We start from the raw sequence: 125,729 nt of genomic DNA on the forward strand, positions 1-125,729 counted from the left end.
TAAGGTCCAGGTAGCTAAAAACAGAATGGGCCCTGGAGGAATATCGGAAGAGTAAGACAAGTCTTAAACGAGGAATAAAGCGGGCTAAAAGGAGTCATGAAATAACTTTAGTGAGCAGAATTATGGAGAATCCCAAAACCTTTTATTCTGATATAAGAAGCAAGCGGGTAACTAGAGAAAGGATTGGTCCACTAAAGGATAATGAAGGAAGGCTGTGTGTTGAACCTGAGAGAATGGGTGAGATTCTGAATGATTACTTTGCCTCAGTGTTCACTGAGGAGAGGAACATGATGAATGTTGAGACTAGAAGTAGAAGTTTGATTATTCTGGATCACACTGACATAAATAGGGAAGATGTGTTGGGTAGACTAGAGGTTATTAAGGTGGACAAATCCCCAGGACCAGATGGGATCTATCCCAGGTTGCTGAGGGAGGCAAGAGAGGAAATAGCTGGGGCCCTGATAGATATCTTTGTGGCATCCTTAAACACAGGTAAGGTGCCAGAGGACTGGAAGGTTGCTCATGTTGTCCCCTGTACAAGAAGGGTAGTAGGGATATTTCAGGTAGCTATAGACCAGTGAGACTGATATCAGTGTGGGAAAGTTGCTGGAGAAGGTACGGAGGGATAGGATCTATTTATATTTAGAAAAGAATGGGCTTATCAGTGATAGGCAACATGGTTTTGTGCAAGGAAGATCATGCCTTACCAACTTAATAGAGTTCCTTGAAGAAGTGTCCAGGTTGATAGATGAAGGAAGGGCTGTAGATGTCATATACATGGACTTTAGTAAGGCATTTGATAAGGTTCCCATGGTGGACTAATGGAGAAAGTGAAGTCACATGGTGCGCAGGGTGTTCGGCTAGGTGGATAAAGAACTGGTTGAGCAACAGGAAAGAGAGTGTAGTAGTTGAAGGGAGTTTCTCGAAATGTAGAAAGGTGACCAGTGGTGTTCCACAGGGATCAGTGTTGGGGCCACTGTTGTTTGTGACATACGTAAGTGATCTGGAAGAGGGCGCTGTTGGTATGATCAGCAAGTTTGCAGATGACACAAAGATTGATGGAGTGGTAGAAAGCATAAGGGACTGTCAAAGAATACAGGAGGATATAGATAGACTGGAGAGTTGGGCGGAAAATGTGAGGTGATGCATTTAGGCAAGACTAATTCTAGAGTGAATTATACAATGAACGGAGGAGCCTTGGGAAAAGTTGATGGACAGAGAGATCTGGGAGTGCACTCCATTGTACCCTGAAGGTTGCTGCACAGGTGGATAGAGTAGTCAAGAAGGCATATAGTATGTTTGCCTTCATTGGCTGGGGTATTGAGTATAAGAGCTGGCAAGTCATGTTAAAATTGTACAAGGCAATGGTTTGGCCGCATTAGGAGTATTGTGTATAGTTATGGTCGTCACATTACCAAAAGGATGTGGACGCTTTGGAGAGGGTGCAGAGAAGGTTTACGAGGATGTTGCCTGGTATGGAAGGTGCTAGCTATGACAAGAGGTTGAGTAGGTTAGGATTGTTTTCATTAGAATAAAGGAGATTGAAGGAGGACCTGATTGAGGTTTACAAAATCATGAAGGATATAGACAGGGTGGATAGAGACAAGCCTTTTCCCAGGGTGAAGGATTCAATAACGAGTGGTCACACTTTCAAGGTGAGAGGTGGAAAGTTTAAGGGGGATACACATGGCAAGTATTTCACACAGAGGGTGATGGGTGTCTGGAACACGTTGCCAGCAGAGGTGATAGAGGCAGGAATGGTAGATTAATTTAAGATGCACCTGGACAGATGCATGAGTAGGTGGGGAGCAGAGGGATACAGATGCTAAGGAATTGGGCGAAAGGTTTAGACAGTGAATTTGGATCAGCTCAGGCTTGGAGGGCCGAAGGGCCTGTTCCTGGGCTGTAAATTTTCTTTGTTCTTTGTATAAAGAAAAACAATTAATAGTTGAAATAGCAAGAGACTGGGAAGGAATTCACAGGATTTAATGTACAAAGGCTCAAAGATAATGTTTTTTCAAGACTTTCCTGGAGTCCTAATTAAGAAGAGAAGGACATTTGATGATGTAAAGAAAAAAATTAAGGGACCTGAACATTCAGTACTCCTTCAGGTACCTGGCCATGTTGCGTTTCGCTCATGGGGGAATGGTATATAACTTTGACTCCACAGAAAAGGCGAAAGACTTTGTGAAGTCTTTGAAATAAAGGACCGGAGTCAGGATGGGGGCATCATTGCGGACAATGGTATGGTTTCTTTTTATTATCCCTTTTTTACTTCCCTTTCCCCCTTTTCCTTTTTGTGGTTATTGGTTTTATATGTACAGTTTTGTTGTAAAGTTGTAAAATTGGTATTATTTTCGATATTGGTCAGTTGGGCTCCTTTTCCTTACTGCTATCCTCTTGATTTTGTATTGGGGTGGCTGTATCTATGGTCAAAATGAGTGGGGGGAGGAGAGGGGGAATGGGCATCCATTGTTAACTTTCAGAATGTAAAGTTTTCTTCATTTGTGAATTGCCTGGGGATAGAGCACAGCCTCAGCTAGAGGGAGTTAAGATTGTTGTAAGGATTGGGTGCCCCCAGCGGGCAAGGGGGAAGATCTCAAATGAATTGGGGTTATTTGGGTGTTTGCTTCAGTTAAATGCGGTGTTTCTTTTTAGTTGTAGTTGATTTTATAGGAACAGTTTTTAGGTCTCATAGAATTAATATGTTTGTAGCTCATCACATCTCAGATAAGCTCTCTCTCCACCTGGGAAACCACAGGCTGCCCTGGATGACCATGGCTAGTGATTTGTTCCAATGGTGCACCTGGAATAAAAAAGGGAGATATTCTCCGAGTAAAAGAAAGAAGGTCTTATCAAGCATCAGGAAGTAAAAGGTGACACTGCCCTGCTGCAGGAGATGCATCTAACTGATAAGGAACAGCTGAAATTGCAGCAGGAGGGTTATGACAGGATATTTTTCTCATCCTTCAGCTCTAAAAGTAGAGCAGTGGCTCTAGGTAATGGAGCAGATTAAGGATGAACATAAACAGCTTATCATTCTTAAAGCCCTAATACATGAAGAAGAATACAGTGTTTTGAATGTATATTGTCTCCCCAGCGGACCCTCTTAAATTTCTAATTGATGCAGTGGCTAAATGAATGAATCTTGGGGTATGCCGTACAACTATAGGAAGAGATTTTAATCACCTAATAGATCCAGAGATTGACAGGGTACCAAAAGGCCTGGCAGGTACACCCACGCAGTCTAAAGAGCTGGTGGACATGTGCGAGGAGTTGGGACTAGTGGATGTGTGGAGGTATCCCCACCTTAATGGAAGAGACGTCATGTCCTATTCCTACCCACACAAGTGCCATATGCAAATTAATGTGTTTTTTTTATGGCAACTGACAGTTTGGACAGAATATTGCCATACAAAATTGGGAATATAGCTGTTTCAGATCATGCGGCTATCCTGTTTATACCTGACATATGCTTCCTTCTTTGTCTTAACCAAAGCCTCAATTTCTTTAGTCATCCAGCATTCCCTATGCCTACCAGACTTTCCTTTCACCCTGACAAGAATATACTTTCTCTGGATTCTCGTTATCTCATTTCTGAAGGCTTCCCATTTTCCAGCCGTCCCTTTACCTGTGAACATCTGACCCCAATCAGCTTTTGAAAGTCCTTGCCTAATAATGTCAAAATTGGCCTTTGTTCAATTTAGAACTTCAACTTTTAGAACTGGTCTGTCCTTTTCCATCACTATTTTAAATCTAATAGAATTATGGTCGCTGGCCCCAAAGTGCTCTCCCACTGACACCTCAGTCACCTGCCCTGCCTTATTTCCCAAGAGTAGGTCAAGTTTTGCACCTTCTCTAGTAGATACGTCCACATATTGAATCATAAAATTTTCTTGTATGCACTTAACAAATTCCTCTCCATCTAAACTCTTAACATCTATGTTTGGAAAGTTAAAATTCCCTACCATAACCACTCTATTATTCTTACAAATAACTCAGATCCCCTTATAAGTTTGTTTCTCAATTTCCCTCTGACTGGTTTGAAAAAGATTCAAAAAGGTTTTCAATAAAAATATTTATTAAAAATTTTTAAAAACAACATTCTAAAGACAGAGGTAATTACACAAATCAGTTTGAACTCAATTTTGAAACAAGTCGAAATGTACAAAAATTAATTTTTTATCTGACATGATTTTCTGGGTCAGTGGCCTGAGATTGATGAACCTCTTAAAACTGTCTCATTCTGTGACCTGGGCCATCCATAAGATGAAGACTCAATCAGGTTAAAGAGATGCAATTTAAAATTAACTATTGATTTAATCTTAAAGCTTACAAGTTAACTACATTAAGTAAATTAGGTTGTGCTCAATGAAAAAGATGGAATTGAAATTATTTACATGATATATTGCATACATGTTCAAATTTGATATCATATTTGAATCAAAATATGCACACGCACTTAACTATTGTCAAAATTCCAATTATGGAACGTTCAGAGCTATTCTTTGTGGATGTTTTGAGAGAAATCACACCAAAACGATTAACTAATGTATTTTAGGTCAAAAATCGTCATTATTCTTCAACCTCTTGGGAAAATAAATATTATCCTTGTTACAACAACGGAGATGGCCTGTTTTGGTCCTTCAAAACTCCAAGGTTGGAATTAATGAAGATGAAATGAAAAGTACATTTGCCTGAACAGCATTCTTCTATCATGAGATAGTATTGAAATCCACAAGGATAATTTGTTAATCCCGACAAAAAATATTGTACCAAATATTAATCATATGTATAAATCGAGAAGCTTGAATCAAATCAACCCTTTTCTCAATTGTTATGTTGTGTGTTACATGATATCCTTATTTTGTACTAGATTGATTTAATCCATTCACAGATTTATTAATGATATTTGTACTTGTAGCTATGAATAAGTAGCAAAATTACTATTTTGATCAAGCATATTTTGTAGTTGACTGCAATAAAATGCAATGTTTGAAGAAATAGTATATGCTTCAGGATAATATGTTCAGAGTAATAAAACAGTAGAGTCTGTGGTGGATTAGCATATTTGTGTTTTCAGTTGTAATTATATTTGAGGCCTTTTATTCGAAAATAAGAATTGCTGCATTTCCCCCTCTGTACCAATATTATAATGGCACAGACAGTTGAATTAATTTTATGATGTAATTCAAGTGTGGTAGCATTTTCTAATCAGGAATGGAATATTTAAATAAGAAAGAAAATGAAAAGGCTATAAGGACCACAGGATAATATTGAGTGCAGTGAACATAAGTTTTTATTTTCCAGGGTTTTTTTTTTAGGTACCTTTATAGCAATAGAATTAATACTATTACCCATTAAATATCATTGATTGAAAACAATAGAACGGTTGATGTTGGAAATCTGAAACAAAGGAGCAGAAATTCCAGGAGAAACTCAGCAGGTCTGTCAGCATCTGTGGAGAGAAAGCAGAGTTAACGTTTTTGGTTCTGTTAACTCCCTCCAGGATGATCGGATTCATTCTGAAGGATCACTGGACCTGAAACACTGACTCTGCTGTCTCTGCACAGATGCTGCCAGACCTGCTAAGTTTCTCCAGGAATTTCTGTTTAGGTATTGTTAATTATTATTATCATATGAGTTTCATTGTGGAACAGTAAAAAGTAACTTTGTAAAGCTAACAAGTATAATCTAAATCTCCTAATTCATAAGCAAACACACTTCAGCTATGGCTGTATAACACAATGTCAGATATAGCTGAATTTACTTTCTAACATGGATGTGGACTGGAATAGTAGGATGATGGTTGGTGTGCCCAGAATATTCAAACACTTCTAAAATTCTTATTTTCATTTGTTGAAAAAAACTGTTCCTTTTGCAATAACACACTTTGGACAACTTCATGTATTCTATCTGAAACTCTCTCCTCTTGAGCTGATCATTTCCATAATTTGACCACTGAAAACTGATTAATTGTGCTTATTCATTGGTGTATTGCAGTGAATAGTAATGAAGTTATTGACAGATGAATGATACTTAACCAACACATGGACATGGTGCTTTATTGCTTCTTTTCCAGTTAATTTATTTTATTCAAAGGTAATCTAATGAGAGCAATAATGTTTCATTTTGAACATTATAAAATTCCAATTTAAAATATTGACCTTTTGAAGGAGTTTTGTCAGTTCTACTAAACTGATATCCAAATATCATCCCAATAAAAAAAATCATGCATTCACCACTGCTTAGTAATAATACAATAAAGTTATATTTGATGACGAACATTAGAATACAGACTTGGCAAATTAAGTTGTAGCCTATATTTAATTCTTCACTACTGTATAGTTTTGTGATTTCAATGTTACTGTGTTCAATCAGCAATTTCAGCACAAAAGGGCATTGTCTCACTCATCACATCTATACCTGCTCTTAATTAGAGCAATCCAAATTTAAACACCTCACTCTGTTCTTTTCCCAACTCCTTGAACATTAACTACAACATTAGGAAAGTATTTCATGGTGTGACAACTCTCACCAAAAGATAGGCCTTCTGACATTTCTTCTCAGTCATTAATAATTTTAAAGTGATTGCGCCACAGATTGGCCATGAGCTCATTGCATGATGGACAGGCTCAGGCGCTTAATGATTTAGTCCTGTTCCTATGACTTCATATTACGAACTCATCAACCAGAGAAAATAGTACTTCTGTGGCACTCTGTCAAAGCTCTTCCTAACTCTAAAAACCTAAAGTCTTCTATTGAACTTCACTGATTTATTGGAATTTATTTAAGGGGCTCAGCAGCTTAGCCTTCCCCTGAAATGCCAGAGCTTCATCTCTGCAACACCTTTGGGAAGTATCAACCACATAGAACATAGAGTGTTACAGCGCAGTACAGGTCCTTCAGCCCTCGATGTTGCACGGCCTGTGAAATTAATCTGATGCCCAACTAACCTACACCATTCCAATATCATTCATATGTATGTCCAATGCTTATTTAAATGCCCTTAACATTGGAGATTCTACTACTGTTGCAGGCAGACCGTTCCATGCCCCTACTACTCTGAGTAAAGAAACTACCCCTCATATCTGTCCTAAATCTATCACCCCTCAATTTAAAGCTATGTCCCCTTGTGTTAGCCTTCACCATCCGAGGAAAAAGACTCTTACTGTCAACCTATCTAACCCTCTGATTATCTTATACGTCTCAATTAAGTTATCTCTCAACCTTCTTCTCTCCACTGAAAACAGCCTCAGTTCCCTCAGCTTTTCCTCATAAGACCTTCCCTCCATACCAGGCAACATCCTAGTAAATCTCCTCTGCACCCTTTCCAAAGCTTACACATCTTTCCTATAATGCGGTGACCAGAACTGTACAAAATACTCCAGGTGTGGTCTTACCTGTGTCTTGTACAGCTGAAGCATGAATCAGCATCTTTGCTTTGGTTATCTTTCTTGGTACTATCTAACTTTCATAGGATCAAAATTCTTTCCAACTGAATTTTACAAAACAAGAAGGGGAAAAAAAAACACCTTCAAAGTCCTTGGGACATAAGTACTGCAAATAAGGGCCAGCACTGAACAAACACACACTGGGGCAGGCTTGGTGGGGGGTTAACCTCAGACATTATATCATCACAGAACTGATATTAAAAGGTCTGGAATTTGGGGTGTTACCACAACAAGGACAGAGAATAACCACCATTTAATCTAATTTACCCTCTGTGCCAAATGGGATGGATTTCAAACAGATCTTGTGACTCAAAACTGACATCCATTAGGTGCTGTGAGCCTTCAGTAGCAGACTTGTACTCCAACACAACTTGCACCATGTTGACCCAGTATATCATCAATCTGTCACAGTTTTAAACCAGTGAATCAACCCTGGGACAACAAAGGAGGTAGTAGTGGCAACAGCACAACACAGCATAGCGAACCTGGGGGCGAGTAGCAGCAGGAGATACTGAGGAGCAGGGTCACTCAGAACAGCAGTGATTAGAGTGGAGTGGAAGACACATGCGGAGCTCCACACGTGATGTCGCAGGCTTGGCTGCTCAGAAGCTAGCTCTTGAGAGTGAGAGGTGTCCAGAGGTAGACGAAGTATAAAGCAGGAACTCTAGGGCTGTATTACTCCCTGTGCTTGGGAGGCCAGAAATAGGGAGATAATGCAGTTGAACATGGTACTGGTATAAGAGCAAGGGCTTCAGATATCTGGAGCATTGGGACCTGTTCAAGAAGGTGAAGTTGCACCTAATCTCCAAAGGGAGCTAATATCCATGGGTGTGTGCATGTGTTTGTGTGTTGGGGTGGGGGTTGGGGGGGAGGAGAGGATCGGTTTCTTTGTGCCACTTGAGAGATGTTAAACTTGTGTGGGAGTGGTGGGAATCAGGTCAGCATGTGCAGTCATGGAAGAGGAGAGGGGCGAAATCAAGTCGAGTGGGAAGAACAGATAGGGCTAAGATAATAATCATAACAAAACTGGTAATCTGAAGTGCAATGAGTATAACAGAGGAGCTTAGAGCCTGGATTAGTACATGGGACTATTATGTGGTAGCCATTACAGAAACTTGGTTAAGAGAAGGATAGAGTCAAGAGTTTGGTGCTGGAAAAACACAGTAAGTCAGGCAGCATCCAATGAGCAGGAGAATCGACATTTCAGGCAAGAACACTTCATCACGATGGGCCTTTCCGGATGAAGGGCTCTTGCCCAAAACATCGATTCTCCTGTTCCTCAGATGCTGCTTGACCTGCTGTGCTATTTCTGCACCACTCGACACTGATCTCCAGTATCTGCAGTTCTCACTTTCTCCTAAGAGAAGGACAGGATTGGCAATTCAATGTTCCAGGGTTTCAATGCTTCAGGCATGATCGAGGGACCTAAAAGAGGTGGGGGAGTTGCATTATTGATTAAAGAGAATTCACAGCTGCACTAAGAGGACATCTTGGAGGACTCATCTAGTGAGGCTACATGGATAGAATGTAGAAATAAGAAAGGTGCAATCACTATGACAGTGTAACCCAACCAGCCACTGATTAGCCGATGGGAGGTGTTTACCAATGATTACTCAATGTTCAGCACCATTCACGACTCCTCAGACAGTGTAGTAGTCCATGTTAAATGCAACAAGTTCTGGACAATATCGAGACTTGGGCCAAGAAATGGCAAGTAACGTTCTTGCCACAGAAGTGTCAGGATATGACCATCATTAATAAGAGACAGCCTACCCACTGCCCCTTGATATTCAATGGTGTTACCATCACTGAATCCCCCACTATCATCATCCTGGAAGTTGTCATTGAGCAGAACTGGACTCACCTCATAAATGCAGTGGCTATAAGAGCAGGTCAGTGGGCAGGTAAACTGTGGTGAGTAACTCACCTCCTGACTCCTCAAAACCTGTCCTCCAGCTACAAGGCACAATTCAGGAGTGTGATGGAATACTCCCTACCTGCCTGGATGAGTCAGTCCCAACAACACTCAAGAAGCTTGCTATCATTGAGGACAAAGCATCCTCTTTGATTGGCATTACATTCACAACCATCCACTCCCTTCACCACCGATGCTCAGGAGTGGCAGTGTCAACAAGATGCACTGCAGAAATTCACCTAAGATCCTCAGACAGCACCTTCCAAACCCATGAACATTTCCATCTAGAAGGTCAAAGACAGTAGACAGAAGACCACCTTCAATTTCCCCTCCAAGCCACTCACCATCCTGACTTGGAAATTTATCGGCGTACCTTCACTATCACGGGGTCAAAATCCTGGAATTCCCTCCCCGATGGCATTGTGCATCAACACACAGCAGGTGGACAGCAGCAGTTCAAGAAGGCAGCTCATCACCACCTTCTCAAGAGCCACTTGGGACAGGCAATAAATGCTGGCCAGTCAGCAATGCCCACAGCTCACAAAATGAATAAAGTGAAAAGAGGAACAGATTTTTTAGCAGATAATGGTAAAAAGTAAAAACAACACAATTGTTGCAGTGGGTGATTTTAACTTCACTAGGACTCCCTTATTGTTGAGGGCTTAGACAGGGCAAGATTTGCTTAATGCATCCAACTGGGATTCTTGACACAGCACAGTACGTAGAAAGTCCAGGTAGTGTAGAGACTGTATTAACCTTGTATTGGGGAATGAGCCTGAGCTGGTGACCAAAGTTTAATGAGAAGCATTTTGGGAACAGTGATCAAATTTCCAGAAGTTGTAAGAGTTATGGAAAAGGATAGGATTGGTCCTTGGGTGGAAGTGCTAAATTGGGAGAAGGGTAATTACAACAGCATTAGGTAGGAACTGGATAAATTGGATTGGGGGCAGCTGCTGGAAAGTAAATCCACAACTGACATGTGGTAGTCTTCTTAAGCACGTGTCTGACAGCATGAAAAATAAGGACGACAAGATTCAGGAACCTTGGATGACAAGGGATGCTGTAAGATTAGTTAAAAAGGAAAAGTATATATAATGTTTAGGGAACAGAAATCAAACAAGGCCCTTGAGGAATATAAAAGCAGAAAAGAACTTAAAATTAGGTGGGCTAGAAATTTCCTTGGCAAGTAGGATTAAGGAGATTCTTAAGGCATTTTATTTGTGCATTAGGAGCAAGAGAGTAACTAGGGAAAGCATTGCTCCACTCAAGGACAAATGAGAGATTTTTTGTGCGGAGCCCTAATAAGTGCGTGATGACCTTAATAAGTACTTCACATTGGTATTCAGCAAGGAGAAAGACATGGAGAAAGGTAAGGTTAGAGAGTTCTTTGTTACTCTAAAACATGTCAATATTAAGAAGGAAGTGGTGTTAGGTATCTTAAATGAAAAATCAGAGGGTAGTAGGTGCCTGGAACACGCTGCTAGGAGAAGTGGTAGAAACAGACAAGATGGCAAAGTTTAGAAGGCATTACAGGTAAGGACCATGTGCGTGCAGATGGAATTAGTTTAGAATAATATCATGGTCGGCAAAGACATGGTGGGCCGAACAGCCTGTTCTTGAACTGGACTATTCTAAGTAAGAGAAGGTTATAAATTCTGTATGATGACACGTAGTCATGTCAGGAGCAACACCAACCATCCATAAAAATGTGTCGCGATGACATGGATGAACTATTAAAGAGAGTTAAAAGCTAGCAGTGACAGCACCAAGTATTCTTAATAAGACACAATGTAGCATATGCTCCAGCTACTGGTGGAGCTGGTTGCCTGGAAACAACGAAAAACAGATTTGAATTAGGCCAAATCATTTTAAATAATTCTCCCAAAAAATACCAATTTCCAATCAAGTTTGAGTTGAGTATATTGACAATCTTAAAAGCCAATGACACAATTAGATACTCTGGGGTATAAGACCAGGGAAAAATTGAACAATTGAGAGAAGAACTGCCAATTCCCAGCATGTAAACAGACTGCCTGAAAAATAGTTCTCTTAAAAAGGTACCTTTTCCAATCAGTAAGCTGTGATGCAGAATCCCTAAGAAGAAGAAAAGACGACACAGGAAGATCCGAATAGAAAAACCGAAAGCTGAGATAAGAAGTTGCATTTTGTCAATCTTAATCGGGAGTTTTAACAGTTTATTATTATAGAAGGGAAGGTACCAGATAGGTTAGAGTAAGGAATTGTAAATAGTTAATTATTTTCTATTATACTTTACGAAATAAATTTGTTAACTTTTACTTTAAATGGGTCTTAGCCACTCAAGTTTTTACAGATTACTGCACAGGATAAATCTTTTCTGTGTTGCTGGTTTTAAATTAAGCAGGAGGATTTGCCCCATGCCATAACAAATGAGATGACAACCTGGTGAAACTATACAACAGGACTACTTGTGTCAAACAGCAGAAGCAGCAAGTGACAGACAAAGTAATTCCACAACCAATGGACCAGATCTAAGGTCTATAGTTCTGCCACATTTAATTGTGAATGGCAGTGGAAAACTAAACAACTCACTGGAAAATTAAACTCACTGCTCAAAGATTTCCATTTTCAAAATGGGGGAACTCAATACATTTATACAATAAATAAGGCTGAGCATTCATAGTAATCCTCAACTAGATGAGCCAAGTAGATGATACATCTTGACCTCCTCGAGCGGTCCACGGCATTACAGATGCTCGTCTTTAACCAATTCAATTCACTCCACGTGAAATCAAGAAATGGTTGGAGGCACTAGATAATGCAAAGACTGTGGGTCCTGACAACATTTCAGTAACTGTGCACCTGAGCATGCCATGCCCCTAGCCATGTTGCTTCAGTACATTTACAGCACTGGTATCAACCTGAATGTGGAAATTTACCTAGGGATGTCCCATATGCTAAAACAGGACTTACCAAGACCAACCTAACTGTCGCCCTCAGTCTACTCTCAATTATCAGTTATGTAATGGAAGGAGTTATCAACAGTTCTATCAACCAGCACTTGCTTAGCAACAACCTGCTCACTAATCCTCAGTTTGAGTTCTGCCAGGGCCACTCAGCTCCTGACCACGCTTCACCCGATATTCAAACATGGACAAAAGTGCTTAATTAGAGAGGTGAGCTGAGAATGACAATTCTTGACATCAAGGTTGAAAATGTGTTGCTGGTTAAAGCACAGCAGATCAGGCAGCATCCAAGGAATAGGAAATTCGACGTTTCGGGCATAAGCCCTACCTGATGAAGGGCTTATGCCCGAAACGTCGAATTTCCTATTCCTTGGATGCTGCCTGACCTGCTGTGCTTTAACCAGCAACACATTTTCAACTGTGATCTCCAGCATCTGCAGACCTCATTTTTTACCCGAATTCTTGACATCAAGGCTGCATGTGACCCAGTGTGATATCAAGGAGCTCTAGAAAAAACTAGAATCAATGGAATTCAGAGGGAGAATATTCTGCTAGTTGGAGTCACAGCTGACATACAGGAAGATGGTTGAGATCAGAGGTCAGTCATTTCAACTCTAGGACACCACTGCAAGAGTTCCTAAAGGCAGCATCCTAAGCCCAACCACCTTCAGCTGTTTCATCACTGACTTTCCCTCCATCATAAGAGTCCAAAGTAGGTATGTTCCCGAATGTTCAGCACAATTCCTGACTGCCCAGATACTGAGGGTGTCAATGCCTAAATTCAGCAAGGTAGGACAATATCCAAGCTTGGGCTAACAGGTGCTAAGTAACATTTGTGCCATGCAGGTGCCAGGCAATGAACAGCTCCAACAAACAAATTCAAAGATATTACCATCACAGAATCTCCCACTATTAACATTCTGAGGTCTCACCAGAGACTGAATTGGACCAACTATATAAATACAGTGGCGACAAGAGCAGGTCAGAAGTTTGGAATCTTGGGCTCATTTTCCACGCAAAGCAACTACGTGGATGCGTAAACATGCGTAAGCATTCACTCCCTCCACCCATTGTTCACTAACAATCCTGAGACAGCACCTTCCAAAAAAATGTACTATTGGTTCTAACCAAAAGTCACTTCAAAGTATTTACCCCTGGAAAGAATGTCACTCGTTTCAGAAATAGCTGGATGCGACATACATGCAAGGGAAAATTATATATATCATTGAATGCTATTAAGAGCAGCACACCCTATGAAGAAAAACAAAAATGCTACAAGAGTGTGTGAAACTTAGATTTAACGTGCAGCAGCAGTTCAACCTGCTTTGGAAGTCACAGACCAAGCAAAGTCATTGACTTTAACAAAGTAATTGAATCTTGGTCAAATCAAGAGAACTACAGACAAAGGTGCAGAATACTCTAAAAGCATGAAGGTCACTTGTGGTCACAAGAACATATTGGATATGCAGAGATGAACTGACTGTCTAGGATGGCAGATATATTATTCAAGAAAGTAGATTCATCATCCCTAAAACATTAAGAGACACACAAGGAATGGAATCGAAGGTGAAAGAGATGTTCTACTGGGCAAACATGAGCAATAAAATCAAGGCTGACAGTAGCCAGTGCAGATTTTGTTATAATGAGAGCACCCAGTTAACAAGCTAAAGACCTGCTGATGGCACACAAAATTGGGGCAAACTGCTGGGGGTAAGCCTCTTCTTTCTCATGGTAACTGTTAATCTTGACACAAAGTGACTATTCAGAATACAGGAAAATGGAAATGCTGACTTTAACAAGTACTAGTCAGGCTGCAGAATTAATGAAAAAACACCAGTCGTTATGCCAGTAACGAGGGCCACTGTTCTTCAGTCCACAGCTGAAGAATTCATCCTCTTCATAAAAGGATTGGGAAATGCAACATATCACAACAGTATCACCAGTCTAATGGAAAGGGCTAAAGAGGCATTGAAAACCACCAAATGAGGGCCAATCATACACACATTTAATGTTGTCAACAAATGCCAATCCAAGTATCAATTTGGGACTTGTGCAGAACAGTTGTTATCTTGATTGTAAGTGTTGCAAGTGAATAACTAGATACAGGTCATTCTGCTGTAACATGTGTTTCATTAATGCAAGTTCACTGTAACGCAGTTGATGAATTGGGGACACTTGCTAAAGTACAAACTTTTAAAAACATGCTTTGGCTGTAACACGATTACATTACCAATACTTTAAGTACTGTCTTGAAAGCCCAATTTTTCCATAATGAGGGGTTGCACAAGAACACAACCATTGCATTCTAGAACTACCTGTATACTATCATAATCACAGGTACATGCACACAACTGGAGGAGCAGTTCTTTCACTGCAGTACAGCCATCAATACAATCTGAATTCATCAACCTACACAAGACCAACGATAGGTCCCAAACCTCCACAGTCTCTCAACAATGGGAAAAAAAAGTTACCACATGCTACAGAGAAGAACATCAGCCCAACGACTAGCCAACAATCAGCACTGGCCTCATTAAGAAACTGACACAACTTAAAGACACATGGCATGTATAGAGATTGATGAGAATAACTGCTAATGCATGAGAACAATGGTGTACATAGTGGGTAACTATATAAAAAGAAAGATGTTTGGGAACAAAGTTCAATATTATACTGATGTGCAACCTGGATTGTTGTGGTTATGTGACCTCTACCTTGAGCAGCTCATGACAGGTATCCATCTTACAGCCAGTTTAATAAAGATACAATAAAATCCAAACGGTTGTTCTGACAGTTTGTGACAATTGGAACCTTATCATTATTCTCGGATGGAGGGCTCTGTCAACCACACTGGACTGGAATTCTCACTCAAGGAAAACAAATCAGAAGTGTTTGTGTGCAAGGTTGCATCATCAGAACAGATACCTTTTCTGGAGATATAAAAACTTAAAGGTAAAACAGAACTATTACAGGAGGCAGGGTGCAAGGTAGTGTAGTCAAATGCAGATTGAGGAGTTCATTGGTCTATCGTGAATATTCATCAATGGCCAATTCCAGAAATGAAGACAGAGAGCTTGAGGAAGAAAAGAGAAAAGTCATAGATGGACCAAATGGAAGAGAAAGGCGAAACTGGAAACAAAGTCAATGAAATGTTATGGTTAAGGGTTAGACCTGGAGATGGCACTAACACAGTCATGACGGTATCAGAGAAAAATGTGGGATGTGTTTGGAGTAGAAGTGGAATACTTAATGTTCTATTTTTTCCTCAAGAAAGGAAGGTACAAATAGTGTCAGCAGAAACCAGTAACAACAGTTTTTATTTGGAGGAAGTCAGTGAAGTTGATGGAGAAGTTGTTCAGACTGAAAGAAGGTTTAGCCAGGTGTTTAGTAGCACGCTGCAGGATGAGGCCTGTTGAATCTTTTTTGACCATGATGAAGGTGTAGTGGAATTACATGTCCATAGTTTAAAACAAACAGGTATGGCTAGGAAACTGTTGAACTGGCATTGGGCATTAGAAGAGTAAATTTGGAATCAATATTGAGTTCAAGAATTTTAGATCATGATCTGTTGTCAATTTGTGTTTTACTTTTTGTTGGCTTGTTTCTTCTGTTATCTCTTTAGGATGGTAGTAGTTCTGAAGGAGGTTCACACCCACCACCAAAAGATATTATCAATTAAAGATGGATAATAAATAGTGAGTTTTGAAAAGATTTGTAGCTCAGATTGAGGTTCTGGATGTAGGTCTGCTTGCTGAGCTGGAAGTCTTGTTTTTAGACGTTTTGCCACCATACTAGGTAACATCTTCAGTGAGCCTCCGGATGAAGCACTGGTGGTGTAGCCTACTTTCTAATTATATGCTTGGGTTTCCGTGGATTGATGATGTCATTTCCTGTGGTGGTAATTTCCTGTTCCTTTTCTCAGGAGGTGGTAAGTGGGATCCAAGTGTACCTATTAGAGAAGGTACAAAACTTTACCTAGTCTTGGGAAATAAGGCAGGGTAGGTGACTGAGATGTCAATGGAGGAACACTTTGGGGTCAGCGACCAAAATTCTATTAGATAGAGTCATAGAAATGTACAGCATGGAAACAGACCCTTCTGTCCAACCTGTCCATACCAACTAGATATCCCAATCTAGTCCCACTTGCCAGCATCCAGCCCATATCCCTCCAAACCCTTCCAATTCATATACCCAGCCAAATACCTTTTAAATGTTGCAATTGTATCAGTGCCCACTATTTCCTCTGGCATACGCGTATTACCCTCTGTGTAAAAAAGTTGCTCCTTAGGTCTCTTTTATATCTTTCCCCTCTCACCCCAAACCTATGCCCTCTAGCTCTGGACTGCCTGACTCTAGGGAAAAGACTCTGTCTATTTATCCTATCCATGCCCCTCATAACTTTGTAAACCTCAATCAAGTCACCCCTCAGCCTCCAACGCTCCAGGGAACAGCCCCAGCCTGTTCACCTCTCCCTATAGCTCAAATCCTCCAACCTTAGAAACATCCATGTAAATCTTCTCTGGAGTATTTCAAGTTTCACAGCATCTTTCTGATAGGAAGGAGACCAGAATTGCATGCAATATTTCAACAGTGACCGAACCAATGTTCTGTACAGCCGCAATATGACCTTCCAACTCCTGTACTCATATTCTGACCAATAAAGGAAAGTATGCCAAACACCTTCTTCACTATCCTATCTACCTCCAACTCCACTTTCAAGGAGCTATGAACCTGCACTCCAAGGTCTCTTTGTTTAGTTCCCTAGGACCTTACCATTAAGTGTATAAGTCCTGCCAAAATTTGCTTTCACAAAATGCAACACCTCGCATTTATCTCAATTAAACTCCATCTGCCACTTCTCTGCCCATTGGCCCATCTAGTCAAGATCCTGTTGTAATCTGAGGTAACCCTCTTCGCTGTCCACTGCACCTCTAATTTTGGTATCATCTGCAAACTTACTAACTGTTCCTCTTATGCTCGCATCCAAATCATTTATGTAAACGACAAAAAGTAAAGGACCCAGCACCGATCCTTGTGGCACTCCACTGGTCACAGGCCTCCAGTCTGAAAAACAACCCTCCACCACCACCTCTGTCTTCGACCTTTGAGCCAGTTCTGTATCCAAATGGCTAGTTCTACCTGTATTCCATGAGATCTAATCTTGCTAATCAGTCTCCCATGGGGAACCTTGTCGAACACCTCACTGAAGTCCTTATAGATCACATCTATTGCTTTGCCCTCATCAATCTTCTTTGTTACTTCTTCAAAAAACTCAAATTTGAGAGAAATGATTTCCCAAGCACAAAGCAATGTTGACTATCCCTAATCAGTCCTTGCCTTTCCAAATACATGTACATCCTGTCCCACAGGATTCCCTCCAACAACTTGCCCACCACTGAGGTCAGGCTCACTGGTCTGTAGTTCCCTGGCTTGTCCTTACCACCCTTCTTAAACAGTGGCACCACGTTTGCCAACGTCCAGTCTTCCGGCATCTCACCTGTGACTATCGATGATACAAATATCTCAGCAAGAGGCCCAGCAATCGCTTCTCTAGCTTCCCACAGTGTTCTCAGGTTCACCTGATCAGGTCCTTAGAATTTATCCACTTTTAACCGTTTCAAGACATCCAGCATTTCCTCCTCAGTAATCTGGACATCTTGCAAGATGTCATCATCTATTTCCCTACAGTCTATATCTTCCATATCCTTTTCCACAGTAAATACTGATGCAAAATATTCATTTAGCATCTCCCCCATTTTCTGTGGCTCCACACAAAGGCCGCCTTGCTGATCTTTGAGGGGCCCTATTCTCTCCCGAGTTACCTATTTGTCCTTAAACCCTTTGGATTCTTCTTAATTCTATTTGCCAACGCTATCTCATGTCCCCTTTTTGCCCTCCTGATTTCCTTAAGTACACTCCTACTTCCTTTATACTCTTCTAAGGATTCACTCAATCTATCTTGTCTAAACCTGACATATGCTTCCTTCTTTTTCTTAACCAAACCGTCAATTTCTTTAGTCATCCAGCACTTCCTATACCTACCAGCCTTCCCTTTCACTCTGACAGGAATATACTTTCTCTGGATTCTTGTTATCTGATTTCTGAAGGCTTCCCATTTTCCAGCCATCCCTTTACCTGTGAACATCTGCCTCCAATCAGCTTTCAAAAGTTCTTGCCTAATACCGTCAAAATTAGCCTTTCTCCAATTTTGAACGTCAACTTTTAGATCTGGTCTATCCTTTTCCATCACTATTTTAAAACGAATAGAATTATGATCCGGAGGCTCACTGAAGATGTTACCTAGTATGGTGATGAAACGTCTGAAAACAAACCTTCCAGCTCAGTGAGCAAACCTATATCCATGGATAATAAATGCTGGCTTTATCACCAACAGTCACAGAACAAGTTTAAAAATTAGACAGCATGGTTGCTGCTTTTATAGCATTTGAATTTCAAGTAAAAGTAGTAGCAAGGAAGCCCACATCGGTGAAGACTAGAGAAAAGATGGGCCAAACTTGTAGCGAGGTGACAGGCAGATCAAGATTCTATCACAGCAACCAGGTTTGTGATGTGTTTTAATTGATGCATTGGTAATCATATTCCTGCATGAAAAATGTCACACCACTATTTAAGGACCCCCCCAAAAAAACCGCAGCCTCAACGCTCTTACATCAGTAGTAGGAGACAATGAGAGATCCTGGAATGCTTAACATGGGAATAAAAAATATTTCTAAATTTGCAGATGACAAAGCTAAGTAGGAATATGATGCAAGGGGAAAAAAAAATCAGCTTGGCTCAGTTGGCTGGATTGTTGGTGGACAGAACAGTGTGATGCCAACAGCGTCGGTTCAATTTCCATCACCGGTTTGAGGTTATATGAAAGACTCTCCTTCTCAACCTTTTCCCTCGCCTGAGGTCTGTGGCCCTCACGTTAAATCACCATCAGTTGTTTTTTCTCAAATAAGAGAACAGCCCCTATGGTCTGGTGCAAGGAGGATGTAAAGTGTTTTCAGCAGGATTTGGACAGACTTGACAATTGAGCAAGAACATGGCAGATGGAATATTTGGAAAATATTATATTTTGGGAGGAAGAATAAATGTGTAGAGTGTTTCTCAAATGGTGAAATGTTGGAAAGTATAGATGTGCAAAATGAGGCAGATGCCTTTAGGACTGAAATGAGCAACAATTACTCAAAAGCGTAGACAACATTTTGAATTCTCTACTCTAGATGGCTGTGGAAGCTCTTTTTTTGAGTACACAAAGTTGATAATTTTTTTTATTACCAATGACGTCAAGGGTTGTGGGGATTGTGAGAGTAAAAAGCATTGAACCGTTTGATCAGCCATAACCATGAATGGCCTGCTCCTATTCCTAAATTTCTGAAAGGGTGGGGTTTTGAAATTACAGGGCTTTACTTTTGATTGCTATACAAAGATCCAAAAAAAAACTCTCAAACTTTGCACTGTAGCAATCACAGCTTTAAATGATTATATTCAGTTGCATTCCGTTAATGTTTATCTCTGAACACTCAATCAAGGAAACAGAATTATTCATATGATCAATGTTGAATGTAAAAAGAAAACTATTATTGAAGTTGAAGCAGATTAAGTAAAGTCCCTCGTCTTCAAACCAGCTTATTCACTCAGAACCCATTTGTAACACAAGTACTCCAGTATATATTTTCAATAAAAAATTACAAACTAACAATGTTTTCAGAAACTTTAAATATTTCAGTCTAAGAAAATTCAGATTCCAGATTCCATCAGACTAATGTAAATCGACAACCATAGACAATAGGAAAAAAAAGGCTCCCATTACTTGGTTACTTATTAAACTTGGTTTAACATACTTGGTTATTAAACATGAATCAAATTAGAAAGGAGCTTGTTTGGGCTGTTACCTATTTGATGGATAAATCCTGGAGGAAAACATCAAGGTTGGTTAATATTTGGGATCGCTCAAAAATATACAATATATACATTAATGGGAACATTGATAAAACCTGATATAGAACTGCCCATTATTCAAGCTACTGATGTCATGGAGCCCCTCAAGAAAGATTGGTTTTAGGGAATGTTTGATTGGAATATGTAATTTCTATATAACCAGAACATAATTTACAACAAGAATGGATTTCAACCAGAGATGCATTAACCTTATTCTGATGACATTGGATTTTCATCAACAGATGCCTAAGGGAAAGACAACGGAACAAGGACATGCTGCAAAACAAAGGACTAGCCACACTACCATACATCAGGAGCATTTCCAAACTGACAGCCAGACTACTGCGAACACTGGGACTCATAACATCACACAAACCAACAGCCACTCTCAGACAACTCACCAGAACGAAGGACCCGATACCTAGCATAAGCAAAACCAATGTAGTGTACAAAATCCCATGCAAGGACTGCTCAAAACACTATATAGGACAAACAGGAAGACAGCTAACAACCCGCATCCATGAACACCAACTAGCCACGAAACGACACGACCAGCTATCCTTAGTAGCCACACACGCAGATGACAAGCAACATGAATTCGACTGGGACAACACTACTATTATAGGGCAAGCCAAACAGAGAACAGCCAGGGAAATCCTACAGGCATGGCACTCATCCACAGATTCTATCAACAAACACATCGACCTGGACCCAATATACCGGCCACTGCAGCGGACTGACCGGAACTGACGACCGGAAGTGGCAGAGACAAACCACTATAAATGTCGGAGGAAACATCACAGAAGCCCTTCACAGGAGGCTCCCAAGCACTGAGGATGTCACCTAGACAGGGGACGAAACGTTCGCAACAGAAACTCCCAGCTCGACGAACAGAACCACAACAATGAGCACCCGAGCTACAAATCTTCTCCCAAACACTAAATGAGCATCTTCAATTATTTTAAAACAACAGAAAGAGCCAGAGCTTTATTTTAGGTATAGCTAATCTTTAATCAACCACACTATGTTTTAAAATAAATAGTGTTTTTTTTTTAAACAAATAATGCAATATGAGTAGATAATGCAGAATGAGTAAGAGTTTGCATAATGTTCTATTGATGTGGAAATTATTTGGTCCAATAATGCTCAATTGGGCTATAGCATTACTTTGTTATTTGAAATTAGATACTATAATAAAATTACTTTTGTACTTCCAGTAGCTATTGTCACTGATCATGTAAATACCCCATTAATATTGATTCACACCTACACTTCTTTCCATTTATATTGAATTAATGAGAAATTTACCACATATAGAAAAGAAAACCAAATCAGAATATGGTCTTTATTGTTTGATAAATTATAAATATCTTGTTCATTACATGATATGAAACATGCAAAACACAAGTAATTAAAACAATGGCTGTTACTTTAATACTATGTAACTAACCACTTTATTACAGAAACAGCTTCTCAAAATACATTTTAGTGCATTGTATCAACAAAGGCGAAATTTAAAACGACTATTTATAAGAATTATTTTAAGACATTTACGACCTACCATTTTTATGACAGTATCAAAATGTCCCTGCAGCAAAGCAGTTCCTTTATTTAGGACACTTGTCCAGTGTTCAGCTTTAGTTTTTAATCACTCTATATATATATATATATATATATACGCGCATATATAAAAATTATCCACCAGCCAACAGTGCAAACAACCAGAATTATTTTTCTTCCTGTTTCTGGATCAGAAAATTCAATCAACCTTTCTGCAAATATCTCTGCAAAACTGAATGAAACTTATCACTACGAAATACAAAAATACCAGAAAGGTCAATCTCTTATTGCTAGTATAATTAAAGAAGTTATTTTTGACTAGATCTATGGACTTGAAGTCAATTTTGTTAAAATTTTGCCAAACAAAAATATTTATCCACAAAATACTATGATTCCATATGACGCTGGTGTCAAAAAAAAGACAATATAATTACAAATCCAACATTCTGTATTTGCTGTTAAACTTTCTTCCTCATTTAAATTCTGACCCTGTGGGATTCACAGAATTTGGGCAGATCATTCAGAATATTATGATGTACTGGAATCCAAAGTCAATACCAGATAGACTCTCAATCCGAGCCCAGTATTATTGCCAAGCATGTGCAAGAGATATGGATGCTGCTTTTAATGCTTATTTATTTAAGCTTCACATATTAGAAATACCTCGGCAGCAAACTGCTTTTATAGGTATATTACGCAATTATTTTATGCCACTATTCGGAAACAAAATGTCAAAATTATTCAAGTAAAAAAAAAATCAACATTATACGGTTCCACATTTTAAGTACTGATCTTAAGAAAACTACAGTGCTGTAAACAATTAAACTTGCAGGTTAGTTTTGCACTCAACAACCTATGACACTGTCTGCTCCAGTTGCTTAAAAGGTCAATACACAAACTCTTTTTCAGAGTGAACTAAAATGACTGAGTGATAGATCTGAAGGGAAACTCAGTTCTTAAATAAATGAAGGAATAGTTTACATGACACCAAAAGAACAAAATTTGCAATATGCTCGACAGAAAAAAAATCTTAAAATCCTGTTCTCTTTGAATCATGCCAGTGCAGCACGCCTACATCGATGGAATTTTGTCTAGCATTCTTTTAAAGAAGTGGGTCTTTGTGGTAGCCAGCATTAGTAAAATCAAACTTACTTTGGTGATTGATGTCAGCTGTTTACATTCCACACAGTGGGATCCACTAGCATGAACACAGCACAGAAGCAACATGAAAGCAGTGTTATTTACCTGCACAAAAGTGGCTCTATTTACTGCATTATATATACAGTACCCAAGTTGTTGAACCTCACAAATTCAGAGCTGATCATGTCCTGCAAGAGTTTAGCAAAGGGCAATCCTAAAATAACAGTAGTCATAAATCTCTCCAACATTTGCCTTCAACTAGTCAGATGTACACACTAAAAGTTTGTCAAGGGTGATTAAAATGGTTTTGCATTCTCCACCGAGAATAATGAAAGTTTCTGAAACTTCTAGATTAATGTGTTGACGGGACAGAGGTGATACCATATACATGAAATTTGAGTTCACAAAGCAAACATCTTTCATCTCCTTCCTTCAGCACCGATTAAAGGCTCAAATCACAAAAACAAATTCACTTTTGTCTTGATCAAATTAATGAAAACCTGTACTCTACTAGTTTATGAACTTCCAATGAGTTTGATTAGCTACTTCACTTTGATGTTTCATTACTTACTCAAGTAGGATATTGTAGAATGATTCATTAAAAAAAGTGGGGAAAGCCCAAAGCTAAAATGTTAGGAATTTCTAGTCTATTGGGATATAAGGAAATTTTGCACAATAGTGAAATACTGTTTAAAAGGTGCAATTGTCGCAATTAGAAGTCAGTACTTCAGTTTTAAAAAAAACTCCATCAGTCCAAATAGATTTGATATCTTCTGACCCTTGTCCCCTTATGGAGTAAATGCATTAATCAGTTCTGTTTGAGAAAATCTTCCATCTTTATTCGAATCAAACTGCTGAAGTTCTTCAGGTTTAGGGGTTTGGATCCCAAATAAATTGTAGAGATCTTGATAAGAGAGTTGGCCATCATTAGATTTAAGGAAGAGATCTTGTAGAGCTGCAAGAATAAAAAAAAGACTATGAAATTGAAGATTTCTTAAACAGCAATACAAAGGCACTTTAAAAACGTCTTTCACCACAACATCAAACTGTTAGAGAAAGCTTAGTTTGAAGACATACAGACCATAGGCAACATAGGGTTATGTGCTGGTAAACTGGATGGTTTCAATTAATCCATTCTATAAACAATTGATGACCTTAATTCACATCCAAACTCACTAGACCTAGAGAAGTTTTTACATGGAAGAAGTGTGCACCCAGCTGAAAAGAATCTCATCTGGTCTCAGAAACTGTTAGTTATTGACAGGTGGAACTCCCTCACACAATTATGTAGCAACTTTTGCACAATAAAAATGGGTTAAAAGGATATGGAGAGAGGGCAGAAAAGTAGGGATGAGGAGTGTATCAGCCATGATCGAAGGGCGGATCAGATTTCATTGGCCAAATGGCCTATTCTGCTCCTATATCTATGAAAAGACTCCAAAACAGTTTATAGGAGTGGTATAAAGTAAAATGTGACATCAAGCCATAAAAGATAAATAGGTTAGATGAACAACAACCTGGTCAAAAAGGTAGATTTTCTTAAAGAAAGACAGGCAGAGAATGGGAAAGGTTTGAGCAGAAAATAACTGAGTTTAGGGTCTTCTTAGTTGAAGTCACAGTAACCAATGGTGGGGCAAGTAAAATTGGGGATGTTTAAGACATGGGAAATAGAACTGCATAAATTATGTAGTTGTGAAGTTGAAATGGATATGATGGGGGCTGTGAGAGGCGATGAAGGGATTTGAAAACAACAGTGATGATTTAAATGAAGCATTGCTTTTTTGGAACAAATATAGGTCAGTGAACACAAGGGTGATGGACAACTGGAGCCTGATGCAAGTGGGCAGAGTTATGGATGACCTCAAGCTTATGGAGGGTATAATGTTGAAGGCTGGCTTAAACTGCCTTGATCAGTTAATCTAAAGTTAATAAAAGGCATTAAATGAGAGTTTCGGCAGCTGAGTTGACACAGGGACAGAGTCAGGTGACGATTTAGATTAGATTCCCTACAGTATGGAAACAGGCCCTTCGGCCCACACCAACTCTCCAAAGAGTAACCCACCCAGACCCATTCCCCTACCCTATATTTACCCCTGACTAATGCACCTAACACTATGGGCAATTTAGCATGACCAACACATCTTTGTATTGTGGGAGGAAACCGGAGCACCCAGAGTAAACCCACGCAGACATGAAGAGAATGTGCAAACTCCACAGCCAGTTGCCTGAGGTGGGAATTGAACCTGGATCCCTGGTGCTGTGAGGCAGCAGTGCTAACCACTGAGCCACCGTGCCACCTATAAGTGTTATGTTACATTGGTTGAAAAAGATAATATTAGTAATGCAACAGATGTAGTCAAAGATCCACTTGGGGTCAAATGTGGAATCAAGGATCAGATTCACATATGATTGGGAATAGGAAGCAGTTAAATTGGGCAAATGATGGCAGAAGGACAAAGGATGAGTGTTAGTTATGGTAAACATTTTGATGATCTAATACTGATAATGTATTCTTTTCCAGCAATGCAAAGTAAAGCGGTATGGTGGATGCCCATTGGGTATCAGTGACTCCTAAATATTTCATTGATGATGCATGGTTGGCATTTGGCTCAATGGATGGGACCAGTTTAAAATATGATGGAGAAAAAGCAGCACTTTCTCTAATCTGCACAGAATTAAATCCTAAGTTTTACTATTTTAGGCACTTTTTATTGCCCTCCAAACCTAATGGCACTAACTCAACTTTAGGATTGTGAAATCACACTGATTTTGATTTTTTAAAACTGTGAGCCATTTTCAATTCAACTTTATGATTCACTGAACATATAAAAATGCAGATGCAGCATTATAGTACAGTGACTGTTTTCAGCTGCCTCACAATGATGCAGGTTTCAATACTTTTGTTTTCAGTGCTGTTTTACTTTAAACAGAGGTAGAATGAATGACTCTTTGGAAGTTACAAGTTGCCTGGTAATATGCGGAACCTAACTTTAAAGCCCAAGCTATCTTCACTAACTTTTACTTCATTTAGTTCTAGTCTTAAAGCTTGTTCTGCCAAATTTTTAAACAAGTATTATCTACTGAGGTATATGAATGATCTGGGTTTGAGTACACAAATGAGATACAAACATGCAAACACAACATAAAGAGGAGTAGGGCACTTTGTCTGTTGAGTGTTCCAACATTCAGTAAGGTCATATTGGATTTAATTACTCCACGTGTCTGCCTACCTGATAACCTTTTCCCTATTTCACAAATCCCTACAGTGTGGAAACAGACCATTTGACCCAACAAATCCTTACTGACCCTCGGAAGAGTAACCCACCCAGACCCATTAATGAATGCATCTAACCTAGATATTCCTGAACACTATGGGCAATTTAGCATGGCCAATTCACCTAACCTGCACATCTTTGGATTGTGGGAGGAAACCAGAGCACCTGAAGGAATCCTATGCAGACACGGGGAGACTGTGCAAACTCCACATAGATAATCGCCTAAGACTGGAATTGAGCACAGATCCTTGGTGCAGAGACAGCAGTGCTAACTGCTGAGCCACTGTGCCGTTATTTAAAGTGTCTTTTTTAATAATATTAAACCAACACAGAAAGGCAGACCAAGTGATACATCTGCAGTCAGAATTGGAAGTAAATTTAATGGTGATCACATGCCCATGTCCAAACTGGTGATCAAGAGGGCCACCTGAAATTGCTTTGCCAATCCAGTGATGATGTTTGTACCCATGGAGTGTGCTAGTTACAATGAAGACAAGGATCAAGCAGTAATCCATTAACACCAGGCCCATGATGTGTCCCCAATAGGGGCGAGGATGTGGTTATCGTGTTCAGTGCTCAAGTCGGCAATCTGGTCACAACAGTGTGCTTATTGAAGATTCACTAGGGTGGAGGTCATGTGACCATATCAACGAATGAAGGATATCTTCTCCTTGCACCTTCTGCATGCCCTTGGCCACACAATATGATTGCTGTCGACACAGGAACAACTCGGGAACAAAATTTACCAAACAGTTAATGAATCCAATAGGTCTATGCACTTCTTTTACATGTCTTGGTCACTGCATCATTGCTGTAGCTCTCACCTTTTCAGGGTTTGTGCATAGACCTTTTGCTGTTAGTATATGACCTGTCTACTTGGCTTCAGACATTTTTAATTATGACTTTGTCTTGTTCAGTTTCAAATTCACCTGATGAGTTCTCACGAGCAATTACACTATATTTTGATTATGGTCAGCAACGATCATGTTCATTGTGTCCCTACATCTATAAATCAACAGGTCCTCCACTATGGTCTCTACTCCAGGTAGAGCACAAACTCTCTCAAGTTTTCTGTGTTGATATTTTTCTGGAGCCATTTGCTTTTTAAATTCTTTTTATTCATTCATGGGATGTCGGCTTCGTTTTCTGGGCCAGGATTTATTGGCCATCCAGCGTTGCCCTTGCCAAGATGGTGGAAGCTGCCTTCTTGAGCCGCAGCACTCCATTTGGTGCAGGTACACCCACAATGCCATTAGGGAGGGGACTCCAAGACTTTGATCCAGACTCTGAAGGAACAATTTAATCTAATGGGGCAGCACAGTAGCTCGCAATGCTGCCTCACAGCACCAGGGTCCCAGGTTCGATTCCAGCCTCAAGTGACTGTCTGTGTGGAGTTTGCACATTCTCCGAGTGTCTCTGTGGGTTTCCTCTGGGTGCTCCGGTTTCCTCCCACAGTCCAAAGATGTGCAGGTCAAGTGAATTGGCCATGCTAAGTTGCCCATAGTGTTAGATTGCATTAGTCAGAGGGAAATGGGTCTGAGTGGATTACTCTTCAGAGGGTCGGTGTAGACTTGTTGGGCTGAAGGGCCTGTTTCCAAACTGTGGGGAATCTAATCTAATCTAATAATGTATTCCAAGTCAGGATAATGAGTGGAACTTGTAGATGGCTTCCGGTGACATCAGCTGCCCTTGTTCTTCTGGATGCTCGTGATTGTGGGTTTGGAAGGTGCCTTCAACAGATCTTTGGTGAATTTCTGCAGCACATCTTGTGGACAGTACTGGGTTATTTTCTCCATTGCCAAATTGGGACAAACCTTATCACTACAAGTAGCGATTACTCCTGTGGAAGCAGATTGTTGATGACAAAGTCAAGCTTATTCTTCTTTTGGTGGTTAATTCACCATCTGCCACTGGCCCAGTCTAACAGCATGTTTGACCTGATTCTATGAGATTTCATGAAATGTTGAGTATTCCCAGAGCAACTACCTCCTGACTATGTATTATTATGACTTCTTTAGAAGTGGTCCTTCTAATGGAACAGAAGATATCTAAAAAATGTGATGGCAGTGCCTGCGACACTGAATCTTCCCTGCAGACAACGGTTATGAGTATGTCAGGCTGCTTCTTGACTAGTCTGTGATCCAGCTCATCGAATATTGGTCCTAGCCTGCAGATATTAGCACTGAGAAATTTGCAAGATCAACAGGGCTGAGTTTGCCACTGTTCTTTTCAGTGCCTTAGTTAAGACCAGGTGTTCCAACTGCATTCCTTTGAGACTCTTTAGCAGTTTGATACAATGAGGTGTCTTGCTAGGCCATGTCAAAAGGCAAATAATTAATCATACTGCTGTGGTTCTGGAGATATATTCGCCAGACCAGTTAACAATGGCAGATTTCCTACCTTAAAAGGACTTTGGTGAATGAGATAATTTTTTCCTATCAATGTCATTTAAATCCAGGTTCTCAAAAGATTATTTGGATCTCTGGATCATGAATCAAGCAACATCAATGCTTTGTTGCCTCTATACTCAGCAGCTCCTCTCCCTACTCTCCATTCATTCCTTTGTACATTTGCAAACCAACTCAGACATTAGTACTTGTGAAACCATGTACTACAGAAAGGGTGAGGTGGAGCTTGGAGAAAATCTCTTATACCTGAATATCGATCATTACACAAGTGTCCCTGGGGCACTGCTTACACCAAGGGCATTTATATATTCCACTTTAGGAACCCCTAAGCTAGATTATATGTTACAGAAGACATTGGGTTGCTCTACAGGTAAACTAGAGGAGGACAGGAGTGGTAGGATGACCGCCCAGAGATCCATTTTCAATCCCCATTTTAGTATCTTATTGTATCTTGAACAGTAATCTCCACCTGGGCCATGACACTGTGATGAAACATTAGGCCATTGTGTCAACTGTGGTCACCAACACATTTCATATGATGTTCTCCCCCGACCACTGCCTCCAAGCTGATAGTACTCCAACCCCATACAGCTTACTTGTACTTATTTCCCAAAATTCACAAACAGGAGTGCCCAGATGGACACACTGTTTCTGGCTGCACATCCAGAGGATTATTAGCCATCTTTTCTACCCATCTCCAGCAAGATGCCAACACCAATGCACTTCCCCTCCCTTGTTAGGCTTCCAGAGGGACCATTCCCTCTGGGACATCCTGGTCCTTTCTTCTTTCATTCTCAAAACCTCTCTTTGTAATTGCAGAAGGTGTAACACTTGTCAGTTTACTTCCTCTCTCCTCAGTATCCAAAGGCTCAAACATACCTTCCAGGTGAAGCAGCGCTTTATCTGCAATTCACACGATTTGGTGACTGCTTCACAGAACACCTACTGTCAACACACCATCCTGTTCCCTGCCCAACATCTCTGTCTCAGACTTGCTACAGTGTTCCAGCAAAGCTAAGTGTAAACTGGAAGACAAGGACCACATTTTCGGTTTGGGGACCCTGCAGCCTTCTGGACTCAATATGGAGTTCAATAACCTTAGAGTTTGAGCTCACCCATGTTCTTACTCCAATCCTTACACACCAAGCCTTGTTATCATGTAGTCAGAGACAGAAAAAACACAGATGCGAGAATCCAAAGTTGACAAACAGTTCTTAAGAAGGGCTAGATCCGAAATGTTGATTTCTCCACCTTCTTGTGCTGCCTGGCTTGCTATGTTTTCCCAGCCTCCTGTTTATTGACTTTGTTATCATATAGTCTGCTATTACACACAACCCATTGCTAACCATTAACAGTCCCTGTTGATAGCTATTCACTCTCCTAGCCAGATACTCATCCAATCCTTTGTCTTTCCGACTATTTGTTTCTCTCTTTGGGCTATATCCATACCTATAATTTACACCTTACCCTTCCACCACACCTTCTGCATATAAACTGACATTTTCCTAACCACCATCAGTTCTGAAGATGGGTCACTTGACCCAAAGCATTAACTTTGATTTCTCTCCACAGATGCTGCCAGACCTGCTGAGCTTTTCCTGCAATTTCTGTTTTTGTTGTTGTTAAAGACTTTTCTATGTTTGCTCTACTCAGCAATGCAGCTTGGCAGTCAGTGTGGTGGGGCAATTTCAGGTAATTTTTAAAACCTAACTCGCATTTCTTAGCCTTGAGAGGTTTAATAATAACACATGGTGCAAAAAAGGTGGTAAAGCATTCAATTTTCCAATTTCAACATTGATCATTTGGACACATATGTAACCCAATCGTTAGTCATTCTTCTTCTTTACACTAATCTGTCTGAGCAAACATCTGCACCCGCAATAGGGATTTAAGAATCATTTTTAAAACGAAAGACAAAAAGGCCAGCAGAACAAACCTGAAACAATAAAACAGAAGATTTGCGGCATAGGTGGAGATTTCGACTGATCATTAACGTCAGTCAAAACAAAGAGCTATTTTGCTGATTTCACCTTCTAGATCTTGGTGCATAGCCCTGCAGGTGACAATATTTTAAGTGCCTATCCAATCAGTTTAAGAAATGCATTAATAGCTCCTTTCTTTTATGCAGCCAGTTCCAGACACCCACCATACTTGTGCATGAAAATGCTTCTCAATTCTTCACTAATTCCTCTGCTAATTAATTTACAATTATGTCTCTAGTTCCTGACCTCTCCAAAAATAGAAATAGGTTCCTCCTACCCATCCTGTCTGGTGTTATGACACAGTGTGAACTCTCCAGCTTAATTTAAAACCAGCAACACAGAAAAGATTTATCCCAAGCAGTAATCTGAAAATTCAAGAGGCCAAGAACTATTTAAAGTAAAAATTAACAACTTTATTTCTTAAAGTAAAACAGAGAATAATTAACTATTTACAACTCCATCCTCTAACCTTTCATTTACCTTCCCCTTCCACAATACTAGTCCGATAAAACTCCCAATTAAGATTTACAAAACAAAACTTCTCAAAACCAGGCAACTTTCGGTTTTTCTGTTTCAAACTTCCTGTCTTTTCTTCTTAGGGATTCTGCTTCACAGGTTACTGATCGATAAAGGTACTTTTAAGAGAGCTATTTTTCAGTCAGTCTTTTTGTATGCTAGTAGCTGGGCAGTTCTCCCCTCAACTGTTTAATTTTTTCCGGTCTAAAGCATCGGAATGCATCGTTGGCTTTTAAGATTGTCAATATACTAAATTCAAACTGAATTGGAGTTTAGTATTTTTCAGGGTACAATTTAAACTGATTGGCTGAAACTGGTTTTGTCCTTTACAGGCAACTAGATAATTTAGCTTTCAACCAAGTGTTACATGTTATCTTATTGAGAACATTTGGTACTGTCAAGTAACTCTACCAGCTTTTACTCTCTTAAAGGTGCATTTTCATAACACCTCCCCCCTTAAGAAAAAAATGAACCATCGTAATGAAAAGGTGGCTTCATTTTTGCTCTACTTTTTAAACACATTACCCGAACATACAGATAACTTTAATATATGTGCACCGCTACTTCTTTCCATAGACGTGTATAGATATAAAACATTAAATAAAGACTAAATCTCATCTTAACTTTGAGGTAAATCTGCGATGATGCATCTGCAATTACATTCTTTCGACCCGCAACATATATGATTTTAAAATTACAAGTCTGTTACATTAGACACCAACAAAATAGTCTCATTCTTTTCTTTAAAGCGTTCTAAGAGTGTAAGCGGATTGTGATCAGCGTACACAATTGTCTCCCAACACGTTGCTTGTGACATACACATTAAAAGGTTGCAAGGTCAGTACCAAACTCAAAGTTCCTTTTCAATTGTAGAGTATTTCCTCTGGTGGATGCTGATCTTCTTCAAAACATAACCGGCTGGCAGTTCAATCCCATCCACATCTTCCTGTAGGAGTACACCTCCAACTCCTATGTCACTAGCATCAATGGCGACTTCAAAAGGTTTTGAAACATTTGGTGCAGCTAAAACTGGTTTATTGATTAATATGGCATTCAAATGGTTGAATGCCTTCTGGCATTGTTCTGTCCACCGAAACGGTGTTCTTCTTCAACAAATCGGTTAACGGTGCCACTACACTGTAGAAGTTTGGAACAAACTTCCAATAGAATCCACTGAGTCCCAAGAATCGAAGCACCTCTTTCTTCGAGGTTGGTCGTGGAAATTCCTCAATGGCCTTCGTCTTTGTATTCCGTGAGGTCAACCTTCCATGACCGATGTTATGTCCCAAGAACATCACCTCTGCTTTCGTGAATTCAGTTTTATTTAAGCTTATCACCAGTTTTGCTTCTTGTAGTCATTCAAACAGCTCTGCCAACTGTACTAGGACTTAAAGATCACTACATCACCCAAACAGACTGCACAGTTTATTAACTCAGCCTCAACTCTGTTCCTGACTCTTTGGAATGTGGGGATGCGTTCTTCATTCCAAAGGACATCACTTTAAACTGTATAGCCCAACTGGGATTACAAATGCAGAAATCTCTTTCGCCGTTTTTGATAAAGGTATCTGCCAGCATCCACACATTAAGTCTAATTTGGTGATGTAACTGGCTTGTCCAACTTTCTTGATACAGTCCTCCAATCTAGGAATTGGATATGAATCAGATTTTGTGACGGCGTTGACATTCTAATGATCCACGCAGAATCGTTGAGTCCCGTCCGGTTTGGGAACTAAGGTGATTGGCGAATTCCACTCGCTCTGGCTTGGTTCAATGACGTCCTTGTCGAGCATGACTTCCACCTCCATCTGGACCTGCCTGGTTTTGAAAGGATTAAGCCAATAGGGGTGTTGTTTTATTGGAGCAGTAATCCCTCCGTCTACTTCATGTACAATTGCATTAGTCCTCCCTATCTGATTCTTACATATGTCCTTATACTGCAGTAACAAATCTTTCAATTGCATTCTATGCTCCTGAGACAGATAGCTTACCAACCTATCCCACTGCTCAAGGACTTCTTCATTTTAAAATCTATTTTGAGGCACATCAAAATCCACATCATTTGGATTTGATTCCTCACTTTGCAGGGCAGCAACTAACACCTGTTTCTCCAGTTCTCTCTAGTATAATACGGTTTCAACATGTTCACATGGCATACCCAATACCTTCCCCACCCCCCCACCCCCAATCTGGCATCTTTACTAAATAGTCCATCTGACTCAGCTTTTTCTCAATTTGATAGGGATCACTAAACCTGGCTTTAAAGGGATTTCCTATCACTGGTAACAGTACTAACACGGTATCCCTCGGGAAAACGTCAATTGTCAGAGCCATTTGACTCATCAAGTTCGTGTAGAAAATGCAGGTAACCCTCTATTCTTGTTGGCTTCTAAATTTATTACCTAAAAATCTCTATTTCCTAACCTTCACCAGCTCTTGGTCAAGCAGCACCTTGATTTTCAAAAGTCTCATCTGTCCTTTTTAGACCCTCCATCACCACCAACATCATCTCCATCTTCTTTTACCTGTGTGAAATATGCTGCCCACACCTCTTGGAAATACCCATGCTTCTCCAATTTTGACCTCTCGAGCATCTCTACTGCAATTGCTCCACCACGAGTGGTTGTCTTCAGCTGCCTAGGACCTTTAAATTCTAGAATTCCCACGGATAACTGTCACAAGTTTCTCTCACAGTGATTCCTTAAAACTTACCTCTTTCATGAGACTCTGGACTATCTCAAGTTTCATTTTTTAGTAAAGTACCTTGGAATATATTTATATTGTGCTTTTAAGTTAATAGGTTGTTCACCCCATCACAGTTTATTCTAAATCATTGTATAAGGCATGAAAAAGAGACCAAGAACAGAGTTTAGTTTTTTAGCCACAAAAATACAATTGCCCTTTGCTTTCTGTCACTCAACCAATTTTGCACTCATTTTACCATATATCTTTTGTTCTTACAGGCTTAACTTTCCTGTAGTGGATCTTGTCAAGAATATTCTAACATCCTTGCAGACTACAAGCATTCATAAATCTCTTAGTTACTTCCACAAAAAAAGTCACACATCCCTTTCCTTAAATTCATGCTGACTGCCCTCAATCAATCAATATCTTTTTCAACAAAAATTCAACTGCATTTGAAAGAACAATGGTCGTGGGGGGGTGGGGGGTGGAGAGGAGGAAATGCTACTAAAAGAATATTATGGGATAGAAAAAGGGGGAAAAATAAGGTAGGAAACTAGGATTTCCCTTTTTGGTTTTCCTAAGTATTGTTTCCTACTGATACCACAGAATCAGAAGGCAAGGCACAGAAACAGACCAATGACCCACTTGCTCTAAGACGGAATCAGGGTAAAGCAATTCTATCATAATTCATATAGACTCATAGAAATGTACAGCATAGAAACAGACCCTCCGAAGATTTACAAGGATGTTGCCAGCGTTGGAGGATTTGAGTTATAGAGAGGGGCTGAACAGCCTGGGGCTGTTTTCCCTGGAGCGTCGGAGGCTGAGGGGTGACCTTATAGAGGTTTACAAAACTTTGAGGGGCATGGATAGGATAAATAGACAAAGTCTTTTTCCCTGGGGTGGGGGAGTCCAGAATTAGAGGGCATAGGTTTCGGTTGAGAGGGGAAAGATATAAAAGAGACCTCAGGGGCAACTTTTCCACGCAGAGAGTCGCACGTGTATGGAATGAGATGCCAGAGGAAGTGGTGGAGGCTGGTACAATTGCAACATTTAAAAGGCATTTAAGTAGACACTCTCACTAGTAAGAGAAGCAAACTTTATAAGTGGACAGCACGGTGGCTCACTGGTTAGCACTGCTGCCTCAGCATCAAGGAACTGCATTTCATTCCAGCCTTGGGCCACTGTGTGGAGTTTGCACATTCTCCCAGTGTCTGTGTGGGTTTCCTCCCACAGTCCAAAGACTTGCAGGTTAGGTGAATTGGCCATGCTAAATTGTCCCATAGTGTTCAGCAGTGTGTAGGTTAGGTGCATTAGTCAGGGGACATATAGGGTAATGGGTCTGGTTGGGATACTCTTCGAAGGTGCAGTGTGGACTTGTTGGGCTGAGGGGCCTGTTTCCACACTATAGGAATTCTAATTCTAATTCACAATAATCAACAGATTGGTAGATTAACATCATTTAAATATTGTCCTGTATCTGGGTGAATTGAATCATTATGTAAACAATATGCAAACACTTGGGCAAACAGCTCTAGGGATCATTGATTCTGTATGATCACATCAACTGATACCTCTAAATGTGCATTTAAATTGACATAAAACTTACTTGATATCGAGCTGTGATATTTGATGTAAGAATGATATACAACTCACCTTTCAAATTGCTAATTCCAGGTGAAGAAAGGTGTTTTAATTTGACATTCCTTTTACTGTTTTTTTTAGGTCCTGCTTTTACTGGAAGCGTGGAAGACAATACAGGCTTCATTGTGGTAACTGAACTTGTATTACCTGTAGAACAAAACCAGCATTACAAACAGTTCTTTTTTTTTGTAACTCAAATCTTCAGGCCTGCGGGGACAAATTACAATCTAGAGCATGGAAATGGGCCATTCTATTCACCTGATCCATGAGTACTTATAATTCGCAACCTAAATGACCTCTACTCATCCTGCCTTTATTTCTCTCTACACTCTTCCTCCCTTGTGGATGCATCAAAGCTTCCCTAAATTTGTTTTCACAATTCTTTGCCTCACCATGCTGTGTGAAGAAATTCCTCAAACTCTTTCTGATCTGCCAATTGTTGCCTTTTACATATAGCAGTTTGCTCTGCACTCACAAAACAAGTGAAAACAGTTTGCTCATTCATACCTTATTCAGGTCCAACACAACTTTAAAGATTTCATTTTAAGGACCAGATGTTGGCAACACTGGACAATTCAATTTCCAGAGTGAAACTTGGCTCGATAGCAAAGATAAAACTGATGGTCTATTTGTTTATCATGTTGCTCAGAACAGAACATATTCAAGTGCCAATATAATCACACAAAAGGACACTCGCGATACATGAATTCTTTTGCACTATATAAAAGCACTTTGAATACAATCTGATAAAAATATAGATTTAAGCATCTTAACATCAACATCACCCTGTTTCACTTTAAGGCTCCATGTTCAGTGGGTAAAGCTGCACTTTGGTTCCACGCTAGCAAAATTCTGCATTCACTCAATGGGAGTTCTTTGGTCAATGTATCATCCCTTAACCCTTAGGCCGCTAACATAGCTCACTTATTTTGTGATGCGGATTCCTAAAACGCCTCTTCCACGCAGTCTTGTGTTTCTGGATTTTTTTCACTTGCTAACATTAAGCCATTCAGGATTATTTTTCTCCTTCCTTGAGATTGTGGAGACTGTAGAACTGCACTGCAGCTGGTACAGGGTTCTTGTCTCTGAATGATACTGAAAAAAATTCCTCCCACTCACCAACCTTCTGGATGGTTACATTTTACTTTCTAAAAAGAGGAGCTTTTGCTCGTGTCATAGGGTGCCTTATTAGAGCAACACAGATGTTTCCCCCCCTTTTTTCTGGGTTTCTGAAGTACAGACTAACTAAAGTTTTTTTTAAACAAAGTCTTCAATAAATACACATATAGCCCAGAAATCCAGCATCAGCACCAGAATACAAAATATAAAATATAAAATAAATTAAAACTATGTTTTCTTCCCTTCTTAACACAACATAGAAATGTAAATCAAAAAGTTACATATGGTTTTGTCTACTTTAGAATCTTTAGTTTCCAAGCCATAAGAAAATAAATACTTATCAAATCACAGTCTCTTCTCCAAAAATATAACATTACATTTCATTGAAGTAAAATGTCTAAGCATAACATGGGCTTTAGGTTAATGGGAAATAGACCCTTTAAGTAGGCTGGTGTATATTTTTTAATCCATTAGGTAATATTCATTTAGTTTATTTTAGTAAAAGTCATGAAATCCTTTTGTGATTTCTCTATATCAGTTACTTGGAAATCTCTCTTTTCCATTGTTACCGGCTTCAAAGGACTCAATTTCCCGATCTTGTTACTCATCTATTCCATGACATTACTTATACATGGTTGCCTTGTTTCTCCTAACAAAATAAGATATCCCTCATACCTGAGCATCAGTTGCAATTGATCCCACTCTTCGCATGTTGTGCTTTGAAACTGCTGCCATCTGCCCCCCCATCAATCCAGTTTGAGTAACAAAGTTGGACAATGTACGTGAGGCCATTTAGGATGGTCAGCAATGATGATCCAAATAAAGCTCCTTGAGATACATCACTTCCTACTTTCTGCCTTTCTCTTAGCTTCCATTGTTTTTTTTAAACCATCTTTGCAATCTATTATGTTGCCTGGTCTCTGACTTCACAAATTTTGATCACTAGGAGTTCCCTATTTGACACCTTATTGTAGGCCTTTTGAAAGTCTGTGCTTAAGGTGTTGCTTTCACCTTATGATGAAATGGTCCCCGCAGTATAATGTATCCAGAGACTTCAGAGGAAATTTTTAGGTTTATACCTCTAAGTATTTATGATGTTTCTCTTTTGGAGTTTCAATCATAACTATAAAGCTGCACAGAAATGTTGTATAATCTTGTTATCCTGATCAACTGTCAGTAAAATTCCAACTGGATATTCTGACACTAAAGAAAAGATAATTTAGCATTTTAATTGAATCTAGTTTAGATGAAAAATATTTCTCCTTTTACAACTGAATTAGATTCCAGTATTCTGAAAATCAGGTTTTATTTTACTATCAAAGTATGGAGAGAACATAGGGAAGTAGATGGTGACATCTTAAAAAATGTCCATACTACAGAGGAGGAACTGCTGGATGTCTCGAAACGCATAAAAATGGATACATCCCCAGGACCTGATCAGGTGTACCTGTGTGGGAAGCTAGGGAGGTGATTGCTGGGCCCTTAGCTGAGATATTTGTATCATCTATAGTCACAGGTGAGGTGCCAGAAGACTGGGGGTTGGCTAACGTGATGCCACTATTTAAGAAAGGTGGTAAGGAAAAGCCAGGGAACCACAGACTGGTGAGCTTGACATTGGTGGTGGGCAAGTTGTTGGAGGGAATCTTGAGGCACAGGATGTGCATGTATTTGGAAAAGCAAGGATTGATTAGGGATAGTCAACATGACTGTGGGGGGGAAATCACGTCTCACAAACTTCATTGAGTTTCTTCAACAAGTAAGAAAGAGTATTTATGAAGGCAGAGTTGTAGACATGATCTCTATGGACTTCAGTCAGGCATCTGACAAGATTCCCCAAGGGAGAGTGGTTAGCAAGGTTAGATCTCATGGAATACAGAGGGAACTAGCCACTTGGATACAGAACTGGCACAAAGGTACAAAACAGGTGGTTGTTTTTCAGGTGGAGGGTTGTTTTTTCAGACTGGAGGCCTGTGTGCAGTGGCGTGCCACAAGGATCGGTGCTGGATCCATTACTTTTCATTTATATAAATGATTTGGAAGTGAGCAAAATAAGTATATACTTAGTAAATTTGCAGATGACACCAAAATTGGAAGCACAGTGGACAGTTAAGAAGGTTACCTCAAATTACAACTGGATCTTGATCGGATGGGCCAATGGGCTGAGAAGTGGCAGATGGAGTTTAATTCAGATAAATGCCAGGTGCTGCATTTTGGGAAAGCAAATCTTAGCAGGACTTATACACTTAATTGTAAGTCCTGGGGAGTGTTGCTGAACAAAGAGACCTTGGAGTGCAGGTTCATAGATCCTCGAAAGTAGAGTTGCAGGTAGACAGGATAGTGAAGGTGATGTATGGCATGCTTGCCTTTATTTGTCAGAGTATTGAGTACAGGTGTTGGGAGGTTATGCTGTGGCTGTATAGGACATTGGTTAAGCCACTGTTGGAATATTGCGTGCAATTCTGGTCTCCTTCCTATCAAAAGGATGTTGTGAAACTTGAAAGGGTTCAGAAAAGATTTAAGGGTGTTGCCACTTTTGGAGGATTTGAGCTAGAGGGAGAGGTTATATAGGCTGGGGCTGTTTTACCTGAAGTGTCGGAGGCTGAGGGGTGACCTTATAAAATCATGAGGGGCATGGATAGGATAAATAGACAAAGTCTTTTCCTTGGGGTTGGGGAGTCCAGAACTAGAAGGCATAGATTTGGGGTGAGAGGGGAAAGATGTAAAAGAGATCTTCTGGGCAACATTTTCATGCAGAGGGTGGTACATGTATGGAATGAACTGCAAGAGGAAGTGGTGGAGGCTAGCACAATTGCAACATTTAAAAAGACATCTGGATGGGTGTATGAATACAAAGACTTTAGAGAGATATGGGCCGGGGGCCGGGGCGGGTGGGAGGGGAGTCAAGTGAGGCTAGATTAGGTTGGGATAGCTGATCGGCATAGAAGGGTCTATTTCCATGTTGTACATATACATGATTCTATATCTGCAAAAGGATCTACAGGTCGTTCTACTACAACATGCATTTCATCTATGCAAATTGGCTATAACATGACTGACCAATACAGGACACTGGTTCGAAAACAAACTTTTAAAATATATGTTGGCTTTAACACAATTGCATTGCCAACACTAAGTACTACTTTTACTGCGTGATTTTTATATAGTGTAGCGTCACGCATCGCATGATAGAAGCTATGACTGTATTCAGAAATACATAACCATGGACCTCAAGGAAAATCAGTGAAGAAAATCCACAACCACAGTCCTTACCCTCTAGCAGAAACAAGTTGCTATTGCTAAAAGCACAGAATTACTGAATTAGTTCAGTTGTTCAAACGATAATCAGTTTTAATTGCAATGTTGTTTTCTTGTGTCTTTATTTATTTGTGCAACTTTTCCTTTTAGCCTTGAATGTATTTATTCAGTTGAAGTTTGTATTAAACTTCAGTGTCTTCTGCCTTTTTCTCGTTACGCATTTCAAGATCAATTTTCCAAAGTTGCATATCAGCATCTAGTTAAATTGAGGATTTCAGTTTGACAATTTATTCTCTCTATCATTTTTTTGCCATTTATGCTGTTAGTCAATAGGAAATTCAAATCAATAGCAACAGTTGTTGTAATATTTTAACCACAATCCAACCTATTCCTAAGAAAACTTTCCATTCCTCAGACTGCAAATGCCAAATCATCACACCAGAACAAAAATGCATAGCCCAAAATGGGTGGAAGAAATTTTCCATGCGCAATCGGTATTTTGAATCTAAGCAGCCATAAGAAGCAGATCATTCCTTCAGAATTCATTTCGATGAACAAATCCAATTGTCTTTCTATTCTGGATAGATGAACCAAGGTAGACGGAATGATTTTCTGTGTTTACCTTGTTCCCTCTTTCTCATTGAACATCTAAATTGAAGAACTTGGGAATTACAGAAAAAAAACATGTATTCTATCACCATCCAACTCAACAAAATGTGTCACAGCATCATTTTAGGGAATGGAACACAGCAGGTTATCCTAAGTTGTTAACAAATTCATTACACTTTGCTTGTTTCAGTCTATTTGCTTTTAAGTATTTTTAAAATCTACACGGGAACACATTATTACACTTCAGTGGAAGGTAGGTCTACCACTGCACCGCAACAGCATTCATGTTTGCTTTTATATGCAGCAGATGATTCCTACCTGATGAACCAGTCTGCAGTGACAGTATAAATGGCTTAATCAATCTTACATGCTTTCAAAACCTAGCAGCTATGAACGTTCCATGTCTTATTTTCAAACATCACCTGCTCTCAATTTAATTAAAGATCAATCTTATAATCTCAGGTTCTGTCATTTGACTCCTGTTGTATAGACACCTTTAACCTTAAATTGGTCACATCACTTTACAAAGGATTCAGCTGGGTTCTTTAATTAACCTAGTTGTTCCTTTTCCAAACAAGCTTTTCTTTTGAATGTCAATAGTATGTTCTTTCCTTAAACTAATGTCAATAACAAGGAGGAATCAGTATGCAATTTTCTCATTGCTTAATTGACATTGTATTCTCTTCTATTCTAAATAGGGCTTTTATTTCACCCGCATTGAATAGCTGCATTTGTCCATCCTTATACTAGGCAGTACAAATGTATGGATGACCAATCCTCAACACTTAATAATACCAGTTCCTTGGAAAAAAAGTCCTGTAAAATATTTCAGAAAATTAACAAGACTTTACAACAAGGGCGGCACGGTAACATAGTGGTTAGCACTGCTGCCTCAGAGCGCCTGAGACCCGGGTTCAATTCCCGACTCAGGCGACTGACTGACTGTGTGGAGTTTGCACGTTCTCCCTGTGTCTGCGTGGGTTTCCTCCGGGTGCTCCGGTTTCCTCCCACAGTCCAAAGATGTGCGGGTCAGGTGAATTGGCCATGCTAAATTGCCCGTAGTGTTAGGTAAGGGGTAAATGTAGGGGTACGGGTGGGTTGCGCTTCGGCTGGTCGGTGTGGACTTGTTGGACTGAAGGGCCTGTTTCCACACTGTAAGTAATCTAATCTAAAAAAAAAGCCATAATTGCACATGACACAAATTCCCTTAAAAAGGGTCCCCTCTGAATATATCTAATATCCATGAAGAAGCATTTATTCAGCAGTTGTATTCTTTAAAGTATTTTGTCTACTCCCGAAAACTATAACATTCTCCATTTCTACTGCCTCACTAGATAGGCTATTCTACTCATTCACTGCCTGTTGTTATGAAATCAGGTCTTAAATATATTCACTTTTTCTTTCCCAGATTTACCTGCCTAAATCTAACATTCAACATCGATCCATTTTTTGGGATGAGTCCATACCCTCTATTCACAACTGGCTCTCTCTCAGAGAAGATTTTTTTACTAAGAGACAGTTTCATAAGTATCAGCAGCACCCAAGTGCCAAATTTCTACTCTCCACATGTAAACCCAGATGGCATCAAGACACAATTTTAGAGGACTGCTGATTTGATACAAACATGCATTTCCCATACTGTTCACAAGCAACAATGTTTTCAATAATAGTAATTCATGCACTCCTATATGCTTTACAGTCTTAAGACAAGCTACAGCAAACACCTTAAAGCACTGGAAAAGATCCTTCATATATGGTGGCAAGAAAGTTCATGAGCAGTGCTGTCTCCCAAGTTAACATGCACACATTGAGGTGCTAATTAACTAAACATATTTCTGCTAAATGGGACACATGCACATGCCTGATACCAGACTGAAACAAATGTTCTACTCTGAACTCAACTCAGACTCTGAGAAGAAGAGATAAAACAGTGATATACTAAAAGTATCCTTGAAAATAAATTCAAACATCTCTGTTGACTCATGGAAGTCCTTGGTATGCGAATAAAATACTCCTGAAATCACTGAATTTCAGCAGATTGGAAATCCATTAATGTGCAAACCTATTTAAGGGAAAGGGAGACAGGAAGAGGAAAGCAGGAAGCAATAAGTTAATTGCCCTAATACCTGTTGTTGGGAAAATGCTAGAGCTCATTATTAAGGACGTTTAGAAACACTTAACATAATCAAAAGATGGGTTAGACCTTTATTCACTAATGTTTAGAAGATTTGCAGCGATCTTACTGAAATATGTAAGATGCTGAGGAGATTTGATAGGGTGGATGCTGCTAAGATGTTTGCACTCAGAATCTCAAACAAGGGTACACAGTTACAGATAAGGGGCCACTCGTTTTAAACTGAGATGCAAAGCATTTTTTTCTCTCAGAGGATAGTGAATACCTGAGAATTCTGTAAAAATACCTGTAGAGGCTAGATCACTTAAAGTGTGTTAAAGGAGATCGATAGTTTAGAAATATTGGGGATTTGAGCCTTATGCCGAGCTGACATGAAAAAAGCAAGGAGGCAGTTCAGCCGTGATCTTGGTGAATGGCAAAGTACATGTGAGGAGTCAAGTGGCCTACTCCTCATGTTACTTGTGTCATTAATGCTACAGAAATACTCTTCCCTCAGGTTAAACCAACATCTCTAATGATAGTACAGTCTGATGATCTGGAAGGACTGCACTGACTTTTAACTTTTTAACTTCAAAGTTAACTGGACTGAAGTTTAATAAATCCTCTAGATCAGATAAGCTTCATCTCAGTGCAGTGAATAATATGGCTAGAAGGATAGTGGATACATTGGTAGTTACCTTTCAAAGTTCCGCAGATGTTTTTAAAGAGAAAAGGACAAAATAGAAATTTGCAGACCTTTTAGTTTGACAGAGTTCGGAGAATGGTAACATCTACAATAAAGTTTGTGATAGTTTCATATTCGGCACAGACATGGTGGGCCGAATGGCCTGTTCCTGTGTTGTACTATTCTATGTTCTGGAACCAGACATTTAGAAATGAACGGTAAAAATAGACAGACTTAATGTGGATTAATGAAAGGGAAATAACGTTTGATAAATTACTGGAGTTTTGTTTTAAAGATATTACTTTGATAAAGAACTAACAGTAGATGTGGTAATATTTACACTTTCGGAAGACTTTTGATAAAGTCCCACGCTGCAAGTTAGTAAATAAAATTAGAATACTTGTGATTGGAGGAAATATATTTGCTTGAATTGAGAACTGTTTAACAGCCAGAAAGCAGAAAATAACAATACATGGATTATTCTCAAGCCTCAACTAGTGTAATGCTGTGATAATCAGTGCTAGGTTCCGAGTTACTCTCAGTCTATGTAAATTTTTTTAGATGTGGGGGTCAATTGTAGTATTTATAAATTTGCTGACGGCACCAAAGTGGATGGGAACATAGGTTGAGGCTTCAAGATAACCTGAAAAATGTGCTGCTGGAAAAGCGCAGCAGATCAGGTAGCATCAAAGGAGCAGGAGAATCAACGTTTTGGACATAAGCCCTTCTTCAGGAATGAGGAGGGTATGCCAAGCAGGCTAAGATAAAAGGTAGGGAGGAGGGACTTGGGGGAGGGGTGTTGGGAATGTGATAGGTGGAAGGAGATTAAGATGAGGGTGATATGCCGGAGAAGGGATGGGGGTGGAGGGGTCGGGAAGAAGATTGCAGGTCAAGAGGGCGATGCTGAGTCCGACGGTTGGGACTGAGATCAGATGGGGGGGGGGGGGGGGGGGGGGGGGAGGGGAAATGAGAAAGCTGGAGAAATCTGCATTCAAGATAACCTGCACAGGCTAAGTGAATGGGCTGGAACATATTCAAATTGTATTCCATCTGACAAGAAAATCAAAGGTATAATATTTTTCAAATGCTGAGGAATTGGCAGCACAGGTGTCCGAAGGGATACAAAAGGATATCTCTGCTTATGAATCATACAAAGCTAGTGAACAGGTGCAGCAAGCAACTTGGAGGGCATATGGCATGTTGGCGTATACTGCAAGAGGAATTGAGTACAGAAGGAAAGATGCCTTGCTGCAGTTGTTTAGTGCCTTGATGAGACCTCATCTTGAATGTTCTGTAGTTTTCGCTCCCTTACTAGCAAAAAAGATAAAACTGTCATGGAGGGAATCCAATGGAAGTTCATTGGATTTACCCATGGGGTGGCAAGATTGGATTGTTTTACAAAAAGAGATTGAAGTTACTTTGACCTGCATTTTCTAGAGCTTTGAAGAACAAGAGTAACCTCATTGCAACTTATTAAATTTTTTCAGTGAGTGGTAAGGAGGACGTAGATAAGATACATCCCCAAGTGGTCAGTCCAAAACCAGTGGACTTTGATCTCAGGACATAGGTAGATCGTTTAAGACTGAAATCTTTACAGTTCTCTCCATTATTGAGGATGCTTAAGACAGAAATGAATAGATTTCTGGAGACTAGTGACAAAGGAATATGAAGGTAATGAGGGCAAATAATGAGGTAGATAGTCATTTGTACAGCACGGAAATAGACCCTTCGGAACAACCCATCCATGCCGACCAGATATCCTAAAATAATCTAATCCCTTTTGCCTGCATTTGGTCCATATCCAGCTAAACCCTTCCTATTCATGTAACCATCCAGATACCTTTTAAATGTTGTGTCAGCTGCTGCCATTTGCTCTGGCAGCTTCTGTTATACATACACACACACATCCCCTGCATGAAAAGTTGTCTCTTATGGCCATTTTGTAACTTTCCCCCTCACCTTAAATCTACGCCCTCTAGCTGTGGACTCTCACACCCCAGGGAAAAGACCTTGTTTATTTACTCTATCCATGCCTCATAAACCTCTACAAGGTCACCCCAACCTCTTCATCCACTCCCTACAACTCAAACCCTTCAACTCCAGCAATATCCTTGTCAATCTTTTCTGCACCCTTTCAAATTTCACAACATCATTCCTATAGCAGGGAAACCCGAATTGAACACCATGTTCCAAAAACAACCTAACCAATGTCCTGTACAGCTGCAACATGACATCCCAATTCTTATAAAGGCAAGTGTAGCAAATGCCTTCCTCACTAGCCTTTCTGCCTGTAACTCCACCCCTCTTCATTCTCTTCATTCAGGCACCTACCATTAGGTGTATAAGTCCTGACTTACCAATATACAATACCTCACAATTATCTAAATTAAACTTCAGAATCAGTCCTGATACAATCAAATGGCAAAGCAAACCTGACGAGTTGAATGGTTTTCTTCTGCTTCTATGCTCCTAATTGGTAATTCAGTGATCCAGTGCAAATTTTAGATCTATCAAAGTAAAGGTGCACCAGCTAAGAGCAGAGTAACCTAAGTGTGATCACATTCCTTTTCACTGAAATCTCCAATACCTTTCTGGAATAATTTTCATGCCAAATTAATTATGCAAAATGCAAATGTCACTTATAAGACTGAAAGTCTTTAAGTTTGAATATTTACAATAACCTTCCAAACAAAACAAGTATTGATGATGAAAGATGCAGTGATCGAAGATCAAAATTTTCAATTATAATGCATTTTAAGCCAACTAACTTCATTTTGATTAGACCAAATGTCTATCGATTTGTCTTAAGTTATCAGGCTAAGTACCAATCAACCATCCGTCTTCTAAACTCCAGTGGAAACAAGCTGATCCTATCTATTCTTCTATTAACTTCTTCAGAATCAGCTTCATTATATTTGCATCCTTCCTTAAATAAGGAGATTGAAACTACATACAGACTTCAAGATAGGGTCTGAAGCTATGGGCAATCAGGCTGTAGAATGGGTGTTCACTATCTCAAACTCAAGTGCAGGAAGTTCTACAATGTTCTGTTGCTATGCTTCTAGCTGAACATGTGATTTATTTGGCACAGTTAAAAGCAAGGTCTCACCTCAGTGCTCATCTTCCTTACTGTCAGTTATGATGTTACACAAATACAGACTTGAACCAGCATCAACCTCTCAGGCACCTCCCCCGTGTGCCTTTGGTATTAGACAGTCAAAACCAGTGCCAAGTGAAATTGGTTTGAGGGTCTCTGCAGCTTTATCCAAGCTCCCTGAGGGGGGCTCAAGAATAGGGAGTGGGTCTTCAATCCTATGGGGTCCATGTTTCTCAAATAACGCAGCACTTCATGTGTTTACTGAGGCAGACACATGCACATTAGAAAAAGAAGTTAAATTAAATGCACATACATTCAAAGAATAAAACCAAGGATTAGATTTGGTTAGGCAAATATCTTTTCTGTTCAACCAGGACATGTAGTAAATAGGCATACACACTCTCAAACTAAAGCACAAAGAAACCAGGTTGAAGCATCTCGGTGAAGTGGAAGCCATAATGATCTTCGAATTAAAATAATTTGTATTGCATTTGGACTTTCAAAAAAAAACTTCAACTTGTCCGCATTGTTTATGCTCATGGAATAAAAGGGACAGTGGCAGCCAGGTACAAGATTGGTGGAGTGACAGGAAATGGAGTAGTGTTGAACATCATCTTTTGGACCAGAGGAAAGCATACTTTGATGCTTTCTAGAAGTTAGCGCAAGGACCACTACCTTTATTGATTTATTGTAGTCAATATTGAAGTCACAGATCACACCTCTGCCAGATCTGTGCAAGAGTAGTTTAATCAGTCCCACTCTCTGGCCATTTCTCTATTGTCTTGTAATTTAAACTGCCAGACACCCAACTATTACATCAGTCTGTGTGCTTTCAAATTCTGTGAATATCCTCCTCGTATTGCCATATTTCCATAATTGAATTTGCACCCTAGACACCAAAGTCCAAGTGATTAAAACAGATCAACAAGGACCAACTTGTGGGAAACACCAAAATACATTCTCCTTCAGTCCAAAGCAAATGTTCAACTCTACTCAGCGTCCACTCACTCAGCAAATTTTGTATTGTGCTGCCACTGTTCTTTTTCTTCCATGGACTTGAACAATGCTGACAAGTCCAAATCTTTTGAAAGCCCATATGCAAAACATCAACCATATTACCTATCAACTTGTTCTACTGTCACATCAATATGTCAAACAGATTAATTAAACATAATTTGCTCATGAGCCCAGCTGATGGTATGATAAACATATATAATATATTACCATTCAAGAATTTCAATCTGAAATTAGTGGTAAAATTGATTTTAGTTCAGTTTTGTGAGTGACTTTTTTTAAAAAAAAGAGGCTATAAAGTAATTTGGAACAGTGAATTAAAAGCATTATTCCCAAGAAAGCATCTGATGCAAGTTAAATACCTTACTTAGAAAACTGGGGAATTAACTACTGAATATTTACAAAGTTCAGTCACAGAAAGACAGACAGACGGAAATCAGAATCAGGCTCATGTTCAAAGGAACAGGTTCATAGCAGCCAAAAGACAGGGTAGTTAGTACAAGCATCCAGAGTGAGAATTTATTTGGTAGAAATCTCCAAGTTGTGAGAATTCTCAAGACGACTCCAGATTGTAGAACTAAAAGAAGCCCAAACTGATAGGACTGGAAAGAAGCTTCTAGTCCATAAAAACTAGAAACCATTAATTCAGCAAGAAATCTTAAAATTAAAACAAAAGTGATATTTTACCAGAATTAAATATCTATGAAGGATATTGTTGGGAAAAAAGTTTGAATGGTTTTGCTGTTCAGACCATTACATAGTTTTTTTTCCCCTCTGCAATAACCTTGTGCTTTCTGTTAAAGAATACTAGCAGTCTTGTGAGTAATTTAGTGACTAGCTATGATAAGCAAGCTGTAAAAAATAAATCTGATTATCTATCAAGTTGGGTTTCACATTGGGAACACAACCCTTAGTGAAACTCAGCTCATGGAGGGATCAACCCATCCCTCCTTTACAGCTCCTTTTTTAGTTGGCATAGTGATCACTGGAGGATTTTATCCTCTAAAAATTTTCAGAGCAAGCACATGGGTTTTCTGTACGCTATTTCCAACTGCTTTGGCTTCTGAGATTGACTTCTTCAGGACTTTTGTTTTTATCAACCTTGATCTGTTGGAGACTGCTAAATTAATAGATTCTGGATAAGTATAGAAGGATTGGAATACTGCTAATGTAACAGCTCTATACAGCCCTTGTTAAACCATACTTGGAAAAATTGTGTTCAGTTCTGGTCGCCTCATTATAGAAAGGATGTGGAAACTTTCGAGAGGGTATAGAGGAGATTTGTCAGGATACTATCTGGACTGAAAGGCATGTCTTATGAAGAAAGTTTGAAGGAGCTGAGGCTTTTCTTAGTGGACTGAAGTATGAGAGGTGACTTGATAGATTTGGACATGATGATGAGAGGCACAGATAGAATGAATAGTCAAGAGACTTTTTCCTAGAGTAGAAATGGCTATCACAAGGGGGCATAACTTGAAGATGACCAGAGGAAGGTTTTGGGGAGTTTTGAGGTCAGTTCTTTACAGAGTTGTGGGTGCGGGGAATACACTGTCAGCTGTGATGGTAGAGTCAGATACATTAAGGGCATTTAAGAAACTCTTGGATAGGCACATGAAAGACAGTAAAATGAAGGGTATGTAGGTTAGTTTGATCTTAGAGTAGGATAAAAGGTCAGCACTCCAAGGGCCAAAGGGCCAGTACTTTGCTGTACTCTGTTCTACATAACACCCAATTTAAAAAAAGGGAAGCAAAACACAGGTTGATAGGCCGATTAGCCGAATAGGTATCATTGACAAAATGTTGGAATCAATTAAGCAAGTAATAGCAGTGTATTTGGAAAATCATAAACTACTCAAGCAGAGCTTGGCTTCATGAAAAGAAAATCTACCAACATCACCTCCTTCATGAAAAGAAAATCGTGCCTGACTAGCATTACAGTTTTTCAAGGAAGTCTCAACCAGCGTTGAAAGGGGAGAACCAGTAGATGTGTTGTGTTTGGACTACCAAAAGGTGTTTCACAAGGTACCTTACAAAAGGTAAAGTTAAGAGGCCATGGGGTTCGGCAGGAATCAGCAAGTGGGCATACGAGGTTCTTTTGTAGGTTAGCAACCTTTAACCAGTGGGAGTCCATAGGAATCAGTGTTGGGACTTCAACTCTTTCCAATGTATATGAAATACTTGGAAGAAGGAAGCAGATGTACTGTAACTAAATTTGCAGACGACAAAAATAGGTGGAAAGGCAAGTTGCAAGATGGGTACAAATAGTTTAGAGGGGTTGATTGATTAAGTGAACAAAAAGATGGCAGTTGGAGTGTAATGTGGGAAAGTGAAAAGTTATTCATTTTGGAACTGAAAACAAAACTGCAGAAAGCTTCAGCACAAGGCAACCGGGGATTCTTGTGCACAGAACACAGAGCAAGAACAGTCGCACAAGATAATTACAAAGGTTAATGGAATGCTGGCCTTTATTTGAAGGAGTAGGGAAATTTTGTAACTGTCCTAACTGCCGGTGAGACAATATCTGGAACACAGAGCAGTTTTCTTCCCTTATTTAAGGAAAGATATCACTTCATTCAAGGCAGTTCAGAGAATGCTGATTAGGATGGTATGAACTGTCTATAAGCCAAGGCTAAACAGGTTGGAATTCAGAAGAGGTGATTCTGTTGAAACATACAGGATTCTTAAAGGGTTTGACATGATAAATGTTGGGAGGATGTCTCCCTTCAGGGGAATGTCTAGGTCCAGATGGCATAGTCTCAGAATAAAAGGGGAATTTCTTCTCTCAGAGGGTTAAGTATCTTTGAAACACTTTTCCACAGAGACCTGTGGAGGCCAGAGTCCTTGTCTATATTTAAGCCTGAGATACATAGATTTTTGATCAGGGAGGGGAATGAAGAATGTTGAGGAAAGGGCAGGAAAGTGGATTGAAGAATGTGAAATCAGCCATGATCCCATTGAATGATGGAGCGGGATCGAACGGGGTACTTGTGTTCCGATTTCTTAATAACTTATGGTCTTACAGCACCTTTTGTTCCGACTAAACCTGCACATACTGCCTGGCCTTCTGGATGGCTTTGTCTTTCTGTGAACTGGACTTGTATTACGAGGCAACAGCAATTTTTTCTTCTTTCTTCTACCCGTGTTTTGAATGTGCACTGAAGTGCTCACCTCCAGAACTACTCAAAGGCTCTAAACCTCCATGGAAAAGTGCACCTGAGCACCACTCTCAACAATTCTGAAACTTTATCACATTGCCTTTATCTAATATTTATCAAACGTTGTTCTTTGATTCATCCACATTTGTCTGAGCAGCTATTTTTGTCCTAACTATTTCTGAAAGCTTTTCTATCATTCAGGTTAAACTGATTGGTTAGCAATTACTGGGTTCATCCTTAAAAAACAGTTTAAACATCTGTAATCCTCTAGTCCTACCATCCAAGGAGGATGTTTCTTCACCATACGAGGTAACATCATCAGCGAGCCTTTGGATGAAGCACTGGTGGCATGGCGGGTTTTTATTTACGTGCTTAGGTTTCCTTGGGTTGATGATGTCATCACCTGTAGCAGTGTCATCCCCTATGGTGGCGTCATTTCCTGTTCTCTTTCTCAGGGGGTGGTAAATGGGATCCAAGTCAATGTGGTGGACTTGGATCCCATTACCATCCGCCCTCCCCCAAGAAAAACAGGAAATGACATCACCAATTCAAGGAAATTTAAACACACAAAGAGAAAGCAGGCCATGCCACGAGTACTTCATTCGGTGGCTCACCAATGATATTACCTAGTATGGTGATGAAACGTCTGAAAATGAACCTTCCAGCTCAGCGAGCAAACCTACATCCAGAACCACAACCTGAGCTACAATTCTTCTCAAAAGCATGTTGCTACTACTTCTTCAATTTCTATCTTCACTTCTCTCAGCATTCTTTGGTGCACCCCAACCAGTTTTGGTGGCTTACCAATTGTGGGTATGTTCACCGAGCTGGAAAGTTGATTTGCAGACATTTCGTCCTCTGTCTAAGCTGACATCTTCAATGCTTTGAAGCCTCCTGTAAAGTGATGTTGTGTTGTGTCTTCTGGAATTTATTTGGTTCCGTTCCTGCTACTTTCGGTTGCTCACTGTAGTGGCCAGTATATTGAATCTAGGTCTATGTGCTTGTTGATGGAGTCCATGGATGAGTGCCATGCTTCTAGAAATTCTCTGGCTGTCCTCTGTTTGGCTTGTCCTCTGATGGTTGTTATCCCAGTCAAATTTATGGTCCATATCATCTGTGTGTATGGCTGCTAGGGACAGCTGGTCGTGGCATTTAATGGCAAGCTGGTGTTCGTGGATGCAGGTTGCTAGGTGTCTGCCTGTTTGTCCTATATAGTGTTTGGATGGCACTCATCCATGGACTCCATCAACAAGCACATAGATCGAGACCCAATATACCAGCTACTACAGTGAACAACCTGAGTCAGCAACCGGAACCAAATAAATTCCAGAAGTCGGAGTACAGAAGCACTTCACAGAAGGCTCTAAAGCACTGAAGATGTCACCTAGACAGGGGACAAAACACCTGCAAATCAACTTCATAGCTCAACAAACATACCCACAACTACGATTAATACACGTGCCAGTATCAAAAACGTACAAAACAACTGAAATCAATGTAAACAACTGAAACTGAACTATGTAAATGTAGAAAATGTGCCATTCGCCTTCCTTAATTTCCCTAGGAATATCTCCATGGCTGCTCGAAAGCCTGTATGATTAGATTCCCTACAGTGCAGAAACAGGCCCTTCAGCCCAACAAGTCCACACCGACCCTCCGAAGAGTAACCCACCCAGATCCATTCACCTACTCCCCTACTAATGCACTTATCACCATGGGCAATTTAGCATGGCCAAGTCACCTGACCCACACATATTTGGACTGTGGGAGGAAACTGGAGCACCCAGAGGAAACCCATGCAGACACAGGGAGAATGTGCAAACTTCACACTGACAGTCGCCCAAGGCTAGAATTGAACCTGGGTCCCTGGCACTGTGAGGCAGTTCTAACCACTGAGCCGTATGAAACATCTTACAACTTCAGCCAAAATGATTGCCTTGATTACTATCAGATAGCCTGTAAATATACATCAAGGCTACAACTAAAAACAGGAGGAAGAGGCATACCAATTATCAAATTATTTACTAACCAGATGATGGCACTATATTAATATTCAGAAAAAGAATCCGGAGATAGAGAAAAATAGAATTTACAAATCTGGTTGGGCTGTTCATAGAAGTAGCTCTAAAGGGATGCTGCCTTAACGTTAATACAAATTGTAGTAAGTTATAAAAGTAGCATAATTTCAAAAATGATTACTTTCATTACTTCATTTCAATCCTATGCAACTCTAAGAATGTAGACTGCTCCCTTTAATGGAAACACGTCATAAGAGGTACCAGAGATTAAAAAAAGAACAGTGTGCAACAGATTTTTAAAAAAGAACATCACCACTGACACCTGCTGGTATTCTTGCAATTGAAGCAACCATGTATTTTTTTTTTGCTTTGAAACAAATCTAAGATCAATTTAGAATAATTTTATACATACTCCAAAAACCAAATTCAACTGTCTTCCCTTCCATAACTACTCTCCCTTAACTTCCCTCATCCATTTCCTTAATTCTTCATCCACTGCATTCCTATTCCATTTTTTCTTGCAATTACTTCTGTTTTTTTCCCCAATTTTATGACCCTCCCCTTTTTATGTTCTTCTCCCCATGTCTGGCTGCATCCTCTGCTCCTTCATTGTCTCCTCCTGCTCCATCCTCAGCTCCCCTCATTCTAAAATATTTAATGAGAATACCTTGACAATTCTCAACCTACACCAAGGGAAAGCTGGAAAATCCAAAGTATGAATTGCTGTTACACTATGAAGCCTTGGTCTTTCTTAAGTAAACAAGGGAGACTTAGAAGCTTTTGAATAGTGATGGGCAAAGACCATGTCAGTGAGGGAAGTTGCAGCAAAATGTTTAATTCCTTCTATGTACAGTGGCTCCTCGCGTGCTACATTCAAATCGTCTCTGTAAAGAGGTAAGTGTACATCCAGGCAAATCAGTCCTCGTACAGTGTCAGGATAGAATGGTTATAGATATTAACATTTTGTGTTTGTACTATCCCGATTAAGGCAGAAATCAACAGTTACCAGCAATCAGGGAAAAGTGAAATTTAAGCCCAAATTCACCCCACTTTCTCTCTTCCAATCTCAGTCAAGGACAGTATTACTCCAAACATCCCAGTTCACTTGTATTTTAACTTGTTCTATCCATTTTACACATTCCTTGTCTGTACGTTTCTACAGATAAAATTTATCCTTCTAAAGATCCTTTTCTACCTGTTTCAGCACAGACTGATATTTTTTCACAAGTTCAAAACACTATTTAAATAATAAACAAGTTAATATTTATACATTGGAATCTACATTTAAAGCTCATGCATCAATTGTTTTCCAAAACATGTGACAGGAAGTAGCATTATTCTATGACAAAGGTTAAACAACATACTTTCAAAAAACAAATTCAGCATTAGAAAGGATTAGATATATAAATTGGTGAATAATACAGTCTCTTTTCTTAGCATAAGTTTGACTAGCCACACACACTTGTGATTTTTTTTTAAAAGAATAAAAAGTGGATTGATTACAAATCCTATTGCAATACCTTTTATATTTAGAATGCCGTTTTGGCAAGAAAATACATTACTGTTTCTCCCTATTTTGAGATAGAAATGCATTCAAAGTTTTCTTCAGCTTTTAAAATAACTTTATTAATAATAGTTAGTCACGTTAATATGGTTCAATAGATTCCTAGGGTCAAGCAATTTCAGGTTAGCCCTTAGACTTGTTCACAACCTTATCTTCAGGTGCTTTCATGATACTCCCCACATCAGATGCGCCACAGTGACCCAACAGAGAAGGAAACTCTCAGATATAGAAAAAGGGTCAAGAATAAAACTGCCTTTTAAGAAAAACATTGAATATAAATATGCTAATCAAATATTCCTAAAACTGAAGAGCTTTAAGAAAATATATACTATTCTCTTTATTTTTAATCATTTATCTATTTCCTTACCTTGACCACTGATTGCATTTGTATCACCTACATTTTCTGGTTTGCTCGTCAGGGCATTCACCATAACCTTCAATCTCTCCCTCAGGTTTGACACTTGACTGCTATGATTCTGCCGAGAGAAAAAGAAACACAATGTTAGCAAAAGCTATTTAAGACTATCAGCAATTAACTGACATGAATCATGAATTTTTGGAAGCTGTTTAAGGAATTCATCAAGTATTGTGATAAAAACTTGCACTTTGAAGCAGAATACAATACTTTGGAATCTCACCTACACAGGTAAATTGGGCTATTATAGGATATCTAATCTCAGGGTGACCCTGATGTCAAATCAATATTCAGCATATTCTTCTTCTTGGATCTTGAAAACTCTGAAAAGTACTGCAGAAAGTCACAAAGGCTGTTTATATAGAAACTATCAAACCCATGACGACCACCATCTGGAAGGACAAGAGAAGCAGACTTATGAAAATACCACCACCTGAAAAAGGTCCTCACCAATGTGACTTGGAAATACATCACGGTTCCTTCACTGTTGCTCATTAAAATCTTGGCACTCCTTCCCTAACATCATTTTGGATCTATCGACACCAAATGAACTACAGTAATTTAAGAAGGCAGCTCATCACCACCTTCTTTCAGGGCTACATAGCTAGCAAGGTCCACTTTCCTTTAATGACTATTTTTAAAAGTGGTAAAAGAAACAAAGGCATTGGAAGTTATTAAAAAAAATGAACACATCCGGGTGGAGAAATCCAAAGATCCTGGAAGATCCCAGAAAAACTTATGTGCAGGATCTTCAACATTATTTTAATTACATTTCCCATCAAATAGCCAGCCAAACTGAAAACAGCAGCAAGGACAGACATTTGTCCTATGTAGTGTTTGTGGCAGTCCTTGCATGGAATTTTAGAGATGAGTTGGTTTTGTCCATGGGTTGTACTGTTATTTTTCGTTTGTGTGCTACTAGGATTCCGAGGGGTCTCAGTAGTCTGGCTGTCATTTCTGAAACTTCTTTAATATATGGTAAGGTGGTTAGGATTTCTGACTGTGTTTGGTCTGCTTGTCGTGCTTTGTTCTTGAGGAATCTGCGCACTGTGTTTTTTGAGTATCCGTTCTTCTTGAATACGTCGTATAGGTGGTTCTCCTCTGTTTTTCGAAGTTTGTCTGCGCTGTAGTGTGTGGTGGCTCGTTGGAATAGAGTTCTGATACAGCTTTGTGTATTGGGATGATTGCTGGTGTAGTTGAGTATTTGGTCAGTGTTTGTCAGTTTTCTGTATACGCAGGTTTGTAATTCTCCCTTGTCCTTTCTTTCTACTGTGACGTCCAGGAATGAGTGTTGTTGTCAGCTTCTTCCTCCTTGGTGAACTTTATACCTGTGAGGGTGTTGTTGATGATGTTAAATGTCTCTTCTATCTTGTTTTGTTTTGTGATGACAAAGGTGTCATCTACGTAGCGAACTCAGATTTTTGGTATGATGGAGAATTATAGGTCAATTAGCCTAACCTCCGTTGTTGGTAAAATTCTAGAATCCATCATTAAGGATGAGGTTTCTGAATTCTTGGAAGAGCAGAGTCTGATTAGAACAAGTCAGCATGGATTTAGTAAGGGGAAGTCATGCCTGACAAACCTGTTAGAATTCTTTGAAGAGGTGACAAGTAGGTTAGACCAGGGAAACCCAGTGGATGTGGTCTATCAAGACTTCCAAAAGGCCTTTGATAAGGTGCCACACGGGAGGCTGCTGAGCAAGGTGAGGGCCCATGTTGTTCGAGGTGAGCTACTGGTATGGATTGAGGATTGGCTGTCTGACAGAAGGCAGAGAGTTGGGATAAAAGGTTCTATTTCAGAATGGCAGCCGGTGACAAGCGGTGGGTTCAGTGTTGGGGCCGCAGCTGTTCACATTATATATTAATGATCTGGATGAAGGGACTGGGGGCATTCTAGCAAAGTTTGCCAATGATACAAAGTTAGGTGGACAGGCAGGTAGTACTGAGGAAGTGGGGAGGCTGCAGAAGGATCTAGACAGTTTGGGAGTGTGGTCCAGGAAATGGCTGATGGAATTCAATGTGAGCAAATGGGAGGCCTTGCACTTTGGAAAAAAGAATACAAGCATGGACTACTTTCTAAACGGCGAGAAAATTCGTAAAGCCAAAGTACAAAGGGATCTGGGAGTGCTAGTCAAGGATTCTCTAAAGGTAAACATGCAGGTTGAGTCCGTGATTAAGAAAGCAAATGCAATGTTGTCATTTATCTCAAGAGGGTTGGAATATAAAAGCTCTGTTGTGCTACTGAGACTTTATAAAGCTCTGGTTAGGCCCCATTTGGAATACTGTGTCCAGTTTTGGTACCCACACTTCAGGAAGGACATTATGGCACTGGAGCGTGTCCAGCGGAGATTCACATGGATGATCCCTGGAATGGTAGATCTAACATATGAGGAACGGCTGAGGATCCTGGGATTGTATTCATTGGAGTTTAGAAGATTAAGGGGAGATCTAACAGAAACTTACAAGATAATACATGGCTTGGAAAGGGTGGATGCTAGGAAATTGTTTCCGTTAGGCAAGGAGACTAGGACCCGTGGACACAGCCTTAGAATTAGAGGGGGTAAATTCAGAACAGAAATGCGGAGACATTTCTTCAGCCAGACAGTGGTGGGCCTGTGGAATTCATTGCTGCAGAGTGCAGTGGAGGCCAGGACGCTAAATGTCTTCAAGGCAGACATTGATAATTCCTTGTGACTTCAAGAATTTAAGGGCTACGGGGAGAATGCGGGTAAGTGGAGTTGAAATGCCCATTAGTCATGATTGAATGGCAGAGTGAACTCAATGGGCCGAATGGCCTTACTTCCACTCCTATTTCTTATGGTCTTATGATTAGTAGGGCTGTTTGTTCGAGCATTTGCATTACTGCTTCTGCTACGAATCCTGATAGTGGAGATCCCATGGGTGTGCCATTGGTTTGTTTGTAGACTATGTTGTTGAAAGTGAAGTGGGTGGTGAGGCACAGGTCCGCTAGCTTCATGATGTTTTTGTTGGTAATGTGATTGATGGTTGTTGGTGTGTGTGTGATGGTCTGTTCTAAAAGCGTGGCGAGTGTTTCCTTTGCTAGGTCGATGTTGATGGAGGTGAACAGTGCTGTTACGCCTAATGAGATCATTGCTTCGTCTTCCTCTATTTTGGTTTATTTGATGATTTTTAGGAATTCCTGGGTAGAGTGGACGGAGTGCTGTGACTCTTCTACTAGGTACTTCAGTCTTGCGTGTAGTTCTTTGGCCAGTCTGTAAGTTGGTGTTCCGGGTCGTGAGACTACAGGTCTGAGTGGGGCTCCTGGTTTATGGATTTTTGGTAGTCCATAGAATCGTGGGGTATTGGTCCCATCAGGTTTCATTTTCTGGAATTCCGTCTTGTTTAATTGTCCGGAATTGTGTAATTTTCTTAGGAGATATGTAATTTTGTTTCCTAGCTGTGGGGTCGGGTCTAGCGCCATCTTTTGGTAGGTGTTGGTGTCTGCGAGTAGTGCACTGGCTTTCTCTACGTAGTCCCTTCTGTTCAGGATGACTATGAGCCGACCTTTGTCTGCAGGTAATGTAACAATATTTTTGTCTTTTTTGAATTTTTCTAGGGCTTTCTTTTCGTGTGTTCAGTTTGTTTCCTTCCCTTTTTCGGCTCAGAGTAGTTGCAACTGTCTGTTTAATAGTTTGTTGCGTTTCTTCCGTGAGATTGTTGTCCTTCAATGTGGTTTCTAATGCCGCTAGGAAATCCTTCTTGTCAGTGTCTCGGTAATTGAAATTTAATCCTTTGACTAGTACCACTTCTGTGTCTGATAGGGTCTGGTCTGATAAGTTCTTTATCCATGCCTCTGTGTTATCGGTTTTGTCTTTTTTTGAGAGTTTGTCAAGTTTTTTTCTTCAGGTCCTGATTTTTCTTTATCTGTGTTTGTCGTTGTTTGGTGTTTATGGCTCGTTCTACCACGTCTGTCCATTCTTGATTTGTTGCTTGTTTGAATAACAGTTTTTGGCACACAATTTCCCGGTTGTATTTTCGGAGTCTGTGGTTGGCGTCATTGAAGATGGGAAAGGAATGCCATCCGAGAGAATTCCACCCACGAACAACTGTACTTCCTGCATGAATGTTTAAGAAAACAGGTACTGCCAAAATGTCTCCAATATAAACCGCCGATAAAAACACCTCAAGCCAGAAATTTAACAGAACAAAACGGCCGCAGAATGCTCCGAGAACTAATCAATGACGCCCACCACAGACTCCGAAAATACAACTGGGAAATTGCGCGCCATCACACACGCACCAACCACCATCAATCACATTACCAACAAAACATCATGAAGCTATCGGACCTGTGCCTCACCACCCACTTCACTTCCAACAACATAGTCTACAAATAAACCAATGGCACACCCATGGAATCTCCGCTATCAGGATTCATAGCAGAAGCAGTAATGCAAAGGCTAGAACAAACAGCCCTACCAATCATCAAACCAAAAATCTGGTTTCGCTACGTAGATGACACCTTTGTCATCACAAAACGAAACAAGATAGAAGAGACATTTAACATCATCAACAACACCCTCACAGGCATTTACCAAGGAGGAAGAAACTAACAAAAACTCGCATTCCTGGACGTCACAGTAGAAAGGAAGGACAAGGGAGAATTACAAACCTGCGTATACAGAAAACTGACAAACACTGACCAAATACTCAACTACACCAGCAATCATCCCAACACACACAAACAAAGCTGTATCAGAACACTATTCCAACGAGCCACTACACACTGCAACACAGATGAACTTTGAAAAACAGAGGAGAACCATCTATACGACGTATTCAAGAAGAACGGATACTCAAAAAACACAGTGCGCAGATTCCTCAAGAACAAACTACGACAAAAGCAGACAAAACACAGTCAGAAATCCTAACCACCTTACCATATATCAAAGAAGTTTCAGAAATGACAGCCAGACTACTGAGACCCCTCGGAATCCTAGTAGCACACAAACCCACCAACACACTCAAACAAAAATTAACAAACTTAAAAGACCTAGTACAACCCATGGACAAAACCAATGTCATCTATAAAATTCCATGCAAGGACTGCCACAAACACTACGAAGGACAAACAGGAAGAAAGTTAGCCACCAGGATACATGAACACCAGCTAGCCACAAAAAGACATGACCCCCCTCTGATTTAAATATCAATGAACTGTCCCACATCTTGAGAGGGATGCAAACATGCAAAGCTAACTTAATGCCATAAAAGTGGCAGCAAACACAAATGCAGCAGGTTGGGGTTTCAATTTTTTTTTAAAGTTGAGGGAGAGATAATTTTACTATTATAACCATATATTGTAATTTTACTACAAAAAAAAACTTGAAAAATATCTTCCGTATATAGAGGTGAAGTATTTGCTGTAATCACAGCAGAATTTATTCGACATTAGTTGAAACCTCAAAAGTATATAATATATATTACACACACACACACAAACATATACATCTCTGAACTACAGTGATATTGCTTCAGGAAAGCATCAAGTCTTAGGCTGTAAAAGCATCATCCACACCATAAAACTGTCTTTGGTGGAACAGCAATAGCAAGTTGAAGGGAACCTGTGAAGCTGGAGGATCCAGCAGCAGACAGACAGAACTGGTGATTTGAGGAGCAGTTATTTTCAATTTGATTCTCTCCCATACTTGTTGCTCCTCAAATTACAGCTCTTATGGTCACTTCCTGCTCTCATTGACTGATAGAATTATGATTCTTCTTATTTCAAAACCCATACCGTGAACTAACTTCGAAGGCTGGAACATATATTTAAAATGGAAAATTTGCAAACCATCAATGCCAGAATTCCACTAAATGGTGGAAATTTCTCATCCTTGATAATGTTGTGCTCTACCATTTTGTCCTGTGGAAAATCGGTAGCTCATCCGTCTGTAGAAATGCAATCTCTGAATGGGTACCCAGAATTTAGACACGTTTCCCAATTAAACGTTCGTGAAACGAAGGACTACTTTTAAGAATTAACCATCTGTAAAAAAAAATGCAAAGTGTAATTCTCTAGTTTAATGGGTCATTGCTGGGGGTGGCACGGTGGCTCAGTGGTAAGCACTGCTGCCTCACAGCACCAGGAACCCGGGTTCAATTCCAGCCTTGGGTGACTGTGTGGAGTTTGCACATTCTCCCCATGTCTGTGCAGGCTTCATCCAGGTGCTCCGTTATCCTCCCACAGTCCAAAGATGTGCAAGTTAGTTGACGTGGCCATGCAAAATTGTTCCATAGTGTTCATGGATGTGTAGGTTAGTAGATTAGTGAGGGGTAAATGTAGAAGAACGGGTCTGGGTGGGTAGGTTACTCTCTGGAGGGATGGTGCGGACTTATTGGGCCGAAAGGCCTGTGTCCACACTATAAGGATTCTATGATAATGCGCTCACAGGCATTTCTCAGTCATACAACTGCATAAACATGTAATGTCGACACATCCCATAATCCTGACTCTTAAAGCAACTTATTGGCAGCATGGTGGCTCAGTGGTCAGTACTGCTGCCTCACAATGTCACGAACACAGGTTAGATTCAGGCGACTGTTTTTATGGAGTTTGCACATTCTCCCTGTGTCTGAATGGGTTTCCTCCCACAGTCAAAAAAACGTGCAGGCCAGATGAACTGGCTATGCTAAGTTGTCCCATAATGTTCAGGGATGTGTAGGTTAGGTGCATTAATCATGGGAAATGTAGAGTAATAGGGTAGAGGAATGGGTCTGGGTGGGTTACTCTTCGGAGGGTCAGTATGGGCCTGCTGGGCCTAAATCGCCTGCTTTCACACTGTAGTGATTCTATGATGATTCTATAAACCACACTCTCTAATCTTCCTTATGTATACAAGCTTAGAATATCTTCATCTCTGCTTGTCATGATCCTCGCTGCTATGCTAAATATTTTAGTGAAGTACAGTACTAAAGATGTTCTAGGAAGTTAAGGTACTATAATAATGAAATAAAGAGATAGATTTATATACACGTTGAAGCTACGTACACATAGCAGGCTAGTATACTGGTTGATTTCAATTATCTCAAAATAAATTAAGATGGATTAAAGATGATATATCAGTTTATGGTTGGGTTTTCTTTTAGGAATACATCCAAAACTGTCCCCAAGATCTGCAGTTTACCTAAACATTAAGAAACACTACTTACTTTTGCTCAGTTATTCTGGTAGAATAAAGAGGAAATAATCACAACAGAAATGCATTTAATGCAAAAATAGAAAAGTCCTTCATTGCCTACAAAGCTCTTGGAATGTCCTATGTAGCAAAAGGCTCCTTATAAATGCAGGATTTCAGTTCCTTTTTCTGAAGAATCAAACAAAAGGTAAAGCGCAGTCTTCATGATAACTGGGGAAAAAAAGTTAGCAAAGCAAACATCAGACCAACAGTGATTTTTTTTTTAAAACAAAGAGGCTAAGGTTTTTTATATAACCAAAAGATGAAAAGTGATGAATGAAATACAGTCCTCTCGATTATGTTTGAAACAAGGTTTAAAAAAGACCAGTCACAGAGTTAAGAAACTTCACTTATGAGGATAGAGTACGTAGGAAGAAACTGTTCCCACTGATAAGAGGATTGAGAGTTAATGAGAAGATTTGTAGCTCGGGTGCTCGTTGTTGTGGTTCTGTTCACCGAGCTGGGAATTTGTGTTGCTGACGTTTCGTCCCTGTCTAGGTGACATCCTCAGTGCTTGAAGCCTCCTGTGAAATGCTTCTGTGTTGTTTCCTCCAGCATTTATAGTGGTTTGTCTCTGCCGCTTCTGGTTGTCCATTGCAGCTGTCCGTTGCAGTGGCCGGTATATTGGGTCCAGGTCGAGGTGTTTGTTGATAGAATCTGTGGATGAGTGCCATGCCTCTAGGAATTCCCTGGCTGTTCTCTGTTTGGCTTATCCTATAATAGTAGTGTTGTCCCAGTCGAACTCATGTTGCTTGTCATCTGTATGTGTGGCTACTAAGGATAGCTGGTCGTGTCGTTTCGTGGCTAGTTGGTGTTCATGGATGTGGATCGTTAGCTGTCTTCCTGTTTGTCCTATGTAGTGTTTTGTGCAGTCTTGCATGGGATTTTGTACACTACATTGGTTTTGCTCATGCTGGGTATCGGGTCCTTTCTCCTGGTGAGTTGTTGTCTGAGAGTGGCTGGTGGTTTGTGTGATGTTATGAGTCCTAGTGGTCGTAGCAGTCTGACTGTCAGTTCAGAAATGTTTTTGATGTATGGTAACGTGGCTAGTCCTGTGGGTTGTGGCATGTCCTCATTCTGTTATCTTTCCCTTAGGCATCTGTTGATGAAATTGCGGGGGTATTCGTTTTTGGTGAATACATTGTAGAGGTGTTCTTCTTCCTCTTTTTGCACTTCAGGTGTGCTGCAGTGTGTTGTGGCCCTTTTGAACAGTGTCTTGATGCAACTTCTTTGTGTGTGTTGGGGTAGTTGCTTTCGTAGTTCAGGATTTGGTCTGTGTGTGTGTGGCTTTCCTATATACCTTTGTGGTGAATTCTCTGTTCGGTGTTCTCTGTACCATCACGTCTAGGAATGGGAGTTGGTTGTCCTTTTTGAGGATTGAAAACCAGAGGACACAGATTTCAAATGTTTTGCAAAAGAATCAAATAAGAAACCAAACAAAAACTTCTTCAGTGCCTTGCTTGATGACAACATGGAATACACAACCTAAAAAATGTGGAGGCAACTTGAGTTCAGGTATTCAAGAGGGCATTAGGTGATTATTTAAATAGAAACAAAGTGTAGGTTTATAGGAAAAAGGTATGGATTAATACAAAGCCAATAGCATCAGAGAGCTAGTGCCAACACAATGGGCAGAATGGTCTCATTTCTGCACAGTAACAATTTTGTGTTTCTAAAATAACAATTAGGAAAACCAAGACAAATTAATACAGCTAATATCAAAATAAATATTTTAAAAGTGTATCACAAAGTTAAAAAAAATAGGTTACAGAAGATCAGATTTATAAACTGATAAGGGGATAATTTAGATGAAGACTGCTATATGGATGAGAAATTAATAACAATATAAAAGGTAAAAATTGGTGTTAGGAAAAAGGTATCAGGGTATACAGGTATATGATGTTAGGCCACAGATCGGCACAATATGGTGGAACAGGCCTGAGGGCCTGAATGGTCAACTCCTGTTCCCATGTTCGGAAATAGAGGAATATCAAACCCCTCAAAATGCTTCAATCCATTTTAAATTCCCAATTCATATTAACTGATGGAGTAAAACCAAGGTTGCTCCCCCATTTAAGGAAGGAGAAGGAACAACCAGGTAATAACGGGTCAATTAGTTAATCATTTCTGAGCCAAATGTCTATCATCTAAAAATTGAAATCAAATTAGTTGGCATATAGACTAATGTTGAATGATCAACAGCAAGCATAAAAATTTATATTTCAGAATGAAAAGCAGCATAGATTTTATGTTTTAAAAGCTTAAGCAATTAGACCAAATCAAAAGTCTTAAGTAAATTATACAAAAGGTAGGGAAAAAAGTTGGTGGCATATGCAAATTAATGCATAGATTGTAAAGAAAAATTAGACAGCCCTGAATGTAGTAAAGGGAGACTTCAAATGTTACACAAGCCTTTAGTTGCATTTCAAGCATTCATCTTCTTTTGGATAAGACATTCCATGATTTGAATTTGCCTAGTCAAATGTATATGCACCACAAGGTCAGTCTTCTACATTTGCAGATTCTCAAACTAGTTTCTTCTTCAAAAAGTGATCTTAAACTTTTTTTTGGTAAATCTGCAACATTACAACACTCAAAATTTATAGACAGCTTATCAAGAATGGTTTGCCTAGAGTCAACAGATGTGTACAAATACAACTCTTTAACCTCGAAAGGGCTTTAAATCCATTCCGATTCAAACTCAAACAAGCCATGTGGATTTTATGGATAAGTGCAGGACTTGTACACCAAAAGAACACTTTGAGAAATCAGCCACAAAGGTCATTAACAAATATTTTGGAACACAGACAGGCTTATCCAAATTCCTAATAAACATGCCTGTCTCAAAGTTCTACACAAGGTTTTAATTCATCAAAGCAATCTCAGATTCACAATCACCAATGTTTTGCATCAATAAGACACTAAGTTAGATACATTAAGGCACATTATGATTTTTCTGAAGATGGAATAAAAAAAATCAGATTTCTGCTGGATAGTCAGCTAACAGATCTTGTTCTGGTATTGGAGACTAAAGCTTAATACCATAATTAAGAAATATGCAGTTGATATTCAAGTGTAGAGACAAAAAAACTGAACTCAATTAACATTACTTCTGGAAATTGAGATTGGTTCTTTTAAATGTCCTCTAGCTTTAAAATACCACCATTAAATTATTTTTTGGTCAGCATCCATGTTCAGTTATTTTTCTTCTAAGCCAAGTCTTTGAAATCTCAAATTTAGATATATTTGAGAGACACAGGTGGTGCAATAAATCTAGTTTCATTTTGTATTTGACCTTCAGCATAGCGATCCAGAAGTTAACAGCCTATTGCTGTTGGGCAAGCAATAAATGTCAACTGGATGCAGTTGAGAAGCCTTTGTGGAAACAACTACTGGCAGTAATTCCCTCTTATGAGCTACAAGTGTTCTAATTAGCATATCTACAAGCAGCGTAGCTTGACATTTCCAAAGTCCATTAAGTGTATTTGTTCTGCTGGCTCATTATACTTTTCTAATAAATTGATGCTGGAAAAGCCACCTTAAATAGCTTACATAAATGTCAAGTTAGCTGTTCTTGTTAAAATGCTATTTGGTTTGTTTTGTAACTAAAATTACTGTGAACTGTGACAATTTTAAAAGATGGACAAGAGCTAAAGCATATCCTCTCCCAACTATAGCAAATTAAACTGCTGGTTTGAAAGCGTACCAATAGAAACACCTAATGGCCCAGGTCAAATTAAGGTTTATCTGGTCTACTGAAGGCACTATTAAAAATGAAAGATATTTATGGAGAAATATACCTCAGAAGATAAAGACAATTCAATTTACATGTGTAAATAATCCCACAGAAAATCAACTACTGACAGAAAAACCTCCGTCCATGATGTGGAAATATATTTTAAACATTTCAAAGCATCAGAATATTAAACAAGCCTTCAGTTTTACTGAATTCAATTATCAGTTAATTCTTCTTACGAAATAATCAAATTCACTCAAAGAAGGAAATTAACAACCACTTGGTAATCTGCAAACTTCTGTCACTAACATAAATAATCTCTAATTAACCCAAGGACCTTATTTCCACAGGAAATTAACTATTCAGTGCCTTTAAAGAAGAGGCTAGATTAGCAAAGATCACAACTTTGCTCCAAATCCTAGACTGCAAGATCAGTCTGCTTTCATAGTCACAATGGCACAGGAGGTGGTCGTTTGGTCAGCCTTACTAGTCCTGGCATAAATTAGAAGAGACTAATACCAAAAAGAAATTTACTTACGTTTAATCCTGAAGGTTTCTGTACTTTGACAGTAATCTGGTGATCTGAATCCACTATCTCTTGAGAGTTATTCATCTGAGCCACCTACAATTCACAACAAAAGGCTCATTAATGCACCAGTTATTGGCGTCAAGGTGAACAGTGACAAACTCACTGAAAATGCAATAAAATATTACCTACGCATAGCTACATTTTGTATAGATTAATTCATCATATTACTTCAAATGCATTAACTATCTGCTTCCCACCATCAGTTTAGCCAGAGTCTTGTTTTAAAATTGGTTGGACAAAACAGAAAAATGAGTGTGAGGTTGGTTTTAAATTGGACACAAAAATATTTCCAGGCATGGGGGTTCACCATTCCTCACTATTTCTAAGGAATAACTGTCTATATGCCACCAAGGTTCATTCATAATATTATCGCCAAACATCAATGATCTTCCAACCAACCATTCATCCTAAACCAACATCAGCTCATCAATAATTCTGTTATTTGCATTTTCTTGCATATTTTCACTGCAAATCTTGTTCTTTTTTATGAAAAGGATCATCCACAATCTCACCTTGACCAAACACAAACCTCTTTTAATCATACAATTCCACGCATCCAATATTTGTTAATCAAACGCCAGCATCTTATAGAAGACCACTCACTCACTTTATCACCTGACAGCTGTAGTCTAAGTAGGTCCCATTTATTGAAACTCCCTCCCTAAAGCTGGTTGCTGGTCTCTCTCTTTTTAGATATTTTCTGACCATCCTGTTCAGAGATATGATCAGACAACTCTGAAGTAAGTGGGGCTTTAATCTAGGGCCTCCAGGCCCAGAGGTAAGGACACTGTACCACAACAGCCCCTCAAACCTTTTGAAGTTTCTTCCCTTTGACCAGAATCATGCTCTCACATCTCTTATATTGTTGGCTTGAAATCAGCTCCCTTTATACCACTGAAGCACTTTGAAACGTTTCACTGCGTTAAAGGAGTTTATATACATCAAATAAAAATTGTCATCCATTCACATTTTGAATTTATTTGAACACTTATTATCAGCACTAAAATTCAGATACTTGGAAATATTAAAAGTGGCAATACTGAAATATACATGTAATTCCTTTCTTTAACATACTGAAAATATTAACATTAATAAAACTATTTTTCATCATTAATATCACCACTGGAATCTTTCTTTCAATAAGTGAGTACATATGACTCAAATTGGTGGGAATGAATTGGCTAGATATTCATTGCAAAAGAGTCAGTTCTCAGACATTAAATCAAAGAATATGAAACAAAGTTTGAGGTAATCAATGGGTCTCTGAGCTTGGGTACCAGAATTAGTTTTGCACACATGCTATTAAATCAGTATTCAGGCTCCCTAATTTGTTTTTAAAATGACAGTGGCTTTCTAGTCCACAGCACTTGTAATTGTATGGCCTTCTCTCTGCAAACATTTTGTGTCAGCTGGTTAGGTCCAATGAAGGTAGCTTAAAATACATCATAATTTCAAGCAGGAAACTATACTTTTATTTGCCTTGAAGTTACCAAATAGTTGCTTATCCAGCAAGCTGTCGTGAGCATATTATGCTTTATCTTGCACTTAATCTAGACAATTATGACCAAAATTAATTTGATACTAGCATCTAGTCCAAAAGAAAAATATTCACTTCATAGCTGAAACAATACTCATCTTAAGGTTTACAAATCTAGTATGATAATAGTTAAGGTGCAGCACCAGAGCTAAATGAAATTCCAATCTAATCGCCCAATAGCTTTTTCTGGCCATTTGTGGGCTACTGCATTTTACATTTGCTCCGTATTATTGTTCACTGAAGACAAATAACAATTAGGGTTTAATGCAAGTTTTCATTTATAAACAAACAATTTTAAAAGCTTAAAAAAATACACTCTAAGTCGATGAGTGACGGTTCCTTGAATTACAAATATATTTGGTGAGATCTTCTCCAACATTTCAATGGAAGGATCCATCAATTCTTGAGTTTTCCTGTTCTGCAACTTCATATATTCTACCCCAGTACAGAATCATGGATTCTTTGGTTAACAAATCAACCTCACAATCTTTGATATTTGAAACAATTTGTTATTAACTGCTAGTTAACCAACGGTTATTAAATATGATGGGCTCAGAATAAAGATTGGTTTATGATTTAAATTATTCTAAATTATAGACTTTATTTTAAGAAAGCATACAATCTTGCATTCAGAAGGCATACCTCGCTAACAAGCCTCAATACAAATAGCCTGAAACAACAGTTCTCATTCAGAATTCAAAATATTATACTTACTATGGTGCCATTTACATTCTCAATTTTAGTCACATTACTAGTAATTAGTAATTTTTTTTCCAGTAGCGTAACTCTCTGGCTGAGATTACCAACTTCAAAATCTATGTGATGCAGCTTTTCATCATTGTGTGCATGGTAAAATAGGAGGGTGGCATTCACCTCATCTACTTCTTCATGCAGATCTAAGATATCCTGAAACAGAAAAATAAGAAATGCAATCAAAATCAGTTATGGATTTTAAAATGTATTGCTTTAAAACAGGTTTCATTTATGTTAAAATATACATTTTCTTCATTGACCGCACCACTTCTACTCTCAAATAACAAAAAAGATCTAGAACACCACCTGCAAAACAGACCGAGCCTCACCTGGAAGCAGAAATAACCTTTCCCAACAGACGAGTTTCAGAGGACGGTGAATGGCTCATACAGGTCCTATCACTGACCTCTCGCACTGAGGCCAGTTTCCAAAAAGGTCTGAAGACAGGTACCATTTTTGTTGACTCGGCCTGTGCTTCTGACAGGATGGCACACAGGTTCACTGAAGCTCTGAAAACATCTGTTTTGTGAAAGCCTAACAATTATTCAACTTGATGACCAGCAACTAACAGTCCTGTGTTCACTTCGGAGATCAAATCAGCCCCCCACAATATAATCAATGATCAGTTCCCACAGGAAGCAGTGTTCACACCAGTTCTCTTCACATACATAGCAGTATCCTCCCTCCAAATTCTCATACTTCATATATGCTGGCAAATTAGACCTAGCTTTAAGGACTTTGAGAAAATGATCTATGTTTTCTGGAAATCAATAATAGAATATAGAAGCTTCGACCAAACACGACAAAGACTGTTGCTTTAGCCTTCCATTTGGACAACTTGAAGACAGAAAGAATTTCATGCACAGCTCTATGGCCGAAAACTCCTTGCCTACAGTAAGTCGTCGTAGTGTATCTAGGATGCAGACAGTCCAGTACTGAACTTTGATTTGTGCTGACAGAGCACGCATATTATGTTACAACAAAATGGTGACAACTTAAAAAAACAGGCAAACAAACATCAAAACATAATAAAGTTAATTATCACTCTGTATGCCATTTAGAGATATTACATGTAACTTGACATCATATAGAAAAGCACTGATGTGAAAGAGACAAATTGACAGTCAACAAACCTGCTGTGATTGCACTGAAAACTTCCACGGGATGGAGGTTAGCTGCCATCATGATTAAATGGTGGGCTTAGGGAAAAAAAAGACACTTCAAGGAACCTACCAAAGCCTTAGTCACAAAGAATGAACATTTTGATGAAGGAAAAAAAAAGTCAGTGCAGTTTAAATAGAAATGAAGAAATGAGTACTGACACTGCTGCACAGTGGGATTTTTTTGGGTGTTGAAATGTTAGCATGGATACAGGATTGGGAAACAAAGTTGGGAGAAATGGGTAACTTTCAGGATGGTAAACTAAGTGGTGGAGTCCTAACAGACCTGGTGTTACATGATTGTTTAATAATTTGTTGATAATACAAATCTATTTAAGCAAAGTGGAGGATGACTCAATGAGTCCGCCAGCAAGTCCAGATAGGTTATATAAGAGGCCAAAAATTTGCTATATGCAGTATAATTTGGGAAATGTGAGATTGTCCACGTTGGTAGGAAGAATAAGGAAGTAAAGTATTATTTAAATGGAGATAGCTAGATACTGGACAGGAAAATAGAATTAAGACCACAATCAGTTCAGCCATGACATTATTGAATGATGGTCCAAGCTTGATGGGCCGAAGGGACACTACTTATCTGAATGGTCTTTGCAAAGGGTCAGTGGCTAGAACGTCTATGGTGTCTAATGCCTATAGAAAGCCATTGCAATTGGGGAAATAAAGGGCTAAAAATAGATTAAATTGAAAAAAGGTGGACATAAGTCTTGTTGATATTACTCTCTGAACCAGAATGAATGCAAAAAGCGGCACCAGTTCATCAATAATCAGAAGGAGAAATCGGGGGCAGGTTACAGCTCACACATCCAAGAGCATTAGTCTCCTTTTCTGCTAAACAGAAAAACTGATGTCTTCCTGAGAAGCATTTGCTTCCTCAAGAATTTGGTATGCCCTCTTTGTCTGCCTGCATTTTCTTTGTGCGTGCATTTAGGCCTTCATTCTCCAACTCTTCTGTTTACCAATCTCCTTTGTATCAGGCCACAAGGTATCAGTATCTTAACTTTTGTATTGAGCCTGCTTTCAGATCAAAGATCACCAGATCTCATGGGCAAGTTTTATTTTAATTATCCAAGAAAATTTTAATTTTTTTTATGACTAAAGCAAACATTTCGAAATCCTTTTTCAACTATTCTTAAAAAAACTATTACAGATCCTGAACAATTTAAAGAAAACATCAATTTTGCTTTGTGTTGCTTCCAACTCAAAGGTCAGCAAATCAAAATTCAAATGAATACAATTTCAGTCAAACAAAAACAATTGATGGATAGGTCGAATAAGGCACTGCTGGCAGGAGGACTGCATCCAGATCACGATGTAAGAAATCTGCCTAAAATTATTCAAGTGATAATGGCGCCAGAAGGCCATGAATGTAGATGCACAGATATTGGCCAATATTTCTTTCCAAATAATGCCTCAGAATATCTTACATCTGCATCATGTCTGATGTGAAATATAGAATCTGTGACAATGCAATATCCCATTGGTGGATGGGACTATTAGCCTGCGATGCTGTGCTCAAGACTGGGAAAGAGTTTGATGCAGTTACAACCCTTTTAAAGGCAAACATGCTACCACCTAAGGTAACAAATGTGGAGAGTGAAAAATCTTCAGGCAGCTGATGTCTCTGTGGGTAAGGGCCTGTATTTGAATCTAAAAAGCCAACATGTTTACTACCTGTTCTCATTTTGCTCCACAATCCCTTTTTCATTTTGTTTAATCTATTAGAAGGCTTATTTTCCAAACCTATGCGCCCTGGCTTTAGATTCACCAGCGTGGGGAAAACATCCTATCAACATCCAACTTCCCATGTCTTAGATTAGATTAGACTTACAGTGTGGAAACAGGCCCTTCGGCCCAACAAGTCCACACCGACCCGCCGAAGCGCAACCCACCCATACCGCTACATTTACCCCTTACCTAACACTACGGGCAATTTAGCATGGCCAATTCACCTGACCCGCACATCTTTGTGACTGTGGGAGGAAACCGGAGCACCCGGAGGAAACCCACGCAGACACGGGGAGAACGTGCAAACTCCACACAGTCAGTCGCCTGAGTCGGGAATTGAACCCGGGTCTACAGGCGCTGTGAGGCAGCAGTGCTAACCACTGTGCCACCGTGCTGCCCACTTGTTCCAAATAAAATCAGCTCTCAAAACTCTAATGAATACAAAACCAGTTTCTTCATTCTCAATTGCCAAAGACACAATCCCAGGTATCAGTCTGGTGAACATCTGTTGCGCTCCCTCTATGAAGAGTTTACCTTCCTTAGATAAGTAGTCAAAACTGTATAAATATTCAGATGTGGTCTCACCAAGGCTCTATACATTTGTTCCAAGATATCTTTACTTCTGTACACAAATCCCTTTACAGTGAAGGCCAAACACTATCTGCTTTTCTTATTGCTTATGGCACATGTATGCCAGCTCATAGTAACTCATCAATAGGAACACTGTAGGACAAACATTTCCCAAGCTTCCAATATTGAAAAATACTGCCTTTTATTTCTTTCTCTACCAAAATAGATAACTTAATACATTCACAATAACGTTCCATTTGTCACATCATTCACCCAATCTTTAGTCTGCACAAATCCCCTTGAGTCTTAATGGCATCCTCAACTTAGACAGCAATAGTACTTTAGGAGGACTTCAGTGGTTGTAAAATACATGGAGATATCCTGATAAAGAGGCTTCATATGTGAATGCAAGTGTGACAAATACCAAATATGCGCATACTGTTCCAGAAAAATATTGGACAGGATCACAGGGAGAACCCCCTAAAGAATGCATAGACATAGTGCTGTAGTACTGGCATTGGACTAGTAATTCATACTCTAGGCACATGGGTTCAAACTCATCCTAACTGTTAAATTAAAATTCAATTACTAAATCTTGAATCAAAAGCAGTAGCCGCAGTGTAATTAAACTATCAATTGTTGTACAAACCTTCTAGGGAAGGAAATCTGCCATCCTTACCCAATTTGCCTATGTGAGACTCCAGACACACTGCAATGTGACCGATTCTTAACTGACCTCTGAAATGGCTTGGTTTGGTCTCACAACTGAAACAATTCTTGAGATCCTCTAAAGTATATTGGAACTTGCTTTCCTGTTATTTCCACCAAGGAGCATACTGTTCAGATATCCAGGCTTGTAACTCTTATACAGCAAGTTTTTGCATGTTAAAATCGGAAACTTGTGATTTAAACCATTCAATTAATAAGTACGAGTCAAATTTTCTTTCAAGAGTTAATGGTTTCCCATTAGGTTACAACAATAGGTTATGCGATTTCAGTATGACAGTATTCCCACCAACCTTCACTCCTCCATCAGAACTAAATGATTGCACAAGATCATGGCATAGAAATCAGGGCCAATGCTGCGTTTACTTTTTTGCCAACCAGAACTATTAAGACCCATTGTAACACTTCTCTTAGGTTACACTAAGTTACCTAAATCAACAGATGAGAAACTGATCCTGGCTGTTTCTTTTCCTGTAGCATCTAATACAACGGAATGACAGATCTATTAGAATATTAAGCTCCATTTGAATCTTTGCAAATTATTATCTATTCCTAAACTACCAAAACACTTCTTTACATCTGTTATGCAAAGGAGTAAACAAACAACATTTCAGTGTTCGTTTTGTTGATCATCCTATTTGCATGAGCACACATCACTAGAAATTATGTTCAATAAAGTTGTTGTTAACTGAGAAAATTCTAGATGACTGTCAAACAGTAATATTTCAAAGTGTTCAAAAGAGAATAAAATTATAAATTTACTCATAAGAGTTATATAACGGTTGCAGTAGTTCTGCCAACTCATGAATATTTCAGTCTCATCAAATTTGGGTTGGACCAAAGGGTCTTTTCCATGCTGTACATCTCTATGAAATTGTACATTTAAAATTAGATATGTACACACTTTTCTAGGGCATTGCAATTATCATAAGAGAAGATGTTCTTGCAGTATGAAACATTTTGACCTTCATTCCTTTTCATTGCAGCACTCACCTTATTTTGCTGAAGAGTCTCCACTACCTTTTTTTGATCCTCAAAGGCAGTCTGTATTGTATCAACATCATGTTGGACACTGGTGAGTGTGCTTCCAATTGTTGCGACACTCTTGGGGTGGGGTAGGGGAGAGAAAAGGAAATTCAATGCAATTCAAAAATTATTTCTCTTCCGCAATTATGTATTAGTGCAAGCTTTTATTTTGTATAAATCAAAAACATTTGCCTTTAGAAGTTAGTGTATTAATACAATCAGATCAATTTATTTTGGTAACAATTCTCTGGATAGGAGCATCACGACTTGGACAGAATTTACTGCCCATCCTTGCTGCCTTTGACATGACAATTGTAGTCTCTCTCTTTAAACTAGTGCAAGCCATTTGAATACAGAACTGATTCGAAGGAAGAAGACAGAGGGTGATGATGGAGGGTTGCTTTTTAGACTGGAAGTCTGTGACTAGTAGTGTTTCACAAGGATTGGTGCTTGATCCACTGCTTTTCATCATTCAGATAAATCATTTGGATGTGAACATAGGAGGTATAGGTATTAAATTTGCAGATGACACCAAAATTGGAGGTGTAGAGTACAGACAAGAACATTACCTCAGGATACAATGGGATCTTGTTCAGATGGGCCAATGGGCCAAGGTGTAGGAGATGGGGTTCAATTTAGAAAAACGTGAAGTGCTGCATTTTCGAAAAGCAAATCAGGGCAGGACATATCCACTTCATGGTAAGGACCTGGGGAGTGTTGCTGAACAAAGAGACCTTGGAGTACAGGTTCATAGCACCTTGAAAGTGGAGTTGCAGATAGATAGGATAGTGAAGGAGGCATTTAGAGGTCTTTTATTGGTCAGTGCATTGAGTATAGGAGTTGGGATGTCATGTTGCAGCTGTAAAGGACATTGGTTAGGCCACTTTTGGAATATTGCATGCAATTCTGGTCTCCTTCATATCGAAGGATGTTGTGAAACTTGAAAGGGTTCAGAAAAGTTTTACAAGGGTGTTGCCAGAATTGGAGGGTTTGAGCCATAAGGAGAGGCTGAAAAGATTGGGTCCATTCTCCCTGGAGTGTTGGAGCCTGACTGGTGACCTTCTAGATGTTTATAAAATCATCAGGGGCACGGATAGGGTAAACAGAAAAGTGTTCCGCCTCGGGACACTTCAACCCCATAGCATCAATGTGGATTTCACCAGTTTCCTCATTTCTCCTTCCCCCACCTCACTCCAATTCCAATCTTCCAGCTCAGCACTGCCCTCATGACCTGTCCTACCTGCCTATCTTCCTTTCCACCTATCCACTCCACCCTCCTCTCTGACCTATCACCTCCAGCTCCACCCACATTCACCTATTGTACTCTATGCTACTTTCTCCTCACCCTACACCCCTCTCATTTCTCCCTCCACTCTGCACGCACTCTGCCTCTGTATTCCTGATGAAGGGCTTTTGCCCGAAACGTTGATTTTTCTGCTCCTTGGATGCTGCCTGACTTGCTGTGCTTTTCCAGCACCACTCTAACCTAGGCTCTGTTTTCCAGTATCTGCAGTCCTTGTTTTTACTTAAATAGAAAATGTCTTTTGCCTGGGGTGAGGAGAGTCCAAAACTAGAGGGCATAGGTTTAAGATGAAAGGGGAAAGATTTAGAAGGGAACTGAGGGGCAACTCCTTCACACCGAGGCTGCTGTATGTATGGAATGAGCTATCAGAGGAAGTAGCGGAGGCTGATACAGTTACAACATTTAAAAGACATCTCGATGGTTATATGAAAAGTAAGGGTTTACAATGATATGGGCCAAATGCTGGCAAATGGGACTAAGTCAAATTGTGGTATATGGTCAGTGTGGATGAGTTGGACCGAAGGGTCTGTTTCTGTGCTGGAAATCTCTAAGGAGTGTGGTGAAAATATTCCCTCAATGTTGTTTGGTCAAGACTGGATCTTAAGACCTTAAGAGATAGAAACAGAAGCATGTGACATGGTCCTCTAGCCTGCTGTTCCATTCAAGAAGGTGAATTTTATATCATATCATTTCCTGTAATTCTCTTTGCACAAAAAATGACATGGATTTTCATGCCTTCATCTGCGTTGAGACAGCTGAACTTAAAAGTGGTGGCAAGACTCAATTGCAGGATTCTTCTCCCCATTCCCACATGTGGCATTTTATGACAACTGAACAAACTTGTAGGCAGAAGAGGCTGCACTCAGCAACTGGCCTTTGCCTATTCCATCACAGGAGTGGTCATAGGGCCATACAGCATGGAAAAAGTCTGTTTGGTCCAATTCATCCACACTGAACCTCAATCATCCGAATATCGGATTATCCAAATGAGATCTCGAGGTCCCGATTGTAACATTACGTCAATGACATGTTTCCAACACTGATCGTGTCTTTTGTTTACAGTGATTAAACAGGCACTGTTTCCAATTGACTGACCTCCTGCGCTCTCTCTCTCTCCACACACTCCCTGGAGTTCTACAGAGGGGTGTACCCTAAATCCTCCTTCCCCAGATAATCTCTCCAACATTGTCCTGTACAGGGCAAGGTGGAACCTGCCAAAAAATTACAGTAAAAAGGTGTGTGTGTGTGTGTGTGTGTGTGTGTGTGTGTGTGTGTGTGTGTGTGTATGTGAGAGAGTGTGTGTGTGTGAGGAGTTCAATTTAGATAAACGTGAAGTGCTGCATGTTCGAAAGACAAATCAGGGCAGGACTTAACCACTTAATGGTAAGGTCCTGGGGAGTGTTGCTGAACAATGAGACCTTGGAGTACAGCAGACCCAGAAAGGCAGCAGCAACAGCCTTGTTGTTAGTGTCCAGTCTGGCTGCCCTGGAGAGGGGACGGAGGCGGGCAGGGGGGCACTGTTGGGTGGGGCTGGGGCACTGTTTAATGAGACGGTATTGGACAGTCTGGGGGGATGGGCAGGGGATGGTCTTGGGTGGGTGGGAGCTGGTGTTGAGGGAGCAGGGAACGATGTTGGATGGGGCGGGCACCTATCTAGATGCCTTTTAAAATGTTGTAATTGTACCCATCTGCACCTCTTTCTCTGGCCGCTCCTTCTAAACACACACCACCCATTGCGTAAAAAAATTTTACCCTTCGGGTCTTTTTTAACTCTTTTCTCTCTCATGTTAAACCCATGCCCTCTAGTTTTTGACTCACCCACCCTAACAAAGACTTTGGCTCTTCACCATATCCATGCCCATCATTGCTTTATAAGCCTCTTGTCAGGTCATCCCTCAGCCTCCGACACTCCAAGGGAAGAAAAGCCTCTCCCTATAACTCAAATTCTCAGTCCCAGCAACATCGTTGTAAATCTTTTCTGCGCCCTCTCAAGGTTAACATTTTTCCTATAGAAGGATGACATCAGTTTATTCTATGTTTCATTTTTCTCTTTGGCTTTGCTGGCTTATTCTTGTCTGATTTCTTTCCTTATTCTTCATGATGCATTCAGATGGTTGCCTCATCTGGACACAACCTTTGTTTCTGCACTATACTCCTTAACTCTCTGCTGCTGTTGTGTCATGAAATCATTTGGTAGTTAATCTCCCCTGGTCTCCAACCTTATCTTGGACCACACATTTTATTTTTCCTGCCCCCTTCACTCTTTCACTGGCTGAAAAACTCTTTCCATTCATTTACAGCACGTAGATGTCAAAGGCTAGGCTGGATCTACACCCCATCCCTAACTGCCCTGGAGTTGATTCTGTGCTTCTTTCTTGAACCACTGCAGTCCACATGGAAGGAGCAGTGATATAGTCTCAAATTAAGGTGGTGTGTGGCTTAATGGGAAACTTGCAGGTAGTCCCAGAGTACTGGAGAGCAGCTAATGTGGTACTGATATTTCAGAATTAAAGGAATAAGCCACAAAACCAGACACCAGTGAGTCTCATGTCAGTGGTAGGGGGAACTATTGGAGAAAATTCTGAAGAACAGCACCTATCTTCACTTGGAAAAGCGAGGCTCAATCAGGGATAGATAGCATGGCATTGTCAGAGGGAGGTCATGCCTAACAAGTTTGACTGAATTTTCTGAGGTGACGATCAGGTGCGTAGTAAAGGGTATCGCAGTTGATGCAGTTCATATGAATTTCAGCAAAGCCTTTGACACAACCCCATATAGGAGTCATCTCAAGAACACAAATGCACATGAGATACAGGATAAGTTGATAAAGTGTCTTCAAAAGTGGCTCAGTTGTATGTGACAGGGGGTGATGACAGAAGGCTGCTTCAGTAAAATTTTAGATCCACCACTCCACCATTTTCATGGAGTCACGTCTTTTTCAGAAAGAAATGGGCTTGTCTAGTTTTGGGAATCTTTTGACAAGCAAGTTTTAAAAGGTTTTACCCATGCATTCTCATATTCTTCATGACCTTTCCACTCTCCTCATTTCCCTCTGCCCACTCACCCAATATGCATCATTTACAGAATCAACAAAGCATAAGAGAATTATTTGAAAGTTGTGTGTAAAAGCAGCCATTTAAAAATCTCCTTGGAAAATACTATTGCCTTACAACCTTATAGAAGTGCCTATCAGATCAAAGTCACATGATCAATATCAAAAGAATAACCCAAATTCACACGTTTTAATCTTGCCCAAATAAACAAGACAACACTGAAAAATCGTGAATAAACAGTAACACGGGAGTCTCAAAGATGTCGACTTTAATATAGGAAGTATGATTGAGAAATTTGTATACAGTACAAAATCTGGCTGGGTAGCTGATAGTGAAGTGGATGGCCATTAATTGCACAATGATATCAATGAATTTTACAACTCTGTTTAGTTGAGTTGGAGGAAAAGGGCCCATTGAATTTCAATCTGGAAAAGTAAATAATTATGCATCAAGGAAGACAAAAATAGCAAAAGAATAAAGAATAAATGGCAGACTATTGAGAGGGGTACAAGAAAGAGACTGGAGTGCATTTTCACAGTTTCCTAAAAATGCCAAGTCATGCAAGATGAGGCAACAAAGAAGGAAATTGGGGTGCTTTTCCTTTACTGCACGAAGTACTGAATGCAAAGGTTGGGGTGTTATACAGAAATTAAGGCACGGCTTAGGCCATTTCTATATCTTTGTACACAGAACAGTGGGAGGCATTCAAATGAGGTAAGTTTTTTTTTGGGGGGGGGGGAAGAAGAATGGGTACAGGCCCAAAATGTTACCTTAACGGTGAAATGTAGGAGAAAAAGTGCTGAGAATTCTGAATATCTAGGAGTATTCAGCACAGGATAAAAAGATGTCATTTATAAGGTCCCAGATGGCAAACTAATAAAGAAGGCAAAATCTCGTGAGATTTAAGATATCATGGCAAGATGGATCTAAGATTGGATTAAGGATAGGAGACAGTGATGGAGCCCAAGTGTGTACTGACACATCATAGGGATCAGTACTAGGTCCCTTCTTATTTGTGATATTCATAAATGAAATAGTAGAGAATGTGGAAGGGATGATAACTAAGTTTGCAGATGACACAAAGATTGGCCAGGTGCTTGACAAAGATAGCTTCAAACATCAAATGTGAAAAAGATGACTATAGCACATTAGAGCATTTTCAGTCAACTATAGCAATCTACAGAATCATACCTTCTGGAGTTGTTCCACAGTGACTGGAAGGTTGATCAAGTCAGATGCTGATTTAACATTGGCTTTCAGATGGGCAACAGCTAAATTCAGTTGGCTAATCTGTTTACAAAACAAGAATGCACATTAAAATTTGAAAATCCAAAGAGGTCAAGTAAACAACTTTAAAGGCCAATATAAAATTTCAGCTTCACCTGAAATATGACCAACCTTGTGTTAGAATGTCTCTTACAAGTCATCGCATCCAACTCACTTTTATTCATTCCACATATCTTAATAAATTTCTGTAAGCAGTTTATTCCCATATTTAAAAAAAAGATGAATCAGCAGTAAAACGCAATAGAAACTTACACATTCTAACCATCCTCACTGAAGACTCCAAACCCACACCCCCTCCTCCCACCCTCAAATTTCTCTTTTAAAATCAGATTCATTTAAATTTGAGCTTTGCTTTATTGCACTAACTTGCACTGCCATCTTAAGCAGTGTCTCTCTCCCTCAACCAAAGTCACTGATTCTTTATGCCAATAAATATCAGCATTTATTTCTGAATCGTTAATTCCAAAATATTTTCTGCTGCACCTACCACTTACACATGCTGCTACTGTATTCATCAACACAAAAGTCTTTCATGGTTTATTACCCACCACCCAGCAACTACAGATACCCTTGCTGAAGCAACTTAGAGTCATCAGCAAACTTGGACACCATCCACAATTTCTAAAACTATATTATGCATGCATACAGTAAAAATCTAATATAGTTCCTAGGACAGATATCATACATAACATTCTACCAATTACAGAAACTTCCTATATCTATGACCCCCTTGTTTCTAGACTCTATTTCTATTTCAATATTTCTTGGAGTTCAATGTCATATAATTTTTAAGCAAAGTTCCTAAGCATGACTTGAAGTAATATTATGGACCCTATTCATTGCATATTTAATAGAGAATGCTTTAGAAAAATTTTAAGATTACAAAAAAGGTACTAGACTTTAGATGCCCAATATGATGGCGTTTATTTACTTGTATTTAAATGATGAATAATTTAATCATGCGTGAGTCCTTTTTCAGCTGAAGGAAAATCATACTCTCCAATTTATATCCATCTCCTTTTAACCATTTTCCTACTTTCTTGGCAAAATGCTGCTTTTCTTTTTTCTCAGAAATAGGTTCAAGTAATTTTCATCATTAATATGAATAATTTCAGTATCTCTTCTGTTTGATGATTACTGCTCACAAGGACCTCTACATAATACCTGATTGTGCTGTATTAAATAGGTCATCCATAAAAACTGAGGTTAATCTACCTCTTCTGTGAGCAACAGAGGCAAATTATTTTACTTCATAACTCTGCCATTAGTTCACACTCATCTTTTATCAACACCTTCCACTCGCTGTACAGACAAGTATGTTGAAATAATTTTTAAAAATTCTATTAACAGATTTTCTAGTCTCCTCTTCATGTGATACCAGGTAAGCAGAACACATCCAAAATCATGCCCTATAATAATAGCCTACAACTTTGCTGCTGCTTGTGCTTTTTGAATGCAGTCGATAATGCCAGTCTGAAGACATTGCGTACAAATTGCTGTCAGCCAACAACAGGACCCAAACATTCACACTAGTGTTTATGAGCAATTTCTTAAACAAAAAGGCACCACTGGACAAAAATGAAGAATGACAGTTATGCAAGTCCCAAACTCCCGTTTCGAAAATAGTGGGCAGTTCAATCTCCTTATTTAAGCAAGGATGCAATTCAAAGGTAGTTTACTAGATTTTAACCTGAAAGTATTGTTTCTTTTTGACCCATACGTTATGGGTCTTTCCATTGCAGTTTAGCAGAGTGAGGGCTGCATTGATTGAAATGCACATGATCCTAAGTGATTTTGACAAGGTCAATATCGAAAAGATCCTCTTATCCTGAGTCCAGCACTCCAACATCTGTACTGTGCTCTCAGAACAGAAACAAGGACAAATTGTTTCTCTGAGGCTTTTGAGATGTTGGAACTCTGCCTCAGTAGGCCCAAAAGAAATGGTGATTGAATATCTTTAAGACAGAAAGGGATACATTCTGGTTAGGCGGGGGAAATCAAGGGTTAGTAGGGTAAATGGGAGTAAGCAATTTGAAACAAACAGATCAGTTACCATTTTGAAAGGCACAGGAGGCTGAAGGACAATGTTCCTTCTAAGCTGTGCAACCACATAGCCACTCGGAGGGGCTGCGCAAGCTGAGTGACACATGGACACATTGATGCCTGATTACAGAAGTCACTAATTTGCGCAGAGTTCAGAGGCAGACTCAGCAGTAGGAACATAACTCAAGGGGCCAGTGATCTATATCTTTATTAATATCCATAATCTCAACAGCTGACTTTGGCTTCCCACTGTAAACTGCTAGGAAACACAAAGAGCAGTAGATTTAACATCATAACTCTTCATCCCTCATTACATTGCTTTACGCCCACAGAATGTGAATTCTGCTGCAGCACAACACAAAGATTGTTTTTGGACTTGTTCTTGGCCTTCGTTTTTATATTCTCTTTTGTACCTTTATTATAACACTTGAATTTGTCTCAAGTTTTAACTTGCGACGATTTGTCTGGTTATTATTGTTCAAAAATTTATACAATTACAACCATATCATTAATGCACACTTTTTTTCTACAAATCATTAATTTCATTTCCGATGTTTGACAATTTATAGCACACTCGCAATGAAATTCGTGAATTTTCTAAACAAACTAACTGAATTTTATTTTCTTTGATTTAATTCTTTAGTGAATACCTTTCGAACATCACTAACTCTGTTGTTCCCCTTCCCTTCTCTACATCTCCTGAAACTCAGCATTAATTACTGATTTTAATAGATGTACAATCATGTTAATTACTATTTTATAGTTCAGTTCAATTTAACATTCAGCTATTGCGTTTCAGATACATTTTCTAGACTGACTTTTTTAAAGAACGAGCACCTTGGATCGATCATTTCTGAGCTTTACACATCAAAATTATATTACATGGTGCTTATTCTCTAACACTCTAACCAACACCCTTCCACCCAGATTAATTTAAAGCCTTTCCTGCACATTTTACAAGTCTACATAAATTACAAAACAGGGAAAAAGATTCAGCAGCAAGGGAAGCATTTGGCCTCTGCATTAGTTAACCAAGATCAAACATCCAATAGCCAGTTTAATAATCCACATGTTATGCCCTCAGTATAGCATACAAGTACACTAACATGCTCCATATCTTACCTCAGCAAGCATAAAATCAATAAGTATTTATTGATGATTTTTAACCTCATCAGATTTTCAGACTTTTTAAACTGTACAATAACTTTAAAAGGATAGAGGGGCAAAATTAAATTACTTGAGAACATAATAACACCTGCTCTTGAAGAGGATAGTGAAGATCAATCCAAACGTAGAAGCATATTAGGATATTTTCCAATCAACCTATTCATAAATATCATTACACACCTCTGGTTCAGAGGTAAGGAAACTACCACTGGACTATAAGAGCCCAAATAATAATAATACTATATATTTTCAAATCAACCTGTAAAAAGATGCTACTACATACTTCTGAAGCAGATGGAATTAAAACCCAAGCCTCAGTGCTCCAAGACCACTAGTACTGTTACACAAGAGCCCTGAGCACCATAGCGCAAGTTTCCATAGCGCACCATATTTCCACAAAAACAGCAATCTTTTAGAATCATAGAATCCCTACAGTGTGGAAGTAGGTCATTCAGCCCATCAAGGCCACATTAACACTCCCAATAGCATCCGAACTAGAAATTTCCCCCCTCTCCCACTGATCCTAACCCTGTAACCTTTCGTTTTCCCATGGCTAATCCACCTAGCCTGCACATCCCTGGCCAGTATGGGCAAATGATCACAGCCAAACCACCTAACTTGTGTCTCTTTGGACTGTGGGAGGAAACCCATACAGAAAGGGGAAGAACATGCAAACTCCATACAGACAGTCAGACAATTACCTAATGGTGGAATCAAACTCAGGTCCCTAGTACTGTAAGGCAGCAGTGTTAACTACTGAGCCACTACGCCAAACTGCATTTATATTTTTTTCTATTCCTTATTTGATTCCAAATACAAGATCAGGGAAGGTATAGAAACATTTTATTTTTTAAAAAATGTCAAATTTAAAACCTTTTAAAATCAGAACAAGTGAACAAATGAACAGTTTCACTAAAACTGAAATTCACGATGAATCATTCCAAGTCCATGATGCTCACCATTTTTAATTCTAATTTGCAAACCAAATAAAAATGAGATGAATCTGAGGCACGAAACACTGAAACATGGTTGATTTTTGTTAACTGATTACAGCAACAATAAAAATACAATATGGAATCAGTGTCTTTAAGCAGCAGAAGTAGTTGTGAGGGAACTATCTGGCTGATTATTGGAGGTCAAACAAGCATGCAAGGATAGGATTAGCTCCCGTTGCTCTAGCTGAATAACTTGTCAATGTTAAATACAAAAACATTATTTGAAAAAGGCAATCAGAATTGTACTGAAGGCTTTCTGGCACCTGTAGCACTAGTAATGGACAAGAGAGGTTGGTGAAAAGAAATCTGACAGATAATAGTAAAAGTTAAAACATTAGTCCACTGATGTTTAAACAAGAAATATAAAGTTTACTGCCAAATCTAACATTATAATACCTGATCCATTTGAATGGTCAAATTAATACTAGCTCAACTGCAAGAACAATTTGGCTAGTCCTACTCTGCTACCCTTTTTCTGCATTTAGAAACATGTATATCCTGGAACCTGCAACAACCATTCCTGTCCCTGCTCTATCCATGTCTCCGAAATGGCCACAACATCAAAGTCCCATTCTGCAAGTTCATCCACCTTATTCCGGATGCTCCTGCCATTGAAGCAGACACACTTCAAACCAACTTCTTGCTTGCCGGTGCCATCCTGTGTCCCTGACACTTGATTTTGGACCTCCCTACTCTCAACCTTTTCTATACTTGAACTACAATTTTGGTTCCCATCCCCCTGCTGGATTAGTTTAAACCCACCCCAATAGCCTTAGCAAATATTCCCACTTAGGATATTGGTACCCCTCTGGTTCAGATGAAGAGACCATTCTGCTTATAGAGGTCCCACCTACTCCAGAAAGAGCCCCAAGTATCCAAGAATCTCCAAAACCCTTCCTCCTGCACCATCCCTGTAGCCACATGTTCAACTCCTCTCTCTCCCTATTCCTCGCCTCACTAGCACGTGGCACGGGCAACAAACCAGAGACAACAGCTCTGTTCGTCCTAGCTCCAAGCTTCCATCCTAGCTCCCTGAATTTCTGCCTTAAATCCCCCTCTCTCTTCCTACCTATGTCGTTGGTGCCTATGTGGACCACGACTTGGGGCTGCTCCCCCTCCCCCTTAAGAATCCCAAAAACACGATTAGAGACATCACGAAGTCTGGCACCTGGGATGCAACACACCAACCGTGAGTCTCTCTCGTCCCCACAGAACCTCCGATCTGTTCCCCTAACTATGGAGTCCCCAATGACTACTGCACTGCTCCTCTTCCCCTTTCCCTTCTGAGCAGCAGGGACAGACTCTGTGCCAGAGCCCTGTACCACACTGTTTTCTCCTGTTAAGTCACTCCCCCAACAGTATCCAAAACAATGTACTTATTGTTGAGGGAAATGGCAACAGGGAATCCCTGCACTGCCAGCCAGTCCCCTTTCCGCCCTCTGACTGTAACCCATTTGCCTGTTTCTTGTACCTGAGGAGTGACTACCTCCCTGTAACTCCTCTCAATAATCCTGCTGTCTCCCGAATAATCTGAAGTTCATCCAGCTCCAGCTCCAGTTCCAGTTCCCTCACACAGTTTGAGGAGCTGGAGTTGGGTGCACTTCCCGCAGATGTATACAGCAGGGACACTAGTGGTGATCCTTACCTCCCACATTCTGCAGGAGGAACATTCAACTGCCTTAACCTCCATTCCTACTATTTTAAATTTCCAAAGAGACTGATGAAAAATAAGGAATGAAAAAAAACTTGTTACCTTACCAATCTGGCGCACAGGTCTTTTTTTTTGGTTAGAGGAGGAGGATGGGTGGAAGACACTACCCAAGTAGTGTTTTGGGTAACACAACCACACAAATATATGTCTTCCCAGAAGCCCTTCGTTCCTCCCTCGCCACTCTGGCAAAATGGAGGCCCGACTCCCGAGGTAAGTCCCTTTTAATGCGGGAAAACTCACTCTTCCCAGAAGCCTTCACTTTACCTCTCCTCGCCGCTCTGGCAAAATGGGAGCCCAACTCCCGAGGTAAGTCCCTTTTAATGCGGGAAAACTCACCCATCCCGGCAGCCCTCGCTTCACCTCTCCTTCTCTTCTCGCCACTCTGGCAAAACAGATCAAGCCCTCAAACCGTATAGAACACGATTAACCAGGTTAGAGCATGTGAGAGTGCATGTCCCCCTTTGCTGTGTGTGCAAGTGTCCTTCCCTCGCTGTGCCTGTGCATGTCGCCTCTCACTGTGTGTGCGTGTGTCCCTCTCAATTTCTGTGCACATGCCCTCCCCTTCGCCGTATGTCTGCTTGTCCCTCCTTCCCTGGTTAGAAGTGGTGGAATGACAGAATTGCCTTAAAGTGATCAAGACCACACCAACCCTCCGAAGCGCATCCTACCCAGACGCAACACCCCCATCCCATCCCCGTAACCCTGCATTTCCCATGGCTAATTCACCTAGCCTGCACATCCCTGGGCACAATGGACAATTTCGCATGGCCAATCCACATAACCTTCATATCTTTGGACCAAGGGATGAAACTAAAGCACCCAGAGGAAACTCGCTCCACACTGTTGGGATTATATGATCAGTTAGAGACAAAGTGATTTGTTAAAAAAGCTTCCCATTGACCTTGCATTTGAAGATGATAGAACACCAGACATTTGGAATAGATTACTGCTAAGGAGAGGGTATAGATAACCACAGAAAGGTGAAACAAAGTCATTCAGGAAAAGCTAGAATGAGATGGACTGTATGAGTAACAAAATAGAGTCATGGAGATGTACAGCACAGAGACAGAGCCTTTGGTCTAATTCGTCCATGCTAACCAGACATCCTAAATAAATCTAGTCCCATTTGCCAGCACTTAGCTCATATCCCGCTAAACCCTTACTATTCATATACCCAACCAGATGCCTTTTAATTGCTGTAATTGTACTAGCCTCCACCACTTCCTCTGGTAACTCATTCCATACACGCACCACCCTCTGCGTGGAAACATTGATGCTTAGGTCTCTTTTAAATCTTTCTGCTCTCAGCCTAAACCTATGCCCTCTGGTTCTGGACTCCCACACGCCAGGAAAAAAGCCTTGTATATTTATCCTACCCATGCCCCTGATGATTTTATAAACCTCTATAAGAGGTTTAGCCTCAGCCTGCGATGCTCCAGGGAAAATAGCCCAGCCTATTCAGCCTCTCCCTATAGCCCAAACCCTCCAACCCTGGCAATATTCTTGTAAATCTTTTCTGAACCCTTTCAAGTTTCACAACAACCTTCCAATAGGAAGGAGACCAGAACTGCAAGCAGTATTCCAAAAGTGGCCTAACCAATGCTCTGTACAGTCACAACATGACCTCCCAACTCCTGTACTCAATACACTGACCAAGAAGGAAAGCATACCAAATGCCTTCTTCACTAACCTATCCAGCTGCTACTCCCCTTTCAAGGAACTATGAACCTGCACTCCAAGGTCTCTTTGTTCAGCAACACTCCCTGGGACCTTACCATTAAATATAAAAGTCCTGCTAAGATTTGCTTTTCCAAAATGCATAACCTCACATTTATCTAAACTAAACTCCGTCTGCCACTCCTCAGCCCTTGGGCCATCTGATCAAGATCCGATTGTAATCTGAGGAAACCTTCTTCGCTGTCCACTACATCTCTAATTTTGGTGTCATCTGCAAACTATACCTCCTATGTTCACATCCAAATCATTTATATAAATGACGAAAAGCAGTGGATTCAGCACCGATCCTTGTGACACTCCAATGGTCACAGGCCTCTGGTCTGCAAAGCAACCCTCCACCACCACCCTCTGTCGTCTACTTTCGAACCAGTTCTATATCCAAGTGGCAAGTTCTCCCTTCATTCAATGATATCTAACCTTGTCAACCAGTCAAACGCCTTCCTGAGGTGCATATAGATCATGTCTACCGCTCTGCCCTTATCAATCCTCTTTGTTACTTATTCAAAAAACTCAATCAAGTTCGTGAGACACGATTTCTTGCAAGAACTCTTAAGAAATACAACATTGGACAAACAGGCAGAAAACTAGCCACCAGGTTACAGGAACATCATGCGCTTGACTATCTCAGGAAGGGGCTCAGCAATTACTTCCCTTGCTTTCCACAGAATTCAAGGGTATACCTGGTCAGGTCCTGGGTATTCATATACTTTTATGCATTTCAAGACATCCAGCACCACCTCCTCTGTAATAAGGACATTTTTCGAAGTGTCACCATCTATTTCCCCACCATTCTATAACCTCTCTTCCCATTTCCCTAGCCCCGTATCAGTCAAAGCAAACACTCAGAGATACTGCTATACCTCCATCTTTATTCCAGGTCCTTGAGGGAGAGAGAACGATCGCCCAAGTACACAGAGACATGAGTTCTCTGTCTTCTCTCGAACAGCAGATTTTTAAGGAAATATAGAGTCACTTACAGGGAGCAGTATCCAAGTAAGGCAACATCTACATTGATTGTCAAGGTCAATAATGGTCACCCAATCAGTGAGCATCAACAGTAAAGATTAAGCCATCTGGCATTATGTAATGGATGTTCTTAACCTTGTTAACCAGCATTACATAATGAATGCTATTCATCTTGTTAATCGACTCTCCTTGCCTCCAGTACCACATTGTTTATTGCAAGTTCTTGTATGGTCGAAGTCATGCTTAGCTGAGCCTTTGTCACACACCTCAAAACTTAACTCTTTCCCAATTTGCTCATACCTTATACACTTTCTCATTCCGTCATTTTATCATTTCATGATAACCATCCAGATGGCACTACCAGCTTTCATAAGACTCTGACAGCCAGTATTGATTCAAGTTATTGACACACAGTATACAATCATTATAACAACAAAGATTACTAGTCTGTGCAGTAAATAGAAGTTATAGGATCCTCCATTTGGGAAATACCTCACCACTAAAGTTCTTAAATCCACAGCCATTAGTGACCATTCCATCCCCTCCAAGTCGAGTGGAAACAAGTTGGTTCTCCAAAATCTCCTTCAGTAAAGTCCGACCTGAAAATAAAATGCAGTTTGCCCTTCTGCATCACTCCTCAAGAAATCTGAATTTCTAGAAAAGGGCAATTAAAAAGTTAACAAAACTGAGGAGATTTCCTTTGTTGCAGAAATGCTTCAGATGGAGGATACCAGCACATCGGAGTGCGCAGTGCAGCAGCTACAACTGGAGGCTAGGCGAATGCAGCATTATTTGTTGCTTCTGCTCCCACTCTGCTGTTAAATGTAACAAAGCCAACTGGCTGTTGTGATGTTAGCTTGATCAGCGAACCTTCATATCCCTTAAATGACAGAAAGGCAAGGTAAAGCTCATGTGGTTTAATGTACATTGGAAGGCCACTGATAACATGTGTACAGACTTTCTCTTCATTGTTGTTAGTTTCTTCACTTTTCATGCTCATGACTGAAGAGCTGATTGAATCCATTGGATCAGGCTGTAGAGGAGTGGGTAGTGGTCTGAAGGCATGCTTTGCCCGTGAATGGAGAAACTCTAGAGAAGATGTTAGCTGCTGAAAGTATCTCTGCATTTCCTCTCTCATTCCTTCCTTGCAAAGGTGGTTATCAGTATGAAGACTGTCACACATTAAACTAGACTAAATTGTGTCTGCCTATTTCAACATTCTCCATAAAATTTAAATTGTACTGCCTAAACAATTCAGATAAAGGGCTTTTGCCCGAAACATCGATTTTACTGCTCCTCGGATGCTGCCTGAACTGCTGTGCTCTTCCAGCACCACTAATCCAGAATCCATACCTAAACAATTCAGTCAATTATAAACAACAATCAATGGTCCTAAAATCAAACCCTCAGTTACCTCATTCAGGTTATTGAAAATTTATTTTCCTTTAACAAATTGAGATTTTGCTAATGTGAAAGCTGTCAAGAAAAGTATTTCAAAAGTCTGAAACAAGTTAACAAAATGTGCTTTAGCAATTGAAGAGGCAGTTACAGTTCAGATTTAAATCTCAAGTATTCGTGGAAAACAAATGCAGAATATATTAAAATATGTTCTCCAAATGAAACTTCCGAAATAGCACAGTCAGAATTTGACAACTTTGGTAGAGATAAACATTCTTTGAATTTGCAATATGAAGGGGGCCAATGAAATCTTAACAATAATTGAAAGAATTTAAACAACTCAGTCTCAAGTTCTAATATTCTCTAGAAAATCTTAAAACACCAAATTGATAATGCACTCTTCTTTTTGGGAACACGTTGCATTAAAAACACAGTAAAGATATTATTATACAATACTCTCATCCTGGCTAAAGTATGACCACTGACCCAATTGTTTTTGAAACAGGTATTGTAGAATTTGAAACAAATCAGGGGCTCAAGGCACTCAATCAATTTGTTTTAAAATGATCAAACTTGTAACCTTAAAAAGGATAATGTTATACAATTTCAATGTCAAAACAAAATCTGCCCCATGACATAGCACACAAAATACATTAAAATGAGACTCTGATTCAAACAAGGCAAAACATTTACTTAAAAGGATCTTCTAAATCAGTATTTTAACAAACCAAAATTTTTAAACATCAAACACACTCAGCATGGCACAATTTACACTGTAACTTCCTTTTCTGACCCAAATATTAGTACAATCTTAGTTTCAGGGTTTCTCAGTTTTTGTTTCAGAGCCTCTGGTCAGAAATCTTGTCATTTTAATATGGGGGAAAAACGCGCACAATTAAGACTGGTGATGATCCATGAAATGAAAAACAAGGAGCCAAAAAGGTGGTGGAGGTGGCCCTAAAAGATCCACACCAGAGTTAGACAAAAAAAATCACATCCACAAACTCCGAATCAACCGTCACAGGAAAAATAAACACAAGCATGTGTCCAAGATTCCCAAAGCTCCGCGAAACCCACAGTGCCTGGCACACACACAGAAAAAGATCACTAAAACATCCTCATCTTGTTGGAAACTGGACTAAGGAACACCATTCCACTACCAGACAAGGCCGTAAGGAAAGACAGACCAGCTGTACCCTCTCAATGAAATCACACCCACAAAAAGCCTCACAGCGGAGCACAAGCCGCTGCAGTCCAAACCACTCTCTTCCCCAAGAACAAAGACTCCTACAGCCTCAAATTTCACCATTAACAGACTTAAACCCCTTTCACATTTTACTTCTCACAGGGACAACAACCCCTTCTCTTACTCTATATGTCCAGGGACCCGAACCCCTGTTTGTCAGCACGTTTACGAAACTGTGTCTCTCGAATGAACTAATTACCATTCAAGGAGTCCGTACAATAGAAAGCGATTGAACACACAGGAATATTGAGAGGGAGCAAGTTTTGAAACCTTACCCTTTGGGCCCATCCATCTAAAGATACCGGTGTTCCAGGCAATCGCTGACATTGTCCAATCGTAACTATTCATTTGGACACCACCTGGTTCGACATATTATTGTCCCATTTCCCTAGCCCGGTATCAGTCAAAGCAAACACTCAGACACAGTACGGCTTTGCTTCCTTCATCTTTATTCCAGGTCCTGGAGGGAGAGAGAACAATCGCCCATGTGTACAGAGACATGAGCTCTCTGTCATATCTCGAACAACAGATTCTTAAGGAATTATAGAGTCACTTACAGGGAGCAGCATCCAAATAAGGCAACATCTATATTGATTGGGTGACCGTCATTGACCTTTACAATCAGCGGGCATCAACAGTAAAGATTAAGCTATCTGACATTGTGGAATGAATGTCCTTAACCTTGTTAACCAGCATTACATAAATGGATACTATTCACCTTGTTAACCCACTACCCTTACCTCCAGCACCTCATTGACCATATAAGAAGTTGCAGTAAACAAAGTCATGCTAGCTGAGCCTTGGTCACACAACCAAAAACTTAATTTTTCCCTACCTGCTCATACTACATACACTTTCTCACTTCTGTGTACTTCTTTACAGTAAACACTGATGCAGAATACTTTTTAATATTTTCCCCCATCTCCTGTGGTTCCACACATAGGCTGCCTTTCTGATCTTTGAGGGGCCCTATTCTCTTCCTCGTAACCTTCTGTCCTTAATGTACGAAGAAGATCCCTTTGGATTCTCCTTAACCCAATTTGCCAAAACTATCTCATGCCCCTTTTTCACCTTCCTGACTTCCCTCTTAAGTATACACCTACTGCCTTTATACTTTAACTGTGAACATCTGTCCCCAATCAGCTTCTGAAAGTTCCTGGCTAATACCGTCAAAATTAGCATTCTTCCAATTTAGAACTTCAACTTTCAGATCCAGTCTATCCTTTTCCATCATCTTAGAGGTGAGGAGAAGAGAACCACAAACAGGATTCGTTGTAACTTAGAAGTAGTCTATTATAGCTGGAATTATGACTGGCTTCATATAAAAGCCATACTTCAGAAGCACATGGAAGATTCACCGTCATATGCACTATAATCTCCGAACAGTCCAGAGACACATATTCGAAAATAAAAGCAGAAAATTTATTAGAACCATGAAGTGCTGCCTTCAATTTTAGTTAAAAAAGCCACCAGGATGGAAGACGTCCATTTATAACTCAAAACCCATCAGTATAATATTAAGGGAAGCAAGTGATCAATTTACTCAAACACACCATTATTCTGCACAAATCTCTTCACAGTCATACTTTTCAATTTTGTGTAACTTCCTAGAAATCTACAAACCCTCTTAATTCAAAGCATGGTGGATGGAGGGGAGCAGGTGGAAGTGGCATACTTGGATTTCCAGAAGGCATTTAATAAAGGTGCCACATAAAAGACTCATCCATAAATTAAAAATGTTTAATGTTGCAAGCATGTATAGAAGACTGGGAACCAATAGAAAGTAGAGATGGAATGAATGGGTGTTTCTCTGGTTGTGGTGAGCAGGTTATTGCAAGGGTCAGTGTTGGGCTTGCAACTGCTCATGAAATATATATATAAATGATTTAGAAGAGGAGCAGGTGCTGGAGACAAGGGTAGTAGGTTAACAAGGTGAAAAGCATCCATTTATATAATGTCAGTTAACAAGGTTAAGAACATCTACTGTATCTAAGTTTGCTGATGACACTAAATTGAGTTGAAAGGCAAATTGTGCAGGGTTGTGGAGGTTCTGCAGAGGGATTTAAATTTGTTAAGTGAATGCACAAGGGTCTGGCAGATGGAGTACAATGTTGGTAAATGTGAGGTTATCCACTTTGGAAGTAAAAATAGCCGGTCAGAATATTATTTAAATGGTGAAAGATTGCAGCATGCTGTTGTGCAGAGGAACTTAGGAGTGCTCGTACATGAATCTTTAAAAGTTGATTTGCAGGTGTGACAGGTAATCAGTAAGGCAAATGGAATATTGGCTTTCATTGCTACAGGGGTTGAGTTTAAGAGAACGGAGGTTTTGCTGCATTGTACAAAGTGTTGGTGAGGCTGCATCTGGAGTATTGCACGCAGTTATGGTCTCCTTACTTGAGGAAGGATGTACTGACTTTGGAGGCGGTGCAGAGGAGGTTCAGCAGATTGATTCCGGAGATGAGGGGTTTATCCTATGAAGAAGTTGAGCCACCTGGGACTGTACTTGTTAGAATTTGGAAGATTGAGAGGGGACCTTATAGAAACATATAAAATTATGAAAGGGACGGATAACATAAAGGCAGGCAAGTTGTTTCCACTGGTGGATGAGACTATGGGTAGGGGACATGGCCTCAAAATTAGGGAAAGTGGATTTAGGACAAATGAGGAACTGCTTTTCCCAGAGAATCTGTGGAATTCTCAACCCAAGGAAGCAGCTTTGTTAAATATATTCAAGACATAATTGGATGAGTTTTTGCATGGTGGGGGAATTAAGGATAATATAATTAGGAGGAGTTGAGATGATGGATGGATCAGCCATGATCTTAATGAATGGCAGAGCAAGCTCAACAGGTCAAGTGGCCTACTCTTGCTTCTATTACTATATCTATTACTATGAAATCATTCATTCTGGTGTCTCACACATTTACATCATGTAACTCCTCCTACCACAACTGCTTTTTTTTTTACATAGTATATAGATATCTATTGAGTAAATACTCTACCACCAGGTATTAAAATTCACTTGGGAAAGGAAAAAAATGTCTGCACGGCAAATAGACTGGAAGTAATCAATAACTGGACACATTCCAATATTGAACTGCGAAACTATCTTTAAATGTAACAAATTAAGATGCCAGAGAACACTAGAAAAAATTTCAAATGTTGACATCAAATCTCATTTCTGGTATATTTCTTAAAACAAAAAGCGCCAAATTTAAAGCATTATGATCCTTTCAGTTTTGAAAGGATTAAAGCTTAACTGGAAAATTGAACAAAGAAACACAAAATGTTTCACTGTTAGGACTCTAGAAGATTGAATCATTTCAAATACATCAAAAATTAAATGCTTTGCAAAGTCTCCAGTCATTTCCCAGCAAAATTCAAGAAAATTGCAATACATCTAAAATCCCATCACTCGTCTTGAAATGTAGCATATTAATCACCCTATTGGCTGATTTGGTAGATAATGAAGTTAAAGTAGCAATGTCACACAGAATGTAATAACATATCTGAACAGCACTTTAGCAAAGGCAATTGTCCTGTTTAGCACATTTAAAATTGGTTAAGTATTTCAATTTTGTCCAGGAGATGGGAATATAAACTATAAAGATAACATTTTGTTTTTCTCAGCATTGCTATCTTCAAAAACCACAAAGGAAATAAATGGATAGTTCGTAACAATTGCTTGGGGATATTTGATACTTTAGGTACTAATTACAAATTGATGTTGTAAAATGTAAAATCAAACTATATTCAATTCTCCTATATAAACATTTGTTTCATTAACTTTATTGCCTTGATATTGACTGGGCAGCTTTATCTATGGTGACACTAGTTTTAGCTGGGTGAACTAAATGTTAGCAGAAAATGCTTTATATACTCTCACAAAATATAAGTAAATGCATGTATTTTATGTATTTTACCAAATTTAATATTTAATTTGTGTGTATATCTACCATTAGTCAGTAACCAAAGTACCTGCAATGATCAAAAATACTCAAACTCTGCTTTTCATATGACCATCTTTCCAGCACACACATAGAACATGCATAACGTTAATATAAGTATCAAGATTATATGCCTAATTATAACATTCATTTCTTATTTTAATTTCCTCTTAAATCTAATTAGCCATAAGGTTAAGAACTACTGAATAAGGTTCCATGTAACTGTCACATAATAAACTTAGAGATAGAAAGAGAGAAATGTTTCAGATCGATGACATTTCATCAGAATAGCTGAGGTGACAGAAACAGTTAAATATTTTGAGTAAACCTCTTCAGATGTTGTCTGATCTGATCATTTTTAACATGATTTGTTTTGTTTCAGACCTCCAGCACTTTGCTTGTTCAGAGAACTGAATGCTGTACTTCTAACCTGAAGTTCAATAAAAGGGATGATAATAACCAAACAACAAATTCTGCCAGCCCATTAGTTTTCCATTGTGCAAATATTTTGAATAATAAGATTTTTCATTGCTTACTTGCTTATTCAGCTCTGTGATGTTGGTCCATATTTTGCTAATCCCTCTGTCTCCAGTGTCTAAGTTGGCAAGATCTTTTTGGACTGCAAGGAGATCTTCATTTAGCTTTGGAATGTCACTAAACGAAGTCTTTTGACTAGATTCCACTATAAAGAATTAAAAAAATCTAATTTTAGGACAAATCACAAAAAGCACAAACATGTAATTGAAATGGACTTGCTTAAATCAATTCACATTCCTAGCTTTGCATAAGCTGTGCATTTAAAAAAAAACATATGATGCAATGGGCTAAATGTGGAGATGCAGCTTCAAATCAAACAATGGAGATGACAATCTCCCTGTTCTTTTGAATGTTTGGGTGGTATCAACTTACGCCAAAAGTAACAGCACCAGTGTAAAAGTGCCAAGTAAGAAGTAACAGTCAATCCTGTTAAATGGGTACATGCCATTTATGTAGGAAATACAAAAATGCCACAGAGGATTTTTTTCTGAAGTTGATGCTGAGAAATATAGTTCCGACAGTAGAAGAATCATGTTCTGTAACGTGGTGGAAGGTATAGAAGTGTTGCAGCCAAAATTGATATTTGCTAATCACAATGAAAATTTAGAAGTGCTCCTCCTAGGAACAAGCTAAACCTCATAGCAACAGTCAATCAATCATCCATGGATTTGCACAGCAATAGGCACTCAAAGTTTGAGAGAAGATTTGTAGCTCGGATGCTCGTTGTTGTGGTTCTGTTCGCCGAGTTGGGAATCTGTGTTGCAGACTTTTCGTCCCCTGTCTAGGTGACATCCTCAATGCTTGGGAGCCTCCTGTGAATCGCTTCTGTGATCTTTCCTCCACCATTTGTAGTGGTTTGAATCTGCCATTTCCGGTTGTCAGTTCCAGCTGTCCGTTGCAGTGGTCGGTATATTGGGTCCAGGTCGATGTGCTTATTGATTGAATCTGTGGATGAGTGGATAAGCACAATCAATAAGCACATCGACCTGGACCCAATATACCGACCACGTACTGATTGGAACAGGGGAGTCATGCTTTCTTCATAGTCCTGCTATTTTATTCCCTCACCCTTTGACCTTTATTCCAATTCTCTTTTCAGGTAATAGAACTACAAACATTCATTTAGTAGCTAAAAAAAGTATTTAAATTATTAAATCAGTTGTATTTCTTCTTCTCTCCTTATGTTTATATCACCAGATACATTGAAAATCAAAAGGCTAAGGAGAGGTGATGGCCTAATGGTATATCGCTAGTCTATTAATCCAGAAATTAAGCTAAAGTTCTGGGCACCTGGGTTCGCATCCGGCCATGATAGATTGCAGAATTTGAATTCAATAAAACAAGAAATCTGGAACTAAGAATCTAGTAATGATCATGAAAGCATTGTTGAAAAAAAAACGCATCTGGCTCACTAATGTCCTTCAGGGACAGAAAGTTAATATTCACACCTGGTCGGGTCTACACACGACTCCAGACCCACGTGTGGTCAACTCTCAACTGCTTTGATACGACTTAGCAATCCACTCAGTTGTATCAGTTGATACAAAGTCTCACACGAAGTGCAGTGGTTCAAGAAGGCAGCTCACAACCACCTCAATGGCAACTAGGAACAGGCAATAAGTGTTGGCCAGCCGGCGATGCACACATCCCAGGAGTGAATTCCGAAAAAAGATGGCAATTTGAGAAATCAGTTGGAGTTTCACAGTAGTGAAAGCTTAGGAAGTACTTTATTACAGGACAATTTTGCATGAGAGTTGAATGATAAATATATTCAAAGTGTTTTATATAAGTCAGTTGGCAAAGGTATTTACATTATATTTCATTCATCAGTCAGTTAAATCAACAGGAGACACATGAAAAAGAATGTGTTTCTGTCATAATCCGGTGCCAAAGATTATAGAATGGAATAACTTCAGTTGGTGTAGTAATGTCTTGTTGAAAAGCATGCTCAAAAACAGTCACACATGAAAGGAGGGGGGAGCCCTACAATCCACATCAAATACTGACACTCTAGACTCAAATTATACAATAAATATGTCAGGGAGATACTGATTCAAAGGATATTCCAAAAAATTTCCACAATAAAATGGCATGTTAAAAATAAATCTCCAGATCTTTTTAAATAATCACACTCATTTTAAATAAGCTTAGCTTGTTAAAACTGAAAAAAAAATTGCCAATTTGAAATGGCAAAGCACTGGTGGAAAACAGATCTTATGCCAATAATCTAGACTTTGAACTCAAATATGTACAAAATATTTTTACAGCTAAACACTGGATGGCAAAATGCATGCCTTCTGCTCAACTATTAATATCTATTGTACACACCAAAAGAACATTGTTAGTTCTGTTTGTTCCCTATTAGTTTTATTGATCAGATTGTGTGTATTGATTACCTCCCATCCACAACCAAAGCTTAATGCAGGAACTCAAATCAGGCCATGACCAGTTTCCTGTAAGGAACAACAATTCTAAAATATTTTTGAAGAACAACTGAACTTTTGCTCTTTGCATTAGTGAAGATATATCACAATGCACAGTTAATAGATGTACAACTGAAAGTTTTGCAAGTAAAAAAGACTAAAATATCAATAGAATAAATTCCTTGCATCAATCTTGCAATTTGATATCCCACTCGTTCTATCTTGAGCAATGCAATAACTAAAGCTGCAACAATTGTGATTCGGAATTCAAGGTTGTATATAAAAGCCAGCCTGATTAAATTAATGAGACAAAGGATCAGAATCACCAATGTTGAACATTTATCCAAGAATGACTAAGACTGTTCTGTATAGCTTCTCTGCTATTACATCACTGGCCAGCCAGCTCTCCTTAATGCTGCTTCCCTACGTGAATTTTCATTGCACCTTCCAGGAGGTGGCACGTTTTTAACTGCTGTTCCATTGACAAAATCAAGCAGCAGCACAATCTTCTTCTTCGGTGTCTTGATTCTTCGGTTGTATTACATCTCTTCATGGGATGCAAGCAATTCCACTACATTTGCCATATCTACTTCAAAAACCAGGCTTCCTCTCCAAGGTATGATTTTACACTGAAATTCAGGAACAGTATTGACATTCTCCTTGCCGGGTGACACATGGAGACCATAATTTCAGCCACACAAACATGACAAGATGACTGGATCACATGACTCAGTGATATTGTAGCTGTGTGAAAATTCCATAGCCGATGGAGTATTTTCCCAGCAGTTGTCCAAACATGTTAGAAGGTATGGCTCAGATAGTTGACTTTGAACATTGCTATTGCTCTCTGATCCATGGGCTGTAGCAGAGATGTCATGGTAGATTAGCTCAGTTAGCAACATGGCATTTTGCAACGCAGAGTGATGCCAGCAGTGTATGCTCAATTCCTTCACTGGCTAAAGTTACAATGAAGGACTTTTCCTTCTCAACCACTTCCTTTTCCTGGGATATGACGACCCACAGATTAAACTACTAGTCAGTCATCTCTCTCTAATGAGCCAGCAGCCTATGGTCGAATAGGACTATAGCAACTTTACTTAGTCCCACATTGTGGCTGCTATTAAGAGTTCTGTAGTCCACTCTACAAGAGGCTTCTTTCCCCTACTATTCCCCGACTATAAACTCCTGAACTAAGGGTAGTTGTACATTTTGCACATATGTTGTCCTTCATAAATTAGTGCTACACCTCCACCTAGTTTCCTATTCCTCTTGAATATCATTTATCCCTAAATATTCAGAACCCAATCCATGCCATCTTGCAGTCATTTCTCTAATGATTATCAGATCACATTTACTTCAATGCGAACTATTAAATCTAGTCACCTGCAGAGGGAGAAACAGAGTTAACGTTGAATCCAACAGGAGTCTTCAGAATTCTTCAATTTTGAAGAAGTCAAGTCACAATGGACATGAAACTTTAACTCTGTTTCTCTCTCCAAAGATGGTGCCAGATATGCTGAGTTTCTCCAGCATTCTGTTTGTTTCGAATTTCCACCATCTGCACTATTTTGCTTTTATTGCACTATTGCTATTAATTCTACCTGCATTCAGATATAGAGTCTTTTGTCACTTTTGTAACATTTAGCTATGCATATCAACACATTCATTTTTTTAAACTTGTCCTTTCCTATCATTCTCTGACTCTCATTTTCCATATTACTACTTTCTTCATTTGTCTAGTCCTGCTTCTTTGATATGCTACATCTTTCTTGATTTGATCCCAGTTTACAACCTTTTCCACATCCCGAGTCACTTTTTCTTGTAAGAACACTGGTTCCAGCATGGGTCAAGTATAGATAGCTCCTCCCACCCTGCCCCCTGCAAAAACGCCATCCCATATTCCCAATTCCTTCGTCTCCGCCGCATCTGCTCCCAGGAGGACCAATTCCAACACCGCACAGCCCAGATGGCCTCCTTCTTCAAGGACCGCAGATTCCCCCCAGACGTGATCGACGATGCCCTCCACCGCATCTCCTCCACTTCCCGCTCCTCCGCCCTTGAGCCCCGCTCCTCCAACCGCCACCAAGACAGAACCCCACTGGTTCTCACCTACCACCCCACCAACCTCCGCATACAACGTATCATCCGCCGCCATTTCCGCCACCTCCAAACGGACCCCACCACCAAGGATATATTTTCCTCCCCTCCCCTATCAGCGTTCCGCAAGGACCACTCCCTTCGTGACTCCCTCGTCAGATCCACACCCCTCACCAACCCAACCTCCACCCCCGGCACCTTCCCCTAAAACCGCAGGAAATGTAAAACTTGCGCCCACACCTCCACACTCACTTCCCTCCAAGGCCCCAAGGGATCCTTCCATATCCGCCACAAGTTCACCTGTACCTCCACACACATCATCTATTGCATCCGCTGCACCCGATGTGGCCTCCTCTATATTGGTGAGACAGGCTGCTTACTTGCGGAACGCTTCAGAGAACACCTCCGGGCCGCCCGAACCAACCAACCCAATCACCCCGTGGCTCAACACTTTAACTCTCCCTCCCACTCCACCGAGGACATGCAGGTCCTTGGACTCCTCCACCGGCAGAACACAACAACACGACGGCTGGAGGAGGAGCGCCTCATCTTCCGCCTGGGAACCCTCCAACCACAAGGTATGAATTCAGATTTCTCCAGTTTCCTCATTTCCCCTCCCCCCACCTTGTCTCAGTCGGTTCCCTCAACTCAGCACCGCCCTCCTAACCTGCAATCCTCTTCCTGACCTCTCCGCCCCCACCCCACTCCGGCCTATCACCCTCACCTTGACCTCCTTCCACCTATCCCACCTCTATCGCCCGTCCCCCTAGTCCCTCCTCCCTACCTTTTATCTTAGCCTGCTTGGCTCTCTCTCTTATTCCTGATGAAGGGCTTATGCTCGAAACGTCGAATTCTCTATTCCTGAGATGCTGCCTGACCTGCTGTGCTTTGACCAGCAACACATTTGCAGCTGTGATCTCCAGCATCTGCAGACCTCATTTTTTACTCAAGTATAGATAGCCCTACATTTCTGACCCCACTTTCTAGAATACTAGCATCAATACCCCACACACCAAGATACACTTTTCTCACACATTTGTCACCCTGCGTCAATTTGGGTAAAAATCCTGAAATTATAACTTTTATGGTTCTGTATTTCAATATAGTGCCTTGCTCCTCATGCTCATTTTGCAGAATTTCTTGCCAAGTTCAATGTATGACAGTAGTTCTACATGGATCAAAACCACTGGATCCACCTCCTTCCATTTCAAATCCCTTTCCAACCCTGAACAGATGTCCTGAACCATGGCAATGGGCAGATAAAGTCGGCTGAACAGTCGCTATGTTGCAGAATGTAGTGTCAATCTCCCTTGCTCTACACCACATGACTTTCTTGTTACTCCCCCCACTTATATACCTTGCTGTACTATGGTGCCATGGTCTGTTTGGTCATTCACCATGTAACCCCATTCTCAGCCAGAGAGAATATCAAACCTATGCAAAGGTTGACAATCCTGCACTCTGGGCTTCCTTACCTACCTCACTCATAGTCACACTCTCACATTCCTGACCAAATCAGAAGACCCAATGCTCAATGCTGAGAAAATCACCTGGCACAAAGAATCCAAGTAATTTTTCTCCTCACTGATGCACCACAATGCCGACAGTTCATTTTCCAATTCAAAGCTCTGAGCTGAAGCTGATCAAATGTCATACACTTATTGAAGACAAGTTTGCTCTGCATTACAAAGCATTCAGGAGCTTCCACATGCTGCACTCTAAATATATCACCAAGCTGCTACCCTTCATCAGTTTTAATTAAGTATAAATTATATTATACACAATGTTGTTTTTGCTTTCTTTCAAAAAAAACTTTAATTGGATAATAAGTAAAAACTTCAAGTAGAAAATATTTTAACCATTAACCACAGATCCAAACTCTCCCAAGAACCAATTCAAATCTATTCCAATGAATCAAGCACCCTCTCTGACAGCCTGTTTGAAGGTCATAGAGATGTACAGCACAGAAACAGATCCTTCAGTCTAACCCGTCCATGCCAACCAGATATCACAAGCCAATCTAGTCATACCTGCCAGCAACTGGCCCATATCCCTCCAAACTTTTTCTATTCATATACCCATCCAAATGCCTCTTAAATGTTGCATTTGGACCAGCCTCCACCACTTCCTCTGGCAGCTCATTCCATACAAGTACCACCCTCTGTGTGAAAAAGTTGCCCCTTAGGTCTCTTTTATATCTTTCCCCTCTCACCCTAAACCTATGCCCTCTAGTTCTGGACTCCCCGACCCCAGGAAAAAGACTTTGCCTGTTTACCCTATCCATGTCCCTCATAATTTTGTAAGTCTCTATAAGGTCACCCCTCAACCTCCGACGCTCCAGGGAAAACAGCTCCAGCATGTTCAGCCTCTCCCGATAGCTCAAATCCAACATCCTTGTAAATCTTTTCTGAAACCTTTCAAATTTCACAACATCTTTCCGATAGGAAGGAGACCAGAATTGCAAGCAATATTCCAACAGTGGCTGAACCAGTGTCCAGTACAGTCACAACGTGACCTCCCAACTCCTGTACTCAATACTCTGACCAGTAAAAGAAATCATACCAAATGCCTTCTTCACCGTCCTATCTACCTGTGACTCCACTTTCAAGGACCTATGAACCTGCACTCCAAGGTCTCTTTGTCCAGCAACATTCCCTAGACCTTACCATTAAGTGTATAAATACTGCTAAGATTTGCTTTCCCAAAATGCAGCACCTCACATTTATCTGAATTAAACTCCATCTGCCACTTCTCAGCCCATTGGCCCATCTGGTCAAGATCCTGTTGTAATCTGAGGTAACCCTCTTCGCTGTCCACTACACCTCCAATTTTGGTGGCATCTGCAAACTTACTAACTGTATCTCTTATGCTCGCATCCAAATTATTTATGTAAATGACAAAAAGTAGAGGGTCCAGCACCAATCATTATGGCATTCCACTGGTCACAGCCCTCCAGTCTGAAAAACTACCCTCCACCACCAACCTCTGCCTTCGACCTTTGAGCCAGTTCTGTATCCAAATGGTTAATTCTCCCTGTATTCTATGAGACCAAACCTTGCTAATCAATCTCCCATGGGGAACCTTGTAGAACGCCTTACTGAAGTCCATATAGATCACATCTACCGCTCTGCCCTCATCAATCCTCTTTGTTACTTCTTCAAAAAACTCAACCAAGTTTGAGAGACATGATTTCCCACGCACAAAGCCATGTTGACTATCCTGAACCAGTCCCTGCCTTTCCAAATACATGTACATCCTGTCCCCAGGATTCCCTCCAACAACTTGCCCACCACCGAGGTCAGGCTCACTAGTCTATAGTTTCCTGGCTTGTCCTTACCACCTTTCTTAAACAGTGGCACCACATTTGACAACTCCCAGTCTTCCGACACCTCACCAGTGACGATCGATGATACAAATATCTCAGCAAGAGGCCCAGCAATCACTTCTCTAGCTTCCCACAGAATTCTCGGGTTCACCTGATCAGGTCCTGGGGATTTATCCACCTTTAACCATTTCAAGACATCCAGCACTTCCTCCTCTGTAATCTGGACATTTTGCAAGATGTCACAATCTATTTCCCAATAGTCTATATCTTCTATATCCTTTTCCACAGTAAATACAGATGCAAAATACTCATTTAATATTCCCCCCATTTTCTGCGACTCTACACAATTGTTTCTCAATTTCCCTCTGACTATTAGGGGGTCTATAATACAATCCCAATAAGGTGATCACCCCTTTCTTATTTCTCAGTTCCACCCAAATAACATCCCTGGATGTATTTCCAGGAATATCCTCCCTCAGCACAGCTGATTTTTCAAAAGCTGATTGGGGGCAGATATTCACAGGTAAAGGGACAGCTGGAAAATGGGAGGCCTTCAGAAATGAGATAACGAGAGTCCAGAGACAGTATAATCCTGTTAGGGTGAAAGGAAAAGCTGGTAGATTCAGGGAATGCTGGATGACGAGAGAAATTGATGGTTTGGTTAAGAAATAAAGGAAGCTTATGTCAGGTGTGGACAGGACAGAATCCTTAGAAGAATATAAAGGCAGTAGGAGTATACTTCAGAGAGAAATCAGGAGGGCAAAAAGGGGACATTAGACAGCTTTGGCAAATAGAGTTAAGAAGAATCCAAAGGTTATTTACAAATGCATTAAAGACAAAAGGGTAACAAGGGAGAGAATAGGGCCCCTCCAAGATCAGCAAGGTAAGCTTTATTGGAGCCGCAGGAAATGGGGGAATACTAAATGAATATTTTCATCAGTGTTTACTATGGAGCAGAACATGAAAGATATAGAATGTAGGGAACTAGATGGTGACATCTTGAAAAACGTTCATATTATAGAGGAGGAAGTGCTGGATGTCTTAAAATACATGACAGTGGATAAAACCTCAGGATCTATTCAATTGTACCCCAGAACTCTGTGGGATGTTCGGGAAGTGATTGCTGGGCCTCTTACTGAAATATTTGTATCATTTGTTATACAGTGTTTAAAATTAGAAAAAACTTCTCCCATCAAAACCTCAGTCATGCATTGCAAGGTCAGACTAGTTTTTCAGATTTATCTGTTGAAGCAGCTTTAGCTTATTAGTGTTTTAACTCTGAAGATGAAGACACATTGTCTAAAGAAGAACTACATTTTAAGCATACACTAAGCATGCTTCTGTAATTCACACAATAGCACAAAAATCCCTGGACAATGGTTAGGCAATATCTCAGATGTAGAGTCATCAAAACAGGTGTCAGAGGAATGCAATTCTCTGCATTGTAAGTTGTCAATTTAGCCACATTGTTGGATAGGTTAGCTTTCACAGGGATAAGAATCATAAGACCAAAATTATTAGCACTGTTTTCACAAATGTCCAACGCCAGCCCCAACAACATATCTGGAAAGGTCTTCGGAGAGCTCTCTGCCTGCAATTTACTCTGCTGAATGATCTAAATCAAATCGGTCGGAAAAACCATTCAGCACATTACTGACTATCTTTAATCCAACCATCGTATGCAAACTTTTTGCACCAGCCTAATAAAGTATTAATCAGAGTTTCTTAAACATCATACATAAATGTGTATCTGAACAATGCCCTTCCCTCAATCTTTAACTTTCCAATGCAATATGGGATTGACTGCAAGTTACTTCTGTTGAAAACATTGTTAGTCGCAATACATGATCAGAAATAAGACCCAGAACTGACTCTTAGTTCAGGGATTAAAGATCACAGCTGTGTAATTAAAATCAATACTTTCTGTTTCTATTATCTAGCCAATTCACAACGAGGTTTACAACTTCTTTGCTTATCCTTTAAATAAATAATCCACGACATCATTCCGAAAAGAAAAATCACCAAATCAGATTTGAATATCACTGTTAAGAAGGCATTTTTCGTGAAAGATTGCCTTACATTCATCATGATAACTTGCAAGAATGCCAAAACAAAAGGAAAATATCATTTATACTGTTGCCAGTAGGAAGAGACTGCTGCCTAGCAAGTGGATTGATTCGTGGAGGCACTGCCATGGGGAATATTCCAGTTAACTGATAATTGAAAGTTATCTCCCAAGCTTTTATATTTTAAACTGGACAGTGTAGCTCGGATTTGTCAAGGCATTGCCCTGAGAAATGAAGAATGACCGTCACCTATGTTAGTGAGTTGAAACAGGCAATGCATATACATCTGTCTGCAAAAGTCAAGACTCTGAACTTGCATATCTAGCTTCCAGTATGAGTACTACCGATCCAACTGATAATATATAAGTGAAATAACTGCTCAGACATTATCTCTAAGTGTTAGGCTTGAGGTATCCAAAAGAACTAGTAGCATAAAATCTCGTGTTTTCAATTGTATTGTATGTACAGCATAGAGTCTATTCAGTCACCAGTGTTAACCTCATAATATTTTTAAATCTGTCCATTGAACAAATCCTGAATTTGCCCACAGACTATATACAAGTAATCAACAGTCAATTGTACAGGATAGATGAATTTTCACTCAATGCACTTATTCAGAACTTTTCTAAACAAAATCTTCTTTATTGCTGATATCCTTACAGATACACAGATTAAATGCCAAAACACGTAAAACTCCTTCTATATCATGAAGTTATTCATCTTAGCCACAATCTCCATAAAGTTTACTGAGACTTTTCCCATTTCACACTTGAAATACCAACACTGACTGTATTTAAAAAAATTAAGATTCTACTTGCATGTAAGTGAACAATACCATATTCAATGGCCCACATTTTAAGGAAAGCTTTGAAGCTGTATAGAAGAACCTGCACAACACAACACAATTGTTATTATTCTATCTTATACCATACTTACAAGTTCTGAACTTTTCCTTCAGTGCATCCAGATCTTCTTTGAGGGCAACTTGCATCCAGACCAAACCAACACATGCCACTACGCAAGCAGCAAGCATAACAAATGCACATAGTGGATAACAAATTTTGCAACATCTTATGTAGCCTCCCCTGTAACAGAATGAACAAAGGACTGTGATGAAATAGACTATTTGCACTGCAAATAAAATATGATAATTTCGCCACAACTTCTTAATAAAATTCAGCAAAAGACAAAAATTGAAAAGCAGAAATAAGCCCATACCATTCCCACAATATACATAAGCCTTGATTATGATCTGCATATTTATGTTTTGTCCACTGTTGCTAACCTGTGAACATTTTTGTTCAATCAACAAACATGGAAAGCAGCATTTAGTAGGTTTTTTAAAAATTGCATTCCCTACAGTGAGAAAATAGGCCTTTCAGCCCAACAAGGAGGCTTTGAGCTATATGGAGTGGGTTTCCAGGATCTGCAGTCCGCACTTTTGCCTTGGCTAGAGCTGTTTTCCCTGGAGCGTCAGAGGCTGAGGGGTGACCTTATAGAGGTTTATAAAATCATGGGGTGCACGGAAAGGACAAATAGACAAAGTCTGTTCCCTGGGATGGGGGAGTCCAGAGCCAGAAGGAATAGGTTCAGGGTGAGAGGGGAAATATATGAAAGAGACCTAAGGGGCGACATTTTCATGCAGAGGGTGGTACATGTATGGAATGAGCTACCAGAGGAAATGGTGAAGGCTGGTACAATTGCAACATTTAAAAGGCATCTGGATGGGTATATGAATAGGAAGGGGTTGGAGGGATATGGGCCAGGTGCTGGCATGTGGGACTAGATTGGGTTGGGATATCTGGTCAGCATGGATGAATTGGACTGAAGAGTGTTTCTGTGCTGTACATCTCTATGACTCTAAGTCCACACCACCCTCCAAACAGTAACCCACCCAGACCCATTTCCTTCTGACTAATGCACCTAACACCATGGGCAATTTAGCATGGCCAATTCACCTGACCTGCACATCTTTGGACTGTGGGAGGAAACCCATGCAGACACAGGGAGAATGGGCTGGAATTGAACCTGGGACTCTAGTGCTGTGAGGCAGCAGTACTAACCACTGAGCCACCATACCACCCCGTATCTGATTTTACTAGATATCAAAATGTGTGCGCATGAGAAGCTCCTAATAACCAAAACATATGCAGGTTCCCAAGATGTCAGAAGAATTACTCATTTTTTTTGTCTGTGCCAATGTCATTTGCCTGGAAATGAAATAACACATTCTTTCCACATTCCAGGCCCGGTCTTCGATATTGGATCGAACGTGTCAAGCTTGCCAAATGATGGCAAGATGCCAGAAATGCTTATCCCCAACTCAAAGACAACAGTTGAGAGCAAATTTCTTCAGGGGTGTAATTTTCTCTCGTCGCCACTGAAATATCTCCATAGACCAGTTTCCTGTCACCACGTCACCCTCCATTTACACATGCTTAGTGATCGACACTGGTCTGGCATCCCTCGAGCCTGCCCTCAAAATGAACAGAACCTCTGACAGTCCTATTTACATCTGTCAGACAGGGATCCTGATTGGACCAGATTAACAGCCCAAGAGTATGAGGTCCACCTGACTGACCTTATTTAATGCATGCCTTTGTAGACAAATGTGTTTTAGTCAATTGAGTAGCCGATTATAATTTCCTGGACATGAATATGGAAGTTGCGGTAGGCAATATTTAAAAATGTTTATTGTGGTTACAGTTGTCAACTTCCCTCAACAGTACTGCAAACATATCAGAAACACTGTCTTTGCTGATCTGAGTTCCTCTAACTTTGTAAATTTTCTCAATTTACTTTCAGTAACCCTACTTCAGGACTGAACTGTGTTCTGAAGGGTCAATGGGACCCAAAACATGAACTGATTTCTCTCCACAGATGCTGCCTGTCAAACCTGCTGAGTTTCTTTTCCAGCAATTTCTGTATTTGTTTGATTTCCAGCATCCGCAGTTTTGTTTTTGTTTCAAGCTTTAACAGAGACCTTGTCTGTTATTATCGACAACTAATTCGCAACTAACAACGGATCCGTCGAAACAAGCGTTTTTATTTTTAATACTGAAGGACGTTAATAATGCACAATCTTCAAGAAGAATGATTTGTGAACGAAACTCGCCAAAGGCAGGTCACTGTGACATCCTAGTGCAGCCTCACCTCGGCTGCTCGCTATAAAATTGCACGGCGCTCCTTCTTCCTGCAAGACTAACTGAAGTTTGCCAAACACTTGTGTTTTTTTTTGTATGCAGGCAGAACGATCTTTACTGTACTTTAGAAATGGTGCAGGGCTTCTCGGCGCTCTCTCTTACTTTGTAAACAGGGAGCCGGAAGCCGGCTGCGCGAACTCGTCAAACTCGGAGGTGGATTCGGAGTCGGAGGCCGTGGCCTCGGTCCGCAGCAGCAGCTGGTGCCCGGAGCCTTTCTTCGACTTCTTCTTCTTGCCATCGCCGGTGAGACCGATCAGGGCGTTCAGCTCCTTCCGCTTCTTCATCTTCTTCTGCGGCGTCGCCGCCTTATACTGAACATCGAGCTGCCCGTGTTTGCTCTCCAGCTTGCAGAGGTTTGTAGGCCAACATATAAACCGACAGGATGAGGCTGGCTGTCCCCGGGGTAAAGATCGACACACACACACACCGACCCAGCAGTACCAACGCCAACAGCAGCCAAACCCCACCTCGTCACAAACCTCTTCCTGATTGGTCAATACGAAAGGCGCTCCAAGATACGTCCAACCCCAGTGACCTTGCGACGTAGTACGGAGGAAGAGCGCCTTGGCCGGCTGAGCGATGCCGGGTTGGTGATCCATTGAGCGTTAGTGCGGCTGTGCACCGCCGGGCCCGTGACAACATTGGGCGTTAGTACGGCTGCGCTTTACCGGGTCCGTGATAACATTGGGCGTTAGTGCGGCTGCGCTTTACCGGGTCCGTGATAACATTGGGCGTTAGTACGGCTGCGCTTTACCGGGTCCGTGATAACATTGGGCGTTAGTGCGGCTGCGCACCGCCGGGCCCGTGACAACATTGGGCGTTAGTACGGCTGCGCTTTACCGGGTCCGTGATAACATTGGGCGTTAGTGCGGCTGCGCTTTACCGGGTCCGTGATAACATTGGGCGTTAGTGCGGCTGCGCTGTGCTGAGTCCGTGATAACATTGGGCGTTAGTGCGGCTGCGCTGTGCTGAGTCCGTGATAACATTGGGCTGCAGTAAAAACAATGACTGCAGATGCTGGAAACCAGATTCTGGATTAGTGGTGCTGGAAGAGCACAGCAGTTCAGGCAGCATCCGAGGAGCAGTGGATGCTGCCTGAACTGCTGTGCTCTTCCAGCACCACTAATGCAGAATATGCTGTGTCCATGATGCATTGGAAGTGAGTGCAGTTGCGTCGTGCCGGATTCTTGGTCCGTTGGACGTTAGTGCGGTTGCGCCATGCTGGGTCCGTGAGCCATTGGATATTAGTGCGGTTGCGCCGTGCTAGAACTATGATCAATTGGAAGTTACTGCGGTTGCGCTTTGCCGGGTCCGGGGTCCATTGGAAGTTACTGCGGTTGCGCCATGCCGGGTCTGTGAGCCATTGGAAGTTACTGCGGTTGCGCCATGCCGGGTCTGTGAGCCATTGGAAGTTACTGCGGTTGCGCTATGCCGGGCCCGTGGTCCATTGGCAGTTACTGCGGTTGCGCCGTGCCGGAGTAGTGGGGAATATGACTATGTCGCCACGTATACAACAAAACAAAAAATCCTGAAAGATCTCTGGATTTTGGAAATTAGAAACGGAAATTGCTATAAAACTCAGAAGGTCTGGTAGCATCTGTGTAGAGAAACCAGAGTTAACGTTTCATGTCTAGTGACCCTTCAAAACTTAAATCACACAATTTTATCCACTACCGCCTGATGAAGGAGCGTCGCTCCGGAAACTAACGTGCTACCTGTTGGACTATAACCTGGTGTTGTGTGATTTTTAACTTTGTACACCCCAGTCCAACACCGACATCTCCAAATCAAGGTATATATAGTCCAACAGGTTTAATTGGAAGCACACTAGCTTTTGGAGTGCATCAGGTGATAGTGGAGGACACAATCCTAAGGCACAGCAAAAATTTACAGTGTGATGTAACTGAAATTATACATCGAAAAATACCTTGATTGCCTGTTGAGTCTTTCATCTGTTCGAATACCATGATAGTCTCACTTCTTTCATGTGTAAATGACAAGAGCTTTTTTAAAAAGTTGCATTCTCAGGTTAGCTGTTAACAATGGGTGATAGCTAGGCAATATGCTGAAGGTGTTAGCCCTCTGTGTTCTCTGTCTATGCCATAATGTTTAGATTGATTCTAGTCTAAAAAGTGAATTAACAGAGTTTTACATGAATTCATGCAGTTTTTTGAGCAAAGTACAATGTAAATCTGCAAGTACAAATTCACCCCACAAAATATGTGCGTATGTGGGTCTTTGTCTGTGTGTGTCTGTCAGGGTTGTGAGGGTAGAGTATCTTAAGTCTGTGAGAGGGTGAGTGTGGGAGTGTGTGTGTCCTTGTCTGTGTATATGTGTGTCTGTGTGTGTATGTAGTGCAATGATGGTCACCTGTAATGTGACAAGAAACCAAGGTCCGGTGAGGCCCTCCCTATGGGTACTGAACTTAGCTATCAGCCTCTGCTCAGCCACTTTTCGCTGCTGCCTGGAATCATAGATAGCAACATGCACATTTTCACAATTAGATGCACTCCATGAGTCAGTGAAAGCAACGATACTTAACAACGAATTGCATACAAGCAGCACGTTTAGCTGAGATGTTATGAAACACTCTTGTGGGATGTGAACCTAGACCACCTCGTCCAGATTTAGATGAGCTGGTATTGGATTGGGGTGTACAAAGTTAAAAATCACATACCACCTGGTTATAGTCCAACAGGTTTATTCAGAAGCACAAACTTTCAGAGCGCTGCTCCTTCAGGTGCTTTATCCTTGTCCAGAGGTAGGGACACTATCGCTGCACCACAATTTGGAGAAGCCAGTGTTAGACTGGGGTGTACAAAGTTAAAAATCACACAACACCAGGTTATAGACCAACAGGTTTAATTGGAAGCACACTAGCTTTTGGAGTGCATCAGGTGATAGTGGAGGACGCAATCCTAAGGCACAGAATTTATAGCAAAAATTTACAGTGTGCTGTAACTGAAATTATGCATTGAAAAATACCTTGATTGTTTGTTGAGTCTTTCATTTGTTCAAATGCCATGATAGTTTCACTTCTTTCATGTGTAAATGACAAGAGCTTTTTTAAAAAGTTGCATTCTCGGTTAGCTGTTCACAATGGGTGATAGCTAGACAATATGCTGAAGGTGTTAACCCCCAGTGTTCTCTGTCTATGCCATGATGTTTAGATTGATTCTAGTCTAAAAAGTGAATTAACAGAGTTTTACATGAATTCATGCAGTTTTTTGAGTAAAGTGCAATGTAACTCTGCAAGTACAAATTCACCCCACAAAATATGTGTGCATGTGGGTCTTTGTGTGTGTGTGTCTGTCTGTCTGGGTTGGGGATTGAGTGAGAGAGAGAGTGTATGTGTGTGTGTGTAGTGAATGTAGAGTGTCTGAAGTCTGTGAGGGGATGCATGTGTGAATGTGGGAGTGTGCGCGCGCATATCTGGGGTGAGGGGTTGTGAGTGTCTGTGAGAGAGAGTGTATATGTGTGTGCATGATAGTAGAGTGGTCTATGTCTCTGAAAGGATGCTTGTGTGTGTGTGTGTGTGTGTCTGTGTGTCTGTGTATATGTGTGTTGATGTGTATGTCTGTATAGGAGTGCCTGTGTGTGTGTGTGTGTGTGTGTGTGTGTGTGTCTGTCTGTCTGTATATATGTGTGTATAGGAGTGTGTGTGTGTATGGTGCAATGGTGGTCACATGTAATGTGACATGAACCCAGAGTCCAGGTTGAGGCCCTCCCTATGGGTACTGAACTTAGCTATCAGCCTCTGCTCGGCCACTTTTCGCTGCTGCCTGTCCCAAGGTCTGCCTTGGAGGATGGTCACCCAAAGGTCCGAGGTCGAATATCCTGGACCGCTGAAGTGCTCCCCAACTGGGAGGTAACACTCCTGTCTGTTGATTGTTGTGCGGTGCCCATTCATCCATTGTCGTAGCCTTTGTTGGTTTCGCCAATGTACCATGCCTCATGGCTTCCTTGCCTGCAACGTATAAGATAGACGACGTTGGCTGAGTCACATGAGTACCTGACATGTACACGGTGGGAGGTGTCCCCACATGTAATGGTGGTATCTATGTCCACACTCTGACACGTCTTGCAGCCCCTACCGTGACAGGGTTGTATGGAGTTGTCCTGAGAGCCGGGCAGCATGTTACAGGCAATGATCTGTTTGAGCTGTGGCAGTTGTTTAAAGACAAGTAGTGGAGGTGTGGGGAAGGTCTTGGCAAGGTGCTCATCCTCATTGATAATGTGTTGCAGGTCACAAAGAACATGGTGTAGTTTTTCAGCTCCTGGGAAATTCTGAACAACGAAGTGTTTCCTGTCACTTACAGCATGTGTCTGTCTCCTGAGGAGGTCATTACGGTTCCTTGCTGTGGCCCGTCGGAACTAGTGGTCGATAAGTTGGGCATCGTACCCTGTTCTTGTGAGGGCATCCCTGTGTACTTCCAGGTGCCTGTCACGTTCCTCCTTATCTGAGTAGATCCGGTGTGCGCATAGGGGATGGCTGTCTTAATATGTTTTGGATGGAAGCTGGAGAAGTGTAGCATTGTGAGGTTGTCTGTGGATTTGCTGTAGAGTGTGGTGCTGAGGTGTCCGTCCTTGATGGAGATGCATGTGTCCAAGAATGAGACAGATAGTCAAGAATAGTCCATGGTGAGTTTGATGGTGGGATGAAACTTGTTGATGTCACTGTGTAGACTCCTCGCCATGAGTCCAGAGGAAGAAAATGTCGTCAATGTACCTGGTTATAATGTTGGTTGGAGATCCTGCATAGAGAAGAAGTCTTGTTCGAACCTGTGCATAAAAATGTTGGCATATTGGGGTGCAAATTTGGTCCCCATAGTTGTTCCATGTGTCTGGATGAAGAACTGGTTGTCAAAGGTGAAGACGTTGTGATCGAGGATAAAGCGGATGAGGTGTAGGATGGTGTTTGGAGATTGGCAGCTGTTGGTGTTGAGTACTGAGGCTGCTGCAGCGATGCCATTATTGTGGGGGATGTTGGTGTAGAGTGTAAGTGTCTGAAGTCTGTGATGGGGTGCATGTGTGAGTGTGTCTGGGGTGGGGGTGTTGAGTGTCTGTGAGAGAGAGTGTGTATGTGTGTGCATGAGTGTAGAGTGGTCTAAGTCTCTGAGAGGATGCCTGTGTCCCACACTCTCACAGGCATCCTCTCAGAGACCTAGACCACTCTGCACTCATGCACAAAGTCTCTGAGAGGATGCCTGTGTGAGTGTGGGACACAGGCATCCTCTCAGAGATTTAGACCACTCTACACTCATGCACACACATGTAATCTCTCTCTCACAGACACTCACAACCCCCCACCCCAGACACACTCACACATGCACCCCCTCACAGACTTAAGACACTCTACACTATAACCTGGTGTTGTGTAATTTTTAATTTTGTACACCCCTTCCAACACTGGAATCTCTAAATCATGACTCTAAATGATGAAAGACTTAAACTAACTTTGTTTAGTATGACATTCCATGATATTGTAATCATGTTGCTGGAAGTCTGTGTCTTATGATTCTGCTCCACAACCAGAAGAAGAAGCACCACACTGATGAAGAAGCAGCGCTCAGAAAATTAGTGATTCCAGTTAAACCTGTTGGACTATAACCAGGTGTTGTGTGATTTTTAACCATGTTGATATCAGTAATTTCTCCATTTTCCCCAATAGAATCGAGAAGGCTTCCTTATGAACTATTATAATTCACACTAGCACATACACAACATGGGTGCTGGGGAAACATAAGCACTACTACAGTTAGGCGGTAGTGTGGGGGTGAAAAAAAATAAACAGGAGTGTCAGAGGTTCTGTTCACTTTGAGAGCTGACTCTGAGGGAGCTGGATCAATGTTGAGGACTCACCACATGTAAATAAAAGGTGACTTGGTGATGGGATATAGGACTCCATGGAGTTATTTCACTATGGTTCTGGAATTGTTCTGCATGGTTTCCTGCATCTCAGGAATTACCCTGGATATGACAAACAAAGAAAGATTGGCACCCCAATTTGCTGACAGGGATCCCGAGATTCTGTTTGACTAAGTGTGCAGAGGAAGGCTGGCATATTTCCTCTGGATTGGCAAAGGAGACTGTGTGCCATAGTCTCTGCCAGTCTATGCCGAGATCAACACCCGGGTCAGTGCCATCACCATGGTTCAGAGAGATATACAGGATGAGCAATGGTCTTTTTTTTAAATAAAAAAAACTATTATCATTGATTTTAACAAGTGTATTGGTTTTTACAATCAGGAATAACTCGATGCAAACTTGGAACAGGTGTTAGTTGAATGATTTGTTTTTGTTTAAAAAGCCTCTTACTCTGCAGTGCTAATCTTACAAAGGGGCAGTTCTAAACAGGAGTTGTCAGCAGTAAACATGATCTGTGTTTCTCGCTCCAAAGATGCACCCAGATCTGCTGAGTTTTCTGCTGACCAGACATTCCTTAATCCAGCGTTGATGGGAATTCAAGGTTTGCAGATAACTTAATACTGGGTGAAAGTGTGAGATGTGCGGGTGATGCAGAGATATTGCAGTGTGATTTAGACAGGCTGTGAGTGGGCAGATGCAGTATAATGTGGATAAGTATGAGCTTATCCACTTTGGTAGCAAAAATAGGAAGGCAGATTATTGTTTGGATGGCTGTAAATTGAGAGAGGGGAATGTTCAGTGAGACCTGGGTCTCCTTGCACATGCGTTGCTGAAAGTAATCATGCAAGTGCAATAAGAACTTAAGACCTAGAAACAGGAGTAGGCCATCTGGCCCTTCAAGCCCGCTCTGCCATTCAATAAGATCTTTTCATCGCCTCAGCTCCACTTACCCACCCTCTCACCATAACCCTTAATTCCTTTACTGTTCAAAAAATTATCTATATTACCTTTAAAAACATTTCCTGAGGAAGCCTCAACCATTTCAGTGGGCTTCCATAGATTCACAACCTTCTGGGTGAAGAAGTTCCTTGTCAATTCTGTTCTAAATCTGCTCCCCCCAATTTTGAGGCTATGTGCTCTTATCCTACTTTTCCCACCCCCACTATGGAAACATCCTCTCTACTTCCATCTTATCTATTCCCTTCATAATTTTATATATTTCTATAAGATCCCTCCTCATTCTTTTAATATGAGCAGTAAAGAAAACAAATTGTTGGCCTTCATAACAAGGATTTGAGTACAGGAATTAAGGATTTATACAGGGCACTGGTGAGGCCACACCTTGAATATTAACGTGCAGATTTTGTCTCCTTATCTGAGGAAGGTGTTCTTGCTACAGAGGGAGTGCAGCAAAGGTTTACCAAATTGATTTCTGGATGGTGGGACTGACATACAAAGAGAGATTGAGTCAGTTGGGATTGCACTCATTGGAGCTGAGAAGGATGAAGGGGGTTCTCATAGAAACCTATAAAATTCTCATGAGTCTAGACAAGTTAGAGCATGAAAGACGTTCCCAATGGTGAGGAATTTCATAATCGGGGTCAGAGTTTACGGAGATGGGATTAATCTTTTGTCACTGAGATGAGAAACTTCTTTGCCCAAAGACTATGGGATTCACTACCACAGGAAGTGGTTGAGGCCAAAACATTGTGTTTTCAGGAAAGAGGTAAATATGCCTCTTGGGGCTAAAGAGAGGGGATGGGATTAGAGGTTTAAGCTTGATAACCAATTATGCTCATGAGGAATGGAGGAACAGGCTTGAAGTTAAATAGCCTTTTCCTGCTCCTATCATCTACATTGTGCAAGCAGAATTGTCATTGTGGCAGTCTCTAAAGGAATTGCCCAGGAAATAGATTTTTCTACAGAGAATTCCTCAATGCATGGAACCCTCTTAAAGTCTGCATTTAAATCAGAGGCTTCAGAGGAGTCTGATGAAATTAAGTAAAATAGTCACTCAGGAAAAGTTAGACAATTAAACATAGTGCTTTCCCAGCAACACATTCTCGACTCTGATCTACAGTCTTCACTTTCTCCTGTTAAACATATTGTCTAACTCCTGAGTACCTATTCAACAGAACCAATACTTGCCTTATACACCCTACAACTGCACATTCTCCTTCTCATATTGCACCCTGACACACTATCCAGCTGGCACCCTGTTTATCTGCCACCCTAACCAGTTGGCACACAATTATCTGGCACCTTAGTACTTTATCAGTTGGCAACCTCACCTCACTCTCAAATCCCACCCACCACCACTGCCATGTTCCCGATACCCTAAACTCACACTTACTTTGGGTGCTGACTTTTTGACAGCAGCTATCAAAGTAGCTTTCTGTGAATCTAGACACCACTCTGATCTCTACTTTAAATAGTACAGACTAACCGTATGGGTAGCATGATGGCTCAGTGGTTAACACTGCTACCTCACAGTGCCAGAGACCCGGGTTCAATTCCCAACTCAGGCAATTGTCTGTGTGGAGTTTGCATGTTCTCCCCGTGTCCGTGTGGGTTTCCTCCGGGTTCTCCGGTTTCCTCTCACAGTCCAAAAATGTGCAGGTTAGGTGAATTGGCTATGGGTAAATTGTCCACAGTGTTAAATGTAGGAGAATGGGTCGAGGTGGGTTGCTCTTCAGAGGGTTGGTGTGGACTTGTTGGGGCAAAGGGCCTGTTTCCACACTATAACTAATCTAATCTAAGCAAAAAAACAGAATGTGATTTGCCTTCTCTGTGACATTACTGTATTGTGAAAGAACTGTCAGACTGGAAATACACCTGCATATTTCTGTAAGATTCTGATCAGAATCTCCTGCCAGAAACGAAGAGCTCATCCCTTCTGCTTAGAAAATCTGGCCCAATTTATTTTTCAAATTTTGAGTATCTCCATGATTTTGAGCATGTCTGAGGAACTCCTTTGTATCTGTTCTTAGGTTTGGTGAAGGTAGCCATCCCCGTATTCACACCTTTAACATGTTATCCACTCCAGCTGTCTGCCTCTCTTCAACCAGAACTGCTGCCTAGAATGGAAGCACACTGTGGCTGCTGTTATGCTTAATCACCCTTAGGCGACAGGGCGTGAGGTGTATTGTCATGGAGTATAGTATTCACATTTTACTTCATAAATTTTTTATGGTGTGCATTTCTAAACTGAGTAGTCAAAACTGTGACAGATGAATGTCTGCACAACTCACCTCAGTTTATCCATACATAGAAATTCACAATGGTTCCTTGACTTCTATGATTTTTATTTTAAAATGGCTACATTCTTTACTCATCTAAAATAAAGGACTATCTAAATGCATTTGTCACATTTTTGTCCATTTACTTTATCATTGTCTCTTTGTAAATTCATGCTCCCATCCATCCAACTTAGTGTGCCACCAATCGTTGTGTCATCATAAAACGGAAGTGTGTCTTAATCTATTGTGCAAATTATTCCACATTTTATGATAAGAATGATGGTCACATTTTAGATGAACTTCATGAGAGCAATTTGGGCAGCAACACTTCCACATCTGCAGTTATGCAGGTAAACACAGATGGGATGTGGGCATCACTGTCTAGACCACAATCTATCACCTTCAGCAGCTGATGGTATATCAGTTCCTTGAAGCACTGTTATACATGGACCTTAGACACATCCACACTGCTGTTGGGAACATACTTCCATAGACTTTAGCCCAGTGACAGTGAAGGAATGGCAATATAATTCCAAGTCAGAATGGTATACCTCCTATGTTTACATCCAAATCATCTAAATCATTTATATGAATGAAGAAAGGTAGTGGCTCAGCACCGATCCTTGTGGCAGTCCACTGGTCACAGGCCTCCAGTCTGAAAAACAACCATCCACCACCATCCTCTGTCTTCTACCTTCAAGCCAGTTTTGTATGCAAATGGTTGGTTCATATACCACCTGGGTCCTGGAGGAATGCTGTCTCATTTTTATTGTTCCAGCTGTATATAGTAGAATAATAAAGTTACACTACTCGACTTTTTAGTTCTCCCTGTATCTCATGGAATACAGGAAGAATGTCCCAAGCACATTCTGCCAATTGTCCCTCAAGGTGGCACTAGATACAAGTTGGGAAGATGCTGTGAAAGGAACCTTGGTGAGGTTCTATAATCCATCTGTAGATGCAACACACATCTGCCACTACTTGTTAGGGTGAAGTGGGGGGGGGGGTGGATGGGTTACCAATCAAGCAGATTGCTTTTCATACTCCACAAGCCAAATTATGCTGGAGGTTTGTTAAGACTGAACATTTAGATATGTGAAGTTGCAGTGTGATGTACATAATAGTTACCCACTAACCATAGCAGAAAATGCTACAATTGGCATCTTCAGGTGTAAGTCAATATGTAGTCTTCATTACCAACATATAACCTCTATGATGTGAACATCTTTTTTTTAAAGAGTGGAGTGTCAATTCTTTAGGTTTCAATTATTGTTGATGATTTTAAGACACACTGTTTTACTTTTTGTCTCTTTACCACATTTATTTCCCTTTCTTTATTTCACTGTCAATGCAGCATTTTACATGAAAATTGAATATTTTAATTCATGCTGCATGTCTCAGTGACACTTCTTCAGTCCTATTAATTACCAGACCACAAACACTTCAGATTGCTAAAAAAAAAACCCTGTTATCAAGTTGTCTCAGAAGCCAGCAAATGGTCTGTTGGGAGCTGTAAGCATAATGAACAAAGAGGAATATTCTTTGACCGCTCACCAGAAAATCCAGGCCATCAATATAAAGTGAATATTTCAGAGTCTATCATAGGTTCTTGTAGAGTATGACTGATCAGTTCCTTCCTATTCAAGTTAACTGTTTTAACATTATCGCTGACCATTCTGACACTGGACCAATCTCCTTATCAAATCAATCGTTTGAATTATACTTCATGAGTTCTAATATTAGCTAATAATCTCTTAAGTAAAATCCCACTGAATGTCTTGTGAGAATCCACAGATTATAAATTCTTAGTAGCGATTACATTCTCCTAAAAATATATATTTCAATTTCTAATCTGCTTCAAACTCTCTTAAGTTCTCCATCATTTTATCCTCACGTGTAAATTTCTATAACTTCCTCCCAATAAATGTGGGACTTACAGTTTTATGACTTATTGATTTTACACTTTTCCCAACATTTGCATTTTCCAACCTGAAGGGACAATTCTGAGGAGCTCTGGAATATTCCATATCTCTATATTTCCAGTGCTTCCTCATTATTGCAGGCCCCGACCTCTCAGAATCAACACAGGACCACAATTGTGCACAGCCTCTGCTAAAGAACCATTCTCACTGCCAGCAAGGCAGAACTAGATGCAGTATCCAAAGTGGCTATCTGAGGACATAAAGTTTCATCATATATTCCTTGTCTGATCTATAATTTTCTGATTTTACCACAGGTCAATTGCCTATTTACTTTGTTGATTGCAGATCTGCATTCATAAAGTATGTTCATTAGTTTTACTAATCATGAAATTCTCATTGTCTATGTTCCTTTTTAGGTGTAGCATTAAAATCTTTTCTGCATTAAATTTAATCTGCCGTTGTTTTGCTCAATTGGATTTTTTCTGATTTATTATGTAATTTCTGACCTTTTTCTTATGGTTCCACTATCCTAATTTGATGTCAGCAGCAAATTTGATGGTATGGACTAATGCTCTGAGATAATCTATTTAAAATTAGAAACCAGTATTGTGCCCTGGGGCATCCACTCAGTTATTCCTTTTCTGAATCAATTTTGATTGTTGCTAACTAAATTCCGATTGAATAGGTAATCCTGAAGTTTAGATTAGATTAGATTACTTACAGTGTGGCAATAGGCCCTTTGGCCCAATAAGTCCACACCGAACCTCCGAAGAGCAACCCACCCAGACCCATTCATTTACCCCTTCACTTAACACTAGGGGCAATCTAGCATAGCCAATTCACCTAACCTGCACATTTTTGGACTGTTGGAGGAAACCAGAGCACAGAGGAAACCCACGCAGACACTGGGAGAATGTGCAAACTCCACACAGACAGTTGCCTGAGGCGGGAATTGAACCTATGTCTGGCGCTGTGAGGCAGCAGTGCTAACCACTGTGCCACCGTGCCACCCACATGGCAATATTTAATTCCATTATTTTACATCGAGTGGAAATAAGAAAATGGGTCTGAGTTGCTCGTGTCAGATTGAATATACTTTTTGCATATTGATACATCATTAGCCTGGTTCCAATCTGCTGGTGACTTCCCAGACTCCATTCTAACCATTGTGACTATGTCACAGATATAAAAAGATACAGAAACGCAGAAAGTAGGAGGAGGGGTAGGTCATTTGGCCCTTTGAGCCTGCTCCACTGCTCATTATGATCACCCAACTTAGCATCCAATTCCCACTTTTGTCTCACACACTTTGATCTCTTTAGCCTATGAACTGTTTATAACTCCTCCTGCCAAGTTTCTCTCAATATTCTGGAAACATAGATTTCTGAGTATTTATGTTAGGCAGTTTGCAGCTTTAAATATTGTCTCTTATTTGTAGGGGAACTCATAAATTTACAAAACATCAGTTAAAATATACTGCATCAAACTTGACTATTTGGCCCATCTATTCTCTCCAGATGTTTCTGTTCAACATGAGTCTCCTCCCAATCCTTGTATCTCATCTTGATTTGTCAGCGTATCCTTCTACACTTTCATATACTTGTCTTATTCCTTTTGAGAGCAACTTGTCTTAATCTCTTGCTAAAATAACAAATTCCAAGTTCTAACCAGTCAAAAATAATTTATATTTATAGCCTTTGGTTTATGATTCTTCCACATGTTGGAACATTCTAATTCACCATTTCCAACCCATCCATAATTTTAAAAACATCTATCATGTTGCCTCTATGTTTTATGCTTCCTAAAGAAATAAGCCCCACTCTGGTCAATTCTTCTGGTTATTTGTAATCACTCAGCTCAGTTAAAAAGTGTTTTTTTTCACATTCTCCAGTACATGCATGTCTGTTATATGGTATGGAAATCAGAGTGCAGAGGGGCAAAAGACTACTTACATTTAGCACAGTTTCTCAACCTTGAAGTTCAAATCCCCTTTGTCCTCATTTTGAATCCCACCAGCATCCACATCCAATGTATCATCCTTAAACACTCCTGCCGACTCCAAATAGACCCCACCACCCAGAAGATCTTTCCCTCCCTACGCCTCTCTGCCTTCTGCAAGGACTGTTCCCCTCGCCACTGTTTGGTTCACGCCACATTCCCCACCAACTCCCCTCAAATTACCCTCAAACTGCCCCACACACACACACACACACACACTCACACAAAAATCCGGCCCAGAATCATGCCCTGCAACCAAAAAAGATGCAAAACTTGCCAGCACACTACCTCTGTCCTCTGTCACCTCCATCTAGGGCCCCAAACAGTCCTTCCAGGTGAAACTGAATACACCTGCCTCTCCTCCAACCTAGTTTACTGCATCTGCTGCTCCCAATGTGGTCTTCTGTACATTGGGGAGACCAAACGTAAATTAAGGGAACGTTTTGCCAAACATCTCGGCTGGGCCCATAATGACCAGCCTCAGTTCCTGATCACTGCCAATTTCAATTCCCCTTCCATTCTCTCTCTGGCATGTCCATCCTTTGCCTGCTCAATTGCCACAGCGAATCAGACTGCAAATTGGAGGAACAACACCTTTTCTTCTACATGGGATGCCTACAGCCTGAAGGACTCAACATTGAGTTTTCCAATTTCAAATAACCTTCCCACCCATCACCTTACTCCCTTTCCAGCCCTACCTTCTGTCTTCCATTTCTCTCACCAACCCTTCCTTACAGCTCCCAATCGGATTCATCTCTCCCATCGATCTACCAGGTTGTACCCACCACCTGTTTTCACCTGTCACTACCTCACCATTCTGCCCCTTCGTCCAAACAAAAAGCCCATTCATCTTTATGCATCTCCCCATACCCCCACCTCCATTCCTGAAGAAGGGTTATACCCAAAACATTGACTTCTCCACTTCCTGATGCTGCCTGGCTTGCTGTGTTTTTCCAGCCTCCTGCTTGTCTATTTTGGATTCCAACATTTGCATTTTTTATCTAGAGATAAATTCCTCAGTTTACTGAGCTTTTTAGGATCTGACCCGTGATGCTCCTTTCCAGTATATTTACCTGTGTCCCTCAGTTTCTTTGCCTAGCAGTTTCATACTTTCTAAACTGCATGTGATGTTTTTATTTCTCATAGCAAAGAGAATCATTTCACATTTACCTTTATTAAAGCTCATGATTTTACGTCAAACATTTTTTCATTCAAAAGGGCATCTTATATATGTGAAGTTTTAAAGTCTGCAGTTTGTTAAAAGGTGATTGAATTTGCAACTCCAGACATTGTAAAGCAGCCTTTATCTTGTTATGTCATTTTAGTATTGGATTTAAAAGTCAAATTAAGATGAGTGTATTTGGCTGAGTGTCCTTGTTTGTCTGATATTACCTTAACAAGGTGTCATGGTACATTTTTTCTACTTTATAAAATGTTCTATGCATGTTGTTTGCATATTCAAATCCCTGCCCCTCTACTTCCTATCTTTGTTACCATCGTTTTTCTCCACTTGCCTTTCTTACAGTCTTTCTTCTTCTCCTTCATGGCCATATACTTATGAAACATTTCCCCTGTGGCAGCCATTCTATCTCTCCCATTGCACTAAATTCTCTACTGACGCCCCTTTACATATTCTCTCAATCTCCTTATTCTTGCATTCTATCACATTCTGACTCTTATTCCCACATGTCTCTTTCTATCCATTATCCCTCCACAATTGCTGCAACACAAGAACAAGAACACACCATCAAATGTGCACGCTGCATTCATGAAGTTCAGGAGTAACTGATCTGATTGTCGCTTCTATAGAACAAAGGCACTCCTTCCTCAGTCTCAGTATTTATAAACAGCACTCGGAGTGCTAATGTGGAGAAGTGGACCTTGATCATGAATTAGTTATCAATTTTCAAAGAACTTGGACATGCATGCTGAAAGTGTCTACTTGCACCGATTGTATCAGCAATTACTGGGCTGCTATGTTAAATTTCCTATTGGGAAGAATGACAGCTTACCATTCTCCTTTCAGTCCTTCAATGGATTTTTTGCATGTGTTCATCCTTCATCTTTTATTTTCCATTTGTCTGGTTTTTCTTTTGTTGTTTCATTCTTCCATGTATCTTCCCTCTAATTTTATAGGTTAACACATAAATTTCTGAATACGAACATGAGAAATAGGACCAGAAATTGGCAGTACAGCTGTTTGAGCTGAAAATGTGTTGCTGGTTAAAGCACAGCAGGTTAGGCAGCATCCAAGGAACAGGAAATTCGACGTTTCGGGCCAGAGCCCTTCATCAGGAATGAGGAGAGTGTGTCCAGCAGGCTAAGATAAAAGGTAGGGAGGAGGGATTGGGGGAGGGGCGATGGAGATGTGATAGGTGGAAGGAGGTCAAGGTGAGGGTGATAGGCCGGAGTGGGGTGGGGGCGGAGAGGTCAGGAAGAAGATTGCAGGTTAGGAGGGCGGTGCTGAGTTTGAGGGGCAGTACAGCTGTTTGAGCCTGCTTCATCATACAATAAAATCCTTGTTAATTTCCTATTTCTGTTTCACTTCCAGCATTATCCCTTGATTCCTATTATACCCATTAATCTATAAGCATTGACCCCTGTCTTCAACAGACTCAGTGAATGAGGATCCAAAGCTCTTGCAGGTAGAGACTATCAAAGACTTACAAGCCCTTGTGATGCAACTTGTTCTTGTTCTCAGTTCTTATTGGCTTTATTCTGAGACAATGACCTTTAACTCCAGACTTCCCAGTGAGTGTAAATATTATTTAAGCATCTAGCCTGTCAGGACCTTTTTGTATTTTTTATGTTTTTTAATGTGTGTATATCAATTGGGAAAATCTGGCAAGTTTGGAAAAATGTAATTCCCGATGTCAAGAAAAAGAGTCCAATTTTCCACAAAAGGTTTCAATGGCAAAATGAGAATCTTGATAATGAGTTCTGAGGGGCCTTATTGCATGTATGAACATCTTACTGTTAAAAATCTCACTCCATTTATAGCAGAGAGAAACCAGACAATTACCAACATGAAAGTCTCAGCAAGTTTCTGGTGTCTGCAATTCACTGAACAATTTCCCTGAGCAACATCTCCTCCGAGCCTCCATCTTGGACTGCATTCCCCAGCACTTCAGGGCATGGTCCATGGATAGTGCTTACATCCTTTGTTCACAGAAATTAGCATAGCACAGTCGAGGGTGCGGATATATTGCTGGACAGCACCGTGCTATCTAACGCATGTATCACAAGCTTATGTGGCAAACACACTAACTGTGCTTCAACTAAATGGCTATGTCTCAAAATTCAAGTGAAGTATTCTTCAGCCAAGTCAAGGAGGAACTGTCACCATTTTGGGGGTATCATCACAGTTAGTCTGGGCATTGATCCAATCTCAATCCAGATGTTTAAACATAGTTAATCAGCCATTTTGAGCATTCAGGGTCAGAGGTTCCATATCATTACAGCCCCAAGGAGTAGACCATGGTCACTCCTGTAGATCCAGTGCAACTGTTTTAGGAAGTAGAAGTATGTCAGTCAGCAAGCTGCACAGAGATCATCAGAGGTCTGTTCACTCATTGGTCAGGGGTGGGAGCTGAGCTATGGACAGTCCTGGAGGTCTCTTCCCTGAAAGTCACAGTGAGTTGTCATGGGCCACTGCTGTGGCAAGCAAGTTGGTGAACTGAAGGCTGTCATGGAGGCCTTGTGCAAGCGGCTGACAAGCAAAGCGAGATCAGCTTGAGCAGTCCAACTCTGTAATTATTTTCTATGTCTTTTGCTGTGCAAAACAATTTTCTGTCAAAGTGTTTGTATGCACACAGAAATGATCGGAAGGCACCCAGCATCCTGCACATGTATCCTGATTAATTCAAAGTCCAAGATATAAATAGAAAGTGAGCAGAGTTTATAACCTTTGGAATAATTTGTCAATTGTTTTACAGAGTTTTATTAGGTATGAGATATTGGATGCATTCTCAATTTATATTTACAGGAATGTTGTTATTCAGGAATGATTTCATGAATTACTTTTTAAAAAACAAACGAACTGCAGTTGCTGGAAATCAGAAACAAAACAGAATTGCTAGAAAATATCAGCAGGTCAATTCCAGTTCTGAAGAAGGATCACTGGACCTGAAACGTTAACTCTGATCGCCCTCCACAGAGGCTGCCAGACCTGCTGACCTTTTCCAGTAATTTCTGTTTTTGTTTCATTAAGTACTCAACTATTAGTTAGCTATAGTGTAATGTAAGTGAAAAGGAGGAAAACTTCAAGTGATGGCAACAGAAAATGCTGGAAATCAACAAGATTTCATTCAGCACTTGGAAGAAAAAGATTGGTCAAAATTTCAAGCGGAATCTTTTCAGATCCTGAGCAATTTCCACAAAAGTAGTAGGAAAATGTTTTACCTTTAAGTTTGTAAAGCTTATTCACTTAAGGCTGCTATTTAAAACAGAACTCAAGGTAAGTTGATAAAAATCTAGGTTTAATTTGTAACCTTTCACAAATATAAACAACTCATTTTCCAAAATCATGATATTGTTTTCAATGTAATAGCTAATTCATCATTTGTCTGAACAGCTAATCAGTCCCATTCATTATGATGCCCGAGCATCACTGACAAACAAAGGCTACCACACTAACTACAGTGCT

General features: G+C 40.2%; 1 protein-coding gene across 1 annotated transcript; it reads right to left on the reverse strand.

Annotated features, from left to right (window-relative positions):
- Window positions 1-21,663: 21,663 nt before the first annotated feature.
- On the reverse strand, window positions 21,664-108,533 carry efcab14 (EF-hand calcium binding domain 14). Its single transcript, XM_060830413.1, has 10 exons — window positions 108,160-108,533; window positions 105,791-105,939; window positions 94,943-95,088; window positions 79,098-79,196; window positions 73,518-73,628; window positions 68,287-68,478; window positions 65,985-66,068; window positions 54,468-54,576; window positions 35,484-35,618; window positions 21,664-23,916 (listed from the first exon to the last, which is right to left on the reverse strand). The coding sequence occupies exons 1-10, from the start codon at window positions 108,339-108,341 to the stop codon at window positions 23,750-23,752; spliced, it is 1,374 nt and encodes a 457-aa protein (XP_060686396.1). The 5' UTR covers window positions 108,342-108,533; the 3' UTR covers window positions 21,664-23,749.
- Window positions 108,534-125,729: the final 17,196 nt, after the last annotated feature.

The sequence above is a fragment of the Hemiscyllium ocellatum genome, chromosome 9, assembly GCF_020745735.1.
Source record: "Hemiscyllium ocellatum isolate sHemOce1 chromosome 9, sHemOce1.pat.X.cur, whole genome shotgun sequence".
Lineage (NCBI taxonomy): Eukaryota > Metazoa > Chordata > Chondrichthyes > Orectolobiformes > Hemiscylliidae > Hemiscyllium > Hemiscyllium ocellatum.

What these genes read in the sequence shown, in the direction of transcription:
- efcab14 (XM_060830413.1), bottom strand. Translation starts at nt 108,341, where the DNA reads ATGAAGAAGCGGAAGGAGCTGAACGCCCTGATCGGTCTCACCGGCGAT. An exon ending in GAAGGAAAAGTTCAGAACTT is followed by an intron (nt 95,089 to 105,790) that starts GTAAGTATGGTA and finishes AATTCTTTATAG; the next exon opens with TGGAATCTAGTCAAAAGACT. An exon ending in CTGTGGAACAACTCCAGAAG is followed by an intron (nt 73,629 to 79,097) that starts GTATGATTCTGT and finishes CCCCACCCCAAG; the next exon opens with AGTGTCGCAACAATTGGAAG.